Genomic DNA, 144,179 nt, shown 5'->3' on the forward strand with positions numbered 1-144,179 from the left:
GGGCACTTCCTCCCACCCCGTGACCCTCCCGAGATCCACTCGCGACTCACCTGTGGGTCATGAACCTGAATTCGAAAATTGGTTTATAAAGGGTTAATGATAAATATGTATGGCCGTGTTTGCTGCCAATGCGATGCGTGCGCAATTCTCGTGTTTTACTCCAGTATGTCGTTGCGAGCGACGGAACGGGCAGCAGCCAGGAGCAGAGATGCTTGTCAGTTATTGGAGTTGCGAGGCAGTATTTTACAACTTTGGCCTCTTGCAAGGTAGAAAACAATAGCTTCCCAAAAACATCAAAGAAACAACATTGTACCTAGGCCCGTGACCCCTGTTTGCTGATATCTCAGCTTCTAAAAAGCTCAAAAATTCTGATAACCAGCATTCAACAAGTTACCTGGGATGATCCACACATAGGATTTCAGATGCTGAATCACGACAGCAAATTTCACGAGTCTTTAATTATCCAAATCTTTAAACGAGAAATGAAAGAAAAAAGCAATTCTTAGTTTTCAGCTTCCAATCATACTTTAAAAAATATTCAGCCCATCTCTATGATAGAAAATAAGGGCTGGGATTCTCTGGTTGTTGGGAATCTCTATCCGCTGCTGTGCACCCCCGCCCACCGGTTTCCTAGCGACGTGCGGTGGGCTTCAATGGGAAACCCCACTGACAAGCGATGGGAAGACTGAATCACGCTACCAGTGAACGGCACGCCGCCGAGTAACAACCGGCTGGAGGATCGGAGAATCCCATCCAATGTCTTGGGAATACATCAGGGGTATTGAAAACATATTACCACAAGAACAAATAGGTTTCTGGCAGACCAGGGGCAATGGGGTGACGCAAGTGGTTTTCTGTGCATGCGATCCAGTATGCATGCACATGTAGGTAGCGGCAGTCATCTTGCATTGGCAAGAGACAGGGAATATGTAAATTTCTAGTCTATATCATCAATGATGTAAGATGGCATGATAACAGAGCATGGCGACAGATAGTATGTAGAGCCTCATGCTGAGTCTACCTTGTGAATAGTTAGCATAATGTTCATTGAGAGATAAGTTTGCCAATAGCACTGCCTCATCTGTAAGCCCAGTACCATTACTACCACATCCAAGACCAAAACAATAGCAGAATTAACTTGGAAAATCAACTTTGTTTATCTTTCCTCTATGCTGCTGAGTACATAGGAACATAAGAACTAGGAGCAGGAGTATGCCATCTGGCCCCTCAAGCCTGCTCCACCATTCAATGAGATCATGGCCGATCTTTTGTGGACTCAGCTCCACTTTCCGGCCCGAACACCATAACCCTTAATCCCTTTATTCTTCAAAAAACTATCTATCTTTATCTTAAAAACATTTAATGAAGGAGCCTCTACTGCTTCACTGGGCAAGGAATTCCATAGATTCACAACCCTTTGGGTGAAGAAGTTCCTCCTAAACTCAGTCCTAAATCTACTTCTCCTTATTTTGAGGCTATGCCCCCTAGTTCTTCTTTCACCCACCAGTGGAAACAACCTGCCCACATCTATTCTATCTATTCGCTTCATAATCTTATATGTTTCTATAAGATCCTCCCTCATCCTTCTAAATTCCAACAAGTACAGTCCCAGTCTACTCAACCTCTCCTCGTAATCCAACCCCTTCAGCTCTGGGATCAACCTAGTGAATCTCCTCTGCACACCCTCCAGTGCCAGTACGTCCTTTCTCAAGTAAGGAGACCAAAACTGAACACAATACTCCAGCTTTGGCCTCACTAACACCTTATACAATTGCAGCATAACCTCCCTAGTCTTAAATTCCATCCCTCTAGCAATGAAGGACAAAATTCCGTTTGCCTTCTTAATCACCTGTTGCACCTGTAAACCAACTTTTTGCGACTCATGCACTAGCACACCCAGGTCTCTCTGCACAGCAGAGGTCTAGCATAAGTTTTTATTTCATATTTCCAGCATTGTCATATTTTGCCTTTGTTTTCATATCACCCATCTCAATTGTGACTCTTAGCTATCATCGCATTTTCTGGGGTGGACATGACGGAGTAACTGGCTAGACTGGATTGGAAGGGGGGTGGGCGTAGCAGGAAAGACAGTAGAACAGCAATGGCAGGAGATTTTGGGGGTTATTCGGGAGGCACTGCAGAAATTCATCCCAAGAAGGAGAAAACATGCTAAAGGGAGGACGAGGCAACTATGGCTGATAATGGAAGTAAAGGACAGCATAAAAGCAAAAGAAAAAGCAGACAATGGGACGAAGATTAGTGGGGAGCCAGAGGATTGGGAAGCCTTTAAAAGCAAGCAGAGGACAACTAAAAAAGCAATAAGGGGGAGAAGATTAAATATGAGTGTAAGCTAGCTAGTAATATAGAAGAAGATTGTAAGAGTTTTTTTCAACAGAAAAAAGGTAAGAGAGAGGCAAGAATGGACATTGAATCCTTGGATAATGAGGCTGGAGAAGTAATAATAGGAAACAAAGAAATCGCAGAAAAACTGAATAGGTACTTTGCATCAGTCTTCACAGTGGAAGACAGCAGTGGAATACCAGAACTTCAAGAGAAACAGGAAGCAGAGGTGAGTGTTGTGGCCATCACTAAGGAGAAGGTTCTGGCGAAGCTGAAAGGTCTGAAGGTGGATCAATTACCCGGACCAGATGAATTACACCCCAGATTTCTGAAGGAGATAGCTGAGGAGATGCCAGTTAGCCTGACTTTGGGCATTGGTAAGATTTTAGAGTTCATTATTAAGGATGAGATTGTGGGGTACTTGTACATGCATGATAAAATAGGACGGAGTCAGCATGGCTTTATCAAAGGGAGGTCATGTCTGACAAATCTGTGAGAGTTCTTTGAGGAGGCAACAAGGAAATTAGACAAAGGAGAGCCAGTGGTAGTGATATATTTAGATTTCCAGAAGGCCTTTGACAAGGTGCCATACGGAGGCTGCTGAATAAGATAAGAGCCCACGGTGTTGGGGCAAGGTACTGGCATGGATAGAGAATTGGTTGACAGGCAGAAAGAAGAGAGTGGGGATAAAGGGGTCTTTTTCAGCCAGTGACTAGTGGTGTGCCTCAGGGGTCGGTGCTGGTTCCACAGCTATTCACAATATATATATTAACGATCTGTAAGAAGGAACTGTTGAGGGCATTGTTGCTAAGTTTACAAGATGATTCAAATATATGTAGAGGGACAGATAGTGTTGAGGAAGTGGGGAGGCTGCAGAAGGACTTGGAAAGGCTAGAAGAACAGGCATAGAAATGACAGATGGAATACAACGTGGAAAAGTGTGAGGTTATGCACTTTGGTCGGAAGAATAGAGGGAAAGACTATTTTCCAAATGGGGAAGGGCTTTGGAACTCTGCAGCACAAAGGAACTTGAGAAGTCCTAGTTCAAGATTCTCTTAAAGGCTAACGTGCAGGTTCAGTCGGCAGTTCGGAAGGCAAATGCAATGTTCGCATTCATTTTGAGAGGGCTAGAATACAAGACCAGGGATGTACCGCTGAGGCTGTATAAGGCTCTGATCAGACCCCATTTTGGAATATTTGTGAGCAGTTTTGGGCCTTGTATCTAAGGAAGGATGTGCTGGCCTTGGAAAGGGTCCAGAGGAGGTTCACAAAAATGATCCCTGGAATGAAGGGCTTGTCATATGAGGAACGGTTGAGGACTCTGGGTCTGTACTCGATGGAATTTAGAAGAATGAGAGGATATCTCATTGAAACTTACAGAATACTGCGAGGCCTGGGTAGAGTGAACGTGGAGAGGATGTTTCCACTGGTAGGAGAAATTAGAACCCAAGGACACAGCCTCAGACTGAAGGGACGATCTTTAAAACAGAGATGAAGGGAAATTTCTTCAGCCAGAGGGTGGTGAATCTGTGGAACTCTTTGCTGCATAAGGCTGTGGAGGCCAAATCACTGAGGTCTTTAAGACAGAGATAGATACGTTCTTGATGAATAAGGAGATCAGGAGTTATAGGGAGAAGGCAGGAGAATGGGGATGAGAAACATATCAGCCATGATCGCATGGCGGAGCAGAATCGATGGGCTGAATGGCCCAATTCTGCTCCTGTATCATGTGGTCTTATCTCCTTGTGGCAAACAATATGCCCATGATGCACGATCAATGACCACTAAAGCGAGGCTGTAGTCCAACTGAAGGCTTTAATAAGCTAGATGTTTCCCCAGAAGCTCAGGCACAGAATGAAGGCTGCTGGGGCGGCACGGGTTCTTATACCCTACCTAGCAGGGCGGAGCTATCATGCATTCTACCAATAGAAAGCATACAGTTTCCACCAATGGTGCTTTAGCCTGTCAGGTACCGTAATACCTATAATACCACATTCATCCCCTGTCAAAAAAGAGTCCGGCGGGGGTGGTGGCCTGAAACTACAAAACATGTCAACATGGTATAATTAGTTATGGAGATACCGTAATACCTCCGTACAGTGTTTAGTAACTATTTACAATTCTGATATTTATATGCATTTGATGGTTTATATTTACAGATTACAATTAAAATGAAGCAATCAGTCGATCGGGGGCCCTGGTCATCCTCTGCGATCGTCGGAGCTTCAGTGGTGACTCCGGTGGAGGCACAGGCGTCTGTGATTCCGGGAGCGTGGCTTTGATCTCCATGACAGCTTCGGCACCCCTAGACGGCGCTGGTGGGGAAAACGGTTGACCTGGGAAGGGAGCGCCTGCGGGGAGCATTGGTGGGTGGGCCGGCGGAAGGACCGATCCTCCTGTAAGGTGCTGCGGTGGAGGGGAGGGTGGGACTGGCGGCTGGAATGTGCGTGGGGTTCCGGCAGGCGCCAGGTCCTGTAGGGAGACTGTATCTTGTCGGCCGTCGGGGTACGCCACGTAGGCATACTGGGGGTTAGCATGGAGCAGATGGACCCTCTCGACGAACGGGTCCGACTTGTGCGCCCGCACGTGTTTTCGGAGCAGGATGGGTCCGGGTGCTGCCAGCCAGGTCGGGAGCGAGGTCCCAGAGGAGGACTTCCAAGGGAAGACAAGGAGACGTTTGTGAGGTGTCTGATTGGTGGTCATACAAAGCAGTGACCGGATGGAGTGGAGGGCATCCGGGAGGACTTCTTGCCAGCGGGAGACTGGGAGGTTCCTGGACCGTAGGGCCAGTAGGACGGTCTTCCAGACCGTTCTGTTCTCCCTCTCTACCTGTCTGTTACCCCGGGGGTTGTAACTGGTCGTCCTGCTCGAGGTGATGCCCTTGCTGAGCAGGAATTGACGCAGTTCGTCGCTCATAAAGGAGGACCCCCTATCACTGGAACCCGAACAGTGCAAAGATGCTGTGAAGGGCCTTGATGATGGTGGAGGCGGTCATGTCGGGGCAGGGGACGGCGTATGGGAACCGGGAGTACTCGTGAATCACGTTCAGGAAGTACGTGTTGCGGTCGGTGGAGGGGAGGGGGCCTTTGAAGTCCATGCTGAGGCGTTCAAAGGGACGGGAAGCCTTTATCAGGTGCGCTTTCTCTGGTCGGTAGAAGTGCGGTTTGCACTCCGCACAGATTTGGCAGTCCCTGGTGGCTGTCCTGACCTCCTCGATGGAGTAGGGCAGGTTGCGGGTCTTGACAAAATGGAAAAAGCGAGTGACCCCCGGGTGGCAGAGGTCCTCGTGGAGGGCCCGGAGGCGGTCCACTTGTGCGGTGGCACATGTGCTGCGGGACAGGGCGTCAGGAGGCTCATGTAGCTTCCCGGGACGATACAAGATCTCGTAGTTGTAGGTGGAGAGTTCGATCCTCCACCGCAAGATCTTGTCGTTTTTTATCTTGCCCCGCTGTTCATTATCAAACATGAAAGCAACCGACCGTTGGTCAGTGAGGAGAGTGAATCTCCTGCTGGCCAGGTAATGCCTCCAATGTCGTACAGCGTCTACTATGGCATGGGCCTCCTTTTCGACTGAGGAGTGGGGGATTTCGGAAGCATGGAGGGTACGTGAGAAGAAGGCCACGGATCTGCCCACTTGGTTGAGGGTGGCCGCCAGAGCTACGTCGGACGCATCGCTCTCGACTTGGAAGGGGAGGGACTCGTCAATGGCGTGCATCGTGGCCTTTGCAATGTCTGCTTTGATGCGGCTGAAGGCCTGGCGGGCCTCTATCAACAGGGGTAAAGCTGTGGATTGGATCAGGGGACGGGCCTTGTCCGCGTAGTTGGGGCCCCACTGAGCGTAGTAGCTAAAAAACCCTAGGCAACGTTTCAGGGCCTTGGAGCAGTGAGGGAGAGGGAACTCCATGAGGGGGCACATGCATTCAGGGTCGGGGCCTATAACTCCATTTCACACTACGTAGCCGAGGATGGCTAGACGGTCGGTGCTAAACACACATTTATCCTTGTTGTATGTAAGGATTTTAGCGGTCTGGAGAAATTTTCGGAGGTTGGTGTCGTGGTCCTGCTGGTCATGGCCGCAGATGGTGACATAACGAAATACGGGAATGTTGCCCGTAAACCATACCGGCCAACCATTCAGTCCATCTCGCGTTGGAAGACCGAGACCCCGTTAGTGACACCGAAGGATTGGATTGGATTGGATTTGTTTATTGTCACGTGTACCGAGGTACAGTGAAAAGTATTTTTCTGCGAGCAGCTCAACAGATCATTAAGTACATGAGAAGAAAAGGGAATAAAAGAAAATACATAATAGGGCAACACAACATATACAATGTAACTACAAAAGCACTTGGCCTCGGATGAAGCATACAGGGTGTAGTGTTAATGAACTCAGTCCATAAGAGGGTCATTTAGGAGTCTGGTGACAGTGGGGAAGAAGCTGTTTTTGAGTCTGTTCGTGCGTGTTCTCAGACTTCCGTGTCTCCTGCCCGATGGAAGAAGTTGGAAGAGTGAGTAAGCCGGGTGGGAGGGATCTTTGATTATACTGCCCGCTTTCCCCAGGCAGCGGGAGGTGTAGATGGAGTCAATGGATGGGAGGCAGGTTCGTGTGATGGACTGGGCGGTGTTCACGACTCTCTGAAGTTTCTGCCGATCCTGGGCCGAGCAGTTGCCATACCAGGCTGTGATGCAGCCCGATAGGATGCTTTCTATGGTGCATCTGTAAAAGTTGGTAAGGGTTAATGTGGACATGCCGAATTTCCTTAGTTTCCTGAGGAAGTATAGGCGCTGTTGTGCTTTCTTGGTGGTAGCGTCGACGTGGGTGGACCAGGACAGATTTTTGGAGATGTGCACCCCTAGGAATTTGAAACTGCTAACCATCTCCACCTCGGCCCCGTTGATGCTGACAGGGGTGTGTACAGTACTTTGCTTCCTGAAGTCAATTACCAGCTCTTTAGTTTTGCTGGCATTGAGGGAGAGATTGTTGTCGCTACACCACTCCACTAGGTTCTCTATCTCCCTCCTGTATTCGGACTCATCGTTATTCGAGATCGGCCCACTATGGTCGTATCGTCAGCAAACTTGTAGATGGAGTTGGAACCAAGTTTTGCCACGCAGTCGTGTGTGTACAGGAAGTAGAGTAGGGGGCTAAGTACGCAGCCTTGCGGGGCGCCGGTGTTGAGGACTATTGTGGAGGAGGTGTTGTTGTTCATTCTTACTGATTGTGGTCTGTTGGTCAGAAAATCAAGGATCCAGTTGCAGAGTGAGGAGCCAAGTCCTAGGTTTTGGAACTTTGATATGAGCTTGGCTGGGATTATGTTGTTGAAGGCGGAGCTGTAGTCAATAAATAGGAGTCTAATGACTAAGGGAACCCTTAAGAAGTGATTTAGCCGCCCATCTGCCTTGAAGGCAGTGTATTTGTGGTCACTAGTGCGGATGGGGAGCTGGTGGTAGGCGGACTTGAGGTCCACCGTGGAGAAGACCTTATAATGCGCGATCCTGTTTACCAGGTCGGTTATGCGGGGGAGAGGGTATGCGTCCAGCTGCGTAAACCTGTTGATGGTCTGACTGTAGTCGATGCCCATCCTATGCTTCTCCCCGGTCTTTACCACAACTACTTGAGCTCTCCAGGGGCTGTTACTGGCTTCAATGATCCCTTCCCTCAGTAGCCTTTGGACCTCTGACCTAATAAAGATCCGGTCCTGGGCACTGTACCGTCTGCTCCTGGTGGCGACGGGTTTGCAATCCGGGGTGAGGTTCGCAAACAGGGAAGGCGGGTCGACCTTAAGGGTCGCGAGGCTGCAGACAGTAAGGGGGGGTATAGGGCCGCCGATTTGGAAGCTCAGACTTTGAAGGTTACACTGGAAGTCTAAACCTTGGAGTGTAGCAGCGCAGAGGTGGGGAAGGACGGAGAGACGGAAATTTTTGAACTCCCTTCCCTGGACTGTGAGGTTTGCTAAACAAAACCCCTTTATCTCCACTGAGTGGGAACCGGAAGCCAGGGAGATTTTTTGATGAATGGGGTGGATGAGGAGAGAACAGCGCCTTACTGTGTCAGGGTGTATGAAGCTCTCCGTGCTTCCAGAGTCGATTAGGCAGGACGTCTCGTGCCCGTTGACGAATACGGTCGTCGTAGCAGTTGAGAGTGTTCGTGGCCGAGACTGATCCAGAGTCACCGAGGCTAGTTGCAGCAGTTGAGGGTTCTCTTCGGGCAGTGCGTGGTCAGCCGACCTGGGGTCCTTGGGGTTCATCCAAGATGGCGTCTCCCATTGGTCGCACATGGCTGGGGTGGACAAAATGGCGGCGCCCATCCTTCCAACGTGGCGACCGCGGAACAAGATGGCGGCGCCCGGGGTCCACACGTGGCCCTGGAATATGCAGATGGTGGCGACCGCTGGCCGCACGGGGCCCGTGGAGAACTTAATGGTTGCGGTCCGCATTCGCCGACGGAGACCGTGGCAATCGACCGGGCCTGGCATACCCCCACAAAATGGCCCTTTTTGCCACATCCCCTGCAGGTGGATGCGCGGGCCGGGCAGCACTGGCGGGGGTGCTTTGCCTGCCCGCAAAAGTAGCAGCAGGGCCCCCCTGGGTTGCCAGGCTGCCTTGCAGTGCAGGCCTGTGGGGGAATGGGGGAAGTTTCGGGGTCGGCCGCGGAGGGGTTCCACGCTGCCCAGGGGGCTGTCGCGCGGTCGGGAACGTAAGCGCGGGCATTCCTGGAGGCCACGTCCAGGGAGCCTGCAAGGGCCCGTGCCTCCCTGAGACCCAGGATGCCCTTTTCTAACAGGCGCTGGCGTCCCGGACTAAGAGTTCCGTGTGTTCGCTCGCCGAAACTTGCGGTCAGCCGCAGCTTCTTCCCAGCACCAGGAGTGCGCGGTAGAATTCCTCCGGCGATTCCCCAGGGGTTTGCTGTCTTGTTGCAAGCAGGTGCCGGGCGTAGACCTGGTTTACCGGGCGAATATAGTGTCCTTTTAGCAGCTCGATTGCTGCATCGAAGTCTTCCGCTTCCTCGATGAGGGTGTAAATCTCCGGGCTCACCCTTGAGCGCAGGACGTGCAGTTTCTGCTCTCCCGTGGGTGTGTTTTCGGACATCTCGAGATACCCTTTAAAACACGCCAGCCAGTGCTTAAAGATTGCCGCTGAGTTCGCCGCGTGGGGGCTAAGTTGCAGACACTCCGGCTTGATTCGGAGCTCCATCCTTTCTTCTTAAAAAACTAGCTTATTAAATTGATGCACGATCAATGACCACTAAAGCGAGGTTGTAGTCCAACTGAAGGCTTTAATAAGCTAGATGTTTCCCCCAGCAGCTCAGGTACAGAATGGAGGCTGCTGGGGCGGCACGTGTTCTTATACCCCGCCTATCAGGGTGGAGCTACCATACATTCTACCAATAGAAAGCATACAGTTTCCACCAATGGTGCTTTAGCCTGTCAGGTACCGTAACACCTATAATACCACAGCCCAGTAGGCAGGTTGGGTTCATTTTCCTGATGATTTTTCTTCCTTTTCCTATGTGGGAGTGGGAATAAAGGAACACTAAAAAATTGAGAACTAATGGTATGTGTGGTAACAAGTGTGAAGCCAGGCTCTATTGCTCTGCAGCACACTCTTTTTGGAAATCCACCTTGTTACCCTCTATTTTTGCATAACTCCACCATTTGCAGACTTGTACTTATATAACGATTTTCCTGACCTTGGAATATCCCAAGCCACTCATATGAAGTACCTTTGAAGTGTAATCACTGAAATAATATAGGAACTTGGCAGCCAACCTGCACACAGCAAGATCCCACATACAGCAAGGAGGTAAATGACCAGACTGAGTGATCTTGGTTGAGGGACTAGTATTGGCCAGAACACAATTGAGCAAACTCTCCTGTCTTTTTTTGAATGGTGCCTTGGGATCAGTTACTTCAGTCTGGGAGGGCTCCTTAGTTTTTAATATTTCATCTGAGAAATGGCACCTCTGGCAATGAGGGACCCCCTCAGATCTGCACTGGAATGTCAGCCTCGGTTGTGATTTTAATTTTCTGCCTCAGACTGAAGGGACGATCCTGACCTGACAGGGACAAGGGTGCTGCCAACTGGGTCACGAGCTGACACCTTCAAATCATGAGGAGGGCGATAAAGTGGTGATTGAGCAACTCATTTCCAACTCATTAAACTGGTTAACTGATTGGAGAGTGGCGAATGTCGTGCCCTTGTTCAAAAAAGGGACTAGGGATAACCCTGGGAATTACAGGCCAGTCAGTCTTACTTCGGTGGCAGGCAAAGTAATGGAAAGGGTACTGAAGGATAGGATTCCTGAGCATCTGGAAAGACACTGCTTGATTAGGGATAGTCAGCACGAATTTGTGAGGGGTAGGTCTTGCCTTACAAGTCTTATTGAATTCTTTGAGGAGGTGACCAAGCATGTGGATGAAGGTAAAGCAGTGGATGTAGTGTACATGGATCTTAGTAAGGCATTTGATAAGGTTCCCCATGTTAGGCTTCTGCAGAAAGTAAGGAGGCATGGGGATAGTGGGAAATTTGGCCAGTTGGATAACGAACTGGCTAACCGATAGAAGTCAGAGAGTGGTGGTGGATGGCAAATATTCAGCCTGGATCCCAGTTACCAGTGGCGTACCACAGGGATCAATTCTGGGTCCTCTGCTGTTTGTGATTTTCATTAATGACTTGGATGAGGGAGTTGAAGGGTGGGTCAGTAAATTTGCAGACGGTACGAAGATTGGTGGAGTTGTGGATAGTGAGGAGGGCTGTTGTCGGCTGCAAAGAGACATAGATAGGATGCAGAGCTGGGCTGAGAAGTGGCAGATGGAGTTTAACCCTGCAAAGTGTGAGGTTGTCCATTTTGGAAGGACAAATATGAATGCGGAATACAGGGTTAACGGTAGAGTTCTTGGCAATGTGGAGGAGCAGAGAGATCTTGGGGTCTATGTTCATACATCTTTGAAAGTTGCCACTCAAGTGGATAGAGCTGTGAAGAAGGCCTATGGTGTGCTCGCGTTCATTAACAGAGGGATTGAATTTAAGAGCCGTGAGGTGATGATGCAGCTGTCCAAAACTTTGGTAAGGCCACATTTGGAGTACTGTGTACAGGTCTGGTCGCCTCATTTTAGGAAGCATGTGGAAGCTTTGGAAAAGGTGCAAAGGAGATTTACCAGGATGTTGCCTGGAATGGAGAGTAGGTCTTACGAGGAAAGGTTGAGGGTGCTAGGCCTTTTCTCATTAGAACGGAGAAGAATGAGGGGCGACTTGATAGAGGTTTATAAGATGATAAGGGGAATAGATAGAGTAGACAGTCAGAGACTTTTTCCCCGGGTGGAACAAACCATTACAAGGGTACATAAATTTAAGGTGAAAGGTGGAATATATACGAGGGATATCAGAGGTAGGTTCTTTACCCAGATAGTGGGGGCATGGAATGCAATGCCTGTGGAAGTAGTTGAGTCGGAAACATTAGGGACCTTCAAGCAGCTATTGGATAGGTGCATGGATTACGGTAAAATTATATAGTGTAGATTTATTTGTTCTTAAGGGCAGCACGGTAGCATTGTGGATAGCACAATTGCTTCACAGCTCCAGGGTCCCAGGTTCGATTCCGACTTAGATCACTGTCTGTGCGGAGTTTGCACATCCTCCCCGTGTCTGCGTGGGTTTCTTCCGGGTGCTCCGGTTTCCTCCCACAGTCCAAAGATGTGCAGGTTAGGTGGATTGGCCATGATAAACTGCCCTTAGTGTCCAAAATTGCCCTTGGTGTTGGGTGGAGGTGTTGAGTTTGAGTAGGGTGCTCTTTCCAAGAGCCGGTGCAGACTCAAAGGGCCGAATGGCCTCCTTCTGCACTGTAAATTCAATGATAATCTATGATTAATCTAGGACAAAGGTTCGGCACAACATCGTGGGCCGAAGGGCCTGTTCTGTGCTGTATTTTCTATGGTCTATGTTCTATGTTCTAACCTCATGTAGCGCTGCTACAGTTGGATTAACTCTGCAGCATTATGAAACTGAGTTTCCATTATTCCGCCAGCATTGTGGCAGATTCACTAGCCAACAAACAATCCTTGGCAGCCACTCGTCTCCTTTATCGCCAGCCTCCTTTATCCACGTCAACTAAAAACAATGTACACTTCAAGCAGGAACTTAGGATTGCTGGTAGTTCGCAGCATCGACATAAAACACATTGCTCGATTCAAGCTGATTGCTCGAGAGGACAGATGAAAGTCCTGCCCATTTAAGCTGAAGATGGAGCTCGATGTCAAACGCTCTTTATATTTAATTCAGATTACAACCGTTTTAATCCACCTATGGATAATAGAACAAAGAACAAAGAAAAGTACAGCATAGGAACAGGCCCTTCGGCCCTCCAAACCCGTGCCGACCATGCTGCCCGACTAAACTACAATCTTCTACACTTCCTGGGTCCGTATCCCTCTATTCCCATCCTTTTCATGTATTTGTCAAGATGCCCCTTAAATGTCACTATCGTCCCTGCTTCCACCACCTCCTCCGGTAGTGAGTTCCAGGCACCCACTACCCTCTGCGTAAAAAATTTGCCTCGTATATCTACTCTAAACCTTGCCCCTCGCACCTTAAACCTATGCCCCCTAGTAATTGACCCCTCTATCCTGGGGAAAAGCCTCCGACTATCCACTCTGTCTATCCCCCTCATAATTTTGGAGACCTCTATCAGGTTGCCCCTCAACCTCCGTCGTTCCAGTGAGAACAAACCGAGTTTATTCAACCGCTCCTCATAGCTAAGGCCCTCCATACCAGGCAACATCCTGGTAAATCTCTTCTGCACCCTCTCTAAAGCCTCCACATCCTTCTGGTAGTGTGGCGACCAGAATTGAACACTATACTCCAAGTGTGGCCTAACTAAGGTTCTATACAGCTGCAACATGACTTGCCAATTCTTGTACTCAATGGTTGGAGAAAGATTAGTCATGGCATTGCTGGTATATCTTTCTGTTATCCAAGAGATCCAGAAATGCAGTTCGGAATTTTCCACTCCGTAGGCTAAGTGCAGTGGCGGACAGGAAAAACGCCGCATTTCCCGCTGACCAGCGTGCTAGGATTCCGCGCCAGATCATCTGTTTTTCGGCTCATTATGTAATGTTATGAACCATGTTGATGTTAATGTGAGGGTATCCCAAAACAAAGAAGGGTAACTTGGAACACTGTTTTTTTTGGTATAATGTGAGGAACAGCCCAGTCCAGTCAATGTTTGAACAATTAACAAAGAATATTTATTAACTTAAAACAAAAACACACATGATAAGAACTATAATACGCCATGACACTTACGTAGAATGTTGCCCTTATACACATCATTTTACATGAAACTATTCCTTAGTGCCCAACCTACATTTACCTGAACTCTGAGACACCCATTTTCATATCATATGTATCATATGTTTTCAAATCATATCTATTGTGCTAACCTGTAGACACCCCACATGTGTACTTTGTTTTGAACAGCTACGGTGCAGAAGGAGGCCATTCGGCCCGTCGGGTCTGCCCCGACCCACTGGAAGAGCACCCTGCCCAGACCCACTCCTCTGGCCTATCCCCATGGCCTCAGCCTAACCTGCACATCTTTGGGCACTAAGGGGAAATTCAGCACGGCCAATCCACCTAACCTACTCTTCTTTGGACTTGTGGGAGGAAATCCAGGCAGATACTGGGAGAAAGTGCCAAACTCCACTCAGTCACCAAGGCCGGAGTTGAACCTGGGTCTCTGGCACTGTGAGGCGGCAGTGCTAGCCACCATGCAGCCCCTATTTGTCCCACCATCAGCACCTTAGAAGTGCTCTCGTCCATGGAGGAGCTGTTGTCTAAACTCACGGTAGCACGGTGGTTGGCTCTGTTGCTTCACAGCACCAGGGTGCCAAGTTCGATCCCCAGCTTGGATCACTGCCTGTGTGGAGTCTGCACGTTCTCCCTGTGTCTGCATGGGTTTCCGCCGGGAGCTCCGGTTTCCTCCCACAAGTCCCAAAGTTACGTACTGCCTCTAATCAACTCCATGTTTCAGTTTAGGTTTTTTTTAATGTTAATTTTTCCCCTTCTTAACAGCATATATGAATGTGGAGCATGTTGCATCTCATGATGGGGGAGCTGGGATTCATCTGCACTGCAATGACCTAATTGGAATAATCTTCCCGGGCACCATATTTAAACTGCACTCATGCACAACATTCACTTTCTGCCCTCCTGAACAGGTCATGGCGAGTGATGGCCGCAAGGAGGGGTAGGGTAATTTGGACATTCTGAATTCTCCCTCTGTGTACCCGAACAGGCGCTGGAATGTGGCGACTAGGGGATTTTCACAGTAACTTCATTGCCGTGTTAATGTAAGCCTACTTGTGACAATAATAAAGATGATTATTATTATTTCCTAAACAACATCCAATTTCAACTAACTTTATGAGCTAAAGCCAGCAAGTAATTACCGCAACCAGGTTAAGGTTGCCACGTCTGGGAAATAGTCTTCGAGTTCAGCAAAGGCGGAAAATGGCTACTTCTTTCAGAGAACTATATCTGTAACTTGATGTAGTTCTGATGTTAGTTCTCTCACTGCCTCTCCTTTAGTTAGGTTCTGCAGTTATACACTTTCTGTCCCTTTGATGTTATTCACCAGGTGGCGTTGGCTTTTGGCAGTTACATGTCCATCTCCTTATCTCTCCACTTTGAAGTTATTGTCTCTACAGCCCCATTGTTTTCTCTAATCGCGCATGTAAAATACTTGTTTTCCACTGATAGGCAAATTTGCATCTCATCATCTCTCCAGACGTCTGCCTCTAATCAACTCCATGTTTCACTTTGGGTTTTTTTTAATCTTAATTTTTCCCCTTCTTAACAGCATACATGAATGTGGAGCATGTTGCATCTCGTGATGGGGGGAGCTGGGATTCATCTGCACTGCAATGACCTAGTTGGAATAATCTTCCCGGGCACCATATTTAAACTGCACTCATGCACAACATTCACTTTCTGCCCTCCTGAACAGGTCGTGGCGAGTGATGGCCCCAAGGAGGAAGGAGACTACTGCCCCCATGTTAAGCGATATTGCACCCGGGGGGGGGGGGGGGGGGGGGGTGCACATCTGGATGCTCTTGAGGCACGCTGGGACATCTTTTACCCCAGTGATGGAAGATGGAGGTCGACCAACATCACCATGCCAGCTTGGGAGCAGATCACTAGGGCGGTCAGCGAGCATGCTCCTCAAGGAGAACTGCTAGTCAGTGCAGGAAGAGGATGAATGATCTCATCTGCTCCCTCAGGGCAAGTCAATCTTCTCCTCACTCTTTTCTTTTAATAAACATTTTCTTGAGGTTTTTTTTGGTTTTACAGCGATACCAAAATAAACAATATACATGAATCTATAAACATAGTGCAAAAGCCGTCTTCCTCCCTTACAGGTCCCACCTTTATTTACCCCCTACTCTAAGCTAAACTAACCCCCCCCCTGCTGACGATTAATTTTCCGCAAAGAAGTCGACGAACGGTTGCCACCTCCAGGCGAACCCTAAGATTGACCCTCTCAAGGCGAACTTGATTTTCTCCAAACAGAGAAAGCTAGCCATGTCCGAAAGCCAGGTCTCTGACTTCGGGGTTTTGAGTCCCTCCAAGCTAATAGTATCCATCTCCGGGCTACCAGGGAAGCAAAGGCCAGAACGTCTGCCTGTTTCTCCTCCTGGATTCCTGGATCTTCCGACACCCGAAAATCGCCACCTCTGGACTCGGTGCCATCCTTGTTTTTGACATCGTGGTCCTCACATCTGCAAACCCCTGCCAAAATCCCCGAAGCTTCGGACATGCCCAGAACATGTGGACATGGTTCGCTGGCCCTCCCGCACACTTTGCACACCTGGCTTCTACCCCAAAGAATCTGCTCATCCGGGCCACTGTCATGAGAGCCCGGTGAACGACCTTGAATTGTATCAGGCTGAGCCTGAGACATGTTGTGGACGCGTTGCCTCCATTCAACGCGTCCGCCCATAGACCATCCTCTATCTCTCCTCCCAACTCCTCTTCCCACTTGAGCTTCAGCTCCTCAGTCTGCATCTCCTCTGACCCCATAAGTTCCTTGTAAATGTCAGAGACCCTCCCTTCTCCCACCCACCCTCTGGAAACTACCCTGTCCTGTATCCCCCTTGGTGGTAGGAGCGGGAAGGTTGAAACCTGCCTGCGTAGGAAGTCCCGCACCTGGAGGTACTTGAATTAATTTCCCCTCGCCAATCCAAATTTCTCCTCCAGCTCCCTCAAGCTATGGATGACCTCCCAGTTTCTGCAGCATCAACCCCTCCTGGGGAATGTCGCAGATGTGAGCCACCAGATCCCTCGACATGCAAAGGAATCTACAACATTGTCTCTCATCTATCTGGAGGTAAGAGCAGCATCTTCTGTACATCCTTGGTCTTGCTAAATGCTTCCGCTCAATGGCTCCATCAGCCCAAGCTTCTGGCTCTTTGCAAGGCCTAGCCCGATGAGGATGGTCCCTTCCTCTCCTCTTTCTTAGTTGACTGATTGCCAGGAGGAACATATAACAGTGGCTGCTCCTTCCATGTTTCCTTGTGCTCGTCTCCACCAGAATAAACCAGAACATGAGCTTGAAAAGGTCACCCTCCTGTCCCTTACTAGGGAATGACTGTGAAGCCAATGGGTTACTTTCATCCCAGTCACCCCCACTTAATCCTTTTGCAGTGCCATTACAGCCTTCAGGGTCACTTGAAGTGCACCCGCTACCCCATCAGCCTCCCACAAACGCTACTTCAATGACAGTACTTTGTCTCAGGGGCTTGGTTTCTGAAAGAGTTCTGCCAGATACTCTGTAGTACCCTCAACAACGACACGAGAGTGTGGAATGGTAAATAAAGGCTTTAATAAGCAGAGAACTGGCCAGTTACAGAGACGTGTGCTTATTGAGCGCCGCCTACAGGGCATCACCTTATATACGGCTCCCCGGTGGGCAGAGCCGGAGGCGGAGTCCCCCAGGGTTCCAACCCTGGTCTTAAAGGGGCATCACCTACATGGTGTTAAGGGTACAGTAACCATTCATCACACACTCAAAGCTTCAGCCTGGACACTGTCAGATTGTCTTCTTTGCTTTACATAGCAGCCCCAACTTGCAGTGATGGAGTGAGAGTTTGTTTATTGGGGGTGTGGGTGTGGGTGATTCCTTGTCCCATGTCTGAACCTGCTGGTTTCAAGGCTTAGAGGTCTTATGGCTAATTGGCATCCGTATTATGGCCTGTGGCCCCTTTTCTGCCTTTTCAATTGGTTCCTTCTGACCCAGAATTTCCTTTGAGTGGGACAAAGGGGGCTGGGATTTTCCGCAGCCCCGCGCCGAAATCGCGTTTGGCACGGGGGCGACTTTCGCGACCGAACCGCGCCCGGCACCGCTCCGGCGATTCTCTGGGCCCGGGAGAATTACTCGTCTGTGAATCACGCCGCGCGGCTGGGGGGGGATTTGTCAGAGGTACTCCCAGCGATACTCCGCTCCCGACCGGACGATTTCCCGACAATGTGGTTCTAATCATGTCAGGCCGGTCGGGACACTCGCGCGGCGGCTGCGGACTCAGTCCGTGGCCGCCCTGGTGGGGGGGCGGGTGGATCCAGTACTGGGGGGGGGGGGGACCTTATGGGCGGCCGGGGCAGCGATCGGGCAGTCCGATGCAGGGGCCCGGGTCCAATCGGGGGGGACCTTGTTTCTTCATGATGGTCCGCAGTCCGAGTCCGCCATGGCGTTCGGCGTGGCCGCTGGAAGCCGCCGCCGCCGTGCGCATGCGCGGACTCGGATCTGGAAGTGCGGGGGAAGAGCGCAGCCAAAGCTGCGTGAAGCTCCCTGGGTCCCTGCCAGCCCCCTGCAGGGAACTGAATTGCTCTTTAGTTTTTTGCAGGAAACTGGGGAGTGAAATGCCAGCGCTTTTACGCCAGAGTGGGGACATAGCCACATTTTGGAGAATCCAGCCTAGGGTCTTTGCAAGTGATCATACAATAGCCTCAATTGGAATTTATTCCGACACGAATGTGTTATCAGAGTTAAGGTGCCACTTTCCCTAAATTGACATTGATTGTTCCTAACATGTCCCAGCTGCACCTTCCTCTACATTTGGAAATGTGGTAATTAGCTGGGAGCCCACAAATGCGCAAATTGACTCCTCCCACAAGGCCGGGGAGCCCATCCCCAGCAAATTTCTTCATACTTTCTATTTCATCCAATGGTCTGTGCCATTGATTCAGCCTAGAAAATGGTGGTGCTGAGGTTCTACTACCACACCCATTACCATCCTCCCCCCGTGACTATGGAACGGTATCCCTTCGTGCTGGCTTCCCTCCCTCCAATCACTTTCCTTCCTCTCCCTCTAATCCTTGATCCCATCATGATAGTTGTGGACCGATAGGGAGCAGCCCCCCCCCCTCACCATTCCATGAGACCATTGGGCAGCACGGTAGCACAGTGGTTAGCACAATTGCTTCACAGCTCCAGGGTCCCAGGTTCGATTCCCGGCTGGGTCACTGTCTGTGCGGAGTCTGCACGTTCTCCCCGTGTGTGCGTGGGTTTCCTCCGGGTGCTCCGGTTTCCTCCCACAGTCCAAAGATGTGCGGGTTAGGTGGATTGGGCCCTTAGTATCCAAAAAATGTTAAGTGGGGGTTACTGGGTTATGGGGATAGGGTAGATACATGGGCTTGAGTTGGGTGCTCTTTGTAAGGGCCAGTGCAGACTTGATGGGCCGAATGGCCTCCTTCTGCACTGTAAATTCTATGACAACCCCCACATTACGTCTTTCCCAATTACACACTCCCCTGACTGTGCCTTTTGTGGCCCAGTAGGAAGCCAGAAGCTCCCAGGACCAACACGTGTGAGGGATAACCATGCCCTGTGCACACAATCTTGACACAGAACTGTCAGTCCCACCTCCTCGCCGGACTGGGACAAGTCATTCCAAGTGCTGAATATCTGGCCCCGACCATCTCTTGTGCTCTTACCCTGGACTGCCTATGTTTTCTGGGCCTGACTAATGTCCCTCTCTCCCGTCAGGTGTCTTGTGTTCACTCTTCGCCATTTTTCTGCACCCCCCCCCTCTCAGTCAAGCCCTTCCCCTTGCCTCTGTCTTGTCTGACCACCTCTCCACCGTGCACACCACCCCCCCCCCCGCCTCCAGTCAAACCATTGTTCTGTAGCCCCTTCCACCACCCACCTTCTTAACTGCCTTGCCGCCTGCAATTACTTTTTTGCACCTATACCCCAAATCGATCTGTTACTGCATCCCCTCTCGAATTCTACCCTTTAGTTTACATTGCCTCTCCTTAATCTTCCTACCAAATGGAAGCACTTCTCTGTGCTAAATTTCACCTGCCTCATGTCCAGCCATTCCACCAGCCTGTCTCCTCCTGAAATAATTTCACAGTTCACCATTCCTCCAAGGTTTATGTCATCCACAAACTTTGAAATTGTGCATATGCACCCAAGTCCAAATTATTAATAGCTATTGTAGTGCACAAAGACTCCGAGAGACGAATAGAGTGAAGTCGATGAGGCTTTATTAAGCGTGACTGTTTCCCCCGCAGTTCAGTAGTAGACTACCTGCGGGGGAGGGCTCCAGGTACTTATACTCCGCCTTCAGGGCGGAGCTAGAGATCAACGTCCAACCAGGACCCGGGATCTGTCAGCCAATGACATCATGGCTTCACAGTCCCACATGACCCCTAATGCATACTACCACATTCACCCCTTGTTAAAAATGAACCCGGCGGGGTGATGCTTCGCATGGTGGTAAGGGTTTACAAGGCTGGTCCTGGGAGGAAAACTTTCAATACAAGGTTTTTTTTTTTTTGTTTCAACTATTTACAGCAATCGTCAGGAAAAGACAAAATGTTCTCATTAAAAGTCCACATTGTACTGTTAGATCGACGCCACGAGTCGGTCGGGCGGTCTGGTCGTCCATGTCGATCGCCTCGGCCCCGGTGGTGGTGGTGCTTGTTCTGGTGTTGTCTTCTCCGGGAGCCTTACGGTTTCAGCTTGGGCTTTATTCCTGGTCGGGCCTGGGAGGAGGACTGATCCTCCTGGGAAGGGGGCGGTCGCGGGGTGCGGCAGTGGCAGGAAGGGGGGGGGGTTGGGTGATTGGTGTCGGGGTGGTGTGTGTGTTGCCGGCGGGCGCCAGATCTCGCAGAGAGACCGTGTCCTGTCGGCCGTCGGGGTACTCCACGTAGGCGTACTGCGGGTTTGCGTGAAGGAGGTGAACCCTTTCGACCAACGGGTCCGACTTGTGCGCCCGCACGTGCTTTCGGAGCAAGATGGGTCCTGGGGCCGCCAGCCAGGTCGGCAGCGACGTTCCAGAGGAGGACTTCCTGGGGAAGACAAGGAGGCGCTCATGAGGCGTTTGATTAGTGCTAGTACACAGTAGTGACCGGATGGAGTGGAGGGCGTCCGGAAGGACCTCCTGCCACCGGGAAACTGGGAGGTCCCTGGACCGTAGGGCCAGTAGGACGGTCTTCCAGACCGTGCCGTTCTCCCTCTCTACTTGCCCGTTCCCCCGGGGGTTGTAGCTGGTCGTCCTGCTCGAGGCTATCCCGTTGCTGAGCAGGAACTGGCGCAGCTCGTCACTCATGAAAGAGGACCCCCTGTCGCTGTGGACGTATGCGGGGCAACCGAATAGTGTGAATATGGTGTTCAGGGCTTTAATGACTGTGGCCGCGGTCATGTCAGAACAGGGGATGGCGAATGGGAAGCGGGAGTACTCGTCCACCACATTAAGGAAGTATATGTTGCGGTCGGTGGAGGGGAGGGGTCCTTTGAAGTCCAGACTAAGGCGTTCAAAGGGGCGGGAAGCCTTAATCAGGTGCGCACCATCCGGCCTGAAAAAATGCGGTTTGCACTCTGCGCAGATGTGGCAGTTCCTTGTGACTGTACGGACCTCCTCTAAGGAGTATGGGAGGTTGCGGGACTTGATAAAGTGGAAAAACCGAGTGACCCCCGGGTGGCAGAGGTCCTCGTGGAGGGTTTGGAGGCGGTTAATTTGTGCGTTGGCACATGTGCCGCAGGATAGGGCATCGGACGGCTCGTTCAGCTTTCCGGGACGATACAAGATCTCGTAGTTGAAGGTGGAGAGCTCGATCCTCCACCTTAAGATCTTGTCGTTTTTGATTTTGCCCCGCTGTGCATTGTCGAACATGAAGGCTACCGACCGTTGGTCGGTGAGGAGAGTGAATCTCCTGCCGGCCAGGTAATGCCTCCAATGTCGCACAGCTTCCACTATGGCTTGGGCTTCCTTTTCCACTGAGGAGTGGCGGATTTCTAAAGCGTGGAGGGTTCGGGAGAAAAAGGCCACGGGTCTGCCCGCTTGGTTAAGGGTGGCCGCTAGAGCTACGTCGGAGGCGTCGCTCTCGACCTGGAAGGGGAGGGACTCGTCGATGGCGTGCATCGTGGCCTTTGCGATATCCGCTTTGATGCGGCTGAAGGCCTGGCAAGCCTCTGTCGACAGAGGGAAGGTCGTGGTCTGTATTAGAGGGCGGGCCTTGTCTGCGTACTGGGGGACCCACTGGGCATAGTATGAAAAGAACCCCAGGCAGCGTTTCAGGGCTTTTGAGCAGTGCGGGAGGGGAAATTCCATGAGGGCGCGCATACGTTCGGGATCGGGGCCTATTATCCCATTGCGCACTACGTAGCCCAGGATGGCTAGCCGGTTGGTGCTAAAAACGCACTTGTCCTCGTTGTACGTGAGGTTCAAGGCTTTAGCGGTCTGGAGGAATTTTTGGAGGTTGGCGTCGTGGTCCTGCTGGTCGTGGCCGCAGATGGTTACATTGTCGAGATACGGGAACGTGGCCCGCAACCCGTGTTGATCAACCATTCGGTCCATCTCTCGTTGGAAGACCGAGACCCCGTTTGTGACGCCAAATGGGACCCTTAGGAAATGGTATAATCGCCCGTCTGCCTCGAAGGCTGTGTACTTGTGGTCACTTGGGCGGATGGGGAGCTGATGGTAGGCGGACTTGAGGTCCACGGTGGAGAAGACTTTATATTGGGCAATCCGATTGACCATGTCGGATATGCGGGGGAGAGGGTACGCGTCTAGTTGTGTGTACCTGTTGATGGTCTGGCTGTAGTCTATGACCATCCTTTGCTTCTCCCCTGTCTTCACTACTACCACCTGTGCTCTCCAGGGACTATTGCTGGCCTGGATTATGCCTTCCTTTAGTAGCCGCTGGACTTCGGACCGAATGAAGGTCCGGTCCTGGGCACTGTACCGTCTGCTCCTAGTGGCGACGGGTTTGCAATCCGGGGTGAGGTTCGCAAACAAGGACGGGGGTTGCACCTTGAGGGTTGCGAGGCCGCAGATAGTGAGTGGGGGTATTGGGCCGCCGAATTTGAAGGTAAGGCTCTGTAGATTGCACTGGAAGTCTAATCCCAGTAATGTGGGGGCGCAGAGTTGGGGAAGGACGTGGAGCCTGTAGTTTTTGAACTCCCTCCCCTGCACCGTTAGGGTAACTATGCAGAAACCTTTGATCTGTACGGAGTGGGATCCTGCAGCTAGGGAAATCTTTTGTGCGCTGGGATAGGTGGTCAAGGAACAGCGTCTTACTGTGTCGGGGTGGATAAAGCTCTCCGTGCTCCCGGAGTCGAGTAGGCATGGTGTCTCGTGCCCGTTTATCAGCACCGTTGTCGTCGTCGTCTGGAGTGTCCGGGGCCGAGCTTGGTCCAGCGTTATTGAAGCGAGACGTGGTTGTAGTAGTGGAGCGTCTTCTTCGAACCCCGTGGAGCCGTCGACACTGGGGTCCGTTGTTGCCGTCCAAGATGGCGTCGGGGATGAACAAAATGGCTGCCCCCATGCATCGCACATGGCTGGGGGGTCACAAGATGGCGGCGGGGGTGGATAAAATGGCCGCCCCCATGCGTCGTACAGGTCTGGGGTGGTCCAAGATGGCGGCGCCCTTCCTCCCCTCGTGGTGGCCGGGACCCAAAATGGCGGCGTCTGCGGGTCGCACATGGGGCGCTGGGGGGGGTTGGGGAGCGTTAGGAACGCGTGGGGCTCCCTCATCTCTGGGGACAGCGGTGGTCGGGACCCAAATTGGTAGCGCCGGCGGGTCATACGTGGGGCGCGGGGGGGGGGGGGTTTGGGGGGCGTTAGAGCCGCGCAGAACTCCCTCTTCTCCGGGGAGAGCGGTGGTCGGGACTCAAAGTGGTAGCGCCGGCGGGTCATACATGGGGCGCGGGGGGGGGGGTTGGGGAGCGTAAGCGGCGTGCAGGGCTCCCTATTCTCCCGGGACCGCGGTGGTCGGGACCCAGAGTGGCTGCGCCTGCGGGTCGTAAATGGGGCGCTGGGGGGGTTGGGGAGCGTAAGCGGCGTGCAGGGCTCCCTGTTCTCCCGGGACAGCGGCGACCTCGCGGGACCGGCACACAACCGCGAAATGGCCCTTTTTCCCGCAGCTCTTGCAGATTGCTGCTGGGGCCGGGCAGCGCTGCTGGGGGTGTTTCACCTGGCTGCAGAAATAGCAGCGGGCGCCCCCGGTGCGACTTGGTGTTTGGACCGCGCAAGCCTGTGGGGTGTCCGGGGGGGGGGGTGGGTTTGTCGCGACGGGTACGTACGGAGCCCAATGGGCTGCCGTGCGGTCGGGGCCGTAGGCGCGGGTATTACGCGCGGCCACGTCTAGGGAGGCTGCTAGGGCCCGTGCCTCTGAGAGTCCTAGCGACTCTTTTTCTAGAAGTCTTTGGCGGATTTGGGAGGAGTTCATACCTGCCACAAAAGCATCGCGCATTAACATGTCCGTGTGTTCATTTGCGTTCACCGACGGGCAGCTGCAGGCTCGTCCCAAAATTAGTAGCGCGGCGTAGAATTCATCTATCGATTCTCCGGGACTTTGCCGTCTCGTTGCGAGTTGATAGCGAGCGTAGATCTGGTTTACTGGGCGGACATAGTGACTTTTCAGTGCTGCGAACGCCGTCTGGAAATCCTCTGCGTCTTCGATGAAAGAGAAAATCTCCGTGCTTAACCTCGAGTGCAGGACCTGTAGTTTTTGGTCTTCTGTGACCCGGCCGGTGGCCGTTCTGAGGTAGGCCTCGAAACAAGTCTGCCAATGCTTGAAAGCTGCTGCCGCGTTCACTGCGTGGGGGCTGATCCTCAGGCATTCCGGGATGATCCTGAGCTCCATAGTCCTTTTTAGGCACGCTTAATAAATTGTAGCGCACAAAGACTCCGAGAGACGAATAGAGTGAAGTCGATGAGGCTTTATTAAGCGTGACTGTTTCCCCCGCAGTTCAGTAGTAGACTACCTGCGGGGGAGGGCTCCAGGTACTTATACTCCACCTTCAGGGCGGAGCTAGAGGTCAACGTCCAACCAGGACCCGGGATCTGTCAGCCAATGACATCATGGCTTCACAGTCCCACATGACCCCTAATGCATACTACCACAGCTATTAAGAAAAATAATGGTCCTAATACCTGGGGAATGTCATGATATGCAGACATGCACATAGTGAGATACAGACAGGCAGCTAATGAACACAGAGAACAGGACATAACCAATCAGCAGGCAGAACACTGGGGGGTGGTTTCCCACTATAAAAGGCACAAGGCACTCACACTCAGCCTCTTTCCACTAGGGACATCTACAGAGTGAGCCAGGTGTATATATCACATAACAACTGCAGCACGTGGCTAAGAGCTAGTCTGGTTCAGTCAGACAGAGTAATCACACTTAGGTTAGCAGAGAGTCGAACTCACAGAGAACTGAGCTAACTGTGTGACAGGTTCAATAAATCAAATTGAACTAACTTCAAGGTCTGGAGTATATTTCAGTTATAGCTGCATCCAATTGCAGCCCGTGTTATCTCAGTGTGCTTAACATGACAGGGAACACCATTGAATACCTCCCCCCAGTCCAAAAAAGCAGATTGTCACTACTCCATTTTTTGTCACTCAGCCATTTTCATATGGGCTTCAAGGTCATGGTCAGCCTATCATGTGGTACTTTATTAAATGCTTTCTGAAATTCCCTGTACATCTACATCAACTTCAATGCCACCATCAACCCTTTCTGTTGTTTCAACAAAACGCTCAATCAAGTTAAGCATCCAGCAGAGGGCAGTAGAGCGGAGCTGCTGATTGGCTGTTGCGGGGAAAATCTGCATCAGTGCATTGCGGTCACAGTATCTTGAAAGTGGTTTGTGAACGAGCTGTTGTCAAGTGACAGTTAAACCCAAAACAGTTATTCAGTGTTTACCTCCCTACCTCCTCCTCTAACCAAAAAAAAGACAATCACTGTAAGGATCCCAGCTGAGTAAAGGTCAAGAGGGAGACTCGAGGGTAGGTCGAAGTAGAAAGAAGTTGAACCGTGACGTCACAGCCTGCAGTGAAAGAGCGCGAGGAGAGCGGCGGTGACCCAGTGAAAGAGCGCGAGGAGAGCGGCGGTGACCCAGTGAAAGAGCGTGAGGAGAGCGGCGGTGACCCAGTGAAAGAGCGCGAGGAGAGCGGCGGTGACCCAGTGAAAGAGCGCGAGGAGAGCGGCGGTGACCCAGTGAAAGAGCGCGAGGAGGGACCTCCGGTTGCGGCTATGCGGAGTTAAGTCGCATGTTCGGCAGCTCCCACTAGGAACGGACTTTGGGGCTCTTTTTAAAGCCCGTAACAACACTTGCTCGACATTTCCCGGTGTGGGAAGGAGAGAGCAACATTCCCCCAATAGTGTATGGATTGGACCAGGAGTGGGGCGATCAAAAAAGTGGCAGTGAAGCAAAAGAAGGTGCGAGGGAGGAAGACCAAGATGGTGGCGGGTGGAGACCAGGCAGCGTGGATGCAGTGGGCGCAGGAGCAGCAGGAGTTTCTTCAGCTCTGCTTTAGGGAGCTGAAAGCGGATCTGCTGGAGCCGTTGAAGGCTTCAATCGATAAGCTGCTGGAGACCCAGACGGCCCAAGGGGCAGCGACCCGGGAGGTCCGGCAAAAGGTCTCTGAGAATGAAGATGAGAACCTAGGCCTAGCGGTGAAGGTGGAGGCGCACAAGGCGCTCCATAAAAAATGGCAAGAGAGGTTCGAGGAGATGGAGAACCGGTCGAGGCGGAAGAATCTGCGGATCCTGGGTCTCCCGGAGGGGCTGGAGGGGTCGGACGTGGGGGCCTACGTGGTCACCATACTGAATTTGCTGATGGGAACGGGGTCCTTCCAGGGGCCCCTGGAGCTGGAGGGGGCCCACCGAGTGCTGGCGAGGAGGTCCAAGCCCAGCGAGCCGCCGCGGGCGGTGCTGATGCAGTTCCACCGGTTTGCTGATCGAGAGTGCGTGCTAAGGTGGGCCAAGAAGGAGTGGAGCAGCAGGTGGGAGAACGTGGAGGTCCGGATCTACCAAGATTGGAGCGCGGAGGTGGCGAAGAAGAGGGCCAGATACAATCGGGCAAAGGCGGGGTTGCACTGTGCTAAACAGAGGGGGGGTTCTTTGTTGGTTCTTTGTTTTTCGGGGGTTGGTTGGGCACTGTCTTGGTTGGGTCCGCCGGGTGGTCTCGTGGAGGGGGGTAGGTAAACGGCTTGGGGGGGGTTGATGGCCGGCAGGGGGATGGGGCCCCGCGAGGGGGGGGGGGGGTGAGGCCTGAGTTGGGGGTAAGGGAACGGGGCCTGAAAAGGGTGCTGCGCCAGAGGAGGCGGGGCCAGGTGAGTGGAAAGGCCGGGCTTTTTCCCGTGCTGAGGACTGAAGGCGGCGGGGCCAGAGCTGGGAAGCGCGGGCTTTTTCCCGTGTTGGGAGTGGAAGTGGCAGGAGGAGAACCTGCTGGTGGACAATGAGGGGGGAGGGGAAGTTCCACACTGGGCGGGGGGGGGGGGGGGCGGGGGGTCGAGGGAGTGGCGGGAGTGGCCGGGGTCAGCAGGAGTCGGCTGACTTACGGGAGTGCAATGGGGGGAGCAATGCAGCAAGGGGGACCTAGCTGGGGGGAGGGGGGGGGCAGGGGGGGGAATTGGGTTGCTGCTGGAATTGCCAAGGGGGAGCTGGAGCTGGTAGAGGGGGTCGGGGCGCGAGTCTGCCGCTGTCGGGAACGGGTCGTGCGGGGGGCGTGGGCATGTGGCTGGCCTAAGAAGGGATATGGCTAGTCGGCGGGGGAGGGGGGCGGGCAGCCCCCTGATCAGGCTGATAACCTGGAAGGTAAGGGGGCTGAACGGGCTGGTCAAACGGGCCCGGGTGTTCGCGCACCTGAAGGGGCTAAAGGCAGATGTGGCCATGCTTCAGGAGACGCACCTGAGGGTGGCGGATCAGGTAATGTTGAGAAAGGGGTGGGTAGGGCAGGTGTTTCATTCGGGGTTGGATGTAAAAAATCGGGGCGTGGCGATCTTGGTGGGGAAGCGAGTGTCGTTCGAGGCGTCGAGCATCGTGGCAGACAATGGCGGTAGGTATGTGATAGTAAGTGGCAAGCTGCAGGGGGAGCGGGTGGTGTTGGTCAATGTTTCCGCCCCGAATTGGGACGATGTGGGGTTCATGCGGCGTATACTAGGGCCGGATTCCGGACCTGGAGACAGGGGGCCTGATAATGGGGGGGGGATTTCAATACGGTGCTGGACCCGGCGCTGGATCGCTCCAGGTCGAGGACGGGGAGGAGGCCGGCGGCGGCCAAGGTGCTGAGGGGCTTCATGGACCAGATGGGGGGGACCCATGGAGGTTTGTGACGCCAGGGGCTAGGGAATTTTCATTCTTCTCCCATGTCCACAAGGCCTACTCCCGGATTGACTTCTTTGTCATGAGTAGGGCACTGATTCCGAGGGTGGAAGATACGGAGTACTCGGCGATAGCCATTTCCGATCACGCTCCGCATTGGGTAGACCTCGAGCTGGGGCAGGAGAGGGACCAGCGCCCTCTGTGGCGCTTCGAGGTGGGGGTTGTTGGTGGATGAGGAGGTGAGCGGGCGGGTCCGAGGGTGTATGGAGAGGTATCTGGAGGCTAACGACAATGGGGAGGTCAAAGTGCGGGTGGTCTGGGAGGCGTTGAAGGCGGTGGTCAGGGGAGAGCTGATCTCCATTAGGGCCCATAAGGAGAGGAGGGAGAAGAGAGAGAGGGAGAGGCTGGTGGGGGAGATGGTGAGGGTGGACAAGAGGTACGCGGAGGTCCCGGAGGAGGAATTGCTTAGGGAGCGGCGCAGCCTCCAGGCCGAATTCGATCTGTTGACCACCAGGAAGGCGGAGGCGCAGTGGAGGAAGTCGCAGGGGGCGGTATATGAATATGGAGAAAAGGCGAGCCGGATGCTGGTGCACCAGCTTCGGAAGCGAGAGGCAGCTAGGGAGATCAGGGGAGTTAAGGATGGGGGAGGGAGCACGGTGCAAAGTGGGGTGGGTATCAATGGGGTATTCAGGGACTTCTACGAGGAACTGTATCGGTCCAAGTCCCCACTGGAGGAGGGAGGGATGGGTCGCTTTCTGGACCGGTTGAGATTCCCGAGGGTGGAGGAGGGGCAGGTGGCGGGACTGGGTGCGTTGGTTGGGTTGGAGGAGTTGGTCAAAGGGACAGGAAGCATGCAGGCGGGGAAGGAATGGGTTCCCGGTCAAATTTTATAAGAAGTATGCGGACCTGCTGGGCCCTCTGTTGGTAAGGACCTTTAACGAAGCAAGGGAAGGAGGGGCTTTGCCCCCGACGATGTCTCGGGCGCTGATCTCCTTGATCCTGAAGCAGGACAAGGATCCCCTACAATGTGGGTCATACAGGCCGATCTCACTCCTAAATGTAGATGCAAAGTTGTTGGCGAAGATTTTAGCCACGAGGATAGAGGACTGTGTGCCGCAAGTCATTCACGAGGATCAGACAGGGTTCGTGAAAGGGAGACTGCTGAATACGAATGTCCGGAGACTCTTGAATGTTATAATGATGCCGACGGTGGAAGGGGAGGCGGAAATAGTGGCGGCGATGGATGCGGAGAAGGCCTTTGATAGGGTGGAGTGGGGGTACTTGTGGGAGGTGCTGAAAAGAGTCGGGTTTGGGGAGGGGTTCATCAAGTGGGTTAAGTTGCTGTGTGAGGCCCTGGTGGCGAGTGTGGCCATGAACAGAAGGAGGTCAGAGTATTTTCGGTTACAGCACGGGATGAGGCAGGGGTGTCCCCTGTCCCCCCTGCTCTTTGCGCTGGCGATTGAGCCCCTGGCCATGGCGTTGAGGGAGTCGAGGAACTGGAGGGGGCTTGTGTGGGGTGGGGAGGAGCCTCGTGTGTCGCTCTATGCGGATGATTTGCTGCTATATGTGGCGGATCCGGTGGGGGGAATGCCGGAGGTGATGAGTATTCTCAGGGAGTTTGGAGATTTCTCCGGGTACAAGCTTAATATGGGGAAGAGCAAGTTGTTTGTTGTTCACCCAGGGGACCAGGAGAGGGGGATTGGTGAGCTCCCACTAAAAAGAGCGGCGAGCAGTTTCAGGTACCTGGGGGTCCAGGTGGCTAGGAGTTGGGGGGCCCTGCATAAGCTTAACTTCACGAGACTGGTGGAGTAAATGGAGGAGGAGTTTAAGAGGTGGGACGTGCTGCCACTCTCCCTGGCGGGTAGGGTGCAGTCAGTTAAAATGACGGTGCTCCCGAGGTTTTTGTTCCTGTTCAGTGCCTCCCCAGCATGATCCCCAAGGCCTTCTTCAGGCGGGTTAATAGGAGCGTTATGGGGTTTGTGTGGGCGCAGAAGACCCCGAGGGTGAGAAGGGTATTCCTGGAGCGGTGCAGGGATAGGGGGAGTTGGCGTTGCCTAACCTCTGCGGGTATTATTGGGCCGCCAACGTGGCGATGGTGCGTAAGTGGGTGATGGAGTGGGAGGGGGCGGCATGGAAGAGGCTGGAGATGGCGTCCTGTGTGGGCACGAGCCTGGAGGTGCTGGTGACGGCACCGCTGTCGCTTCCTCCAACGAGGTATACCATGAGTCTGGTGGTGGCGGCTACCCTCACAATTTGGGGGCAATGAGATGTCACAGGGGGGAGGTGGGCGCCTCGGTGTAGTCCCCGACATGGGGGAACCACTGGTTTGTCCTGGGGAGAATGGACGGAGGGTTCCTGAGTTGGCACAGGGCAGGTATTAGAAGGGTGGGGGACCTGTTTGTGGACGGGAAGTTCGCGAGCCTGTGTGAGCTGGAGGAGAAGTTTGGGCTCCCCCCGGGAACACCTTCAGATATATGCAGGTTAGGGCGTTTGTTCGGCGGCAGGTGGTGGAGTTCCCACTGTTGCCGCCACGCAGGGCCCTGGACAGGGTGCTTTTGGGGTGCTCAGGGAGCCCAGCAAACCACACCCACATGTTCTGGGCATGCCCAGCGCTGGAGGACTTTTGGAAGGGTGTAGCGAGGATGGTGTCGAGGGTGGTAGGTTCCAGGGTCAAGCCGGGCTGGGGGCTCGCAATATTTGGGGTGGCAGAGGAGCCGGGAGTGCAGGAGGCGAAAGAGGCCGGAATTCTGGCCTTTGCGTCCCTGGTAGCCCGGCGGAGGATTCTTCTTCAGTGGAAGGATGCAGGGCCCCCAAGCGTGGAATCCTGGATCAACGATATGATGGGGTTTATTCAATTGGAGAGGGTAAAATTTGCCTTAAGGGGATCGGTGCAAGGGTTCTTCAGGCGGTGGCAACCGTTCCTAGACTTCCTGGCAGAGTGTTAGGAGATGGTCAGCAGCAGCAGCCTGGGGGCGAAGGGGGGTAGGGGGACTCGGGGGGGCTGGTTCATTTTTCTTGATTGGGCGTGTATATTTGCTTTTGTGTTGATGATGGCTGTTAATGTATTATTTGTGTATAGGGGGGGGGGGGGGGGGTTTGTTCTTTTCTTTTTGTATTTTGTTGTTGCTATTTTGTGAAAATTTGTATTCAAATTATTTCCAAAAAAAAGAAAGCGCGAGGAGAGCGGCAGAGACTCAGTGAAAGAGCGCGAGGAGAGCGGCGGGGACACAGGATAAAAGAGCGCGAGGAGAGCGGCGGGGACACAGGATAAAAGTGCGCGAGGAGAGCGGCGGAGACACAGGATAAAAGAGCGCGAGGAGAGCGGCGGAGACTCAGTGAAAGAGCGCGAGGAGAGCTGCGGGGACACAGGATAAAAGAGCGTGAGGAGTGCGGAGGGGACACAGGATAAAAGAGCGCGAGGAGAGCTGCGGAGACTCAGTGAAAGAGCACAAGGAGAGAGGCGGGGACACAGGATAAAAGAGCGCGCGCGAGGAGAGCGGCATGGACACAGGATAAAAGAGCGCGAGGAGAGCTGCGGAGACTCAGTGAAAGAGCACGAGGAGAGCGGCGGGGACACAGGATAAAAGAGCGCGCGCGAGGAGAGCGGCGGGGACACAGGATAAAAGAGCGCGAGGAGAACGGCGAAGACTCAGTGAAGGAGCGCGAGGAGAGCGGCGGGGACACAGGATAAAAGAGCGCGAGGAGAGCTGCGGGGACACAGGACAAAAGAGCGCGAGGAGAGCGGCGGGGACACAGGACAAAAGAGCGCGAGGAGAGCGGTGGGGACACAGCTGCCGGAGAAGCGGCCTCCAGATTTTCGACGGGAGCAGCGGCCGTCTGTCGGGAAGGTAAGTTTTCCTCTTTAACTCTTTGTGTGTTGGTAAGTATTGTGATTGGTAAGTAAAATCTTTATTCCTTTCACTTATTCATTATTTGATATTATATTTATAATCAGGTAAGGTAAAGTGTAAAAATGGCAGGAGATCCCAGACCCGTGTTATGCTCCTCGTGCTCAATATGGGAGTTCAAGGTGGGAAGTGTGTCCAGCTGCAGCTCCTGTTAGGCCGCATGACGGCTCTGGAGCTGCGGATGGACTCACTTTGGAGCATCCGCGATGCTGAGGAGGTCATGGATAGCACGTTCAGTGAGTTGGTCACACCGCAGATTAGGATTGGTGAGGGAGACAGAGAATGGGTGTCCAAAAGACAAAGAGCAGGAAGGCAGTGCAGGTATCCCCTGCGGTCATCTCCCTCCAAAACAGATATACCGTTTTGGATACTGTTGGGGGAGATGACTCACCAGGAGAAGGCAGTAGTAGCCAGGCTCATGGCACCGTGGCTGGCTCTGCTGCACAGAAGGGAGGGAAAACGACTGGCAGGGCTATAGTCATAGGGGATTCAATCGTAAGGGGAGTAGACAGGCGTTTCTGTGGTCGAAAACGAGACTCCCGAATGGTATGTTGCCTCCCGGGTGCTCGGGTCAGAGATGTCTCAGATCGGCTGCAGGACATACTGAAGGGGGAGGGTGAACAGCCAGTTGTCGTGGTGCATATAGGCACCAACGATGTAGGTAAAAAACGGGATGAGGTCCTACAATCAGAATTTAGGGAGTTAGGAGATAAGTTAAAAAGTAGGACCGCAAAGGTAGTAATCTCAGGATTGCTACCAGTGCCACGAGACAGTCAGAGTAGAAATTCAAGAATAGTCAGAATTAATACGTGGCTTGAGAGATGGTGCAGGAGGGAGGGGTTCCGATTTTTGGGACATTGGAACCGGTTATGGGGGCGATGGGACGATTATAAATCGGATGGTCTACACTTGGGCAGGACTGGAACCAATGTCCTAAGGGGTGCTTTTGCTAACACTGTTGGGAAGGTTTTAAACTAATGTGACATGGGGATGGGAACCAGATTAGGAAGTTAGAGGTCAGTAAAGAGGAGCAACTAAAGCCAGTAAGGTACTAGATAATAAACTCAATGTGACTAAGGGGAAGAGTAGACAGGGAAGAGATGATGAACGCAAAGGGACAGGTGGTCTGAGGTGCATTTGTTTCAATGCGAGAAGTGTAGCAGGTAAGGCAGATGAATTTAGGGCTTGGATTAGTACCTGGGAATATGATGTTATTGGTTGAGGGAAGGGCAAGACTGGCAACTAAATATCCCAGGGCATAGATGCTTCAGGAAGGATAGAGAGGGAGATAAAAGGGGTGGAGGAGTTGGATTACTGGTCAGAGATGATATCACAGCTGTGATTAAGGAGGGCACGATGGAGGATTCGAGCACTGAGGCAATATGGGTAGAGCTAAGAAATAGGAAGGGTGCAGTAACATTGTTGGGACTTTACTACAGGCCTCCCAAAAGCGAACGTGAAGTAGAGGTACAAATATGTAGACAGATTATAGAAAAATGTAAGAGCAATAGGGTGGTCGTGATGGGAGATTTTAACTTCCCCAACATTGAATAGGACTCATTTAGTGTTGGAGGCGTAGATGGAGCAGAATTTGTAAGGAGTATCCAGGAGAGTTTTTTAGAGCAGTATGTAAATAGTCCAACTCGGGAAGGGGCCGTACTGGACCTGGTATTGGGGAATGATCCCGGCCAGGTGGTTGAAGTTTCAGTCGGTGATTACTTTGGGAATAGCGATCACAATTCCGTAAGTTTTAAAATACTCATGGACAAAGACGAGAGTGGTCCTAAAGGAAGAGTGCTAAATTGGGGAAAGGCCAAGTATAACAAAATTCGGCAGGAGCTAGGGAATGTGGATTGGGAGCAGCTGTTTAAGGGTAAATCCACATTTGAAATGTGGGAGTCTTTTAAGGAAAGGTTGATGAGAGTGCAGGACAGACATGTCCCTGTGAAAATGAGGGATAGAAATGGCAAGATTAGGGAACCATGGATGACGGGTGGAATTGTGAGACTAGCTAAGATGAAAAAGGAAGCAACATAAGATCTAGGCGACTTAAAACTGATGAAGCTTTGGAGGAATATCGGGAAAGTAGGACAAATCTCAAAAGCGCAATAAAGAGGGCTAAAAGGGGTCATGAAATATATTTGGCTAACAGGGCTAAGGAAAATCCCAAAGCCTTTTATTCGTATATAAGGAGCAACAGGGTAACAAGAGAAAGGATTGGCCCACTCAAAGACAAAAGAGGGAATTTATGCGTGGAGTCAGAGGAAATGGGTAAGATTTTTAATGAGTACTTTGCATACGGTATTCACCAAGGAGAGGGACATGACGGGACATTCTTTTTTAATTTTATTTATTTATTTATTTTAAAAATAAATTTAGAGTACCCAATGGATTTTTTCCAATTAAGGGGCAATTTAGCGTGGCCAATCCACCTACCCTGCACATTTTTGGGTTGTGGGGGCGAAACCCACACAAACACGGGGAGAATGTGCAAACTCCGCACGGACAGTGACCCAGAGCCGGGATCGAACCTGGGACCTTGGCGCCGTGAGGACGTAGGGCTAACCCACTGCGCCACCGTGCTGCCCATGACGGGACATTCTTAATGAGTACTTTGCATCAGTATTCACCAAGGAGAGGGACATGACTGAGTTTGGTGACTGAGGGAGTATAAGGGTTCATTCTTATCTAAAGTCTCGTCTTTCTTTTATTTCGTTAATTAACTTAAAGGTTGCTGTTTGGTTTAGAAGAAGGTGAATTTTCATTCAGCTTTAAACAAAGGTTCTACTTGTAGTTACTTGCAGCTGGAGCTTGTTAATTAGTTAATTGGATTAGGCCAGTTTTCAGAGACTAGATTCACAGTATGAAAGTGATCCACCTACAGTGCAGACTTTGTTTGCACTGAGTGCTGAATTTGGTGCATTTGAGTGCTATAGTGAGAGTTTGGTGACTGAGGGAGTGCTGAATTTGGTGCATTTGAGTGCTATAGTGAGAGTTTGGTGACTGAGGGAGTTAGGTGAGGAGGGAGTAAGGTGCTCCTTTCATTTTGTTTCCTACATTTCCGCAAAGAGCGAGAAGGGAGCCAAGTGTTTACAGAGAGTGCAGCTGACTGGGAGCAGAGTCGGAGGGCGGAGGTCCAGTTGGTCCACAGTGCAGCTATATTCTGTAAGCTAAGAGGGGATGGAGGCTAGGCCAGTTGCATGCTCCTCCTGTAGGATGTGGGTGCTGAGGGATACCACCGGTGTCCCCGCTGACTATACCTGCGGGAAGTGCACCCAACTCCAGCTCCTCAGAGACCGTGTTAGGGAACTGGAGCTGAAGCTGGATGAACTTCAGATCATCCGGGAGGCAGAGGGGGGTTATAGAGAAGAGTTACAGGGAGGTAACCACACCCAAGGTACAGGACAAGAGTAGCTGGGTTACAGTCAGGGGAAATAAAACAAACAGGCAGACAGTGCAGGGATCCCTCGTGGCTGTTCCCCTTCAAAACAAGTATACCATTTTGGATGCTGTTGGGGGGGATGACCTACCGGGGGAAGGCCCTAGCGGCCAGGTATCTGGCACTGAGTCTGGCTCTGGGGCTCAGAAGGGAAGGGGGAGAATAGAAAAGCAATAGTAATAGGAGATTCAATGGTCAGGGGAATAGATAGGAGATTCTGTGGTCGCAAGCGAGACTCCCAGAAGGTATGTTGCCTCGCGGGTGCCAGGGCCAGGGATGTCTCGGATCGTGTCTTCAAGATCCTAAAGGGGGAGGGGGAGCAGCCAGAAGTCATGGTGCACATTGGTACCAATGACGTAGGTAGGAAAAGGGGTGTAGAGGTAATAAACGAGTTTAGGGAGTTAGGCTGGAAGTTAAAAGCCAGGACAGACAAAGTTGTCATCTCTGGTTTGTTGCCAGTGCCACGTGATAGCGAGGCTGGGAATAGGGAGAGAGTGCAGTTGAACACGTGGCTGCAGGAATGGTATAGGAGGGAAGGCTTCAGGTATTTGGATAATTGGAGCGCATTCTGGGGAAGGTGGGACCTGTACAAGCAGGACGGGCTGCATCTGAACCAGAGGGGCACCAATATCCTGGGAGGGAGGTTTTCTAGTACTCTTCGGGAGGATTTAAACTAATTTGGCAGGGGGATGAGAACCGGATTTGTAGTCCAGCAACTAAGGTAGCCGATATTCAGGACGCCAAAGCGTGTAGTGAGGCAGTGGGGAAGGGAACTCTGACAAAGGAGAGTACTTGCAGGCACGGAGATGGGTTGAAGTGTGTATACTTCAACGCAAGAAGCATCAGGAATAAGGTGGGTGAACTTAAGGCATGGGTCGGTACTTGGGACTACGATGTGGTGGCCATCATGGAAACCTGGATAGAAGAGGGGCAGAATTGGTTGTTGGAGGTCCCTGGTTATAGATGTTTCAATATGATTAGGGAGGGTGATAAAAGAGGTGGGGGGGGGGGGTGGCATTGTTAATTAGAGATAGTATAACAGCTGCAGAAAGGCAGTTCAAGGAGTATCTGCCTACTGAGGTAGTATCGGTTGAAGTCAGAAATAGGAAAGGAGCAGCCACCTTGTTGGGAGTTTTCTATAGGCCCCCCAATAGTAGCAGAGATGTGGAGGAACAGATTGGGAAACAGATTTTGGAAAGGTGCAGAAGTCACAGGGTAGTAGTCATGGGTGACTTCAACTCCCCAAACATTGAGTGGAAACTCTTTAGATCAAATAGTTTGGATGGGGTGGTGTTTGTGCAGTGTGTCCAGGAAGCTTTTCTTTTTTCAAAAAAAATATATTTATTCAAATTTATCAACAGATTTTCAACAAAACCGCCCCCCCCCACCCCCCCAACAAGAAGAAAGAAACAAAAACACAACAATCAGAAATTATATATTGGATTTCCCCCATATACAATAACCCCCCCTATAGCATTTAAAAGCACAAATCGGGAACCCCCCCCCCTTCACCCAAACGTCACCCCAAACGCGCAACCCCCCCCCCCGCCCCCCCCCCCCCCGCGGGGCTGCTGCTGCTGCTGACCTCCTCCTAACGCTCCGCGAGATAGTCTAGGAACGGTTGCCACCGCCTGAGGAACCCTTGCACAGACCCTCGCAAGGCATAAGAACATAAGAACTAGGAACAGGAGTAGGCCATCTGGCCCCTCGAGCCTGCTCCGCCATTCAATGAGATCATGGCTGATCTTTGTGGACTCAGCTCCACTCTCCGGCCCGTACACCATATCCCCGAATCCCTTTATTCTTTAGAAAGGTATCTATCTTTTTCTTAAAAACGTTTAAAGAAGGAGCCTCAACTGCTTCACTGGGCAAGAAATTCCAGAGATTCACAACCTTTTGGGTGAAGAAGTTCCTCCTAAACTCGGTGCTAAATCTACTTCCCCTTATTTTGAGGCTATGCCCCCTAGTTCTGCTTTCCCCGACCAGTGGAAACAACCTGCCTGCATCTATCCTATCTATTCCCTTCATAATTTTATATGTTTCAATAAGATCCCCCCGCATCCTTCTAAACTCCAATGAGTACAGTCCCAGTCTACTCAACCTCTTGTCATAATCTAATCCCCTCAACTCTGGGATCAACCCAGTGAATCTCCTCTGCACTCCCTCCAGTGCCAATATGTCCTTTCTCAGGTAAGGAGACCAAAACTGAACACAATACTCCAGATGTGGCCTCACCAACACCATATACAATTGCAGCATAACCTCCCTAGTCTTGAACTCCATCCCTCTAGCATTGAAAGACAAAACTCGATTAGCCTTCTTAATCACCTGTTGCACCTGCACACCAACTTTTTGCAACTCGTGCACCAGCACACCCAGGTCCCTCTGCACAGCAGCATGTTTTAACATCTTACCGTTTAAATAAAAATCCATTCTGCTGTTATTCCTCCCAAAATGGATAGCCTCACACTTGGCAACTTTGAATTCTATCTGCCAGACCCTAGCCCATTCACCTAACCTATCCAAACCCTTCTGCAGACTTCCGGTATCCTCTGCACTTTTTGCTTTACCACTCATCTTAGTGTCGTCTGCAAACTTTGCCACATTGCACTTGGACCCCAATTCCAAATCATCTATGCAAACTTTATCCTCTCCAGCTTGATGAACCCTGCCATGTCATTGATCCAAGCTTCCACACCATGGGGCTTTGCATCTTTCCATAGTAACAAAATCCTCCGCCGGGCTACCAGGGACGCAAAGGCCAGAATACCGGCCTCTTTCGCCTCCTGCACTCCCGGCTCGTCCGATACCCCAAATAATGCCAATCCCCAGCTTGGCTTGACCCGGACGTTCACCACCTTGGACATAGTCCTCGCAAAACCCCTCCAAAACCCATCCAGCGCCGGGCACGACCAGAACATATGGACTTGATTTGCCGGGCACCCCGAGCACTTCCCACATCTGTCCTCCACCCCAAAGAACCTACTCAACCTCTCCCCTGTTATACGCGCTCTGTGAGTAACTTTGAACTGTATTAGGCTGAGCCTGGCGCAAGAGGAGGAAGAATTAACCCTACTCAGGGCATCAGCCCACAGACCCTCATCTATCTCCTCCCCAAGCTCCTCCTCCCACTTGCCCTTTAACTCCTCCACTAAGGCCTCCTCCTCTTCCTTCAGCTCCTGGTAAATTGCCGAAACCTTGCCTTCTCCAACCCATACACCCGAAATCACCCTGTCCTGAATCCCACGTGCAGGAAGCAGCGGGAATTCCCTCACCTGCCGCCTCACAAACGCCCTCACTTGCATGTACCTGAAAGCGTTTCCTGGGGGTAGCCCAAACTTCTCCTCCAGCGCCCCGAGGCTCGCAAACGTCCCATCGATGAACAAGTCGCCCATTCTTCTAACCCCTGCCCGATGCCAGCTCCGAAACCCCCCATCCATCCTTCCCGGGATGAACCGATGATTCTCCCGAATCGGGGACCAAACTGAGGCTACCACCTCGCCCCTGTGTCGCCTCCACTGCCCCAGATCTTCAGCATCGCCGCCACCACCGGACTCGTGGTGTACCTTGTCGGCGAGAGCGGCAGCGGTGCCATCACCAGTGCCCTCAGGCTCGTGCCCACACAGGACGCCATCTCTAGCCTCTTCCACACCACCCCCTCACATTGGCAGCCCAATAATAGCCACACAAATTCGGCAGCGCCAGCCCCCCTCTGTCCCTGCTATGCTCCAGAAACACTCTCTTCACCCTCGGGATCTTATTCGCCCACACAAATCCCATGATGCTCCTGCTTACCCGTTTGAAAAAGGTCTTGGGGATCAAAATGGGAAGGCACTCGAGCACAAAGAGAAACCTCGGGAGGACCATCATTTTGACCGACTGCACCCTACCCGCTGGTGAGAGTGGCAGCATATCCCATCTTTTAAAATGCTCCTCCATCTGCTCCACCAACCGCGTCAAATTGAGCTTGTGCAGGGCCCCCCAACTCCTAGCTACTTGGATCCCTAGGTACCGAAAGCTCATTTCCGCCCTCTTCAGCGGTAGCTCGTCTATCCTCCTTCCCTGGTCCCCTGAATGCACCACAAAGAGCTCACTCTTCCCTATGTTGAGTTTATACCCCGAAAAGTCCCCAAACTCCCTAAGGATCTGCATGACGTCCGCCATCTCCTCCACTGGATCCGCAACATACAACAACAGGTCCAGGAAGCTTTTCTAACACAGTATGTAGATTGTCCGACCAGAGGGGAGGCCATATTGGATTTGTTACTTGTTAATGAACCAGAGCAAGTGATAGATTTGTTAGTGGGGGAGTATTTTGGAGACAGTGACCACAATTCTGTGACTTTCATTTTAGTAATGGAGAGGGATAGGTGCGTGCAACAGGGCGAGGTTTACAATTGGGGGAAGGGTAAATACTATGTTGTCAGACAAGATTTGAAGTGCATAAGTTGGGAACATAGGCTGTCAGGGAAGGACACAAGTGAAATGTGGAACTTGTTCAAGGAACAGGTACTACGTGTCCTTGATTTGTATGTCCCTGTCAGGCAGGAAAGAGATGGTCGAGTGAGGGAACCATGGTTGACAAGAGAGGTTGAACGTCTTGTTAAGAGGAAGAAGGAGGCGTATGGAAGGCTGAGGAAACAAGGTTCAGACAGGGCGCTGGAGGGATACAAGATAGCCTGGAGGGAACTGAAGAAAGGGATTAGGAGAGCTAAGAGAGGGCATGAACAATCTTTGGCGGGTAGGATCAAGGAAAACCCCAAGGCCTTTTACACATATGTGAGAAATATGAGAATGAGAGCGAGAGTAGGTCCGATCAAGGACAGTAGCTGGAGATTGTGTATTGAGTCTGAAGAGATAGGAGAGGTCTTGAACGAGTACTTTTCTTCAGTGTTTACAAATGAAAGGGGCCATATTGTTGGAGAGGACAGTGTGAAACAGACTGGTAAGCTCGAGGAAATACTTGTTAGGAAGGAAGATGTGTTGGGCATTTTGAAAAACTTGAGGATAGACAAGTCCCCCGGGCCTGACGGGATACACCCAAGGATTCTATGGGAAGCAAGAGATGAAATTGCAGAGCCGTTTCGTCCTCACTGTCAACAGGGGTGGTACGAGAGGATTGGAGAGTGGCGAATGTCGTGCCCCTGTTCAAAAAAGGGAATAGGGATAACCCTGGGAATTACAGGCCAGTTAGTCTTACTTCGGTGGTAGGCAAAGTAATGGAAAGGATACTGAGGGATAGGATTTCTGAGCATCTGGAAAGACACTGCTTGATTAGGGATAGTCAGCACGGATTTGTGAGGGGTAGGTCTTGCCTTACAAGTCTTATTGAATTCTTTGAGGAGGTGACCAAGCATGTGGATGAAGGTAAAGCAGTGGATGTAGTGTACATGGATCTTAGTAAGGCATTTGATAAGGTGCCCTATTTTAGGCTTATGTTGAAAGTAAGGAGGCATGGGGATAGTGGGAAATTTGGCCAGTTGGATAACAAACTGGCTAACCGATAGAAGTCAGAGAGTGGTGGTGGATGGCAAATATTCAGCCTGGATCCCAGTTACCAGTGGCGTACCACAGGGATCAGTTCTGGGTCCTCTGCTGTTTGTGATTTTCATTAATGACTTGGATTAGGAAGTTGAAGGGTGGGTCAGTAAATTTGCAGACGATACGAAGATTGGTGGAGTTGTGGATAGTGAGGAGGGCTGTTGTCAGCTGCAAAGAGACATAAATAGGATGCAGAGCTGGGCTGAGAAGTGGCAGATGGAGTTTAACCCTGAAAAGTGTGAGCTTGTCCATTTTGGAAGGACAAATATGAATGCGGAATACAGGGTTAACGGTAGGGTTCTTGGCAATGTGGAGGAGCAGAGAGATCTTGGGGTCTATGTTCATACATCTTTGAAAGTTTGCCACTCAAGTGGATAGAACTGTGGAGAAGGCCTATGGCGTGCTAGCGTTCATTAACAGAGGGATTGATTTTAAGAGCCGTGAGGTGATGGTGCAGCTGTACAAAACCTTGGTAAGGCCACATTTGGAGTACTGTGTACAGTTCTGGTCGCCTCATTTTAGGAAGGATGTGGAAGCTTTGGAAAAGGTGCAAAGGAGATTTACCAGGATGTTGCCTGGAATGGAGAGTAGGTCTTACGAGGAAAGGTTGAGGGTGCTAGGCCTTTTCTCATTAGAACGGAGAAAGATGAGGGGCGGCTTGATAGAGGTTGATAAGATGATCAGGGGAATAGATAGAGTAGACAGTCAGAGACTTTTTCCCCGGGTGGAACAAACCATTACAAGGGGACATAAATTTAAGGTGAATGGTGGAAGATGTAGGGGGGATGTCAGAGGTAGATTCTTTACCCAGAGAGTTGTGGGGGCATGGAATGCCTGTGGAAGTAGTTGAGTCGGAAACATTAGGGACCTTCAAGCAGTTATTGGATAGTTACATGGATCACGGTAGAATGATATAGTGTAGATTAATTTGTTCTTAAGGGCAGCATGGTAGCATTGTGGATAGCACAATTGCTTCACAGCTCCAGGGTCCCAGGTTCGATTCCGGCTTGGGTCACTGTCTGTGCGGAGTCTGCACATCCTCCCCGTGTGTGCGTGGGTTTCCTCCGGGTGCTCCGGTTTCCTCCCACAGTCCAAAGATGTGCAGGTTAGGTGGATTGGCCATGATAAATTGCCCTTAGTGTCCAAAATTGCCCTTAGTGTTGGGTGGGGTTACTGGGTTATGGGGATAGGGTGGAGGTGTTGACCTTGGGTAGGGTGCTCTTTCCAAGAGCTGGTGCAGACTCGCTGGGCCGAATGGTCTCCTTCTGCACTGTAAATTCTATGATAATCTATGATTAATCTAGGACAAAGGTTCGGCACAACATCGTGGGCCGAAGGGCCTGTTCTGTGCTGTATTTTTCTATGTTCTATGTTGAGGCTAGGGATGGATGTTTAAATACTCTAGGTCAAGTCGGCATAAGGAAGGGGGAAGTTTTGGGTATTCTAAAAGGCATTAAGGTGGACAAGTCCCCAGGTCCGGATGGGATCTATCCCAGGTTACTGAGGGAAGCGAGGGACGAAATAGCTGTGGCCTTAACAGATATCTTTGCAGCATCCTTGAGCATGGGTGAGGTCCCGGAAGACTGGAGAATTGCTAATGTTGATCCTTTGTTTAAGAAGGGTAGCAGGGATAATCCAGGGAATTATAGACCTGTGAGTTTGACGTCAGTGGTAGGCAAACTGTTGGAGAAGATACTGAGGGATAGGATCTATTCACATTTGGAAGAAAATAGACTTATCAGTGATAGGCAGCATGGTTTTGTGCAGGGAAGGTCATGTCTTACAAACCTAATAGAATTCTTTGAGGAAGTGACAAAGTTAATTGATGAGGGAAGGGCTATAGATGTCATATACATGGACTTCAGTAAGGCATTTGATAAAGTTTCCCATGGCAGGTTGATGGAAAAAGTGAAGTCGTATGGGGTTCAGGGTGTACTAGCTAGGTGGATAAAGAACTGGCTGGGCAACAGGAGACAGAAAGTACTGGTGGAAGGGAGTGTCTCAAAATGGGGAAAGGTGACGAGTGGTGTTCCACAGGGATCCGTGATCAGACCACTGTTGTTTGTGATATACATAAATGATCTGAACAAAGGTATAGGTGGTCTGATTAGCAAGTTTGCAGATAATACTAAGATTGGTGGAGTTGCAGATAGCGAGGAGGACTGTCAGAGAATACAGCAAAATATAGATAGATTGGAGAGTTGGGCAGAGAAATGGCAGATGGAGTTCAATCCAGGCAAATGCGAGGTGATGTATTTTGGAAGATCTAATTCAAGAGCGGACTATACGGTCAATGGAAGAGTCCTGCGGAAAATTGATGTGGAGAGATCTGGGAGTTCAGGTCCATTGTACCCTGAGGGTGGCAACGCAGGTCGATAGAGTGGTCAAGAAGGCATACAGCATGCTTGCCTTCATCAGCTGGGTATTGAGTACAAGAGTCGGCAGGTCATGTTACAGTTGTATAGGACTGTGGTTAGGCCACATTTGGAATACTGCGTGTAGTTCTGGTCGCCACATTACCGGAAGGATGTGGATGCTTTCGAGAGGGTGCAGAGGAGGTTCACCAGGATGTTGCCTGGTATGGAGGGTGCTAGCTATGAAGAAAGGTTGAGTAGATTATGATTGTTTTCGTTGGAAAGACGGAGGTTGAGGGGGGACCTGATTGAGGTCGACAAAATTATGAGAGGAATGGACAGGGTGGATAGCAACAAGCTTTTTCCAAGAGTGGGGGTGTCAATTACAAGGGGTCACGATTTCAAGGTGAGAGGGGGAAAGTTTAAGGGAGATGTGCGTGGAAAGTTTTTACCCCAGAGGGTGGTGGGTGCATGGAAAGCTTTGCCAGCGGAGGTGGTAGAGACGGGCACGATAGCATCGTTTAAGATGCATCTAGACAGATATATGAACAGCGGGGAACAGAGGGAAGTAGATCCTTGGAAAATAGAAAACAGGTTTAAATAAAGGATCTGGATCGGCGCAGGCTGGGAGGGCCGAAGGACCTGTTCCTGTGCTGTAATTTTCTTTGTTTGTTTCTTTGTTCGTTCTTTGTTTAATTTGCTTATAACACATTCACACTGGCTTTCCTTTATTAATGCACACTTTTGTCCAAATGACCATTGACGTTGTCCTGGATTCCTACCACTGAGGTTCAACTGCCCGGCCTGTAGTTGCTTGGTTTATGCTTGTACAATTTTTTGAACAAAGTTGTAACTTTTTGCAATTTCCTGGCATCAACCCTGTCTCAAAGGAGGATTGAGAGATTATGGCCAGTATCCCCTCAATTTCCATCCTTACTTCTTCCCTTCTATCCTCAGATATTTCTGCGTGGATTTTCTCCGGATGCTCCGGTTCCTCCCAAAGTCCAAAGATGTGCAGGTTAGGTGGATTGGCCATGCTAAATTGCCCTTAGTGTCCAAAAAAGGTTGGGTGGGGACGCTGGGTTACGGGGATGGGGTGTGGGCTTCGGAAGGGTCCTCTTTCCAAGGGCCGGTGCAGACTCAATGGGCCGAATGGCCTCCTTCTGCACTGTAAATTCCATGATTCGCATCGCAGCAAAGAGTCTGCTCACATGCACAGCTCAAGGACGCACATTGTTCATTTGGATGGGGCAGCAGAGGTTGACCTGTATCAGTCGATCGGGACTTCAGATAAGCATCCCCATGAAGAGGAAATTACATACAAGAATGATACACTTCTGCGAAACAGGATTTCTCAATAAACCCTCTCTTCCTGTCAGCAGTGAAATAACTTGGCATCACTTGTTCCAGTTCTGAATTTCCAATGAAGGCTCCCCGAAGAGATAAACAAAATGAAACAGGACTTGGCATTTCGTGCGGGGCAGTGATTAGCTCCGGGTTCACAAAATGTTTCAGTCCCTTCTCACAACTTGGGCGGGATTTTCCCCTACCCAGCGGGGCGGGGGGGTTCCGGCGTAATGGAGTAGCGGGAACCACTCCGGCGTCGGGCCTCCCCAAAGGTGCGGAATTCTCCTCAACTTTAGGGGCCAAGCCTTCACCTTGAGGGGCTAGGCCCGCGGCGGAGTGGTTTCCGCTCCGCTGGCTGGTGGGAAAGGCCTTTGGCGCCACGCCAGACGGCGCCGAATGGTCTTCGCCGGGCGACGCATGCGCGGGAGCGTCAGTGGCCACTCATGGCATCCCTGCGCATGCGCAGGGGAGGAGGTCTCTTCCGCCTCCGCCATAGTGAAGACCATGGCGAAGGCGGAAGAAAAAGAGTGACCCCACGGCACAGGCCCGCCCGCGGATCGGTGGGCCCCGATCGCGGGCCAGGCCACCGTGGGGCATTCCCCAGGGCCAGATCGCCCGTGCCCCCCCCCCCCCAGGACCCCGGAGCCTGCCCGCGCCGGCGGGCGAGGGTTGACAGCGGCAGGACTTCGGCCCATCGCGGGCCGGAGAATCGCCGGGTGTGGGCCCGCTGACCGGCGCGATTCCCGCCGACCGGCGCGGCGCGATTCCCGCCACCGAATCTCTGGTGGCGGAGAATTCGGGACACGGCGGGGGTGGGATTCATGCCAGCCCCCGGCGATTCTCCGACCCGGTCGGGGGGTCGGAGAATCGCGCCCCTGATCTGAGAGATGCCATTGTATCCTTGCGCACAAGTTCCCGGGAGCTGTGATCCATTAGTTCTGTGAAAGGGAAAGGGCGAGGTGTACGTCAGCTCTTGAATTGTTTTTTGTTGCAGGTGCAGGAGACTTCCTGGTGCAGAGTGATGCAGAATCAAAGGCAGACTTGCAATTTAGGAGTCCCCGTGGCAGAATAAAAATTGCCTTCAACACAAACAAAATGATTGATGTGATAACAAAGCAAAAGTTACCCTGACCTCATTAGCCCAATGGTAAAAGAGTTTCCTGAATAATGAAGCTAATTTATCAACTCAACATATCATTAAGAAACAAGTTCAATTAAATTCTCCAAATATGGAGTTGCATTGTACCCATTGCATAATTATATAATACAGGAACAAGTGGGATGTCATATAGAGAATGAATAGAGAATGTACAAAAAGTAGCACTTTGGGCTGATATCTGTGATTTGAAAAATGTCAGATCAACAACTTGTATTTATGTTTCTGTATGTGTTTTATACAATTAAGTATCATGTTCCAAGGTGATTCACAGAAACATTATCAAACAAAGTTGGATATTGAGCCACGTAAGCTTATATAGTCAGATGCCCGGGCATGCAGGTTAACCGTGACCTCATGGATACACTTGTGGGCTGTAGGGTGTGAAATGCCGCACATGTCCCCGCTCCAGCCCTGAAATGAGGCGGTTGCATAAAGGTTCAGGGCTGTTGTGGCCTTCACGGCCACCGGGAATTGGTGTCCTCCTCCACAGTGTCCCAAGTTCATAAGGACATGGCACAGGTGCTGCACTGTCTCATTGTTGAGACGGAGTTTCCTGCGGCACATGCTGCCCATCATCTCAAAAGACAAATGACACCTGCACACCTTGGAGCATCGCTGGCGTTCCCCTCTGGGCTCCTCCTCGGCCTGATGGGCGGCTGGGTCTTAAGGGTGTGTGGTGCCCCCCACCCCCGCACATAGGGTCCCGCCTCCAACCTGTGTCGGCGCTGCTGCCGTCTCCGGCGTCTGACCGCCTGGGGTGCCAGCAGCACCGCGAGGGCATCCTCTGCGGCACCGACACCACCATCCATTTTGGCATCTGTAAGGAATTGGAGAAGGGGATGACCGACAATCAGTTAGGGCTTTGTTGCCAATCGGCACCGGAGACGCCAATAATGTTGCTCTTTTTAATGAGTGGAATACTATCCCACCAATCAACACCAATAATGTTGCCAAATGAACTAGATATGACAGTTATTAATGATAATATTGCTTTTTAGAGTTGTCAGGTATCAAATGATACCACCACAAGGCTTTACCGGATATCGATCAAAGACCAAACAACCAGTTAGTCAGTTCAAGTTCAAGTTCAAAGATAGTTTATTTGCACACAAGGATTACTTCGACATGCAACACAAAACACTACAAGTTAAAATACACCTAACAATTACAATAGATTAACTTCAGGGCAACCGGCTCTGTGCAGATGAACAAGGCCTTTGTTCGGATCTTGCGTGGCTGGGTGGAAGAAGTGGCTTCGTTTCTGCTGGGCTCATCCGTCTGGGAGCGATCGTTGGTCTTGAACTTGTCTTCTGGTCGTAATGCTACACTTGGTTTTAGGCATAGGCCGGGGCCAAGAGAGACCGAACACATGGCTGTGTTTCTTTTTATCCCTCTGGGATTTCGCGCTCTTTGGGGCGGTCCTTAACTTGGACCCAATAATTCGACAGGCTTCGATCACTGCCTTCGGTTTTGTCCAATAAAGTGGCGGCTGCCTTGATGGCTGGGCGTGTCCTGAGCGATCATTGACCTTGGCTGTTTGGGCTTTCTTAGCAAAGGAAGTGGCGCCGGTTAGTCTGCATCTGTATCGGTTACCTGAGTACAGTCCTTTTGTTCTGGGGAAATGGGCCATTCGAATGCAAACGAGCGGAGGTTTCAATCGCGTCTAGTGTTTGATTGTTGGCTGCTGCCTCTGCGGTGCTGATGCTCCTGGAGTTCAGGCAAACTGTTCAGGCTTCTAAGTTTGATTGGAGTGCGATGCAATCTTGTCGAGAAATTTGTCGTAGAAGTGATCTGTCCATCAATGTGTGACTTGTTCCACGTATCTGTGCCATTCTCCATCCAGGAGCCGCAGCTGTGCAGACCCTCCCACATGGCCCAATCTCACCGGAACCAAATCCCGGCATCCGCATATTCCCCTGGTGTTCAAGGTGCAGTTGAACATCCTTGATTTGCAGTGTGTTTGACTTGCAGTCACGTGCCAGTTACTTGCAGCACTCACCACACCAGCAACAAAAGCTTCAGCAATCAGCGAAAGCATTTCTTCCACAGCACCATCAGGTGGCCCATTTGGATCAATGTCATGCACCAGGTCCCGCAGCATCTCCTTGCTTCAAACTGGATTGCCTTGTGGACTCAAACATCCCCCTGAGCCCAGTGTTCCAAGACCCAGGCACCTTAGAAAGAATTGACCTTCTTTCCGGCTACAGAAAAGGAAGGAAACAGCAACAGCAGCATCCAGGCATCTGCAGCCACCAGCAGGAGCAAGCAGCAAACACAACCTGCAGCTGTGAAGTGCTCTCACAACTAACAAGGCCAATTCCTTATTATCAATAGCCTTCAACTGTGAAGCTAGAGGCTGTTCACAGTCAGAGGGAGTTCAAGTGACAGTCAGCATAGAAGCACGAACAGGCCTCTGTCCTGGAAGTGTTGGGTAGGACAGACAGGCAGCAGCTGTAGTTGCCCCTGTTATGGGTATCCACAATATTTAAAGATGGCTTGAAGGCCTCACAGACGAAATGCCCCTTAACCCCCACCCCCTGTCTCGGGGCGAACCACGTCCCTGCTTCCACCACCTCCTCCAGCAGCGGGTTCCAGGCACCCATTACACTCTCTATAAAAAACCTACCTCATACATCTCCTCTAAACCTATGCCCCCTCATAATTGACACCTCTACCCTGGGAAAAAGTCTCTGACTATCCACTCTGTCTATGCAACTCAAATAATTTTGTAGACTTTGTAGGAAGTGTCCTTTTGTAGGAAGTAATAGCACAGTAGGTGCATCTTGACAAATACATGAGTAGGATGGGAAGAGAGGGATACGGTCCCGGAAGTGTAGAAGATTTTAGTTTAGACGGGCAACATGGTCGGCGCAGGCTTGGAGGGCCGAAGGGCCTGTTCCTGTGCTGTACTTTTCTTTGTTCTTTGTTTGTTGGAATGCTTCATCCGCCCGACCAAGCCCAAACCCCCTGAGGGATCCCCCACCTCCCCGAGCTCTGGTGCCCTTGGGCTGCACGCTGTAAAATGGAAATGGTTGCTCACCTCCTCACTTCCCCTCAGAAGCCATCGCGCCAGCTTCACGTTTTTTAAAAAGGAGTACTAAACGGCGCCCGTGTGATTTCTCGCTGGGGAGCCGGTTAATTGCTGGGAGGCCGTTACATTCAACTTCAATCTCGCAAATGAGATGGAAATGATTGCTAATTCGGGTCAATAATATGCTCGTCATATTTGGGTGAGATCCGGACTCACCATGGGGAGTCGGCCGGTGATTCGTGCCTGGCGCAAACCTCGATTTTGGCCTTTCCCGCTATTTAACCGGTGGGCCCGTATCCGCGTTGGGCGCCACGCGGTGGTTAAATCCTGCCCATTAGGCCAGCTTGATCTCAAGAGGTAGTTTTTATGGAATATTTTAAAGGAGAGGTGTAGAGAGACGGAAAGGTTTAGCAAGGGAATTCCAGAGCGCAGGGCCGAGGCAGCACGGCCAACCAGGGTGGGGCAAATAAAATCGGAAATGCTCCAAAAGCCAGAATTAGGGGAGCGCAGATACCTCGGACGGGGCTGCAGGGACGGAGGAGATTCCAGAGATGGGGGGAAGGGGACGAGGTCATGGAGGGCTTTGAAAACAAGGAACACAAGTTTTAATGTCAAGGCGTTGCTGAAGCGGGGGCCGGTACAGATAAGTGAGGGGGGGGGGGGGACAGACAAGGCCTGCTGTGAGTTAGGGCACAGTCAGCAGAGTTTCAGATGAGTACGAGCTTGCGGGAGACAGGGAGTGGGAAACTAGCCAGGAGTGCTTCGGAACAGTCAAGTCTTGAGATAACAAAGCTGAGGGCTCCAGCAGCCAATGAGCTGAAGCAGGGGCCGAGTTGGGTGATATAGGGAGGTGGAAACAGGTCGCCTCCCCTCCCCTTTCAGGATTCTGAAGGGACCGTTCCCTCCGTGATGCCCCGGTCCACTTGTCAGTCACACCCCGCCTGCAACCCCCCCCCCCCCCCAAAGAAATCACACCGTTCCGCTACTACGGCAGCACCATCCCCCCATGCGATCGCAGGAGATGGAACACTCGCCCTGTGGAGGAAACCAGAGCACCCGGAGGGAAGGGGGGGTGAAAGTGCAAACTCCACACAGACAGTGACCCCAGCCCGGAATCACTAACGCTGACTCAACATCGAGGTCAACGATCTCGCAACCCTGCTCCATTCTGCTTCCCTTTCTTCGCCTTTCGGGTCTTGTCTCCTTTTTTTGTTGTTGCTGCTAGCAGTTCAAAGCACCTGCTCCGGGCACATCTTTTGATTCTTTGTTTCTTTTGCGCCCCCCCCCCCCCCCCCCCCCCCCCCCCCCCATCCCCACCGCCATTCCTTCTGTCCCTGACAGACTAAAACTCCTCCGTCCTTCAATCGCCCTATCACAGACTTGCCTCCTGCCCCTCGTCCCGCCCCCTCGCTCAGAAAGCATTACATCTCTAAGATTTCCCAGTCCCGCTGGCAGGGCACGGGGCCTGAAATGTTAACTGTTTCTCTTTCCAACAGCCAGCTGAGCGCTTCTGGCATTTTCTGGTTGTTTTTTTTTCTCTCCAGATTTTCAATTGCTTGTTGGCACATTGCCCCAGCCAAGCCTGGGTGGCGGCTCCCGCATTGGGGAGGGAGAGAGCAACCTGTCCCCCACGTCGGCCCGAGGAAGAAGGTGTGTTTTGCAGAGGGATTCCCCCCACACACTGTTTGCGGAGAGAAATCCAGGGAGCTCCCCAACCCTGACCAGGAACCATGAAGGACTTCTTCCTGAGATTATGGGACTTTCGCCAAATTATCATCCTGGTTTTGACACCACTTGTGTTTCTGCCAGTTATATTTCTATTACCTCGGCAGGTAGGATAAGGTCTCTTGTCAATTTTGTAACTCCAGCGGTGGCTTGTTGACCTTACAGATGTTGGCAGAGGGAGATTCGAGGCGGAAAATCATTTGAAATTTAGAGCCATCCAAAACAGGAGTAACGTGTCACCCTTTTAATTTTTTTCTCCCCGTGTCTGCGTGGGTCCTCTCCGGGTGCTCCGGTTTCCCCCCACAGTCCGAAGATGCACAGCTTGGGTGGATTGGCCACGCTAAATTGCCACTTAGTGGCCAAAGGTCCAAGGGGTTATGGGGTCACAGGGATAGGGCGGGGGAATGGGCCTAGGTACGGTGCTCTTTCAGAGGGTTGGTGTAGACCTGATCGGCCGAATGGCCGCCCTCTGCACTGTAGGGATCCTATGATTCCATGACTGGTAGTGACTGAGAGGGAAGAACACCTGGTGACATTTGAGGAACTTTGATTCCACCAGTAACTCTCTGAAACTGCACTGATAACCCACAGCAGTTTGGATAACATTCACATTACCTTCGATCAACAGTGACACAGCAATAGCTATTTGTAGCTGGCAGTAATAGAAGACAATTTCATCTTATCCTATCTAACGAGGCCTAATCTCATAACGCGTTAATATTCACCCTGTAACTACAGCCAGAAGCAACCAACGGCGGGCAGCACGGTGGCGCAGTGGGTTAGCACTGCTGCCTCACGGCGCCAAGGTCCCAGGTTCGATCCTGGCTCTGGGTCGCTGTCTGTGGGGAGTTCGCACATTCTCCCCGAGTTTGCGTGGGTTTCGCCACCACAATACAAAGATGTGCAGGGTAGGTAGATTGGCCACGCTAAACTGCCCCTTAATTGGAAAAAATTAATTGGGTACTCTAAATTTATTTTAAAAAAGAATCAACCAATGCGGCATGCCTGCTGTTGATAGCTTCCTTGAAATTCACTTCTGCATTTCATTCTTATATCATTTTCACCAGGACGAGCTGACAGAGTAGAACAGCAGGTTGTAACACAGGAGCAATGAGGCACCAGTTCACACGAGCAACGTTCAACCTCAGTCGCCTCAGTGAATGGCTGGGGGGGAACAGAATGGGACATTGGGAAGAGGGGAGCTGGAGAAATCAATACATCACCATTCGGGTGTTTCCCAGAAGCTGTCCGAAAGCGACAATTAAACGGCAGAATTCATCAGTTCAATCTCCTGGCTGCAATCGCTGCAACTTCAGGTTGACTCCCAGAGAGGAGAGAATAGATTGAAAAGAAGGGAAAGGTTCTTGCACTCTGTATAAATCACGATGGTTGCCGATTGGCGACTGGACAGAGTTCAAGCACACAAGTAGTCGAGTATAAACAAGTAAATGGCTATGCAGTTGAAGGCCGTCCCACCAATGGCAGAACCCATCAGCGCACATTATCATCATCATTGTTACATTTGAGAGACTGGGCAAATCAGAGTTATTGGATTTTGGGCTGTCTCTGTATTTTACTGTGTCTCTACATTGCTCAGTTACAGGAGCTATAAGGTAGATTTCCCGAGCCCTCGCCAAGGATGGGATACCCTGCTCTGCTGGGAGTGCCATTCACAAAATCATGGGTGACCCACTGCAATGTTTGTCAGGCATGGGTATTGAGACTAGAAAACCAAGGTGGGTAATTGGACTTATAAAACAGATCAGCGTTATATAAATGGAACCTGCTCAAGGGGCTGTAAGTCCTGCTCCTCCTCCGTTCCGACCCACCGCCAAGACGGGGAAGGTTTTTTCCCCCCCCCCTATTATTCTTTCTTGGCATGTGAACACCACTGGTAAGGCCAGTGTTTATCGTCCATTCCTTGTTACCTTGAGAAGAGGGTGGGATGGTGGTGGAAGAGGAGGGGTTCCATCCTGACCCTCTCTTGTGACCTTTTACCTTTTTGTAGATGTTCAGTACAGCAGAGTGGCACGCCAAGCTATTTCAAAGGGCCACGCAGGCTGGCATGGAAAACCTACCCTTGAATTAATACTCAAACTGAACGAAAAATAACCTTTGTAACAATTTCCAAAATCTTTCTGAATGAGCACACCGAGATTGTCGACAAGAGTTGAGTTACACTGAAGTTACATTGAGTTACAATGAGATAGCGACAGGGTCAAGATAGAGTTGTCAACATCACAATTATCCCATTGTATTGCCAGGAACATCCATGTCTCCTTGAAGAAACTTACGTTTCACAAATGAATAAGGAGAAATAATTTACAAATAAACTTTCACAATTTTATGATGGCTCCAAAGTGCTTTGGGCGGCACGGTAGCACATTGGTAGGCACTGTGGCTTCACAGCACCAGGGACCCGGGTTCGATTCCCAGCTTGGGTCACTGTCTGTGCTGAGTCTGCACGTTCTCCCCGTGTCTGCGTGGGTTTCCTCCGGTGGCCTCCCACAAGTCCCTAAAAACGTGCTGTTAGGTGAATTGGACATTCTGAATTCTCGGTAGTAAATCACATTGGTGTGTGACTGGAGTCACATGATGGACCAGACTAGGTATTGAAGATTGGTTTAATTCTCTACTGGACACCGACAAACTACTTGGGTTTCTACAGCAATCAGGTTAATGGTCACTTTGACTGACACTAGCTTTTTATATCCAGATTTTAAAAAAAGCCTGAATTCAAATTCCCAAATTGTTATGATTGAATCTGAACGCACCTTCTGTGAATTAATAGTAATTGCGGTCCAGATCACAGATTAACCTTGAACAACAGAATACAGATAGATTGGAGAGTTGGGCAGAGAAATGGCAGATGGAGAACAATCCGGACTAATGCGAGGTGATGCATTTTGGAAGATCAAATTCAGGTGTGAATTATCCAGTAAATGGCAGAACCCTTAGGAACATTGACATACAGAGGGATCTGGGCGTCTAGGTCCACAGTTCCATGAAAGTGGTAATGCAGGTGGATAAGGTGGTCAAGTAGGCATACAGCATGCTTGCCTTCATTGGCCAGAGAATTGAGTACAAGAGTTAGCTGGCCTTGTTGCAGTTGTACAAAACTTTAGTGAGGCCACATTTGGAATATTGCATGCAGTTCTGGTCACCACACTACCAGAAGGACGTGGATGCTTTGGAGAGAGTGCAAAGAAGGTTTGCCAAGATGTTGCCTGGTCTGGAGGCTGTTAGCTATGAGGAGAGGTTGAATGAATTCAGATTGTTTTCGTTGGAAAGGCAGAGGCTGAGGGGAGAGTTGATTGAGGTCCACAAAATTACGGGAGGTATAGACAGGGTGAATAGTCAGAAGCTTTTTCCCAGGGCAGAAGATTCAATTACAAGGGGGCAGAGGTTCAAGGTGAGAGGGGGAAAGTTTAGGGAGATGTGCGGGGTAAGTTTTTCACGCAGATTAGTGGTGAGTGCCTGGAACTCGTTGCCAGTGGAGCTGGTGGAGGCAGGCACGATAGCAACGTTTCAGATGTATCTTAACAAACACATGAACGGGCAGGGAATGGAGAGATGCAGATCATTTGGGCAATGAGCAGCAGGTCGAAATAAGGAATCTGGATTGGTACAGGCTCAGTGGGCCGAAGGGTCTAAACCTGTGCTGTAATGTTCTTTGTTCTTTGTCCTTTCTTAACACACAACAGATAGATCTGCTGCCGTTTTATTCTTAAACACTCCCTAGTGAAGTGTTTTGTTGCATGTGGCTGAACAAGTGGTCAGTTGGAATTCAGGCACCACCAAAGTTTAGGCTGCCATTTTGAACCCCTGTGTGTTGTGTAAGTCTTTGTACAAGGCATCTTCCGTTCAATATCCAAGGGTGTACGGACATCAATGTTGAAATAAAACTTTGCAATCAGCCTAACTGACTTGATTTCTTGGTGTGTGGTTTTAAATGAATACAATTTTTTTTTCCACCAGGAAGGAAAATGTCTCTACATCATTCTGATTATGGCTACGTACTGGTGCACTGAAGCATTGCCACTCGCGATAACCGCACTGCTCCCCATCAGCCTCTTCCCGCTTTTTGGAATTCTGCCGTCTTCGAAGACCTGCCCTTTGTACTTCCTTGACACAAACGCTCTCTTCTTCGGTGGTTTGGTCATGGCTGTGATGATTGAAGAATGGAACTTGCATCGTAGAGTTGCGCTCAGAATCCTCAAATGGTTGGGAGTTAACCCTTTCATGTAAGCACAGCAATGATGCAGCAGCTTGGCACCCTCCTGAAAGTTAGTGTGCAGGAAATAATCACTCGGGACCTAACCAACTTGACGTAGCCCCCCTATTGTTTTGCAGGCCGTGTCTCTTGGCGACTTAGGAGTTGCTGAATTGCAGTCAATAATGGCCCCTTCAAAAGCTTTAACATGTTGGCATTTATGCCCCAAAGCATTTCTGAGAGGTGAAACCCGGGTGTTGGTTAGTCATGGGAGAAGGTTAATGCTCAATGGCATGATTGGAGAAGTCGTTTTAGACCAGCCTTTTGAAGGAAGGCAGGGAGGTAGCAAAACAGGGATTTGGGATAAGGGTCGACGAGCACAGATGGCACAGAATTTGGCAATTGGGAGTAGAATGGAAGGTATTGCAGAAGAGTGGACTGTGGTCCTGGCACTGAGGGCTTCACAGGCTTCAATGCTTGCGAAAGCATCCGCAAGGTTAATTGCAGAAATGTAAGGGAGACAGACAGATGATCAGAAGTTAGACTCACTCAGACGTGGGATCTTACAGCACAGGTGGCCACTCAGCTCATTGTTTCCCTGCTGGCCCTTTTCTGTACAGTTTTAAAGTTCCTGCCGCTCCCCTGCGCTTTTCCTGAAACCCTCCCTCCTCCTCCCTCATTATCCAAACAAAAATCAGTCTTTGTGCTCAAATTGCTCCATGGCCTTGGCCCCCTCATCCCTGTAACCATGTCCAGTGCTGCAGCCCTCTGAGAAATCTGTGCTCCCCACATTCTGGGCGCTTGTGCGTCCACAATTTCCTTCGCCCCTCCAATGGTGACCGTACCTTCAGCCTGGAACGTTCACTCTAAAACTCTCCAGGTGCCCTCTCGTCCATTTAGGATGCACCTTCAGACCTATCACTTGGAAACCTGCCATAACCTTCTGCGAAGTGCTTTTGGGCATTTTGCTATGTTAAAGGCAGAGTATAACAGTAGCACAGTGGTTAGCGCTGTCGCTTTACAGCGCCAGGGTCCCAGGTTCAATTCCCGGCTTGGGTCACTGCCTGCGCGGAGTCTATACGTTCTCCCCATGTCAGCGTGGGTTTCCTCCGGGTGCTCCGGTTTCACCCTACAAGTCCCCGAAAGATGTGCTTGTTAGGTGAATTGGACATTCTGAATTCTCCCTCTGTGTACCTGAACAGGCGCCGGAATGTGGCGACGAGGGGATTTTCACAGTAACTTCATTGCAGCGTTAATGTGAGCCTACTTGTGATGCGAATAACGATTATTATTAAATACAAGCTTGGCGTGTATGCTCTGAAATATCACAATCTGTTGTTCCTCTGCCCTGTGTCATAGCTCCTGCAATTAATGCCTTCTTTCCAGCTGTTCAGCACTCGCAGTCTTGATGTTAGCGCAGCTGTTTAGCAAGTCAGTGCTGAGTGGTCCCAATGTGGGTTTGCAGTTAGGAGTTGCCGCATGGGCCCGCTCTCCAGTTTCATCTGGACGTCAGGGGAGGGGGGAGCCGCTTGACTCCTCCCCTCAGAGTAAGAAAGGACACGTCGGCGTTGAGTCGCTCGGCTGCTTTTCTAATCTTAAAATAAAAAGAGAGGGAGTGAGACTCAATCGCCAGTCACCTTACCCTGCCATGTGGACAGCAGTGGACAACACGGAGCATCCAACCTGCCCGAGAGCACCTGGAAACGTTATTATTTTTCCACCACTGAGAAACCTGAAGTGGATCAAACTTGCCAATTGTCAAATTGAGAGAAGGGGTGTGGGGGATAATTCCGTGGCCTGAGAAAGCGGAAAGAAAGGCACAAAAAGAAATTTCCTAAGGCTGGAGAGGTAAGCTTGCCCTCACAGCAGAGGAGGTCAAGGTGAGGGAGGGAGAATCACGGAGTCTTCTGAAACAGCAAATGGGGAGAAAGTGTTTCCAGTGGCAGAAGGTTTTAGGGAGGTCATGCTGCAACTGTATAAGGTCTTAGTGAGGCCACACCTGGGGTATTGTGTTCAGTTTTGGTCTCCTTACCTGAGAAAGGACGTACTGGCACTGGAGGGTGTGCAGAGGAGATTCACGAGGTTAATCCCAGAGTTGAGGGGGTTAGATTACGAGGAGAGGTTGAGTAGACTGGGACTGTACTCGTTGGAATTTAGAAGGATGCAGGGAGATCTTATAAAAACATATAAAATTATGAAAGGAGTAGGTAGGATAGACGCGGGCAGGTTGTTTCTACTGGCGGGTGAAAGCAGAACTAGGGGGCATAGCCTCAAAATAAGGGGTAGATTTAGGACTGAATTTAGGAGGAACTTCGTCACCCAAAGGGTTGTGAATCTATGGAATTCCCTGCCCAGTGAAGAAATTGAGGCTCCTTCATTAAATGTTTTCAAGATAAAGATAGATAGTTTTTTGAAGAATAAAGGGTTATGGTGTTCGGGCGGGAAAGTGGAGCTGAGTCCACAAAAGATCAGCCATGATCTCATTGAATGGTGGGGCAGGCTCGAAGAGCCAGATGGCCTACTCCTGCTCCTAGTCTTATGTTCTAAGAAGGGTCAGTAAGGAGAAGACAGAGATTGGAGGTAATTGTCAAAAAAGCCAGAGGCAACGTGAGGAAGATAAATTACTAGAGTGATATTGCAATGCTGGAAACCTGAAATAGAAACAGAAGGCGTGGAAAAACGCAGTAGGTCTGGCAGCATCTGGGGAGAGAGAAACAGAGGGAGCGTTCCCCGTCCAATATGACTATTCGACAGAGCGGAACAGTGAGTTGTGATGAAATGGAATGCATTGCCTGAAGCAGATTCAATAATAACTTTCAAAAGGGAATTGGGTAAACAGTACAAGGGTGGGGGTGGGGGGTGGGGGGGGGTGGGGGAACACACGTGTGCCAGCTCGGACTCAGTGGGCCCAATGTGCTACACCATTCCATGGGGGCCGGTTGAGCTGTCCAGTAATTCTCACTGACCTGTGCAGTCCCAGTACAGCTCCCTCTGAAAACAGTCAGAGAGAAGCAATGTTACCATGGGCTAGATATTGTCATGTGAGAGTACCTTGAGGAAATGGGTGTTTTTATGGAATAGCTGTAGTGGGTGTACCTTTAAGAAATGGGTGTTTATTACTGCAGTGATGTCAGAGTGTGGGTGAAGCTGGGCTGTCTGTCAGCTTTTACTTTCACTTTGGGCTCGCGGCTACAGGGTGTGTTTCGTTTCGTTTTGAGAGCTGGATAGCTGCAGGCAAAGCAAGCAGCTGTAAGGATCTCTCTCTGCATGCTACAGACTGACTTCAGCTCATTTGGGGATGTCAAAGTGGTACATGCCTCAGTAGAGAAATTAAACCTGATGTCTTTTTGTAAAAGGGTTCTTTTTTTTTTGTCTTATGGATGTTGTAAGGAAAGATTAAGAGTTACTTATAGAGTACTGTATTCTTTGGGGAATTTATTGGTGTTGATGGCTGTTAAGATGTTTACTGTGGGTTTATAAAGTGTTAACTGGGTTCATAAATAAACATTGTTTTAATTTAAAAGTACTGTAGATCTCTGTTGCACCAGACCTATAAGTTAGGACCGTGTGCTCCCCATAACCACAATCTATTAAACGTTGTGGGTCAGGTGAACTCCATGATACACTTTGGGGTTCTCTAAACCCTGGCCCATAATAATATTTACACAGTTACAGACTGCCCAGTAATTCCCATTGACCTGTGCTGACCTGGTACAGCTCCCTCTGAAACAGTCAGAGAGAAGCAGTGTTGCCGTGGTATAGATATTGACACAGAGAGCGTCCAGTAATTCTTACTGAACTGTCCCAGTACAGCTCCAGTTGGTTGGACAGCTGCTTTGTGATGTAGAGTGAGGTCAACAGTGAGAGTTCAACTCCTGTATCGGCTGACGTTATCCACAAAGCCCCCCCCCCCCGCCAACCCTCTCCCTTGCCTGAGGTGTGAGTGTGGTGAGCCTCAGGTTAAATCACCACCAGTCAGCTCCTCCTCAATGGGGAAAGCAGCCCATGGTCGCCTGGGAGACTATGGCGACTTAACTGTTGCTTATCGTTCCGTGATGGTAACCCTCATATCTTGTTGTGTTCTTTAGGCTCATACTGGGATTGATGTTGACCACTTCCCTCCTGTCTATGTGGCTGAGTAACACAGCCACTACCACCATGATGCTGCCCATAGCCACTGCTGTCCTCGGCCGGCTGCATGGTGACTCTGGGAAAATGCAACAGAATGGGACCGAGAAAACAGGTAAAACCCAATTTCAAATTTAAATGTTCTTTCTGTTCTACACACTGAAAATACAACATAATGGCAGTAATGCTGGAAAATATAAAGACTACAAGTTACGTTAAAGCGGCCGAACCAATATCCAGGAGTCAGTCTGCTAATCATAACCCCGGTTTGAGATTGGACTGATGGGCAATTTAAAATGAGCTTCCCTGCTTGGATCTTGAAACTTTCCCCAACGTCATAATAAGCTACAGGATTCTGCAGATAGAGGCAGGTTCAACTAAGATATTCCAGGCGGTATTGTTATCTAACAGGTCAGGATGTGCAGGGCCACAGGGAGAGGGCGACAAAGTGGCACTGGGTAACTTTGCCCCTACCAAGACCCAGCACAGCCACAATGGGCCAAATGGCCCCATTCTGTGCTATAACAATTCTGGGGTTCCTTGAAATGTGGGGGTGAGACTCTTGCAGACACGGGGAGAATGTGCAAACTCCACACAGACTGTGACCCGGGGCCGGGGTCGAACCCAGGTCCTTGGCGCCGTGAGGCAGAAGTGCTAACCACTGTGCCGCTCCTTGGTGAAATTTCAATTCAAGAATAACCTGGAATTAAAAGTCCAATGATGACCATGAAAACCATTGTCGATTGTCGTAAAAACCCATCTGGTTCACTCATGCCCTTTAGGGAAGGAAATCTGCCGCCCTTACCTGGCCTGGCCTACATGTGACTCCAGACCCACAGCAATGTGGTTGACTCTTAAATGCTGTCAGGGATGGGCAATAAATGCTGACACAGCCAGCGACGCCCACATCCCATGAACGAATTTTTAAAAATGGACGAGGGCAGACGCAAAAATAAAGTGAGAAAATGGAAAATTCTGAAAATTCATGTTGCAAACACACAGCCTCATCAGTAAAATAATGCAGGGTGAAGAATGGCACTCTCCCACGAATGATCTTTTATAAAACCTGAGTATTTCTCTGAATACTTGCATATTATTTATCAAGTTTATAAATTCAGCTGGATGGACCAGCGTTTATTGCCCATCCCTTGAGAAGGTGGGGATGAGTTTCCTTCTTTTAAAAAAAAAAAATTTTTATTAAAGGTTTTCATAAAATATCAATAACAAAATGAGAAAGAAAAAAGAACCCAACAGGGTTAAGTACAAAACACAATCTAAAAAAGCAACCCCCCAAACCCCTCCCCCCCCCGTACATAAATAATAAATTAACATTAACACCCCGACTTAAGACAACAGGTGTATACACCCCCTCAGACCCTTCCAGTGTAAATAACATAAACAAAAATAAAGTAACCCCCCCCCGCACCCCCGAGCTGCTGCTGCCATTGACCAATGTCTATTGTTCTGCCAGAAAGTCTAAGAACGGTTGCCACCGCCTAAAGAACCCTTGTACCGACCCTCTCAAGGCGAATTTCACCCTCTCCAATTTAATGAACCCTGCCATATCGCTGATCCAGGATTCCACGCTTGGGGGCCTCGTATCTTTCCACTGAAGGAGAATCCTTCTCCGGGCTACCAGGGACGCAAAGACCAGAATTCCGGCCTCTTTCGCCTCCTGCACTCCTCTGCCACCCCAAATATTGCGAGCCCCTAGCCCGGTTTGACCCTGGATCCTACCACCCTCGACACCGCCCTCGCTACGCCCTTCCAAAATTCCTCCAGCGCTGGGCATGCCCAGAACTTATGGGTGTGATTTGCTGGGCTATGAGTTTCCTTCTTAAGCGGCTGCTGTCCCTGAGGTGTAGGGGCATCCACAGTGCTGTTATGGGAGGCGGGGGGAGTTCCAGGAATTTGACCCAGCGACAACGAAGGAAAAGCGATATATTCCCAAGTCAGGATATGTGTGACTTAGAGGGGATCTTGCAGGTGATGATGTTCCCATGTATTTGCTGACCTTCCCCTTCTAGGTGGTGTGGTGATATGCATCACTGTATATACACAAGGGGTTAATGAAAATACACTACAACTAAGTAAACACTAGAGGAAGCACCACAGATGTCATGACATGCAGACATACAGCTAATGAACACATCGAATAGAACACGACCAATGGGCAGTCAAGACGCCCAGAGGTGACACTACCACAAGGGGGCAACCCATATATAAGGACAGGGCACACATGCTCTGTCTCTTTCCACAGGTGATACTGAGAGAGAAGGACAGGGGCAGATCAGAAGCATCACACCCACCACATGGCTTAGAGCAGACTGGTTAGTTAGACTGAGTTACCATAGCAAGATTAGCAGGAGAGTCAAACTCATAGAGAACTGTGCTGATGGTTCAATAAATCACATTGAACTTACTTCAAAGTCTGGAGTATCTTTTGGTCAAAGCTGCATCGAGTTGCAGCCTGTGTTATCCCAGAGTACATAACACATCAGGTGGTAGAGCTGCGGATTTGTAAGGTGATGACAAAGGAGGCTTGGTGTGTTCCTGCAATGCATATTGTATAGGCTACACACTGCTGCCATTCTGCGTTGGGGGTGCCAATCAAGGGGTGGCTTTATCCTGAAAATGGTGTCAAGATTCTTGCGCTCATCCAGGCAAGAGGAGAACATTCCATCACAATCCTGACATGTGCCTTGTAGATGGCGAGCAAACTTTGGTTGAGTCAGGAGGTGAGTTACTCGCTGCAGAACTGCCAGCTTCTGACCTGCTCTGGTAGCCACAGTATTTATATGGCTAGTCCAGTTCAGTTCCTGGGTTAATGGTAACCCCCAAGAAGTTGACAGTGTGGGGGAGGGGGATTCAGTGATGGTAATGCCATTGAATATCAAGAGGCGATGGTTAGACCCTCTCTTGTAGGAGATGTGGCGCGAATGTAATTTGTCATGTGTCAGACCAAGCCTGGATATTGTCCATGTCGTGCTGCATTTGGACACAGACTGCTACATTAGACTCCTATTTATTGACTACAGCTCCGCCTTCAACACCATAATCCCAGCCAAGCTCATATCAAAGCTCCAAAATCTAGGACTTGGCTCCCCACTCTGCAACTGGATCCTCGATTTTCTGACCAACAGACCACAATCAGTAAGAATGAACAACAACACCTCCTCCACAATAGTCCTCAACACCGGCGCCCCGCAAGGCTGCGTACTTAGCCCCCTACTCTACTCCCTGTACACACACGACTGCGTGGCAAAACTTGGTTCCAACTCCATCTACAAGTTTGCTGACGATACGACCATAGTGGGCCGTATCTCGAATAACGACGAGTCCGAATACAGGAGGGAGATAAAGAACCTAGTGGAGTGGTGTAGCGACAACAATCTCTCCCTCAATGCCAGCAAAACTAAAGAGCTGGCAATTGACTTCAGGAAGCAAAATGCTGTACACACCCCTGACAGCATCAACGGGGCCGAGGTGGAGATGGTTAGCAGTTTCAAATTCCTAGGGGTGCACATCTGCAAAAATCTGTCCTGGTCCACCCACGTTGACGCTACCACCAAGAAAGCACAACAGCGCCTATACTCCCTCAGGAAACTAAGGAAATTCGGCATGTCCACATTAACCCTTACCAACTTTTACAGATGCACCATAGAAAGCATCCTATCGGGCTGCATCACAGCCTGGTATGGCAACTGCTCGGCCCAGGACCGCAAGAAGCTTCGGAGAGTCGTGAACACCGCCCAGTCCATCATGAACCTGCCTCCCATCCATTGACTCCATCTACACCTCCCGCTGCCTGGGGAAAGCGGGCAGCATCATCAAAGATCCCTCCCACCCGGCTCACTCACTCTTCCAACTTCTTCCATTGGGCAGGAGATACAGAAGTCTGAGAACACGCGCGAACAGACTCAAAAACAGCTTCTTCCCCACTGTCACCAGACTCCTAAATGACCCTCTTATGGACTGACCCCATTAACACTACACCCTGTATGCTTCATCCGATGCCAGTGCTTATGTAGTTACATTGTATATGTTGTGTTGCCCTATTATGTATTTTCTTTTATTCCCTTTTCTTCTCATGTACTAAATGATCTGTTGAGCTGCTCGCAGAAAAATACTTTTCACTGTACCTCGGTACACGTGACAATAAACAAATCCAATCCAATCCAATCCAATCAGTATCTGAGGAGTTGCGAATAGTGCTGAGCATTTTGAAATCATCAGCGGACATCCCCGCTTCTGACCTTATGATGGAAGGAAGGTCATTGATGAAGCAGCTGAAGTTGGTTATGACTTGGCCACTACCCTGTGGAACTCCTGCAGTAATGTCCTGTAACTGAGATGATGGAGCTCCAACAACCACAACCGTTTTCCTTTGAGTCACGTTCCCCTTGACGCATTTTATTTGGGCTCCTTGATGCCAAACTCAGTCAAATGCCTCCTTGATGTCAAGGGCGGTGACTCTGACCTCACCTAATGCAAAAGCAAAATACTGTGGATTCTGGAAATCTGAAATAAACACAGTAAATGCTGGATATATTCAGCAAGTCTGGCGGTAACTGTGGAGAGGAACAGAGTTTTTTAAAATATATTTTTTAATTGAAAATTTTACATTAAAAACAAAATAATATGAAACAGTTAATTCAAGTTACAGGGCAAAAAGAACCCAATAAACAATTAAGAACCCCAATTAACCATTTTGGGCTTTGTATGGGCGGGCAAGTCCCCGCGAGTGAAGAGGGTGATGCTCGAGCGGAACTGGGGGGAAGGGGGGCTTGCACTGCCGAATTTCGGCAACTATTATTGGGCGGCTAACATAGCCAATGATAAGGAAGTGGGTGGTGGTGGTGGTGGGGGGGGGGGGGGGGGGGGGGGGGGGTTGGGGGGGGGGGTTGGGGGGGGGGTTGGGGGGGGGGGTTTGGGGGGGCGGGGTCAGCTTGGGAGCGGGTTGAGGCAGCCTCATGTAGGGGCACCAGTCTGGGGGCGTTGGTGACGGTGCCTCTGCCATTCCCGCCGGCGCGCTTCTCCACCAGTCCTGTAGTGGTGGCGGCCCTTCGGATCTGGGGACAGTGGAGGAGCAACGGGAGCATCGGTCTGGTCCCCGATATGTGACAACCATCGGTTTGCCCCGGGGAGGTTGGACGGGGGGTTTCGGGTATGGCGGAGGGTGGGGATTGAGCGGATGGGAGATTTGTTTTTGGAAGGGAGCTTCCCTAGCTTGAGGGCGCTGGAGGCCAAGTTTGGGTTGACGAGGGGGAATGAATTCCGGTATATTCAGGTGCGGGACTTTTTGCGCAGGCAGGTGCCATCTTTTCCACTCTTGCCACTAAGGGGGATCCAAGATAGGGTAGCGTCTAGAGGATGGGTGCAGGAGGGAAGTGTCTCGGATATTTACAAGGAGCTCATGGGGCAGAGGAGACACAGACCGAGGAGCTGTGGTATAAATGGGAGGAGGAGTTGGGAGGGGAGATTGAGGAAGGCCTGTGTGCAGACGCGCTGAGCAGGGTCAATGGGACTGCAACATGTGCCAGGCTTGGCCTGATTCAATTTAAGGTCGTCCACCGGGCCCACATGACAGTGTCCCGGATGAGCAGATTCTTCGGCGTAGAGGACAGGTGTGTCTCAGAGGACCAGCAGACCATGTCCACATGTTTTGGGCTTGTCCAAAACTTAGGAGATACTGGCAGGGGTTTGAGGACGTCATGTCTAGAGTATTGAACATAAGGGTGGCAATGGGTCCAGAGGTGGCGCTTTTTGGGGTTTCGGAGGCCCCGGAAGTCCAGGGGGAGAAAGAGGCCAACGTCTTGGCCTTTGCTTCCCTGGTAACCCGGAGGCAGATACTTCTAGCTTGGAGGGACTCAAAGCCCCTGAAGTCGGAAGCCTGGCTGTCAGACATGGCGAGTTGCAGCACGGTAGCACAAGTGGATAGCACCTTGACTTCACAGTGCCAGGGTCCGAGGTTCGATTCCCGGCTTGGGTCACTGTCTGTGCGGAGTCTGCACGTTCTCCCCGTGTGTGCGTGGGTTTCCTCCGGGTGCTCTTGTTTCCTCCCACAGTCCAAAGACGTGCAGATTAGGTGGATTGACCATGATAAATTGCCCTTAATGACCAAAAAGGTTAGGGGGAGCTATTGGGTTACGGGGATAGGGTGGAAGTGAGGGCTTAAATGAGCCGGTCCAGACTCGATGGGCCGAATGGCCTCCTCCTGCACTGTATGTTCTATGTACACTAAACCCTTTAACATCTGATGGTGACTAACTCTTTAAAAAGGAACTGAAGGCAGCAGCGTTGAGAAACATCCCGCTTTCCAAAGGCACTTTGCCGGGTTTTTTGTCCTCGGGGAGTTACTCTCCGCCCAGGCCGCACTTAGAGGAAAGGCTCCTCGCTGATTAGGGCGCCATTTTGTCTGGCAGCCCCAATCTACCCCCTCCTTCGTTCAAAGTGCCGCCCCCCAGCTCTTTTGACCCCCCCCCCCCCCCTCACCACCAGCAACCTTGGGGAGGCCCCTGGGAAACTCCTCTCATCCTCCCTCTACCTGGCAAGGCCTCCCAGGTCTGACCCCTGGTAGTACCAACCTGGGCATCCTGGCACTATCAGCCTGGTACCCTGGCAGTGTTCCTGACACCCAGGGTGGTGCTGCCAGGGTGTCTGGGTGGCGATGCCAAGATGTCCGAGTGCCAGGGTGCGACACTGCCCTGTCCCCAACCACCCGCGGGTCTCCAATGGCCTTGGAGACCCCCCAGGTGCCGTCATGATTGGTCCACGTAAATGGCACCCTGGCGAGGTCTCCCAGGCACAACCTTTGAGTCCTGGGCAGAAGATGAATCCAGCGCCCGGGTATTTAAATGATCCACATTGGGTACAAAGGGGCCGCTGAATCACGGCCAATATATTACTTAAACGCAAGACCAACCACTGGTAAGGACATTTAAAACAGACACCCGGATGAACTTTTTCACTGAAAGGGTAGAGAATAGCTTTGAATAGTCTACCGGATAATGTAGTAGACTTAAAACTTGCGATTTTCTAATCAACCTTATTTTAATGGGTTACGGCTGCGCGGTGGCGCAGTGGTTAGCACTGCCGCCTCACAGCGTCGAGGTCCCAGGTTCGATCCCGGCCCTGGGTCACTGTCTATGTGGAGTTTGCACATTCTCCCGTGTCTGCATAGGTCTCACCCCCACAACCCAAAGATGTGCAGGCTGGGTGGATTGGCCAGGCTAAATTGCCCCTTAATTGGGACAAAAAAAGAATTGGGCACTCTAAATTTAAAAAAAAAATTTTAATGGGTTACTATCATCACGAGAATAACACCAATAATAACGTTTGAGTTTAAGGATACAGTACTCATATGCTTTTGAATAACGCGATGGGGCCGTTCGGATTTTAATTATTATAAATGTATCCTTCATGGCCAGTGCCAAAGAACCTGCTCCTGTCTTTGATGCTCTTCTTTCTGAGGGAATACTAAGAGAGTTCTGGACTGTCGGAGGTTCCATCTTCCGGCTGATATGAAACTACTGTTCCGTCTTAGCTGGAGGTAGAACATCTCACAACGATTAACCCAACAAGAACAGGCGAGTGCTCCCGATGTCCGAGTTAACATCTATCCCTCAAACGACACAAGAACAAATGGTCGAGCCATTTATTTCATTGCATACTATGGGACCTTCACTGTGCACAAGTTGGCTGCTGCGATTCCGACATTTCAGAAACAGTGGCGACAGTTCCAAAGCACTTAATTGTTGTAAAGCATCGTGTGAAAGGTGCTATATAAATAAAAGTCTTTCTTTGTTAAGCTGTAACTGTCTTGTAAAGTGGTGGTGAGTAATAACTTTAAAACAATGGAATAAATAATGGCGAGGATTCTTTTTTTCCCCTCAGAGGAACCCCAGGAGAAAGAATTATCTGCCGAGGAGACTAATGAAGAAGCAGCAGAGGAAAGGTGGGATTTAATGTTCACTTTAAGGAGGGCTTACAAACGGATCAAAATTGCTCTGGTCACAGTGTGTTGCGGCATTATGTATTTATGAAGACTTCCCATTTGCTATTGGCTAATGGCATGATTGACTGGGTCAAGAAACCCCCAAATGATACCTTATGACAGTGTTCTTCAAACATTTTTCCGGCGACCCATTTTTACCAACCGGCCGACCTTCGCGACCCACCATTTTCACTTACCTTTCATGAGACAGGTGAGCCTGCTTGGTCCTCACGATCTCACTTGCTTTCTCGTCCAATGCCAATTTTCTGTATGGGGTGTTCATCAGAGGTCCTGGAGCTCACACCAGCACTGCTTTGTCCTGCCGTGGACTCTCTTGCGAAGCTCTCTCCAGCAGATTCAGTTGTGAGGTTCCGCCCTGTTTGTGTCTCTGGCCCTCTCTTCCTTAGTCCAAAAAGATCCGTCTTCAGTTCTTCACACAGTGCTTGCTGGCAGCTACAAAACGGAGGAAGCTCTCCTCAGTAATTTTGCAGCCACAGCACGTGACGTCAGTGACCTGTTCTCTGCCGCCACTTCTGGCGGAGGAGGCAGTCTGCCCCGCTGGGCTCTGGGTCTGCGCACCGCTACATCAGGTTGAGGGGGCCCGCTTGCATGGGATGGCCGGCATTCCTGAAAGCCGGTCGTGCCTGTTGAGTTCCTCTTTCCGCGATTGGGAATGCCGCAAGGGAATCGCTCCTCGACCCTCCTGACACCTGCCCGCAACCTACCCCTGGGTCGCGACCCTGAGTTTGAAACTGACTGCCTTATGACACCACACGGCAGTGACACAAAGTTAGCATTGTGCAGAACAAGCTTAAGACAAATGTCAAGATGGCAGTCAAGTTTGAACAGAGAGAGGGCTCTGAAGAAGAGTCGCACGGACTCAAAACGTGAACTCTGTTTTTCTCTCTCCGCAGATGCTGCCCGACCTGCTGAGTTCATCCAGCACTTTCCCATTTTATAACAGCTGGAACAGTTGTCAGAAGGTTGACACAGGTTGGCAGTGCTGGGGTGGTTCTCTGGGGATCCCCACGGCGCCCCGATCGCTATCAGACCCGCCCCACCAGAGTGACGGCTCGAAACCGCGCACCAAGTGTCAGGAAATCTGATCTGAAAACCCAGCTTTGCGCCTGGATAGATACACGCCGGTTTTCAATCAGAGACGAGGAGAAATCTTTTAACCGCAGAGAGTCGTGAGTCTCTGGAACGCCCATCCTCAAAAGGCAGTGGAAGCAGAGTCTTCGAGTATTTTGAGCTAGATAGATTTTTGATTAACAAAGGGGGTGAAAGGTTATCGGGCTCGCCAGGAATGTGGTTGTAATCAGATCAGCCATGATCTTATTGAATGGCGGAGCAGGCTCGAGGGGCCGAAGGGTCTCCTCCTGCTCCTAATTCGTATGTTTGTGTGAAGCCCTTGACCTTTGCAGCGAAAGGCAACAGAGGAACATGTTTACGTACATAACGATGTTTGCTCTTTATCGTTTTTCCAGGGAGGGTGAGGTACAGGAACTTGAAATTGAAGCCCCACCTCACTCGACTGGAAACAAATTTCCGTACGATGAGAACTTCGCCAAGGGCATGCTCATTTCCATTCCGTACGCTGCCACCATCGGAGGGATAAGCACCTTAACAGGGACACCACCGAACCTTGTCCTTGATGGTCAGATGAAAAGGTGATAACACATTTCTCATGCTCGGGTTCAAAAGAAAAAGAATATTCAAAGTTTAAAATGGCGTGGTCGCAATCACAGGCGCACGCGGCTGGGACCGGGGATATCTTGCGTTTGGTGCCGGGTTCGTGTCGAGTAAACAAGGCTTAGCCGAGGTGAGCAGGAGGGGGGAGGAAGGAATGAGCTAATGGCCCCTCCCCTGAGTGCTGTCCAGTGAAGGCCTGCTGGGGAATATACATGCACAGAGGTGGACTGAGGCCGCAATAGGGTTTCACTCTGACATCCTACTGATGATTGGACAACAGGCCATTGTGGCCTGTCACAACCTTACAGTTAGGCCATTCGAGACTGAAACCGGGAAACACTTATTCACACAAAAAAAGGGGTAGCAAAAATGTAGAATTCTCACCTCCCATTTCCCACCCTAAAATAAAAAAGCCTGTGCGCGGTGAGTCAATTCGAGCTTTCAGGATCTAGGCGGATTTTTATGAGGTAAAGACATTACCGGATAGGAATGAAAGGTGGTGAAACCGAGGTGAGGCAGGTCGGCCTTGATTTAATGGATGGTGGAAGAGGCTTGGGAGCTGAAAGGCCGGCTGCTGCTTTTAATATTGTCAGAATGACTCATCGCGGAGTAGCTGGCATTTATTGAAGGGCAGTAAGGGTCTGTCTCGAGGAATTTAGATAAGAGAATGGGATAAGTCGACAGAGTGGAACACACTGAAGCACGCTGTATTATTTAACAGTAAAATAATTTGAGGCAATTTTACAAATAAAGACAGGAAATCCTGGAAATGCTCAGTGGGTCCCGTAGCAGCCGCGAAGAGCGCAATGGATGAGATTTTAGAATAGAATCCATAGAATTTACAGCGTAGAAGGAGGCCATTCAGCCCATTGAGTCTGCACCAACCCTCTGTAGGGGCACCCTACCTATCCCCACCCTATCCCCATAACTTGGCACAGTGACACAGTGGTTAGCACTGCTCCCTCACAGCTCCAGGGTCCCAGGTTCAATTCCGGCCTCAGGTGACTGTCTGTTTATAGTTTGTGATGTGTTGGGTGCTCTGCTACACAGACGAACCAACACGGTTGCGGATGGTACAACTCAATTTTATTACTAACATATATTTACAGTGGTAAACTGGTTACTGAGGTTCGATCATAACCCTTGAATCTGTAGACTTATTCCTAACACTATCTTGGAGTGGCACTCAGCACATGGTGGATGTTTGAGTGGCTTGCTGTGAGCTCTGTGCCCTGAGCTGTCTCCTGCTGTAATGAGCGGGAAGTGTCGTGTTCCCCGTTTTGTAGTGTGTATGCTCTTGCCTGTGATTGGTTGTGGTGTTGTGTGTATATTGATTGGTCCGTTGATCTGTCCATCAGTATGTATGTATGTTTGCACCATGATGTTTACCTGAATATCATGACATCCCCCTTTTTTTACAAGAACATGTGCCTATGTGGTTATAAATAGAGATGTGTACTGAGTGCAGCTGAATGTGTGTGTGTGCAATATCTACAGCATGTACATGAGGCTAAACTATTTACAAGGGGCGATGTCAGGTGCGACATAGCAACGAGGTTGTACCATAAGACAGGGAAATGTTCAACGTCAAATCGAACTCCTGTAACGACAAGGAAGAACAGAAACATATTAACACAGTGGTCTTGTGAGTTCAATGTTCAAACAGGCTCATAAGTCCAGTCTAGTAGGTGGGCGACGAATTCGGGCTGACCGTCTCAAGGGTGGGTCAGGATCCACCGGCTGAGGAATGGGCCTGGCCACGGGCGACGACGGAATGGGCATGGTGGCAGGAAGCTCCACGAAGTCGACATCAGGAATAACAGGAGGGCGTGGTACCGGTGTAAGTTCCGTAGCGAGCGTGGAAGTAGGCGAAGAGCCTGCCGATTGCGCCTGCGAATGGAGCCATCAGGCATGCGAACCAGGAACGAGCGGGGAGCCACACGTCGGAGAACTTCGGCAGGTGCTGACCAGCTACCATCTGGTAGGTGGATGCGGACGTCATCTCCACGCGCCAGGGCGGGAAGATCAGTTGCCCGTGTGTCATATGCCATCTTCTGGCGAACGCGCTGCTGTTGCATCCTGTGCAGTACCGGAGCATGGTTGGTTGTGGGTACCAGAATGGATGGCACAGTGGTCCTGAGGGCGCGACCCATCAACAGCTGGGCTGGTAAGAGGCCAGTGGCTAGTGGGGCCGAGCGATAGGCAAGCAGGGCTAGGCAGAAATCCAATCCGGCAGCAGCAGCCTTGCAGAGGAGCCGCTTGACGATGTGAACGCCCTTCTCCGCCTTTCCATTGGACTGGGGATGCAGAGGGCTGGACGTCACGTGTGTGAAGCCATACGAAGCAGCAAAGAATGACCATTCCTGGCTGGCAAAACAGGGCCCATTGTCCGACATGACAGTAATTGGAATGCCGTGGCGAGCGAAGGTGTCTTTGCAGGCCCTTATGACAGCGGACGATGTCAAATCGTGCAGGTGTATGACCTCTGGATAGTTTGAAAAGTAATCAATGATGATTACATAGTCCCTGCCGAGCGCGTGAAAAAGGTCCACACCCACCTTCGCCCAGGGGGACGTCACCAGCTCATGGGGATGAAGCGTCTCAGGAGGTTGCGCCGGCTGAAACCTTTGGCAGGTGGGGCAGTTGAGCACCATATTGGCAATGTCATCACTGATGCCCGGCCAGTATACCGCCTCTCGGGCCCTCCGTGTGCACTTCTTGACCCCCAGATGGCCTTTGTGTAGTTGGTCGAGGACCAGCTTGTGCATGCTGTGCGGAATCACAATCCGGTCCAGCTTTAGGAGGACACCATCAATGACGGCCAAGTCGTCCCGGACATTGTAGAACTGCGGGCACTGTCCTTTGAGCCACATTCCCGTCATGTGGCGCATCACACGTTGTAGGAGGGGGTCAGCCGCAGTCTCCCGGCGAATACGGGCCAGACTGGAGTCGTCAGCTGGCAGATTTGCCGATGTGAAGGCCACCTGCGCTTCGACCTGACAGACGAACCCCTCCGAGTCGGGCGGTGTGCTCACTGCTCTAGATAGGGCATCCGCTATGATAAGGTCCTTTCCCGGGGTGTAGACCAGTTGGAAGTCGTACCTCCTGAGTTTGAGTAGGATGCGCTGGAGGCGAGTGGTCATTTCGTTCAGGTCCTTATGTATGATGCTGACCAGGGGGCGATGGTCAGTCTCAACGGTAAACTGGGGGAGACCATACACGTAGTCATGGAACTTGTCTATTCCGGTTAGCAAGCCCAGGCACTCCTTTTCGATCTGCGTGTAGCGCTGTTCTGTGGGGGTCATGGCCCGCGAGGCATAGGCGACCGGGGCCCATGACGCAGTGTCATCCCGCTGTAGGAGTACCGCCCCAATGCCGGACTGGCTGGCACCTGTTGAAATTTTAGTGTCACGAGATGTGTCGAAAAACGCCAATACCGGGGCTGTGGTGAGCTTAATTTTGAGCTCCTCCCATTCCATCTGGTGTGCGGGCAGCCACTGGAACTCCGTGGGCTTCTTGACGAGGTGGTGCAGAGCCGTCGTGTGGGAGGCAAGGTTGGGAATGAACTTCCCCAGGAAGTTGACCATGCCTAGGAAGCGTAGCACTGCTTTCCTGTCTGCCGGCTGCGGCATGGCTGCAATGGCGCTCACCGTGTCTGCATCCGGACGGACCCCTGACTGGGATATGTGGTCCCCCAGAAACTTCAGCTCGGTTTGGCCGAAAGAACACTTGGCTCGGTTGAGGGGCAGGCCGTTTTCCCGTATCCGCGCAAAGATGCGCTGGAGACGATTGATGTGCCCCTGTGGTGTGGTGGACCAGATGATGACATCGTCCACGTAGATGCGCACCCCTTCGATGCCCTCCATCATCTGTTCCATGATCCTGTAAAAGACCTTGGATGCCGAGATGATGCCAAATGGCATTCTGTTATAGCAGAACCTGCCGAAAGGAATGTTGAAGGTGCACAGCTTCCTGCTGGACTGGTCCAGTTGGATCTGCCAAAAACCCTTTGAGGCATCCAGTTTTGTAAAGATTTTAGCCCGGGCCATTTCGCTCGTGATCTCTTCCCGTTTGGGAATGGGGTAGTGTTCCCTCATTATGTTGTTGTTGAGGTCTTTTGGATCAATGCAGATCCGGAGCTCGCCAGAGGGCTTCTTAACACACACCATGGAGCTGACCCATGGCGTGGGCTCCGTGACCCGGGATAGCACCCCTTGGTCCTGGAGATCCTGCAGCTGCTGCTTGAGACGGTCTTTGAGTGGCGCTGGGACCCTGCGAGGTGCGTGAATGACCGGGGGTGGCGTCTGGCTTGAACCGTATTCTGTAGGTATAGGGCAGTGTGCCTATGCCCTCGAATACCTCCTGGTTGTGGGCGAGGAGCGATTGAAGCTGTGCCCTAAATTCTGCATCCGGGAAGTCTGATGTGCCTTCTGGAGACAGCGTGGACCCGTTGCATGAGGTGGAGAACCTTGCATGCCTGTGTGCCTAGCAGGGAGTCCTTTGATGATCCGTCTATTTCGAATGAGAGTGTGGCCGTGTGTGTGTTGTGTGTCACCTGGAGCTGGCAGGATCCCATGGCCGGGATAATGCTCCCATTGTAGTCGACCATCTTGCAACGGGATGGCCGAATTGGTGGTCTGACCTTCATGGCGTAGAAGGTTGACCGTGCTATGAGGTTGGCGGAGGCGCCAGTGTCCAGACGGAATGTTATCGGTGATCGGTTGACCGTTAGGGTGGCACACCATTCATCACCCGGATTGACGCTGTTCACTTGCATTGGCTGGTGGGTCCTGCCTGGAGACATCCGGTTCCTATCAATGACCACAACACGGAAGGCATCCCGGTCGTCTGTGTCATTGGTCTGGAAATCGTCTGGGCACGACTCGTAGTAAGGAGGCTGAATGGTCCGCACGTCCCTGCGAGGCTGTCGGAATTGGGGAGCATTGGCAGGTTGAGGTGCTCGACAGCAGGCAGCGTAGTGGCCCATCTTGCCACAGCGGAGGCATTGTCGGTTTTTTGCCGGACATTGCCGCTTTAAATGTGCGGCTCCGCAGTTGCCACATGCCGTGACGTCATGGCGTTCGTTGCGCCACCGCGCATGCGCAGTTCGGTCTTGCGTCGAGCGCCGATTCGGCCGCTTGAAATTGGGAGTAGCGGCTAGTTGCGTTTTCATGAAGGACACAGGCTTCGTTTGCGGAGGCTAGGGTGAGGTCTTTGATTTTGAGGAGCTGCGTGGGTTTCCTCCGGGTGCTCCGGTTTCCTCCCACAGTCCAAAGATGTGCTGGTTAGGTGGACTGGCCGTGATAAATTGCCCCTTAGTGTCCAAAAGGTTAGGTTGGGTTACGGAGATAGGGTGGAGGTGTGGACTTGGGTAGCGTGCTCTTTCCAGGGGCCGGTCCAGACCTGATGGGCCGAATGGCCTCCTTCTGCACTGTAAATTCTATGATTTTATGATTCTAACCCAATATCCCCATCTAAACCTTTGGACACTAAGGGGCAATTGATCATGGCCAATCCACCAAACCCGCACAACTTTGGATTGTGGGAGGAAACCGGAGCACCCGGAGGAAACCCACGCACACACGGGGAGGACGTGCAGACTCCACACATACAGTGACCCAAGCCGGGAATCGAACCTGGGACCCTGGTGCTGTGAAGCAACAGTGCTAACCACTGTGTAACCGTGCCACATTCCTAGTCAGAGGAACCTGATAGTTTGACAACTTAAAGCCAATTGAAATAGAAATAGAGATTGAGAGAGACATCGGGCATAATGCATTTTGTACAGAAGCGGCCAAAGGTAGGATTGAACTCCATTGCCTGAATTTCTCGTCCGTGAGGCGCACACACACACGGCAGGCCTCGAAGCAGGCGCGAAATGCGCTTCCAGCCGCGATTGGTCCCAGAGCGTGATTTCACCCTGGCTGGGCTAATTAACGGGGCAGCCAGCACAAAATGCATGATGGGAAAGGCCCCGCTCTGACATTTCATCCTGCACTGGATCGAAGTTGCAGTGAAAATGTAAAGGCCGCCTGGCCAATCCTCCTGCCCGCCTGCCAACCGGAACAGCAGGCTGGCCACGTAAAATTGTTTTCAATCCGTTCCCACCCCCCACCCCCCGATAGGCCAAATTGCCTTCTTGATTGTCAGCAGACTCGCTTCCAGCTCTTGTGCGTGCCCGCTGACTGAAATATTGCTTGAGTGCATGAAGACGTCGGGACATGCGTCTGCCCGAGCAGCGTAAAATTCTGGCCCGTGTCTTTTCCTGTCGTTTCTTATAAAGTTTACAGTTCTAGCATGGCAATCTCAAAGGCATAAGATTGAGTAGTCTCCCTATCCTGAGTATAAGCAATGGGCAAGGAGCAGGGGGCAGGTGGGCAAAGTGAGATAGCGGCACCAGGAGGATGCGAGCAAACGGATTTCCAAAATCACATCCTTATTTCCACTTTTCAATGTGCAGAATACGGGAAGTGCTTTAAAAGTTCCTGGGAAGTCATCAGCGGGAATCTCGGTGGGAGAATCCCCGGGGGGGGGGGGGGGGGGGGGGGGGGGGGGGCGGCGCAAATCCCGCCCCGCCGCCCCGACGCTGGCTGTCGTATTCTCCGGCGCCGGTTTTCGGGCGGGGGAGGGGTTCACGCCACACCGGTCGGACGCCGTTGGCAGCGCCCCCCCCCGGCCAATTCTCCGGTCCCCAATGGGCCGTGCGGCCTTCCATTTCTGGCCAGTCCCGCCGGCGTGGATTAGACTTGGTCCCACACGGCGGGGCCTGGCAGGTAAGTCGGCTGGGGCGGTACTCGGGGGGGGGGGGGGTGGGGGGGGGGCGCGGGGGGATCGGACCCCGAGGGGGCCCCCACAGAGTGCTGGCCCACGATCGGGGCCCACCGATCTGCGGGCAGGCCTGTACCCCTGGGGGCACTCCTTCCTTCCGCGCCGGCCCCTGGAGGGCTCCGCCATGGCCGGCGCGGAGAAGGGAACCCCTGCGCATGCGCCAGAACACGGCGGCGGTTCCACGCATGCGCGGGATCATGCCGGCTCTTTGGCGCATGTGCAGATGTGCGCAGTCCCTTCGGCGCCAGCTGGCGTGGCGCCAACCCCTCCGCCGCCCACCTAGCCCCCGGACATGTGGAGAATTCCACACTTTCGGGGGCTGTTGACGCCGGAGTGGTTCGCGCCGGTTTTCCCGCCGGCGTGGGGCTTGGTCCCCGGAGAGGAGAATCCCGCCACATGTCTCATCAATGTGTTCACACTAACGAGAAACCTTTCAAGTGTTCTCACTGTGGGACTGGGTTCAGGTGGTCATCTCAACTCACTGAACACCGGCGACTTCACAGTGGGGAGAGACCGCTCACCTGCTCCCAGTGTGGGAAGGGATTTACTCAGTAATCTAATGTGCTGCGACACCAGCGAGTTCACAAGGGCGTCACGGTAGCATAGTGGTTAGCACTGTTGCTTCACAGCTCCAGGGTCCCAGGTTCGATTCACGGCTTGGGTCACTGCCTGTGCGGAGTCTGCACTTTCTCCCCGTGTCTGCGTGGGTTTCCTCCGGGTGCTCCAGTTTCCTGCCACAAGTCCCAAAAGACGTGCTTGTTCGGTGAATTGGACATTCTGAATTCTCCCTCCGTGTAGCCGAACAGGCGCCGGAGTGTGGAGACTAGGGGATTTTCACAGAACCTTCACTGCAGTGAAGCCCACTTGTGACACTAATGAAGATTATTATTATTACTTGCAAGGTATCTAAAATGAGTGGTCAGCAATAAAATACACCAATGAATCCAACAAAGATTTCAGTAGAAGCTTATTTAATCAAACAGTGATTTGAATGTGAAACCTGCTTCTACAAGAACTGGTTGAGACAAACAGCATGGATGTATTTAAGGGAAAACTTAATAAGCACAGTGTAGTACCCTCAATAACGACACAAGAGTGTAGAATGGTAAATGAAGGCTTTAATAAGCAGATAACTAGTCAGTTACAGGGACGTGTGCTTCCTGAGTGCCACCTACAGGGCGTCACCTTATATATGGCTCCCTGGTGGGCGGAGCCGGAGGCGTAGTCTCCCAGGGTTCCAAACCCGGTCTTAAAGGGGCATCACCTACATGGTGTTAAGGGTACAGTAACCATTCATCACACACAGGAAAGTGTACAAACTAGTGAAGATATTCTGATTGGCTGAGCCACTATTTTGGTGGAGTATACGTGTCAATTGATGAATGGGCTGCTTCTGTGCTGTAAATGATATGAAATTAATCCTGAACAATGATATCTCCTTGACCCGTTTATATCTGGGTTCTTTTGTCAGCCTTTTTCCGAATTCGGACGAGTTGAGTTTTGGTTCCTGGTTCATGTTTGCCCTTCCTCTCTATCTGATATTCCTGATAATCGCGTGGATCTGGATTTCCCTTCTGTACGGAGGACTCAACCCAAGGTACAAGTTGGGATAACGCATACAGAACATAAATGTGGTAAACAGCAAGTTTTACGTTTGATCTGTTTAGTAAATACATTCGACAAGGCCGCATTTACAATTCTGCCTGCGGGAGCAATCATAGGGAATTTTTCTGCTCCGTTTATGTTGCTATCAGATCCAAGTAGTGGTGACCTCAAAACCATTGTCGATTGTCCTAAAAACCCATCTGGTTCACTAATCTGCCATCTTTACCTGGTCTGGCCTACAGGTGCCTCCGGATCCACATCACTGGGGTTGACTCTCACATGCCCTCTGAACTATCCTAGCAAGTCACTCATTTCAAGGGCAATTAGGGAGGGGCAATAAATGCTGGCCCAGCCAGCCACCACCACATCTCATGAAAGAATTAAAAAAAGAGGGCCTCATCTCATTTCCCATGTGTTGGTCTTAGCAGAGGGGTTGTGGCACTTCAAATGCATGGATAGGTAGGTAATTAAGCACAGTTCTTAAGGGATCATGGCCATCTCCCTCTATTAGAGAGGGACAATTGTTTATACATCTTGGGCGACACCACTTTACATTGAGTAGGTTAGTCCCAAGTCCACCTCAGCTGGAACAGGATTGAACTTGTGCTGTGGGTGTTAATCTCCGCCATGCGCGAGCCAGTTCACAGTTCAATCTAGCCCAGTGACAATAACACCAGGCCATTGCATTCCCTCATCCACTCTTTCCAAGCCCCTCACAATTTTGTAGATGCCAATTAAAGACAGATCCACATAATTTGTAACAGTGATGTGGCTTTCTGCCTCAATCACCCTCCAGATCCCCATCACCCTCGGGGTGAAAATTGCTCTCCTCAACTCCTGCCAATTTATTTAAATCTATGCCTCCTGGATATTGGCCTCCCCGCTAAAGGAAGTAGATTATTTTTTTTATTAATACATGGGATCGCTGGCCGAACCCGGGTCCTCGGCGCCGTGAGGCAGCAGTGCTAAACGCTGCGCCAACGTGCCGCCCTTTATTTTAGCGTTCTCTTGAGAGTTCTGGCATAGCATTTTCTCTCATGCGTCTCCAGAAGTTAATTCCGGTGATTTTAAATTTACAACTTTTTTGTTTGTACACATTTTCAATTTTTTTTTTTTAATCCCTTAGATCATTGATGAAGAAGAAAAATAAGGAGGAGGAAAAGAGGATGAGGGCTGTGATCCTGTCAGAATACAGACTGCTGGGCCCAATGACGTGCGTATTTACTGTAGCGAATGAGTTTCAGCATTGGCTGGAGCTGTCTGTGGTAATAAAGCAAGGATACCAAAGTCAACTGGGGACCGTTAAATTTGGTGCTCCTTTTAGATCTACGACTGCGAAACCTGGGACCTATTCAATGAGCTTGAACCCACAATTTCAAAAGGGAGGCAAAAGTCTTGAATTTATATAGCGCCTCTCATGATCACTAGCTGTCCCAAAGCTCTTTACAGCCAATGGAGTCTCTTGGAAGGGCGGCCACGGCAGCCAATTTGTGCACAGCAAGCTCCCACAAACAGCAAGGTGCTAATCCCTTTGGTGTTTATTGGCTGGTACATGCAAGCCAAGAGGGTGGCACAGTGGTTAGTACTGCTGCCTCTCAGTGCCAGAGACCCGGGTTCAATTCCAACCTCGGGTGACTGTCTGGGTTGGAGTTTGCACATTCGCCCAGTGTCTCTGGTTTCCTCCCACAGTCCAAAGATTTGCAGGTTAGGTGGATTGGCCATGCTAAATTGCCTCTTAGTGTCCAAAGACTAGGTGGGGTTACAGGGATGGGGGTGGAGGATTGGGCTTGGGTGCGATACTACAAGTGAAGATACAATTGTGCTCAGTTTGGATGTCTGAATATTCATATCTGGAAAGCTACCACTCACACTGTCTAGCCTCATTCCGAGCCTTGAATGAAGTAATGGGAGGTTTCTAGTTCTGAAAGAACCACACCACAATGGACAGAATGTTTTCTCACCCCAACTCCACTTTTATTTCACAAATATCTCACATCTTCCTCCACTGAGGCTGCTGACCTCTTCCAAGGCACTCAACACCTTCCAAAAGTGGCCATCGTCATGACTAGCCAGGCAGTGAGTGTTGGTGTGCCATTGAACTACAGGCGGAGTCAAAACCAAGCTTATGCCTGCTCTCACCAACACCAACATAAACCTCCTGCAGGGATTGTTTGCAGCACAGTCGCAAACTGGAGCCCAAATCGGCTCCCTCTGCTTAACTTAGGAGAAAAAAAGTGACCAATGATAATTAATGCTGCAGCCATTGCCTCAGCTAAGATTACCAAACACAACACAGACAGGAATCTAGCTTCGATCTATCCTGGTATGACTCCACTGGTTTCAAATTAAGCCACCCAAGGAACAGGGAATGCAGCAAGTTGAAAAGCAAAACCCGATGACTGAAAAATTGCAATATTTGATTTTGTCCCTCCAACCCGTCTCTGCAAAGAGGGAACATGAACTAACATGTAACATTCAGTCAGGCTGCCGAGCAGGGGGGAAAATCCAAGGCTGGGATTCTCTGGGTCTGCTGAAAGGCCGGCTGATTTTAGGCCGGCTGATTTTAGGCCGGCTCGCCGCATGCCCCAGGCGGTTCCACGACAACGAGGCCAGAAAAGCCCGGTAAGTAAGTCTGCTAAGTATGAAAGGTAGGGGAATCACCTCATGGAACAGGCAGTCCTGGAACCTGAGAGCTAGTGACCAAGCTGTTCGGGACTGTTTGCAAGTCATGTTGTTGAACCATTTGCTGTCTTCTTGAATTTTCTGCTGGACACTTGCACTTCCCTCCTCAATACTTCGCCACTACTAATCCAATACTACGCCAATACTACACTAATACTAATCCAATACTACGCCAATATTACACTAATACTAATCCAATACTACGCCAATACTACACTAATACTAATCCAATACTACGCCAATACTACACTAATACTAATCCAATACTACGCCAATACTACACTAATACTAATCCAATACTACGCCAATATTACACTAATACTAATCCAATACTACGCCAATATTACACTAATACTAATCCAATACTACGCCAATACTACACTAATACTAATCCAATACTACGCCAATACTACACTAATACTAATCCAATACTACGCCAATACTACACTAATACTAATCCAATACTACGCCAATATTACACTAATACTAATCCAATACTACGCCACTACTAATTCAATACTATGCCAATACTACACTAATACTAATCCAATACTACGCCACGACCAGTCCAATATTACGCCAATACTTGGCCACTACTAATCCAATACTACGCCAATACTACACTAATACTAATCCAATACTACGCCAATACTACACTAATTCTAATCCAATACTATGCCAATACTACACTAATACTAATCCAATACTACGCCAATACTACATTAATACTAATCCAATACTATGCCAATACAACACTAATACTAATCCAATATGCCAGTACTACAATAATACTAATCCAATACTACGGCACTACTAATCCATTACTATGCCAATACTACACTAATACTAATCCAATACTACGCCACGACCAGTCCAATATTACGCCAATACTACGCCACTACTAATCCAATACTACGCCAATACTACACTAATACTAATCCAATACTATGCCAATACTACACTAATATTAATCCAATACTATGACAATACTACACTAATACTAATCCAATACTACGTCACTACCAGTCCAATATTACACCAATACTACGCCACTACTAATCCAATACTATGCCAATACTACACTAATACAAATCCAATACTATGCCAATACTACACTAATTCTAATCCCAAACTACGCAACTACTAATCCAATACTACGCCAATACTACACTAATACTAATTCAATACCACGGCAATACTAATCCAATACTATGCCAATACTACACTAATACTAATCCAATACTATACCAATACTACGCTAATACTAATCCAAAACTATGCAACTACAAATCCATACTATGCCAATACGACACTAATACTAATCCAATACTAATCCAATACTATGCCAATACTACACTAATACTAATCCAAAACTACGCAACTACTAATCCAATACCACGCCTATACTACACTAATACTAATCCAATACTATGCCAATACTAATCCAATACTATTCCAACACTACGCTAACACTAATCCAATACTATACCAATACTACACTAATACTAATCCAAAACTACTCAACTACAAATCCAATGCTATGCCAATACGACACTAATACTAATCCAATACTATGCCAATACTAATCCAATAATATGCCAATACTACACTAATACTAATCCAAAACTACGCAACTACTAATCCAATACCACGCCTATACTACACTAATACTAATCCAATGCTACGCCAATACTAATCCAATACTATGCCAATACTACACTAATACTAATCCCATACTACGCCACTACTAATCCAGTATGCTAATACTACAGTGTTACTAATCCAATACTACGCCACTACCAGTCCAATATTACGCCAATACTATGCCACTACTAATCCAATACTATGCCAATACTACACTAATACTAATCCAATACTACGCCACTACCAGTCCAATATTACGCCAATATTATGCCACTACTAATCCAATATTACGCCAATACTACACTAATACTAATCCAATACTACGCTACTACCAGTCCAATATTACGCCAATACTACGCCACTATTAATCCAATATTACGCCAATACTACACTAATACTAATCCAATACTATGCCACTACCAGTACAATATTACATCAATACTACGCCACTACTAATCCAATGCTACGCCAATACTACACTAATACTAATCCAATACTACGCCACTACCAGTCCAATATTATGCCAATACTATGCCACTACTAATCGAATACTACACCAATACTACACTAATACTAATCCAATACTTCGCCAATATTACACTAATACTAATCCAATACCAGACCAATACTAATCCAATACTATGCCAATACTACACTAATGCTAATCCAATACTATGCCAATACTACACTAATACTAATCCAAAACTATGCAACTACTACTCCAATACTACGCCAATCCAACACTAATACTAATCCAATGCCATGCCAATACCAATCCAATTCTATGCCAATACTACACTAATACTAATCCAAAACTACGCAACTACTAATCCAATACTACGCCAATACGACACTAATACTAATCCAATACTTCGCCAATACTAATCCAATACTTTGCCAATACATCGGCAATATTAATCCAATACTATGCCAATACGACACTAATACTAATCCAATACTATGCCAATACTACACTAATACTAATCCAATACCACACATTGGCTGGTTAGCACGGGGCTAAATCACTGGCTTTGAAAGCAGACCAAGGCAGGCCAGCAGCACAGTTCAATTCCCGTACCAGCCTCCCCGAACAGGCGCCGGAATGTGGTGACTAGTAACTTCAGTAACTTCATTTGAAGCCTACTTGTGACAATAAACGATTTTCATATCATTTCATTTCAATACTACAGTAACACTAATCCAATACTATGCCAATACTACACTAATACTAATCCAATACTATGCCAATACTACACTAATACTAATCCAATACTATGCCACAACTAATCCAATACGACGCCAATACTACACTAATACTTAGCCAATACTACGCCAATCCGACACTAATACTAATCCAAAACTACGCAACTACAAATCCAATACTATGCCAATACGACACTAATACTAATCCAATACTACGCCAATACTAATCCAATAATATGCCAATACTACACTAATACTAATCCAAAACTACGCAACTACTAATCCAATACCACGCCTATACTACACTAATACTAATCCAATGCTACGCCAATACTAATCCAATACTATGCCAATACTACACTAATACTAATCCCATACTACGCCACTACCAGTCCAATATTACGCCAATACTATGCCACTACTAATCCAATACGACGCCAATACTACACTAATACTAATCCAATACTACGCCACTACCAGTCCAATATTACACCAATATTATGCCACTACTAATCCAATATTACGCCAATACTACACTAATACTAATCCAATACTACGCCACTACCAGTCCAATATTACGCCAATGCTACGCCACTATTAATCCAATATTACACTAATGCTAATCCAATACTACGCCACTACCAGTACAATATTACGTCAATACTACGCCACTACTAATCCAATACTACGCCAATACTACACTAATACTAATCTAATACTACGCCACTACCAGTCCAATATTACGCCAATACTATGCCACTACTAACCGAATACTACACCAATACTACACTAATACTAATCCAATACTTCGCCAATATTACACTAATACTAATCCAATACCAGACCAATACTAATCCAATACTATGCCAATACTACACTAATGCTAATCCAATACTATGCCAATACTACACTAATACTAATCCAAAACTATGCAACTACTACTCCAATACTACGCCAATCCGACACTAATACTAATCCAATGCCACGCCAATACCAATCCAATTCTATGCCAATACTACACTAATACTAATCCAAAACTACGCAACTACTAATCCAATACTACGCCAATATGACACTAATACTAATCCAATACTTCGCCAATACTAATCCAATACTTTGCCAATACATCGGCAATATTAATCCAATACTATGCCAATACGACACTAATACTAATCCTATACTATGCCAATACTACACTAATACTAATCCAATACCACACAGGGGCTGTTTAGCACGGGGCTAAATCGCTGGCTTTGAAAGCAGACCAAGGCAGGCCAGCAGCACGGTTCAATTCCCGTACCAGCCTCCCCGAACAGGCGCCGGAATGTGGCGACTAGTGGCTTTTCACAGTAACTTCATTTGAAGCCTACTTGTGACAATAAACGATTTTCATTTCATTTCATTTCAATACTACAGTAACACTAATCCAATACTACACTAATACTAATCCAATACTATGCCACAACTAATCCAATACGACGCCAATACTACACTAATACTTATCCAATACTATGCCAATACTACACTAATACTAATCCAATACTACGCCACTACTACTCCAATACTACGCCAATCCGACACTAATACTAATCCAATGCCACGCCAATACCAATCCAATTCTATGCCAATGCTACACTAATACTAATCCAATACTATGCCACTACTACACTAATACTAATCCAAAACTACGCAACTACTAATCCAATACTACGCCAATACGACACTAATACTAATCCAATACTACGCCAATACTAATCCAATACTATGCCAATACTACACTAATACTAATCCAAAACTACGCAACTACTAATCCAATACTATGCCAATACTAATCCAATACTTTGCCAATACTTCGCCAATATTAATCCAATACTTTGCCAATACATTCCAATACATCGGCAATATTAATCCAATACTATGCCAATACGACACTAATACTATGCCAATACTAAACTAATACTAATACAATACTACGCCACTACTAATCCAATACTACGCCAATATGACACTAATACAAATCCAATACCACACAGGGGCTGTTTAGCACGGGGCTAAATCGCTGGCTTTGAAAGCAGACCAAACAGGCCAGCAGCACGGTTCAATTCCCGTACCAGCCTCCCCGAACAGGCGCCGGAATGTGGCGACTAGGGGCTTTTCACAGTAACTTCATTTGAAGCCTACTTGTGACAATAAACGATTTTCATTTCATTTTATTTCATTTCAATACTATAGTAACACTAATCCAATACTCTGCCAATACTACACTAATACTAATCCAATACTATGCCACAACTAATCCAATACTACGCCAATACTACACTAATACTAATCCAAAACTACGCAACTACTAATCCAATGCTATGCCAATACGACACTAATACTAATCCAATACTACGCAAATACTACACTAATACTAATCCAACACTATGCCAATACTACATTAATACTAATCCAATACAATACTACGCCAATACAACACTAATACTAATCCAATACTACACCAAGACTACACTAATACTAATCCAATGCTACGCCAACACTACACTAATACCAACCCAATACTGCGCCAATAAGAATCCAATACTACGCCAATACGAATCCAATACTATGCCAATACTAATCCAATACTTTGCCAATACTTCACCAACACTAATCCAATACTTCGCCAACACTACACTAATACTAATCCAATACGAATCCAATACTTCGCCAATACTTCGCCAACACTAATCCAATACTATGCCAACACTAATCCAATACTACGCCAATACTACATGAATACTAATCCAATACTACGCCAATACTACACCAATACTATGCCAATACTACGTCCATACGTCATCAATACTGTGTCAATACTATGCCAGTACAACGCCAATACTACTCCACTTACTGGCTCCAATTGTCTTTCCAGATTCGCTGAGATTTCTGTGTGCATGTTCTTCGGCCTGTTTGTGATTCTTCTCTTAACGAGGGATCCCAAGTTCGTGACAGGCTGGGCATCTGCTTTTCGACGCAGGTAAACAAATAAGCTCTTGATTGTGCTCCCGTCCGTTACAGGCAATATATAAATATAAGTTGCTATTGTGAGCAGTGGTGAAAGGCAGTGCACCCACCCCACCCTACTGCCTTATTGTTAGTACATTCACAGCGTTCAGGAGCCTTTCCAACACCCCAGTTGGATGTCTCCCATTTCAAAAAGAAATGATTGCCTTGGATTTTGGCGTCGCTGGCTGGGCCAGCATTTATTGCCCATTCCTAATTGGCCTTGAGGGGGGCCAATTTAAGAGTCAACCTCATTACTGTGGGTCTGGAGTCACATCTAGGCCAGATCAGGTAAGGACGGCAGATTTATTTACCAAGAAGGGCTTTAGTGATCCAGATGGATTGTTACGACAATGTTCACCATTAGACTTTTAATTCCAGATTTTTATTCAATTCAAATTGCACCATCTGCCTTGGCGGGATTCGAACCTAGGTCGCCCCCAGAGTATTACCCTGGGTCTCTGGATTCCTAACCGAGTGTCGACACCACTGCACCACTGCCTCCCACCTCTGCTTCGATCACATCTTTATTGTTTGATGAGAAAATGTTTTTTTTCCTGATATGTTATTAAAATCCCGTGATCAGTGGTGGGGACAAAATTAACCCTCGCTTGGTGGGAAAGCATGGGCTAATAACTGACCATCAGCAGATGTATTTACGAATGGTTGTGCAGTTCTCAGTAACCTCAATTGAGTTCGTTGATGAAGTAACAGAGGGTTGATGACCATTAACATTCTACACATGAACTTTCACAAGGAAGGACTGGAATCTTCCAGTATTGCCTGCCCCAAGTCAGCGGACTTTGGCTGATCCATCATTCCTGCCCAGGATGGGACTGGAACATCCCGGCCAAAGAGTTTGATATAAAGTGTCAAATAACAGATTTATTTGGAAAGGAGAAGCATGTGGGATTAAAAGAATGATGGGGTAACTGAGGTATATAATTGTGGGTGGTATCTAATGGCGGTGACAGAGGGTCTCAGCCACCTCCTGAAGAGCCAGTGAGAGTCCGATGCTGCCTCCTCTGGGGAGGACCCACTGAATTGGGTTGTAGCATTGATAGCAAACCAGTTTAATCCTTGTCGCCTGTTTAATAAGGACGGGGGATTCCACACCGTGTAAGAATAAAGAACTTTGGTTTATTTACAGTTATGCTATATACAACTCCCGGTAGATCCTTACCAGGTCTCTCAGCCTTACTGGCTGACCTTTTATACAATGCTGAATTGAGTTCCCACACCCCCCCCCACCCCCCCCCCCCCCCCCCACCCCCACCAAATGGGGGAGCTCGTACTCCGCGAGAAACACAGGGAAGATAATCAGTCCAAAGATGTGCAGGTTAGGTGGGGTTATGGAGTTACAGGGATAGGGGCCAGGGAGTGGGTCAAGGTCGGGTGCCCTTTCAGAGTGTCGGTGCAGACTCGATGGGCTGAACGGCCTGCACTGTAGGCATTCTATTCTATGGATTTTCAAGACCCAAGAACTCAATACGGGGAGCAACGTTGTTCCCCTTCCCGTAAAACGCAGACTTTCATCCGTTCCCACAGCGAGGCTTCTTGCCTAAGGTCAGAGGCTCATAGCTTGCCGGGCACCAATCCACATCAAGCATAGCTGACCAGGATTCTCTCCCGCCAATACCACCTGCTATTGGCGTGTTGAAAGGATATAGCAGGTTGACACTCAACCTGTTTGGCCAGGTTATGAACACAGCCTCCTCCTTGCCCATCAAGTTCTGGGACGGGACTCAAACTCAGAGCTTGTGACTCAGAAGCAGGCTCGCTACCCACCAATATGGGGAGAAGGGTCAGTATTATTCTTGTCCCCAGCATAGGTTTATGTGGCAACTTATATTTTCATAGAACCTAAAGTAATGTCAAAAGGCTGATTCAGAAAATATATACATGTAAGCTAAAGAAAAGATGATGCAAGAGTGGTCAAAGAAGAGGCGTTTAAAGACATCTGAGGTCATTGGAGAAGCAGAGGAGTTTAGGGAAGAAATCCAGAGCATGGGACCTGAGGTGGCGGAAATCATAGCAACTCATGGCATTGTGAGTGGAGGAATAACTGAGGCACCAGTGTCAGAGGAACAGAGAGTTTGTGGGGAGACATTGTAGGGTTGAAAAAGATACCAAGATGCGAAGCCATGAAGGGACTTGAACACGAGGATCACTTATAAATCTGAGGCATTGAGGAACTGAGGATCAGGGGAGGGATAGGTGGTGGTTTTACTGGGACTTGGTGTGGATTTCAATACAGGCAACAGAACCTTTGACGAATTGAAGATGAAGTGGGCGGAGGTTGGAAGGCCAGCCCAGAGACCGTTGGAACAGTGGAGTCTAAGGATTGCAAAAAACAGTTGCACAGAGGGTTTTTAAAAAAATGTTTTTTTATTGGGTTTTTGAACATAGTATATTTTAAAAATAAATTTAGACTACCCAATTCATTTTTTCCAGTTAAGGGGAAATTTAGCATGGCCAATCCACCTACCCTGCACATCTTTTGGGTTGTGCGGGCGAAACCCACGCAAACACAGGGAGAATGTGCAAACTCCACACGGACAGTGACCCAGAGCCGGGATCGAAACTGGGAACTCGGCGCCGTGAGGCTGCAGGGCTGACCCACTGCGCCACTGCGCTGCCCAAACATAATATATTTACAGTTATGTACACAGAATGAGAGGTCGGACAGCCAGTCTGCAGCTTTGGGTGCATTCTACGGCGGGCGATCAGGGAGGCAAAGGCAAGGGCGTCTGCCCTCCTCCCCAGGAATAGATCTGGCTGGTCTGATACCCCGGAGACTGCCACTTTCGGGCATGGCTCCACCCTCATCCCCACCACTTTGGACATTGCCTCAAAGAAGACTGTCCAGTACCCATCAAGTCTGGGACAAGACCAGAACATGTGGGCGTGGTTGGCCGGGCCTCCTTGGCATTGTTCACATCTATCCTCCACCTCCGGGAAGAATCTACTCATACGGGTTCTTGTTGAGTGGGCTCTATGTACCACTTTTAGTTGCGTCAGGCTGAGCCTTGCGCTCGTGGAGGTGGAATTGACCTCATGCAGTGTTTCGCCCCAGAGTCCCCAACCTATTTCAATCCCCAGGTCTTCCTCCCATTTCTTTCTTGTTGCGTCCAGTACGGTGTCGGCCCTTTCTACCAGTCGTTCATACATGTCGCTACAGTTCCCCTTATCTCGGATGCTTGCATCCAGTAACTCTTCCAGTACTGTCTGTCGAGGCAGTTGTGGGTATGGCCTTGACTCCTTTCGTAGGAAGTTTGTGAGTAGCAAGTACCTTCGCTCGTTCCCCCTGGCTAGCTGGAATTTCTCCGTCAGTTGGTCCAGTGTTGCAATCCTGCCGTCCGCATATAGGTCCCTGACTGTCAGTGTCCCCTCGTCCTGTCCCCACTTTTTAAAGATGGCGTCAGTCAGCGCTGGTGTGAACCTATGGTTGTTGCAGATGGGAGCTTTGTCCGACATTCTGGTCAGGCCAAATTGCTGCTGTAGTTGGCTCCAGGATTGGAGGGCGACTATCACCACTGGGCTGCTGGAGTGTTAGTTGGGTGGGGTTGGGAGTGCCGCCATGGCAAGTGCCCGGAGAGAGGTCCCTTTGCAGAGGGCCTCCTCCGCACACAACCACTCGGCTTCTGGCTCCTTGATCCATCCCCTTATTCGTTCGGCTGTCGCCGCCCAGTGGTGGAATTGTAGGTTTGGGAGGGCTTGCCCTCCCCTGGATTTTGTTTTTTGTAAGACCTTAATTGGGATCATTGCATTCTCTTCCCCCCCCCATACGAACATTCCCCCCCCCCATACGAACGCCATGATTAGTTTGTCTAGTGCTTTGAAAAAGGCCTTGGGGATGTGGATCGGGAAGAGGTACCTGGGCAATACGTTCATTTTGATCGTCCGGACTCTCCCCGCGATGGAGAGTGGGAGTGTGTTCCATCTTTGTAGGTCCTTTTTTACTTCCTCTGTCAGACTAGTGAGGTTCCATTTGTGGATCCCTTTCCAGTCATGGGTTATTTGGATCCCCAGGTAGCGGAATTTTTGTTGGGTTTGTTTAAACAGCAGTCCCATTAGTGGGAAGATCTCGCTTTTGCTCAAGTTGAGTTTGTAGCCCGAGAAGGCACCAAACTCTTTCAAGAGCGCGATGATTCCGTCCATGCTGCTTTGTGGGTCCGAAATGTAGAGGAGCAGGTCATCTGCATAGAGTGAGACTCTGTGCTCTCTGCCTCCCCTTCGGATCCCCCTCCAGCGTTTTGCTGCTCTGAGAGCAATTGCTAATGGTTCGATCGCTAGAGCGAACAGCAGCGGGGACAGTGGACATCCTTGTCTGGTGCCCCTGTGCAGCTGGAAGTATCGGGAGTTGGTGTTGTTGGTCCGCACGCTCGCCATGGGAGCGTTGTGTAGGAGCTTTACCCAGGAAGTGAACCCTGTTCCAAGCCCAAACTGCTCCAGTACCTCTATGAGGTACTTCCATTCGACCCTATCGAAGACCTTTTCTGCATCCAGGGAGACGATCTCCTCTAGTGTTCTCTCCCCCGATGGGGTCATTATCACGTTCGGCAGGCGCCTGGTGTTCGAGGTTCGCTGTGAGGTTTTTTTTTTTTAAATCCATTCAAGGGATCGAGATGATGCAGATGGATAAATGGGACTCTGCAGAACTGGATGTTAAGCAGGTTTGATAAAGGAAAGGATGTGGCATCGGAAACTCAGCTGAGAGTTGTAAAAGATACAAGGCTGGAACCAATATGGTTCAAAGTGAAACAGTGATTGGAAACAGAGGTGAAATTTGAGACCACAGAGTTTGTGACAGAAGCCAAAAACAACACGGAGGCAGCGCAGGACTTGACAGACACATCAGAGATGGAGAGACAAGTCTCATTAGGCTACATGTGGAAGCTGGTCATATAAGTGTTGATCAATTCACCAAAGAGTGACATGAAGAGGAACATGGGGAACCAGGGGTAGAACCTCGGGGCACTATCAGGTAATGGTGTAGTTCCTGGAAGAAAAACACTTCATTCAGTTTAGGTTAGTAAGCAGCAATTTTATCAATATTTTCATAAATTGAATCTGTGAACCTGAAGGCCATTCATTGCTCAGGTTATCCTCTATCGAGAGAGATATATTAGAACTTAAGAAATGAAAATGAAATGAAATGAAAATCGCTTATTGTCACAGTAGGTTTCAATGAAGTTACTGTGAAAAGGCCCTAGTCGCCACATTCTGGCACCTGTTCGGGGAAGCTGGTACACGAATTGAACCCGCGCAGCTGGCCTTGGTCTGCTTTACAAGCCAGCTACTTAGCCCACTGTGGTTCAGGAGCAGGAGTAGACCCTACTGCCCCCTTGAGTCAACTCCATTGCTCCATGTGATCGTGACTGATTGTCAGTCGCAACTCCACCTTCCTGCCCCCTCCCCATATCCCTTGATTCCCTGAGAGCCTAGTAAAACCTGATAAACATTGAAACCTTTCTGTAAAATCTAAGGTACATGAAATTATAAAGCAAATTTGTTTTTCTTGCACTGGCTCCCAGGTATGTCTCAGATGCCGTGGTTGTAATAACAATCATCATCTTGACGTTCATCTTTCCCTCACGGAAACCTTCGTTCAAATGGAAAACGAGTCCCGAAGGTATGCTCATTCATTTACTGATGATGTGCGGCATATACCTATTGTGTTTTCTTCCCAATCCGACTAGAAAGAAAGATTTTGTCGCACTTGAATGTTAGTGTCAATTTTTTTAATTTGCGGCAGATTTTGATAGTAAACAAGATTACAAACAATCTCAAAAGATCAACCATGTTCGAGTTCACAATAGAGGAACATAACAAGAGATGGAAAGTGGACAAGGCAGTGTGAGTCCCTGGGTTATATTATTGCTCTGTAACTCCTTATTAAAGCTATCTGTCTTACAATGTATCCCCTTCCTTTACCCTAGCATTGACCTTCAGCTGTGTACTCTAGAATGTCCTCCCTAAGACCCTCTACCTCCCTCTCCGTCTTTATAATCCCACTTAAAACCAACCTTGACCAAAGATTTTTTCCTATCATTCTTAATTTCTCCTTTTTTCACCTCAGTGTCCATTGTAGTCCCTGACACCTCTGTGATGTTAATTGAATGTTGGTTATGTTTAATTGTGCGCAGATGGTGGATATTAACTGGGTATTCACTTAATCCCCCCCCCTATAAATAAGCACAGACACAGAACATGGTTATTGGGTTAGGAGGTGCATGCTTGCAACATGTAGCTCTGTAAATAAACATGCAAGTGTGGAAAAGTTAGCTCAGGTTTTATCCTTCACAACTGTTTTTCTGCCGTAGAATATGTGAAGTTAATTTTCCGAATGAAAAATACTATAACAATTGATGCACGATCAATCACTACTGAAGCGAGATTGTAGTCCAATTGAAGGCTTTAATGAACAAGTAGTTACCCCAGCAGCTCCGGTACAGAATGACTGCTGTGCGTGAAACACAGACTCTTATGCTCCGCCTGCTGGGCGGAACCAGCAGGCAGGTTCTACCACTCATACTACAGTATAAGGTACATCCCACCTAGGTACCACGATACCCCTAATATAGCCTACCACAACAACATAAATTGTTGCCATTGATGATGGCCACAGAGCTTCATGGAAAATATCTGCTTGTGTCTTGAAACTCGTCATAAACATATTTAGGGCAGCACAGTAGCACAAGTGGATAGCACTGTGGCTGCACAGCACCAAGGCCCCAGGTTTGATTCCCTGCTGGGTCACTGTCTGTGCGGAGCCTGCACGTTCTCCCCGTGTGTGCGTGGGTTTCCTCCGGGTGCTCCGGTTTCCTCCCACAGTCCAAAGATGTGCTGGCTAGGTGGATTGGCCATGATAAATTGCCCTTAGTGTCCAAAAAGATTAGGAGGGGTTAATTAACCCCTTATTGGGTTACGGGGATAGGCTGGAAGTGAGGGCTTAAGTGGGTCGGTGCAGACTCGATAGGCCGAATGGCCTCCTTCTGCACTGTATTTTCTATGTTCTGTATTAGTCATACGTTTTCTTTAATTTATTCATGAGGAATGGGAATTGCTGGCAAAGCCAACATTTGTTGTCCATCCTTAATTGCCCCAGAGAACACGATGATGAGTCACCTTCCTGTACAGCTACAGGCCGGGTGTTGAAGCCACTCTCACAATGTTGTTAGGCAGGAAGTTCCTGGGTTTTGACACAGCAGCAAGACAGGTGTGTAAATATATTTCCAAGTCAGAATGTTGCATTCTTGGTGCTTGCTGCTCCTGTCCTTATAGTTGGTGCAGATCATGGGCTCACTCACTGTCCTTTGGATGAGAATTCTGCTGAGGCTCTGTCTATCCTCTCAGGTGGACATGAAAGATCCCATGGCCGCCATGTTGAAGAAGAGCAGAGGAGTTATCCCAGGTGTCCAGGCCATTATTTATCCCTCAATCAATACCATGACAACTGTTTATTAACACTTAACTGTTGGTGGGAGCTGGCTGTGTGCAAATTGGCTACATTACAATGGTTACTTCCCTTCAAAAGTACTTCATCGGTTGTAAAGCATAGTGGGACATCCTATGGTCATGAAAGGCGTTATATAGCTGGTCTTTCTTTTCAGCGAAATCATTATAAATAAGCATTAGTCCTTGGCCGAATGTATAGTTTATCTTTTGGAAATTTTAATTCTTTCCTTCTCATTATCAGAGCCAAACATTCCAAACAGGCCGCTGTTGACTTGGGATAAAGTTCAACACAAGGTAGCTTGGAATGTAATATTACTGCTCGGTGGAGGATTTGCGATCGCAAAAGCATGTGAGGTAATTGTTGTAAGATCATCGAGATTTAAACCACTTCAACCACTCATTGCTAGTCCCTTTTTCCCCTCTCACTCTAACAGTTTTCTTCAAATGTACAGTTTTCTATAAAACATCATGATTGACTTGACTTTAATGCTAACTTGTGGCAATCTATTCCATATAATATGTTATTCCCTTTGTCACTCTAATACTGTTGATAGAGACCTAAAATAAGAAGAGATGCAAAATCGGGGTTATTAAATAAAAAAATGAAGCTGCAGGACTCCATGGGTTAATTCTTTTTAATGCCACACAAGAGTCAACAAAGCAAACACTAAATGTTGGGGGAGGGAGGACATTTTCTGCACCCATTATCGAGGGGTGGGAAAAGCCCCGAGATGTAACCCCAAAATGGCTTTTATGCCAGCGGCACTTCCACACTCGATTGACCCCGTCCCTCCTGTCACGGGTAGCACGGTAGCACAAGTGGATAGCACTGTGGCTTCACAGCGCCAGGGTCCCAGGTTCGGTTCCCCGCTGGGTCACTGTGTGTCCGGAGTCTGCACGTTCTCCCCGTGTCTGCGTGGGTTCCCTCCGGGTGCTCCGGTTTCCTCCCACAGTCCAAAGACGTGCAGGTTTGGTGGATTGGCCATGATAAATTGCCCTTAGTGGTTATGAGGGGTTATTGGGTTATGAGGATATGGTGGAAGTGAGGGCTTAAGTGGGTCGGTGCAGACTCGATGGGTCGAATGGCCTCCTTCTGCACTGTATGTTCTATGTCTATGTCTAATGTCTAATGACGTAATGGATATCAAAATCCCCATTTACATCTACTTGCATATGCACACCAAGCATTTATGCTTGATTGTTCCCCCATGTTGGACTGTCCATTCACGTCGGCATACGGCATGCTGACATGAATCACAACATATCCCCCACAGCGTGCACCTGGTGAACAGAATCTGCCAATTACAGACCTATTATGAATCAGAGAATACATTCCTGCTGGTTTAGCATCACGTCACGTGTAGCGACATCAGGAAAGTGATTGTACGGGCTTTGGGCAGATCACCATCTTTGATTGTATGACCATCACCTCTTAATAAACCTCTCATCGTGCTTTACAAAGAATACAGAGCGTGGGCACTTCCATACCTTTTCTCTTTGCGGCAACAAAGAAATATAACGGAAGAGAAAACTGGCGATGAGGATAGAGGCTTGAAAAATCGCTGGAAAAGAAGCTTTCTTCGGCTAACAGTGGAATGGCATCGGGAGCAGCGCAAGATTTGCGGGACCGAAATCTCACACAAAGAGGTCAGGTGAAGCACTGCCGCCCATGTGTAGGTTGAAAACAATTTTGATTACAACTGTGAGTAAGAAGACCAACAGTTGGGTAAGACTTGCTTGCATTGAGGTGAGTGGAGTCTGGCTGCTGGGACAATGCACGTGGCGAAGCTAAACAGGCTGCAGGGTACGGGGACTTTACAGTCTGTCAACTCTGCACAGGACACTACTTGGGGGAAAAAGGCAAACTACAGTCAGGCAAAACGGAAAAGAATTCCTAGTTGCTTGTAAAGGGGATCATATGTGCCATACTTTCCATTATAAAATCGGAAAGGAGGAAGCGTAGACCCCAGGTGCCAGGATCCAAAAATGGCGGGATAAGCGGGCACCATGGATGCATTTGATGAAGATTAGGAGACATAGAATTCATACGTGGAACGGTTCCAATTATTTCTCATAGCAAATCAGACACCGAAGGGCGTAAACTTCTCAAAGTTTCTCAGCCCAGCTAGGGCACAAAACGTCTATGCTGCTACAAAATATAGTTCACCCAGCAAAACCAGGAGATAAGTCCTACATTGAATTAATGTAAGCTTTAGAGGAACATTTCTCTCCAATGCCATTATTATAATAATAATAATCGCTTATTGTCACAAGTAGGCTTCAATGAAGTTACTGTGAAATGCCCCTAGTCGCCACATTCCGGCGCCTGTTCGGGGAGGCCGGTACGGGAATTGAACCTGCGCTGCTGGTATTGTTCTGCATTTAGCCCACTGTGCTAAACCAGCCCCTATTAATTGAAGAAAGGTTTTGGTTCCACTGCAGTGGTCAGGAAGGAGGTGAAAGCAGCTTCCGGGTGCGGCGATGACCAGCTGAGTCGCACGTTTCGGCAGCTCCCGGTGAAACGGACTTTTGGGCTCTTGATAGGAGCCCCAACGGCAATTTTGACGGCTAAAAACACTGTGCGGTAAACCAGAAGGGAATCCCCCCTGGATACGGATGAAAAAAGGAGGAGAAAGTGGCCGGATTGCAGTGGATCCTTTAGAACAGCGGCAAGGAAGGCAAGCAAAAACCAAGATGGCGTCGGAAGGTGGCAGTTTAACATGGGGCCCTGAACAACAAGAGTTCTTGAAATGCTGTGTGGAAGAGCTCAAAAAAGAAATGAAGAAAGAGCTGTTGGCCCCGATACTACAGACGATCGAAGGGCTAAAGGAGGAACAAAAGACCCAGGAGCGGGAGCTTCGGGTCGTGAAGGCAAAGGCAGCCGAGAATGAGGATGACATACAGGGCCTGGTGGTGAAGACGGAGACGCATGAGGCACATCAGAAACGATGTGTGGAAAGGTTGGAGGCACTGGAGAACAACGCAAGGAGGAACAACCTGAGGATTCTCGGTCTTCCTGAAGGTGCGGAGGGAGCGGACGTCAGGGCATATGTGAGCACGATGCTGCACTCGTTAATGGGAGCGGAGGCCCCGGCGGGTCCGTTGGAGGTGGAGGGAGCATACCGAGTGATGGCGCGAGGACCGAGAGCAGGAGAAATTCCCAGAGCCATAGTGGTGAGATTCCTCCGTTTTAAGGATAGAGAAATGGTCCTTAGATGGGCAAAGAAAACTCGGAGCAGTAAATGGGAGAACGCGGTGATCCGCGTTTATCAAGACTGGAGTGCGAAGGAGGGCGAGCTTTAATCGGGCCAAGGCGGTGCTTCATAAAAAGAAGATAAAATTTGGAATGCTGCAACCGGCAAGACTGTGGGTCACATATCGAGAGAGGCACCACTACTTTGAGACGGCGGATGAAGCGTGGACTTTTATTGTGGAAGAAAAACTGGAATGAGCGGGCTATTAAAAAGAACGTTTGAACAAAGTGGTGGGGCGAATGTGGGGGGCGAAGAGGGGGGTTAAAAAGGGGGGAAAGAGGAGTTTTATGTACTAATCCTGCGAGGTGGTAACTTTTCTCTCTTCCACAGGTGGTGATGGGGGGAGGAGGGGAGGTGGAGGAGATGGGGCGTTGGCCATTGGGGGCGGGGCCAAGGGAGAAGCGCGGGCTTGGTTCCCGCGCTATGATAATCATGGCGGGAATAGAGAAGCAGGAAGGAGGGGGCGTCGCACGGTGCGAGCCGAGGTCACGGGGGGAAGCCGAGGTCGGCCAGAGTTTGCTGACTTCTGGGAGCAACATGGGGGGAGTAATTACGCTAGCGGGGGATCTAGCGGGGGTGGTGGGAGGGGGGAATTACTGGGTTGCTGCTGCTGGGGAGAGGGGGGAGCTGGTATGGGAGGGGATGGGCGGGGGGGCACCGCCTGGGGGAGATACAGCTGCGTGGGAACCAGGTGAGGAGCTGGAAAAAGGTGATGGCTAATCGACAAGGGGGGGGGGTAGGAAGCCCCCCAACCCGGCTGATCACGTGGAACGTGAGAGGGCTGAACGGGCCGATAAAGAGGGCACGGGTACTCGCACACCTTAAGAAACTTAAGGCAGATGTGGTTATGTTACAGGAAACGCACCTGAAACTGATAGACCAGGTTAGGCTACGCAAAGGATGGGTGGGGCAGGTGTTCCATTCGGGGCTAGATGCGAAAAACAGGGGGGTGGCTATATTAGTGGGGAAGCGGGTAATGTTCGAGGCAAAGATTATAGTGGCGGATAACGGGGGCAGATACGTGATGGTGAGTGGCAAACTACAGGGGGAGACGGTGGTTTTGGTAAACGTATATGCCCCGAACTGGGATGATGCCAATTTTATGAGGCGGATGCTAGGATGCATTCCGGACCTAGAGATGGGAAAGCTGATAATGGGGGAGATTTTAATACGGTGTTGGAACCAGGGCTGGATAGGTCGAAGTCCAGGACTGGAAGGAGGCCGGCAGCAGCCAAGGTACTTAAAGATTTTATGGAGCAGATGGGAGGTGTAGACCCGTGGAGATTTAGCAGACCTAGGAGTAAGGAGTTCTCGTTTTTCTCCTATGTCCATAAAGTCTACTCGCGAATAGACTTTTTTGTGCTGGGAAGGGCGTTGATCCCGAAGGTGAGGGGGACGGAGTATACGGCTATAGCCATTTCGGATCACGCTCCACACTGGGTAGACTTGGAGATAGGGGAGGAAACAGGAGGGCGCCCACCCTGGAGAATGGACATTGGACTAATGGCAGATGAGGGGGTGTGTCTAAGGGTGAGGGGGTGCATTGAAAAGTACTTGGAACTCAATGATAATGGGGAGGTCCAGGTGGGAGTGGTCTGGGAGGCGCTGAAGGCGGTGGTTAGAGGGGAGCTGATATCAATAAGGGCACATAAAGGGAAGCAGGAGAGTAAGGAACGGGAGCGGTTGCTGCAAGAACTTTTGAGGGTGGACAGACAATATGCGGAAGCACCAGAGGAGGGACTGTACAGGGAAAGGCAAAGGCTACATGTAGAATTTGACTTGCTGACTACGGGCACTGCAGAGGCACAATGGAGGAAGGCACAGGGTGTACAGTACGAATATGGGGAGAAGGCGAGTAGGTTGCTGGCACACCAATTGAGGAAAAGGGGAGCAGCGAGGGAAATAGGGGGAGTGAGGGATGAGGAAGGAGAGATGGAGCGGGGAGCGGAGAGAGTGAATGGAGTGTTCAAGACATTTTATAAAAAATTATATGAAGCTCAACCCCCGGATGGGAGGGAGAGAATGATGGGCTTCTTGGATCGGCTGGAATTTCCCAAGGTGGAAGAGCAGGAAAGGGTGGGACTGGGAGCACAGATCGAGGTAGAAGAAGTGGTGAAAGGAATTAGGAGCATGCAGGCGGGAAAGGCCCCGGGACTGGATGGATTCCCAGTCGAATTCTATAGAAAATATGTGGACTTGCTCGCCCCGGTATTGACGAGGACCTTTAATGAGGCAAAGGAAAGGGGACAACTGCCCCCGACTATGTCTGAAGCAACGATATCGCTTCTCTTAAAGAAGGAAAAGGACCCGCTACAATGCGGGTCCTATAGACCTATTTCCCTCCTAAATGTAGATGCCAAGATCCTGGCCAAGGTAATGGCAATGAGAATAGAGGAATGTGTCCCGGGGGTGGTCCACGAGGACCAAACTGGGTTTGTGAAGGGGAGACAGCTGAACACGAATATACGGAGGCTGTTAGGGGTAATGATGATGGCCCCACCAGAGGGGGAAACGGAGATAGTAGTGGCGATGGATGCCGAGAAAGCATTTGATAGAGTGGAGTGGGATTATTTGTGGGAGGTGTTGAGGAGATTTGGTTTTGGAGAGGGGTATGTTAGATGGGTGCAGCTGTTGTATAGGGCCCCGATGGCGAGCGTGGTCACGAATGGACGGGGATCTGCATATTTTCGGCTCCATAGAGGGACAAGGCAGGGATGCCCTCTGTCCCCATTATTGTTTGCACTGGCGATTGAGCCCCTGGCGATAGCGTTGAGGGGTTCCAAGAAGTGGAGGGGAGTACTTAGAGGAGGAGAAGAACACCGGGTATCTTTGTATGCGGACGATTTGCTACTATACGTGGCAGACCCAGCGGAGGGGATGCCAGAAATAATGCGGATACTTGGGGAGTTTGGGGATTTTTCAGGGTATAAATTGAACATGGGGAAAAGTGAGTTGTTTGTGGTGCATCCAGGGGAGCAGAGTAGAGAAATAGAGGACCTACCGTTGAGGAAGGTAACAAGGGACTTTCGTTACCTGGGGATCCAGATAGCCAGGAATTGGGGCACATTGCATAGGTTAAATTTAACGCGGTTGGTGGAACAAATGGAGGAGGATTTCAAGAGATGGGATATGGTATCCCTGTCACTGGCAGGGAGGGTGCAGGCGGTTAAGATGGTGGTCCTCCCGAGATTCCTCTTTGTGTTTCAGTGCCTCCCGGTGGTGATCACGAAGGCTTTTTTTAAAAGGATTGAAAAGAGCATCATGGGTTTTGTGTGGGCCGGGAAGACCCCGAGAGTGAGGAAGGGATTCTTACAGCGTAGCAGGGATAGGGGGGGGCTGGCACTACCGAGCCTAAGTGAGTATTATTGGGCCGCTAATATTTCAATGGTGAGTAAGTGGATGGGAGAGGAGGAGGGAGCGGCGTGGAAGAGATTAGAGAGGGCGTCCTGTAGGGGGACTAGCCTACAGGCTATGGTGACAGCCCCATTGCCGTTCTCACCGAGGAATTACACCACAAGCCCGGTGGTGGTGGCTACACTGAAGATTTGGGGACAGTGGAGACGGCATAGGGGAAAGACTGGAGCCTTGGGGGGGTCCCCGATAAGAAACAACCATAGGTTTGCCCCGGGGGGAATGGATGGGGGATATGGAATGTGGCAAAGAGCAGGAATAACGCAACTGAAAGATCTGTTTGTGGATGGGAAGTTCGCGAGTCTGGGAGCGCTGACCGAGAAATATGGGTTGCCCCAAGGGAATGCATTCAGGTATATGCACCTCAGGGCTTTTGCGAGGCAACAGGTGAGGGAATTCCCGCAGCTCCCGACACAAGAGGTGCAGGACAGAGTGATCTCAAACACATGGGTGGGGGATGGTAAGGTGTCAGATATATATAGGGAAATGAGGGACGAAGGGGAGACTATGGTAGATGAACTAAAAGGGAAATGGGAAGAAGAGCTGGGGGAGGAGATCGAGGAGGGGCTGTGGGCAGATGCCCTAAGCAGGGTAAACTCGTCGTCCTCGTGTGCCAGGCTAAGCCTGATTCAGTTTAAGGTATTACACAGGGCGCATATGACTGGAGCACGGCTCAGTAAATTTTTTGGGGTGGAGGATAGGTGTGCGAGGTGCTCGAGAAGCCCAGCGAATCATACCCATATGTTTTGGTCATGCCCGGCACTACAGGGGTTTTGGATGGGGGTGACAAAGGTGCTTTCAAAAGTAGTGGGGGTCCGGGTCGAACCAAGCTGGGGGTTGGCTATATTTGGGGTTGCACAAGAGCCGGGAGTGCAGGAGGCGAGAGGCCAATGTTTTGGCCTTTGCGTCCCTAGTAGCCCGGCGCAGGATATTGTTAATGTGGAAAGAAGCCAAGCCCCCGGGGGTGGAGACCTGGATAAATGACATGGCAGGGTTTATAAAGCTAGAGCGGATTAAGTTCGTTCTAAGGGGGTCGGCTCAAGGGTTCACCAGGCGGTGGCAACCGTTCGTCGAATACCTCGCAGAAAGATAGATGGAATGGAAAAAAAAAGGCAGCAGCAGCAGCCTAGGATCGGGGGGGGGAGGGGGGGTGGGGGTGGGGGGGGGGGGGGGGGGGGAGGGGGGGAGGAGGAACCAGAAGGACTCTCGGGGTTGTTAATATATACTGTATAATATGTATAGGTCGTTGCGACAGATAATTATATATTGGACTGTTAAATTATATTTTTGGAGAGTGTTACTTGTGATAAGGCAGTTGCCAATTAGGGTTAGTTTTCATTTTTGTTATTTATTATTTATTCATTTTTGTTTATAAAATAGTTCATTGTTATTTGTGTTGTTATAATATTGTGTAAAAGATGCACAATGTACTGTGTTGGTTGACCAAAAATTTTCAATAAAATATTTATTTTAAAAAAAAGGAAGGAGGTGAAAGCATTTTACACGTCATTGCAACATTAAGAAGGTCAGCTAAATATTGCGAATTGGGTGCCACACTGGATGACACTCTTCGTGTCAGGCTGGTTTGTGGACTCCACAGTGAAGTTATTCAGAGGAAGCTGCTTACTGCAAGTGAATTAACTCTAAAAACTGCTGTGGAAGTTGCCACATCCATGGATCTGGCAACAAGAGAGGCTTCACAGATAGGATCTGGAGTGAAGATCCACAAAATGGATATCTCAAGAAACAAGGGTGCAAAGGTGCAATCATGTCACCGTTGAACACGGGTTGGACACTCAGTGGGGGAATGCTGGAGTAAAGCAATACATGCAAGAACTGTGGCAAGTAGGGCCACATTACCAAGGCATGCTGGGCTCAGAAAACTTCTACACCAAGAAAGAACAAGAGAAAAAACACAGCTAAACAATCTACTTTTTTGGATGAAACCCAAGATCGCTCAAAAGACAGCGCAACCGAACTACTGCAGGAGCTAAAGCTAGCTGTTTTGTCAATGCAGGGCGATCAACAATGTTTTGAGCATATCCAAAACTTGAAGGTCATGAAATTAAAATGGACCAGTTGAACCAGGAACATTCCGCATCACAATGGACGTCTCGGCACTCTACACCAGCATCCCCCATGACGACAGCATTGCTGCAACTGCCTCAGTACTCAACACCAACAACTGCAGATTTCCAGATGCAATTCTGCAACTTAACTGCTTCATTCTGGATCACAACGTCTTCACCTTCGACAACAAGTTCTTCATCCAGACACACGGAACAGCCATGGGGACCAAATTCGCACCCCAATACGCCAACATCTTCATGCACAAGTTTGAACAAGACCTCTTCGCCGCACAGGGCCTTCAACTGACGTTATACACTAGATACATCAATTACAGTTTTTCCCTTTGGACCCACGGTGAAGAATCACTGAAACGACTACACGATGACATCAATAAGTTCCATCCCACCATCAGACGCACCATGGACTACTCTCCAGAATCAGTTGTATTCTTGGACACACTCATCTCCATCAAGGACGGTCACCTCAGCACTTCGCTTTACCACAAGCCCACGGATAACCTCACAATGCTCCACTTCTCCAGCTTCCACCCTAAACACATTAAAGAATTCATCCCCAATGGACAAGCCCTCCATATACACAGGACCTGCTCAGACGATGAGGAGCGTAAAAGACATCTACAGACGCTGAAAGATGCCCTCGTACGAACGGGATATGGCGCTCAACTCATCGATTGACAGTTCCAACGCGTCACAGCAAAAAACCGCATCGACCTCCTCAGACGACAAACACGGGACACAACCGACAGAATACCCTTCGTTGTCCAGTCCTTCCCGGGAGCGGAGAAACTACGACATCTTCTTCGCAGCCTTCAACACATCATCGATGAAGATGAACATCTTGCCAAGGTCATCCTCACACCCGCACTACTTGCCTTCAAACAACCGCGCAACCTCAAACAAACTATTGTTTGCAGCAAACTACCCAGCCTTCAGAACAGCGACCACGACACCACACAACCCTGCCATGGCAATCTCTGCAAGATGTGCCAGATCATCGACATGGGTACCACAATTACACATGAGAACACCACCCACCAGGTACGTGGTACATACTCATGCGACTCGGCCAACGTTGTCTACCTCATACGCTGCAGGAAAGGATGTCCTGAAGCGTGATACATTGACGAGATCATGCAGACGCTACGACAATGGATGAACGGACATCGCGCGACAATCGGCAGGCAGGAATGTTCCCTTCCAGTCGGGGAACACTTCAAGGGCATTCAGCCTCTGATCTTCGGGTAAGCGTTCTCCAAGGCGGCCTTCAGGACACGCAACAACACAGAATCGCCGAGCAGAAACATAGCCAAGTTCCGCACACATGAGTACGGCCTCAACCGGGACCTTGGATTCATGTTGCATTACATGACAGGAATACACTGCCTTTGATTGGCGCTGTTGCTTAGATGGGTAAGCAGAGTAAGAAGTCTTACAACACCAGGTTAAAGTCCAACAGGTTTCTTTCAAATCACTCATTTCGGAGCACTGCTCCTTCCTCAGTTGAATTACCTGAGGAAGGAGCAGTGCTCCGAAAGCTAGTGATTCGAAACAAACCAGTTGGACTTTAACCTGGTGTTGTAAGACTTCTTAATGAAATTAAAAGAATTGGGGCGCAACAGTATCGTTAATACCTGAGACAATTAATCACCAAAACTAAAGCATTTGCCTTTATAACCGCCCAATGTGATCCTGATGATGTACACTGAAGAGGTCGTAATATTAAAAGGATGCATTATGGTGAAAATAGAAGTAAATGGACAGATGGTAAGTTGCCTCTTCACATTGTCCGTGGAAACTTTCCTGTTCTATTTGACAGAGCATGGTTGGCTCAGATTAGGTTTAACTAGGAATCAGTCATTCAATTAGTGGATTCAAAGGGCAATTTGCAACAACTTGTGAAAAAATATGAGAAGGTGTTCGAAGATTCACTAGGCTCTATGACTGGTGTTAGGTACACCTAAAAATCAAGCCAGACAGCACATCCAAGTGTCTCAAAGCTAGAACTGTACCATACGTCATCAGGCTTAAAGTTGAAGAACGAGAAAGGTTAGTGCAAACAGGAGTCATTGAATCTGTTACTCCAAATAATTGGGCAACACCAATTGTTCCTGTATTAAAACGGAATGGCTCAGTGAGAATTTATGGAGATTTGAAATCTACTAATAACCCAGTTTTTTGCGTAGATCATTATCCGCTGCTGCTGATTGTTTGTTGGACTTTCAGGGGGCGGAAATTCAGTAAAATCGATCTTTCACAGGCATATCTGCAGATGGACGTGTCTGCTGAATCACAGCCGCTACTCACCATTGTGATGCACAAAGATCTGTTTCATCACAGATACTTCCTTTTGTAATAACATCTGCGCCTGCTTTTTTTCAAAGATCCATGGATCAAATTCAAAGTGGGCTGAATGGAGTGCAATGTGATTTAGATGACATACCCATCATTGGTTCGAGTGAACAGGGACACTTGGAGAATTTGGAAGCTGCTCTGAAGCAATAACAGAGCCACAACCTAAGAGTTAAGAAGGAAAAGTGCGACTTTTTCAAGTCACCCATAAATTACCTTGGTCATATTATTGACAAAGATGGATCACACAAAGAGCCAAAGAAAATGCCAGCAATCTTAGAAACACCAGATCCTCAAAATGTGGTACAATTAAAGTCATTTTTGGGATTGATCAATTATTATGGTAAATTTGTGCTGAATTTAGCAACACGATTGACACCATTCCAGACTTTGCTCTGTGTCAAACAGGCGTGGCACTGGTCAGAAGACAGTGGGAGGCAGACAATGAAGTGAAAGAAGCTTTGCTGAAGTCAGAGCTGTTGAGTCATTATAATCCCACAATGAAGTTGCAACTTGCTTGTGATGCCTCACCCTACGGAGTTGGTGCAGTTGTCTCTCACATAAGAGGAATGACCAATAGCATTTGCTTCACACACTCTTACTGGCGCAGAAATTAATTACGCTCAGCTAGTAAAAGAAGCTTTGAGCATCATTTTCAGTGTAAGAGGGTTTCACCATTACCTTTATGAACGTCATTTTACCCGTTTGATGGATCATCAACCCTTGACTACAATCTTTGGCATGGATACCTTCTTTGGCAGCCAGTAGATTGCAAAGATGGCCATTGATGTTGTTAGAACACACTTGCGATATCCAACGTCGCAAGTCAGAGCAGCATGCAAATGTTGATGCTTTGTCATGATTGCTGTTATAAATCAAGCATGACCCTGAAGAACACTTAATCAACATCTTGTATTTCTTACTTGTGGATCGTGTACCTGTGACTTCACCTCAAGTTCAGAGACAGACAAGAACTGATCGAGTGATGGGGAAGGTGATGGACTTGCTCGAAAAAGGAATGCTGCCAGATGTTCAGAGGGAAAATCCAGATCTCAGGACCTACATCACACAATGATTGAGTTGACAGGAAATGTGGAGTTCTATTGTGGGCACTCTGCTTATCCCTCTGTGCTTATGTTGGAGAGTCCTTGTCAAACTGCTTGAAGGACATCCTGGTGTGGTGAGGATGAAGGAACTGGCACGCGATTATTTTTGGTGGCTGGTATTGGATGCTCTAATTGAGGAGAAAGTAGGGCAATGTCAATCCTATGAATAACTAAGGAACACTCCACCATTACAACCATTACCTCTTTGGGAATGGCCGACGATGGGGGAGGCACGGTGGCGCAGTGGTTGGCGCTACTGCCTCACGGCGCTGAGGACCCGGGTTCGAGCCCAGTCACTGTCCGTGTGGAGTTTGCACATTCTCCCCGTGTCTGCGCGGGTCCCACCCCCACAACCCAAAGATGTGCAGGGTCGGTGGATTGGCCTTAATTGGGGGAAAAAAAATGAATTGGGTACTCTAAATTTAAAAAGAAGTGTTTGAAAAAGGTTTTTTTAAGAGGGAGTGGCCGACACAGCCATGGCAGAGAATTCACATCAATTGTGCTGGTCTACTGGAGGGTCACATGTTCTTAGTGATTGGTGGACGCGCACTCGAAATGGCCAGAAGACTATTGAAAAACGGAACTAAGTATTCGCAAGATTTGGAACACCGCAGCAGATTGTCAATGATGATGATACGCAGTTTATTTCAATAACCAATAATCGTGCCTCGGTTACACCTCATCAGCTACGATACTGCCACTGCGCAAAGCTGCAGTTTATTTCAAAGGTGCCTGAGGACTACCTGAAGATGAATGGAAAGCACCATATCAAATCAGCTCCATATCCTCCAGCCACAGATGGATTGGCCATACGTTTTGTGCGATCATTAAAACATTCTATCAAAGCATCGCAGGACCAGGGAACATTGGAAGAAGAGTAAACAAATTCCTAATATCTTACTTCCGTGTGCCTGCTGTCATAATATACATCTATGTATACAATGGAGTGCAGACAGGCAGTGATTGACACACAGGATGACCAGGAAGCACACAGAACAGAGCAGCCAATCACCAGACAGGATACGACCACTATAAAGCCAGAGGGCACCAGTTTTTGCGCTCTCTCGGGAGCCAGCCTCTGGGACAGTCAGAGTTAGTGAGCTGGCCAGTTCAAACACCATGTGGTAGCTAGTAAGTCTGGTTAGGCTAGTATCAGGTCTCCAGTCAAGTCAGCATAGTGTCAACCCACAGTTGAACATGTATAATAGTTTAGATGTTAAATAAAATCGTGTTGCATCTTATCAAGTGTTGGAGGTCTGTCTCTCGCTACACTGCATCAAGTGCAGTCCACATCGACCCAGCCTACCCAACACATCACCTGCTTCTGTTTCCCTTTCTCTCCCCTTTTCAGTTCAGTTGCTGCTTCCATCGGATATGAAGAAGAGTCACACAGACTCAAAACGTTACCTCTAATTCTCTCTCCACCGATGCCGTCAGACTGGCTAAGCTTTTCCAGAAATTTTGGTTTTATTTCAGATTTTCAGCCTCTGCAGTATTTTGCTTTCCCTGATCTATTTCCTATTCTTTCCCAACTCGCTATTGACTTTTGTCCTCATACTCTGTGAATCATTCTTCAAAGTATTCTTCAAATGTGCTGATTCTCGTGCCGATTTTAGGAGAGTTTGAAAGATTGCAGCGCAGGGAGAACTGGTTGTACGTGACTTAGCGCCCTCCTTGCCACTGCCAACCCACGTGCTGGCATTTCCATTCGTCTTTGAAACGGGCAGAGCTCGCCAATGCAATTTTCAGGGACCGATGGGTGAAGGGCGCGCTGTGCACAAGCCACCATTTTAACATGCTGGGGAATGGCTAACCCAGCAACTCACAAAGGAATCACTGCAGAAGAGCCACTTAGAAAATGATAATTAGAGGGCGGCATGTGGCGCAGTGGTTAGCACTGGGACTGCGGCGCTGAGGACCCGGGTTCGAACCCCGGCCCTGGGTCACTGTCCGTGTGAAGTTTGCACATTCTCCCCATGTCAGCGTGGGTTTCGCCCCCACAACCCAAAGATGTGCAGGTTAGGTGGATTGGGCACGCTAAATTGCCCCTTAATTGGAAAAAAAAATAATTGGGTACTCTAAATTTTTTTTGAAAAGAAAATGGTAAACAGAAATGAATGACTTTAAAATGGTTTTTGAAGGGCCAGGAGGAGTGTTAATGTACAAGAATTTTCCCATCCATTGGTGACCTGTTATTCCCACGCTCCTCCACCTACCCTCCTGTCCTGGGAGTTCTTCTCCTGCTGCATTAAAGCAGTACATAGCTTCCAATTACCTGAATTCTGTGTCTTCTGCTTACTGTCTCCTCTGCCCGTCAAAACAGTTTCTCTCTCTAACAACCCAATCAAACACCGCTATTAAATCTCCCTTCAACCTTCTCTGCTATTTAGGTGTCAGTTGTGACTCAGTGAATCCATAGTGAACCCATACAGAGCGGAATTAGTCCATTCAGCCCATCGAGTCTGCACCGACCTGCCGAACGAGCACTCTATCTAGGCCCACTGTCCCCCCGACCTATCCCCGTAACCCCAGCTAACCTGCACAGCTGTTACAAGGGGGCATAACTATAAGGTTCAGGGTGGGAGATATAGGAGGGATGTCCGAGGTATGTTCTTTACTCAGAGAGTGGTTAGGGTGTGGAATGGACTGCACTGCTGTGATAGTGGAGTCGGACACTTTAGGAACTTTGAAGCGGTTATTGGATAGGCACATGGAGCACACCAGAATGACAGGGAGTGGGATAGCTTGATCTTGGTTTCGGACATGCTCGGCACAACATCGAGGGCCGAAGGGCCTGTTCTGTGCTGTACTGTTCTAAGTTCTATGTTCTTCGGACACCAAGGGGCAATTTCTCATGGCCAATCCACCTAACCTGTACGTGTTTGGACTGTGGGAGGAAACCGGAGCACCCGCAGGAAACCCACGCAGACACGGGGAGAACGTGCAAACCCCACACAGTCGCCCGAGGCCGGGATTGAACCCGGGGCCCTGGCGCTGTGAGGCAGCAGTGCTGACCACTGTGCCATCATACCATCCAGTGGGCAAGCCAAAAAGGTTGTGGGGTTCATATCCTTCTGCAGGAACTTCAGCACGCAACGTAAGCTGACATTTCACTACCGGGGACTGGTGCACTGTCAGTGACTGTTGTCTTTTACATGAGTTGCCCTTCTCTGGTGGATATGAACGATTGGCTGATTTTAGTTGAAAGAAGAGCAGGACAATTCTCTGGTGTCATCTTTAATATTGGTCCTCAACCAATACCTCAAAAAAAACATATAATCACATTGCTATTTGTGAATCCTTGCTGTGTACAAACGGGCTGTTGTGTTTGCTATATAAGCACTTCATTGGCTTGGGTACAGCAGTTTGGGGCACCCTGAGATCGTTTCATAAATACACGTCTTTTGTATTCTTCCTGACGGGATAACAATCCCAGTCCCTCCAGAAAACTGAAGCCTTTCATTCCTCACGGCATCGATGCGCTTGCTTCCCCATGGTTGAATTTCCTTTCCAGTCAGCGTAGATTGTTGCACTATTTTGAGATGTAATGTGCCAACAAAATAGTCATTTGAGTGCTTGTGTGGTCCATGTACTTAAAAGCAATTTTGGGGGGGTTTTGTTGTTTTTGTTTTGCGGTTGCTAGGAGTCGGGGCTGTCGAGGTGGATTGGGAACAAACTGCGCCCTCTGGAATATGTCTCACCCAGCATAACTGCCCTGGCTATCACCCTGATCATTGCTGCGTTCACTGAATTTGCCAGCAACACTGCCTCGAGTGTAATCTTTCTGCCCATTCTGGCTGAACTGGTAAGTTGCCTGCTTATTCTTCAGAACAAGCAGTGACAATTCCAATAACCTTAAGTTTTTTTTGCTCTGAGAGAAGGGGTGGGGGAGGGGTAACATTTTATTTATTCCATGCTTGTCTTTGTGCGTGCTCGTTTATGAACGTACAGTAGTTCATAGAAGATCATAGATTTTACAGTGCAGAAGGGGGCCATTCGGCCCATCGAGTCTGCACAGGCCCTTGGAAAGATCACCCTATCTAAGCCCACACCTCACCCTATCCCCGTAACCCAGCAACTCCACCTAACCCTTTTGGATACTAAGTGCAATTTAGCATGGCCAATCCAGCTAACCTGCACATCTTTGGACTATGGGAGGAAACCAGAGCACCCGGAGGAAATCCACGCAGGCACGGGGAGAACGTGCAGACTCCGCACAGACAGTGACCCAAGCCGGGAATCGAACCTGGGATCCTGGAGCTGTGAAGCAACTGCGCTAATCATCGTGCTATCGTGCCGCCCAGTTCTTTAGATCGATAATTCCATTTTGCTGCGGGCAATTTTATAATTCACTCTCCTCTGTCACAGTTTGCCTGTCAGGTGCTTCTATCAGGAACCTGGGAATGTGTTTCCCTTGACGGGGCCCACGATGAATGGAAAATGATGGAAAGCCTGCATGTAAATGACCAGTGTGTGCCCTGGAAGACAAAAGTCTTCGGGCGGAATTTTACATGACAGTTAGGGGTGGGGGGGGGGGGGGAGATCGTACCCAATTCTGTTCTTGGTAGCTCATTCCATCCCGGCAGGACGGGAGCTGATTTGTCTGCCCCGCTGTTACCTGGTCGGGTCAAAGGCCTTGCCGCCATTTCGGAACGTCACCGGAGCGCACAATCTCACTCTCTCCCGCCCACGTGTCTCCAGGACACCGTTCGAGATATTATTGAGCCAAAAGAAGAAGGCTGTACTCCTCAGGTTGAAGACCTCGCACCTTGCTTGGCCAAGCAGGCCCCCCGAGGCCTTGAAAACAAGGCCTTGGGATAGTTTGAGGAAGCACACCTGCCCCATCTCTCTGGCCGTAAAGCTCATCAGAGAGGATGCCAGTACAGCTGGCAAACACCTCAAAACACCATCCAGCACATGAAGAGGATTTTAAAAAAATAATTAATTTCCGGGATGGGGGCGTCGCTAGTTAGGCCAGTTAGACAGTGAAATTGTTGGAAAAAGTTTCTCAGAGATAGGTTATGCACATTTGCAAGTGAATGGTCTTATTCGCGACAGACAGCATGGTTTTGTACGAGGGAGGTCATGCCTCACTAATTTAGTTGAGTTTTTTGAGGAGGTGAGAAAAATGATTGACGAGGGAAGGGCTGTGGATGTTGTCTACATGGACTTTAGTAAAGCGTTTGATAAGGTTCCTCATGGCAGGCTGGTGCAAAAGAATAAATCACATGGGGCCAGGGCTGAACTAGCTGGATGGATTCAGAACTGGCTTGGCCATAGAAGAGGGTAGCAGTGGAAGGATGTTCTTCCGAAGGTCTGTAACTAGTGGTATTCCGCAGGGATCAATACTCTGCTCTATATAATATATATAAATGATTTGCAAGAAAATGTAGCGGGTTTGATTAGCAAGTTTGCGGATTAAGATTGCATGAGTTGCAGATAGCAATGAAGATTGTCTGAGAATACAACAGGATATAGATAGGCTGAATAATTGGGCAGAGAAATGGCAGATAGAATTTAACCGGACAAATGCGAGGTCATGCATTTTGGTAGATCCAATTTAAGTGGGAGCTATACAATAAATGGCAGAACTATCAGGAACATAGAGACACAGAGAGATCTGGGAATGCAGGTCCACAGATCCTTAAAAGTGGCAGCACAGGTGGAAATGGTGGTAAAGAAAGCATACGGCATGTTTGCCTTCATGGACGGTGTATCGAGTATAAAAGCACGAAAATTATGTTACAGTTATATAGAACGTTGGTTAGGCCACATTTGGAATACTGTGTCCAATTCTGGTCACCACACTACCAGAAGGGCGTGGAGGCTTTGGAGAGAGTACAGAAAAGGTTTACCAGGATGTTGCCTGGTATGGAGGGTATTAGCTATGAGGAGAGACTGAATAAACTGGGATTGTTCTCCCTGGAGAGATGGAGGCTGAGAGGTGACCGGATAGAAGTTTATAAAATTATTAGGGATATAGATAGGGTGAACAGTTGGCTGCCTTTTCCCAGGGCGGAATTGAAAATTACAAGGGGGCCCCAAGTTCAAGGTGAGAGGGGACAGGTTCAGCGGAGATATGCAGGGTAAGTTTTTTACACAGAGGGTGGTAGTGGCCTGGAAGGCACTGCCATGTGTGTTGATTGAGGCAGATACATTAGCAATCTTTAAGACTTATCTGGATAGGCACATGAACATAGGATACATGCGGTTGGTCTAGACAGGACACGTGATCGGCACAGGCTTGGAGGACCGAAGGGCCTATTCCTGTGCTGTACTGTTCTTTGTTTCTTTGTCATCGTGAACATCAGGACATAGCGGTTAATAGACTGTCTCCACCTATACTGCGGATGTCAGGGCTACACCCAGGCGTGGTGGTAGGGGTTCGGAAAATTAAGAAATTCTGAATTCACTTTTTAGTGTGCCACCACTGTGAAAATATTACACTTCTGTAAATACATTATATGTTTGTGCGAATCACTGCTTCAATTGAAGACATTGTAATTCTGTGCATTATGTCTTCATGCCAGTGTTTCAGTGAGTAACCCTTATCCCCAGGCAGCCATCCCAGCTGACATTCGGGCTCTTGGATAATCCCGGGTACCTGGGAGTGACTCAGGACGTGGGAGTCATGTCAACTCCCAGCTTACCGTGCACAATCAGGAGGTGCTTCCGATGGTCACACACCAGTTCAACATTTATAGCCTTTGCAGTTTATAAACGTTAAGGGCTGTTGCCATGGAGCCCTGAAAGCCGCACGGGTACAGTCAAGTGCACCCTGCACTCTTGAGAAGCCAGTGAATCTTGCAGCCTGACTATCTTCGTCGAGAGCAAGTTCACATAGTAATGTGCCTTGCTGTAAAGGCATCTGTGGCCTCCTTTGTGCATCTATGTGTTGCGGACTACAAGATGCCACAAGGGCCCCTTTTTGGATCCCTGGAATCCCAAAGAAATTGAGCGCTGCGGTCACCTTTAAAGCCACTTGTGGGGGATAGCCTCCTACATCTCATACCCCGTCCTTTGAAGGCAAACATGAAATATGCTTCATTGGAGATGTGATCTACCAGAGCTTGGGACAAGCACAGGCATGGGCGGTATTGTATCTCACTCATTTGCAAATAGGAGAGTCCTCTTCAGTATACTCTTGCCCTGGTAAGTTGCCTTCACTGTCTGGGTTTCTCCTGACTCTCTTGTTCTTGCTCTGGATCCCCTTGACTGTGGACATCAGACACAGCCTCCTCCTGGAGCTACGCTTGGGAGTTGCCTCTCCCTCCTTTGCCTCCTCCATTGCATTAGGACTCTGACAAAGGCAGCATTGAGCCCTGGATCCATTTCTGCTTCTACCTTCTCTCCAAAATTAAATGTAAAAGACATTGGGCGGGATTCTCCGACCCCCCCCCCCCCTCCCCGCCGGGTCGGAGAATCGCCGGGGGGCGGGGGGAATTGCGCCCTCGCCGGCTGCCGAATTCTCCGGCGCCGGGGACTTGGCAGGGGGCGGGAATCGCGCGGCGCCGGTCGGGGGCCGTTGGCAGCGCCCCCCCCCCCCCGCCGATTCTCCGGCCCGCGATGGGCCGAGTGGCCGCCCGTTTTCGGCCTGGCTCCACGGGCGGCCTCCGGGGGCGCGGGGGGGATCTGGTCCCGGGGGGGTGCCCCCTTGGTGGCCTGGCCCGCAATCGGGGCCCACCGATCCATGGGTGGGCCTGTGCCGTGGGGGTACTCTATTCCACTGCGTCGGCCGCTGTAACAGTCCACGATGGCCGACGTGGAGATGAACCCCCCTGCGCATGCGTTGGGATGACACCAGCGCCCGCTGGCGCTCCCACGCATGCGTCAACTCGTGCCGGCCGGCAGAGGCCCTTCGGCGCCAGTTAGCGTGGCGCCAAGCCCCTATCCTGCCGGCTGGCGCGGCGCAAACCACTCCGGGATCGGCCTAGCCCCTGAAGATGCGGAGGATTCCGCACCTTCGGGGCGGCCCGAAGCCGGAGTGGTTCACGCCACTCCTTCGCGCCGGAGTTCGCAGAATCCCTCCCATTAATGATTAACGGGTCAAGACAGTCAAGCTCCCAACTATTGCCTAACGCAACTACAATGGTTTCTGCCCTGCTTGCAAGGTTGCTGATGCAGCCTTGTCTCTGAGTCGCTGCCACACGCATCAAAGCGACCAAGGTGTCATCCCAGAAACAAACCCCTCAGTGGTTTGAGAAGATTTGAATGACATGCTCTACCTCCCCTAACTTGCTGCTCCAATCTCTGATCATTAATTAACAGTAAGTTCTTTTAATTAATGGCTGATTGCCCTTTGACCCTGTTTGGATCCTAATTCTGGTCTCCAGTGATGGAATGCCATATATGCTGAACCCATGCCTCCTTAACAATTACCCGCATTTCCAAATGTTAACATTCCTATGAATTCATGTTGGGATGAAGCTACTGACGTTAAGCCACTGAATTCTGTGTGTCCCAGTTACGGTGCTGATAAAGGCATTTACTTTCTTCACAAGGAGGTCTTCCTCCTTTCTCTCTCATCAGACTCTTGAGGCACCAGCAAGTTCGAAAGCACCCCCAGAAAGGGACCCTTAGTCTCTCAGTGTGCTTCTCCCACAGTCGCAAACCCTTCCCGCTCACAACCACTTCTACTTTATCGATTTGTAACTGCAGTGTGACTCTGGTGGAGCAAGCTGATGGTTCTGCCCTACTATTTCGAAACAAACTTCGACGCCCCCTCTCTCACTGCCCATGTCCCAGATATCTACCTGGAACCCCAAAATGAGAAGGTAGAACTCCCTCCTGTTACTCTCCAGACTCCCCCAATAATACTGTATCCCATTGTTGTTGTGATCGACATTCCCACTCTCTCCCCTGAGCCCACCATCGCTGAAGTGCCCATGTAGACCACAAACTACCCCAGCTAGAGGCTGTGTGCACTCTCACCCGGATGAACCTCCCCAAGAGAGCTCCGCACACCTGCTCCACCCTTCCCCTACCCGCCGACCCTTCTCGTAGCCATTACCAACCCATCTGCAGCCCAGTACAGAGCCAAGCTCATGGGCAATGCCTGTGAGGCAGCCCTGCACACCAAGCTGTGCATTATTCCTACTGAGCACATAGTGTCGTGTTGGGTGTTCCGATGCACAAATGATCCAACACGGCTGTAGATGGTACAACTCTGTTTTATTGTCTTAAACAATGACAACTACTAACTGCTGGCTTAGGTTCGTGCTTCACCAGCTAACCTGTGGACCCAGCCCTATCACTATCTTGGTGAGGCACTCAGCACATGGTCTATGTCTGAGTGACCGCTGTGAGCTCTGTGCTCTGAGCTGAGCTATCTCCTAGTAGAATGAGCGGGAACTGTGATGTTCCCTGTTTTATAGTGCGTGTGCTCTCACTGGTGATTGGCTGCAATGTTGTGTGTGTGTTGGTTGGTCCAACTATCTGTCCATCAGTGTGTGTGTGATTACACCATGATATGCTGATGTAGATATCATGACACATAGCTCTCTCCCCGCCCCCCCCCCCCCTCCCCCCCCACGGAGCTGGAGTACATTGTGCTCCCAATGAATACTCCTGCAGCATGCCCGCTGCATCCCTTGGCTGTCCCCGTCTACCCCATCAGGCGGTCATAGAATGGTTCACAGTATTTTCAGAGAGGAAACAGCACATTCTCCTCATGATCAGTTCTTTAAATTTTACAAGGGCCTCTCTCCCTTCAAGGCAAATCTGAAACACAGGAATGTACCAAAATCCCTAGCCCCCAGTATTGCTGTTAAGAGCCCTTATACAATGCCCAACGTAGTCACTTCATTGTAATTTTACCAAGGACAAAAATATTCTCTGCTCCCCATCATTTTAAGACCAGCAAGGAAACAAATACGTTTGAACCGGTTAGAAAAAGAACATCCAGTCCAGAATAACAAGGTGTTAAGTGGCGTAGGTTGGGACTGCTTTAAAGAACCAGTTTCACTCAACACTGCCCTTTTTTCTCAGAGGTTTTGCAGTTGACACCCTCGTAACCTGTAATCCTTTCTTGTAGGCTTTTGACGGCAAACAGAACCCTCTGTACATAATGGTTCCAGGGACAGTAGCCTGCTCATTTGCCTTTATGCTGCCGGTGGCAACAGCTCCAAACGCCATTGCCTTCAGCTCAGGACAATTAAAGGTCAAGGATATGGTATGTGAAAATTGATGTTTTTAAATATTTCCTGTCGTTCATAAGATGGGTAAGGTTGCAAAGCACCCCAGATACAGCACAATTATAAGCGGGGATGAATGAACAGGTTACCATGACTAAAATGCATCTTTATTTTGAGGGAGTGCAGTATTTTGGCTGTTGTATTCAGCCATTATCTCCCTTTTCCCATGGGGAGGAAACTTTGCTGTTACTGTACGAAGGAAAATTATCTTTTAATTGTCCGATTCAGGAATTGTGATCAGTGCTTTGATTTTTTTTCCAATGAAGGGGTAATTTAACGTGGCCAATCTACCTACGCTGCACACCTTTGGGTTGTGGGGGTGAGACCCACGCAGACACGGGGAGAATGTGCAAACTCCACACGGACAGTGGCCTGGGGCCGGGATCGAACCCGGGTCCTCGGCGCCATGAGGCAGCAGTGCTAACCACTGCGCCACCGTGCCGCACTGATCGGTGCTTTGAGAAGTATATTCCCCAGTAACGTTATAGAATCTCAAAAAGTTATAGATTAAAAGAGTTTCAGCCTTTGTAAATATAACGAAAAACCTGATCACGATTCTGTACGATACTGAATGTATTTAGGGGACAAGTTTGTGCTGTCACCTGGCAAGGTGGTGAGGGGGGGGAGTCTGGATCCGAGGTGGAGGAGCAGAGGGGGGTGTTGAAGTCGAAGTATCAGGCCACCATTTTTAAATGCCGCTCCAAGCCACGATTACTCTTCCTGCACTGGCGAACTGAACTCCTCAGTGCAGGAAATGATGTAAGTGCGGCCTCGGCGGAACGCTCCCGACTGAGGCGCAAAAAGTGAGCACAATCCCATTAGACAGTGGGTTTGTTCTTTACGCGCGGCCAAAACGGGATTCTGGTAATTGCACATTAAATCGCACCCATAGTGTATGGATTTCATGTCCCAATTATGGGGAGAGAACTTAACTCCGAATAAGGGCTTCTTGCTGCTGAGGTATTTATGCAGTTGTCCATACAAGTTTCAGCATAAGGGCGGCACGGCGGCGCAGTGGTTAGCACTGCTGCCTCACGGCGCCGAGGTCCCGGGTTCGATCCCAGCTCTGGGTCACTGTCCGTGTGGAGTTTGCACATTCTCCCCGTGTCTGCGTGGGTTTCGCCCCCACAGCCCAAAGATGTGCGGGGTTGGTGGATTGGCCACGCTAAATTACCCTTTAATTGGAAAAAATGAATTGGATAGTCTAAATTTATTTTAAAAATAAATTTAAAAAACAAAAACGTTTCAGCATAAAAATCAATCACCAAAAACAAAAAAATTTTTTTTTTTAAAATCCAGGGATTATTTTACCAATCCACACACTCAGCGGACGAAGCTCCTCGCTGGGTGTGTATAAGTCATTAGCAATACCACATGATTCTTTGATGTGAGCTCTGTACACTCTGCTGAACCCTTTCCTTCCGAAGGGAAACTAAAGTTCGTTTTGTCTCACCAGGTGAAGGCGGGAATTATGATGAATATCATCGGGATCGTTTTAATCAACACCGCCCTCAACACATGGGGCCGCCTCATCTTCAAGTTCTCAACATTTCCCAAATGGGCCGAGACGTACATGAACGACACCAACAGAGCAGCCATGAACATTATTCAGGTTATTATGACCACGTCAGATTGATTGGCAGGCCAGCCTTGGCAGGGCTGATGCCCTTTCACTGTCCAGCTGACAAAGTCAATTCGGATCAGCAAAGAGACCCGGGCTTCAATGAGCCACATTCTTTTTTAAAAAAATATGTTTATCAAGAATTTGTAACAGAATTTTCAACCATATAAACAACCCCCCCCCCCCACTGTAACAAAAAAGAAGAAAAAACTCGCATAGCAAGACATAAACATGGCAAATCAATATGATACAGAACTTTGTACATTGGATTCCTCCCGTACATATCAGTTTTCCGGATCGTTTATGTTTTTCTTGCTCAGATGCCCCCCCCCCCCCGAAAAACCCCCCATCCCTATCCCTCCCTCCCCCCCCCCCCCCGAAGAACCCCCCTTCCCTAACCCTCCCTCCCCCCCCCCCCCCCCCCCCGGGTTGCTGCTGCTGTCGACCAAACTCCAGCTAACGCTCCGCGAGATAGTCTAGGATTGCCACCACCTGGAGAACCCCTGCACAGACCCTCTCAGGGCAAACTTTATCCTTTCCAACCTGAGAAACCCTGCCATATCATTTATCCACACTGGCTTCCACACTGGGGGGCTTCGCATCTTTCCACACTACAAGATCCTTCGCCGGGCTACCAGGGACGCAAAGGCCAGAATGCCGTCTCCTGCACTCCCGGCTCGTCCGCTACTCCAAATAGTGCTAGCCCCCAGCTTGGCTTGACCCGGACTTTCACCACCTTAGATATTGTTCCCGCCACTCCCCTCCAGAACCCCTCCAATGCCGGGCATGACCAAAACATATGGACGTGGTTCGCCGGGCTTCCTGAGCACCTCCCACATCTGTCCTCCACCCCAAAGAACCTACTCAGCCTCGCCCCCGTCATATGCGCTCTGTGAACAATCTTAAATTGTATCAGGCTAAGCCTGGCACACGAGGAAGAGGAATTAACCCTACTTAGGGCATCAGCCCATAGACCCTCCTCAATCTCCTCCCCCAGCTCCTCTTCCCATTTACCCTTCAGCTCCTCTACCGAAGCCTCCCCCTCTTCTTTCATCTCCTGGTATATCGCCGACACCTTGCCCTCTCCAACCCATACGCCCGAAATCACCCTGTCTTGAATCCCCTGTGCCAGGAGCAGCGGGAATACCCTCACCTGCCGCCTCACAAACGCCCTCACTTGCACGTACATGAAGGCATTTCCTGGGGGTAGTCCAAATTTCTCGTCCAGCGCCCCTAAGCTCGCAAACGTCCCATCGATGAACAGGTACCCCATTCTTCTAATCCCTGCCCGATACCAGCTCTGAAACCCCCCGTCCATCCTTCCTGGGACAAACCGATGGTTATCTCTGATCGGGGACCACACCGAGGCTCCCATCTCACCCCTGTGTCGTCTCCACTGCCCCCAGATCTTTAGCGTTGCCGCCACCACCGAACTCGTGGTGTACCTTGTCGGCGAGAGCGGCAGCGGTGCCGTCACCAGCGCCCCCAGGCTCGTTCCTTTGCAGGACGCCATCTCCAACCTCTTCCACGCCGCCCCCTCTCCCTCCATCACCCACTTACGGATCATCGCCACGTTGGCTGCCCAGTAGTAGCCACCCAGATTCGGCAACGCCAACCCTCCTCTGTCTCTACTACGCTCCAGGAACCCCCTCCTTACCCTCGGGGTCTTACTCGCCCACACAAATCCTGTAATGCTCCTGCTTACCCGCTTAAAAAAGGCCTTGGTAATCACAATTGGGAGGCATTGGAATACAAAAAGAAACCTCGGGAGGACCGCCATTTTAATCGACTGTACCCTGCCCGCTAGCGAGAGTGGCAACATGTCCCACCTTTTAAAGTCCTCCTCCATCTGTTCCACCAGCTGCGTCAAATTAAGTTTGTGCAGTGCCCCCCAGCTCCTAGCTACCTGGATCCCCAAGTATCGAAAGCTCCTTTCCGCCCTCCTCAACGGTAGGTCATCTATCTCTCTTCCCTGATCCCCCGGGTGCACCACAAAGAGCTCACTCGTTCCCACATTGAGCTTAAAGCCCGAGAAGTCCCCAAACTCCCTTAGGATCTGCATGACCTCAACCATCCCCTCCACTCGATCCGCCATATACAGCAACAGGTCGGCTGCGTAAAGCGACACTCGATGCTCCTCTCCCCCTCGGACCACATCCCTCCATTTTTGCCACTCCCTTAATGCCATGGCCAAAGGTTCAATTGCTAATGCAAACAGCAGGGGGGACAGGGGGCACCCCTGCCTCGTCCCTCGGTACAGCCGGAAATACTCCGACCTCCGCCCGTTCGTGACCACACTCGCCACCGGGGCTCTATACAGGAGCTTAACCCAGCTAATAAACCCTCCCCCGAACCCAAACCTCTGCAACACTTCCCAGAGATACTCCCACTCTACCCGGTCAAAGGCCTTCTCCGCGTCCATAGCTGCCACTAACTCCGCCTCTCCCTCCACCGATGGCATCATAATCACATTCAATAGCCTCCGCACATTGGTGTTTAGCTGCCTGCCCTTTACAAATCCCGTCTGGTCCTCGTAGCTAACACTTTTGCCAGTCCTCAATCCTCGTAGCTAACACTTTTGCCAGCAACTTAGCATCTACGTTGAGGAGGGTGATCGGCCTATACGACCCGCATTGCAGTGGGTCCTTATCCCGCTTCAGGATCAAAGAGATCGTCGCCTCCGACATTGTCGGGGGCAGGGTCCCCCCCTCCCTTGCCTCATTGAAAGTCCTTACCAGCAACGGGGCCAACAGGTCTACATACTTTCTATAGAACTCCACCGGGAACCCATCCGGTCCCGGGGCCTTCCCTGCCTGCATGCTCCCCAGTCCTTAAACCAGCTCCTCCACCCCAATTGGCGCCCCCAAACCAGCCACCTCCTGCTCCTCCACCCTCGGGAACCTCAGTTGGTCCAAGAATCGTCGCATCCCCTCTTTTCCCCCTGGGGGCTGGGACCTATACAGCTCCTCGTAGAAGGCCTTGAATGCCTTATTCACTTCCACCGCACTCCGCACCGTAGTTCCCCTTCCATCCTTGACTCCACCTATTTCCCTCTCTGCCATCCTCTTACGGAGCTGATGTGCCAGCATCCGGCTCGCCTTCTCCCCATATTCATACATCGCTCCCTGTGCCTTCCTCCACTGTGCCTCTGCCTTCCCTGTGGTCAACAGGTCGAACGCCGTCTGGAGACTTCGCCTCTCCCTGAGTAGTCCCTCATCAGGGGTCTCTACATATCTCCTGTCCACTCTTAAAATCTCCCCCACTAACCTCTCCCTTTCCCTGCCCTCTCTCTTCTCCCTATGAGCCCTGATGGAGATTAACTCTCCCCTAACCACCGCCTTCAGCGCGTCCCATACTACTCCCACCTGCACCTCCCCGTTGTCGTTGGCCTCCAGATACCTTTCGATGCACCCCCTCACCCTCCCGCACACTTCCTCGTCTGCCAACAGTCCCACATCCAACCGCCACAGCGGACGTTGGTCCCTCTCCTCCCCCAGCTCTAATTCCACCCAGTGCGGGGCATGGTCTGAAATGGCTATGGCCGAATACTCCGTCCCCTCCACTTTCGAGATCAATGCCCTGCCCAGAACAAAAAAATCTATCCGGGAGTAGGCCTTGTGTACAGGGCAGAAAAAAGAGAATTCTCTGGCCAAAGGCCTGGCAAATCTCCACGGATCTACTCCCCCCATCTGGTCCATAAACCCCCTGAGCACCTTGGCCGCAGCCGGCCTCTTTCCGGTCCTGGATCTGGAGCGATCCAGTGCTGGGTCCAACACCGTGTTGAAGTCCCCACCCATTATCAAACTTCCTACCTCCAAGTCCGGAATATGCCCCAACATGCGCTTCATGAATCCAGCGTCGTCCCAATTCGGGGCGTATACATTTACCAATACCATCCCCGTCCCCTGCAACCTACCATTCACCATCACGTATCGGCCTCCGTTGTCCACAACTATGTTCTTGACCTCAAACGATACCCGCTTTCCCACCAGTATTGCCACCCCTCTATTCTTCGCATCCAGCCCCGAATGGAACACCTGTCCTACCCATCCCTTTCTTAACCTGACCTGATCTGCCACCTTCAGATGTGTCTCCTGAAGCATGACCACGTCTGCCTTCAGTCCCTTTAAGTGCGCGAACACTCAGGCCCTCTTAACCGGCCCATTTAGGCCTCTCACATTCCACGTGATCAGCCGGATTGGGGGGGCTACCCCCCCCCCCCCCCAGCCAGATTGGGGGGGCTACCCCCCCCCCCCCCCCCCTCCCCGCCGACTAGCCATCTCATATTTTAGGCCAGTCCCCTGCCTGCGTCTCCCGCACCCTCCGGTCCCCCAGACGGGGAGCCCCCGCCCCGACCACCTCTTCCATTTTCAGTTCCCCCTCGGCCATTGCAGCAGCAACCCTATTGTCCCCCCCTCCCCATCCCCCCTCCCCGCTAGATCCAAATCTAGCTCTTTTGCTCCCCCCATAAACTTCCGTAAGTCAGCTGACTCCTGCTGACCCTGGCTTCCCCCGCCTTCCCATTGATGCCCCCGCCCCCGCCGTGTGGAAATCGCTCCTCCTCCTTGCGCTCCTCCATCCCCCCTCCCTAGCACGGGAAAAAGCCCGCGCTTTCCTAAGCCAGCCCCGCCCCCTGTGGCGCAGCTCCTGTTGCGGCCTTATCTTAATTCCCCCATCCCCGAGTCTCACCTCCCTCCAGCACCGACGCCCACATTCCTCACTGTCCCTCCATCAAAAACTCTTCCCCCATCCCCATCCATCGTCCCACCTGTGAAACATTCTTTACCCATATTTACAACCCTGTATACATTCAACATCTCCCCCACTACCACAGCCCCTCAGTTCGAGTCCAATTTTTCCGTTTGGATAAAGGTCCAAGCCTCTTCTGGCGTTTCGAAATAGTGGTGTCGGTCCTGATAAGTGACCCGCAGTCGCGCTGGCTGCAGCATTCCGAATCTCACCTTTTTTTATGCAGCACTGCCTTGGCCCGATTGAAGCCAGCTCTCCTCTTTGCCACCTTCGCGCTCCAGTCCTGGTAGACTCGGATCACCGCATTCTCCCATCTACTGCTCCGCTCCTTCTTGGCCCATCTCAGGACACTCTCTCTGTCCGCGAAACGATGGAACCTCGCCACTATCGCCCTTGGCGGCTCACCAGCCTTGGGTCTCCTCGCCAGGACCCGGTGAGCCCCTTCTAGCTCCAGGGGGCTCGGAGAGGCCTCCGCACCCATCAGCGAATGGAGCATCGTGCTCACATACGCCCCAGCATCAGCCCCCTCCACTCCTTCGGGGCGACCCAGAATCCAGAGATTCTTCCTCCGCGACCTGTTCTCCAGGACTTCGAATCTCTCGGCCCACCGCTTGTGCAGCGCCTCGTGCGCCTCCATCTTCACCGTCAGGCCCAAGATCTCGTCCTCGTTCTCATTAGTTTTTTCCTTCACCTCTCGGAGATCTATCGCCTGGGCCTTCTGGGTCGCCTTCAGCCCCTCGATCGCCAACAGCATTGGCGCCAGCACCTCTTTTTTAAGCTTCTCCATGCAGCGCCTGAGAAATTGTTGCTCTTCTTAGCCTTAGTTTTATTAGCTCTGATTATGTCACCTTTGCTCACGAGTCGCCAGGTATCTTTCTGATACTGCCACGTGGTTCAAGCTCGGGCTATGATGAATATGTCAGCACACTGCTTAGTAAGATTGAAATCAACGGTCATTTATTATATACAACAAGTAATGCTTACACAATAATCCTACTATCTACATAGAAACCCGCCACTACTGGCCAATACTTAACTTTAGGAAGGGCCCACCAGGTCAGGGAAACGAATGGCTTATCGAATTGGATCTGGCCCACGGGATTCAAAAGGCTGATACGGGTCGATGGCTAGGAGTCTTTATCGGGTAGCGATCGCTGGAGTCAAACTTACTATTTCTGGTGGATGTTCTTGCGAAGGTCTCGAGCAGGAGAAGATGAGAGAGCGCGAGATCTGAACTTGGCCCCTCACTTTATAGGGTCCCGGGGCTTCCCGCCTCTCGGGGCGGCCCTTGACCCTGAGTCCCAAGTGATTGGACTTGTTCCCAATCACTGGGTTCGATATATCCAATAACGGGGGGATTCCTCGATCGGGGGGTGGTCGTTCACCTGTCTTTGTTTCGGCCACTGCAGGCGCCGACAGGTCTGGCCCGGCATTCAATTGCTAATATGTTGCAATTGTTCCCGGGGATAGCCGATTAAACTGCAGATGTCTGCGTTGAGGTGCTGCTAATAGTCTTGAGTATCGATCTGGGCCGACTTCCCCAGAGCCGAATACGCTATTCTGTCTGCAGCTGTCCGTTTGTGTCCTGTTGCCTGCTTTTCCCATCAGCCTTTTCGGTTCGCCATTTTAAATCGGGTTTTGGCCAAATTAATAGGGAATCAGCCATTTTAGGTGGCTACAAAACCCCTGCTGGTCCGGCCCCCATGCTGCTCAATCTCCGCCCTCCGCCACCTTGTTGTCTCCCCCTCCTTTCTGCCGCTGCTCCAAAGCCTCTTTTTTTGTCCCTCCACTTTCAGTCCCCTCCATACACGACGGAAGGGGGACCTTACTTCACCTTCCCACACGGGATTAGATCAAAAAAGTTCAGTTGGGGCTCCTCCGGAGAGCCCTAAAGTCCGTTCTAGCGGGAGCTGCTGAAATGTGCGGCTCCGCATCGCCGCAACCTGAAGTGATGAGCCACATTCTTAAATGCTGACGTTTCTTTAAACAAATTCGCGTTGGTTTCGTTGGCGAGGAAGAACGGCGTGGGTATTTGTGCAAGGACTCGCGCCCACCGAATGTCACTCACTCGAGGGCAGAAGTGAGAGAGTCGACCCAATTCTTTTGAGGATGTTATTTCATTCCTTGTGAAAGTAATTTTCTGTTTCTTCTACCTTTCCTTCTCTCTGTGTCCCACCTGGTCAAGGGCTTGCAGTCCTACTTTGCAACAGGTGACAAAGAGCCCTGACGAATTATACAAGAATCCTCTACCCGCCCTCCAATTTTTCAATGCAGCAGAACAAAGTCTAATATTTCAGTATAGGAGATATTCCAATGTTGGGGAGATCTTCATTGCTTAAAAATAAACATATTTTGATTTGTAACACAATTCTTAGAAAATACGTAACTTTTTTTATCCTGTCTCTTTTTCCATCTTTCTTTGCTCTTATTTGTATTTCCTGTTTCCCCAAAGTTTCTAGTTAATATGCTTTGTTGCTTTATTTTCTTAAAAGTAAAGGCGAATTCCTCACCTCTTTCCAGTGTCATGCCATTCCTTTTTAGTGCTTGCAGCACTCAACATGCAACAAAGCATGACTGCATTCAGGAAAACCAGATCTAATTGTGGTCCAGCATGCCGTCCTTGAAGGGCAAAAAGGTTAAAATTGCCTGGGTTTGAATTCCAATCCAAGACCAAGATTTGCACTTGGTGATACCGATGGATATTGGCACTGATTGACCATTTATTCTCTCACTTCTGTCCCACCCTTTATTCTGACCGACATGGATCTGGTCAATAACAGTGAAACATTAACTTCTGGTATGTAACATTTCTTAAATCGGCATTTTTAGTTCAATAATATAGAAGAACCATCTCTTAAGTGCAAAATAGCTTGCGTTCAGAATTGGACCCTCAAGGGCAATTAGGGATGAGCAACAGACGTTCAGCACCTTGCCTGCAACGTTCATCCCACCAAAGAGTAAAACAGATGCCCAAGTAGGTTGGCCTACTCAGATGCAACACAACAGCATAACGCAATGAGTTCTTGTCAGCCTTTAGCCAAAAGCTCATGTACATAGTATGTTTTGCTTTGTTGATTTGTAAAAGAAATAGAATCATTAAATGTGTTTTCAAGTGTGATGCCCCCATTATTCCCTAAGGAATTAGAAATGTGCTGAAGAGTTCTGTGCACAATATCAGAAGAGTAGTTAATCCTCAGAACAGAGAGGTTAATCGAAGATTTTATCGTGGCTGTAGGACCCGCCGCCTAGTCTAAAAGTTTTTTTGTCACTCCTCTGGATAAAACCGACACAACAACCTTAATGAATTTTAGCCGAGGGGGGGGTGAACCTTTATTAAACTACCAAGCAACAGTACATACGCAAAACGTTACCGATGGCTCAGCTCTCCTGTGTACCGGGGTCTGTCTCAGCGGTCATTCCACCGAGGAACTCCTCCCTACACGTCCTCTGAGCAACCCGCTAAACTGTTCGAACCACTGCAGTCCCGATGGTTCTGTGGGCTCTTTACTTTGTGCCTTTATTTCCCGCTATGGCCTCGTGCCGCAGACGGTAAAGCCTGCTTTTTAATCCACTTAATTGTTTATTTCCATTACCCACGTTCATCCCCATGCTTTCTCCAGACGTTGCTTGGCTAGGCCTCCTTCGAAGTACCATGGCCAGCTTTGACTCTGCTTTGTTATCTCCCAGCACCGTTATCAAGCTCAAAGCTGGGAGAAGGTGGCACATTTAATGTCCCTGAATGAGGCTCAGTCTTATTATTTCCTCTGCTTGCAGTTTGTCATTTTGCAGAGCTTTGCTGATGTGAGCGAAGCTTTGACTTGACTAAATTGACCATCATGCTTTGTGTTTTGAGCCCACGGTGCAGCTCAGTCCAGTTCTTTGTACGACTTCAGTCTGCATATCTTTTACCTCGATGTTTCATGTTACCACCATGAGACAGACTCCACACACAGCGTTAACACCACAACCGGTCTACATCGATTAATATAAAATAAATAAGGAAATGGCCACATAGTTAAAAAGTGATTGTACATTAAAAAAATAAATAATATGTTGGGTGACAAGGCATTCAGAATCATAAATTGTTTCGATAGGGTGAATAAGGAGAAAGTGTTTCCAGCGGTACAAGGGTTAGAAATCAGAAGACATTGTTTGAAGATGATTGACAAAAGAGACATTTTTTCCTTTGCTTCCACAGTAAGTTGCTACAATCTGAAATGCATTGCCCGAGAAGGCGGTGAACTCCGATTTAATATTAACTTTCGAGTATGAGCTGTATAGGTTCTTGAAGCGAAGGGTTTACAGCAAGGGCAGGGGATTGGAATGAACTTGATAGTTCTTCCAATGGGCTGGCACACGCGCAGGGGGCTGAATGGTCGCCTGTGCCGTATCATCCTATAATTCTCTGATGTACAATTGGATTCAATGCTGATGGCCCCTAGTCAGCCTCTCAAGTTCCAATGCAGGGAGGCCATTTTTGATAAGTACCAAATGCTAACACAACCCACAATAACAACTCCACATATTTTCCCGTTTGCATGAAAAGCATCACAAGGTGCTTCACAGGAGCAAATTTCAAACAACTTTTGATCACAAGTCACGTGGGGTAAGAGAACAGTTAACCAAAAAGCTAGTTCAAAGGTGGGATAGAGCATCTCAATAAAGGGGGAGAGAGAGGTTTAGAAAGAGAATAAAGGCAATGCGTAGAAGATTTTTGTGAATTGCTAAAAGTATGTTGAGGGAAATCATAAAAGTTCTTTCCACTTATAACCTGTCATTGCAGCTCCACTGTGCCTGAAGGCCACGAAAGAAAGGGTTAATATGCAAAATAAAATATGTATGGAGGGCAGAGAATTCTCAATCCAGAAAGAGAGATAGAATTGCGTTACACCCCTGACATTGTCAGGCCACCCCAGAGTGCTTTACAGGCGATTAAGTACTTCTGAACTGTAGTCACTGTGGTAACACAGGAAATTTGTGCACAGCAAGCTCCCACAAACAGCAATATACATGATAATGATCGGGTAATCTAGTTGCTTAGTGATGGTTGATTGAAGGACAGATATTAGGTTAGACAGCAGGGAGAATTCACCTACTTTTCTCCAAAATAGTGGTGTGGGATCTTCCACATCTGCCTCCGAGGCAGGCAGGGGCCTCTGTTACATGTCTCATTTAAAGTACAGCGGCCGTTCGGTAATGCACCGGGGCTTGGGTTTCCCAGGTTGCGACTCAGAAACGTGAGTGCTGTCAGATACGCCATGGCTAATACGTGGGTGGAAGTGGGAGGGAATCAACCAGGGACCTGAGCTCTGTCCTCTTCCCCCACCACATGCCACGGGTGGGGAAGAAGCAGCCAGATTCAGCGCTGAGGGGCGCAGTGTGTGGACGGAAATATATAGTTTAGACACCGTCCAGATTTTCCGTCATTCTCCAGTATAATAGCAGTGCTCAAACCTTATGAAGGTTTTTGATGGAATAAATAAGGAGAAGCTTTTTGCACTGGCAGGAGGATTGGTAATCAGAGGACATGGCGAATAGAAAAAGGTGCAGGGCTAAGGGGATGAGGCAGTGAGTGGCACTGGATGAATTGCTCTTTCAGAGGGCTAGCATGGACACAAGATGGGCTGAATGGTCTCGTGCCTTTCAATGATTTTACTATCCCATTGGCATTGGGAAGTAAACACAGTGAAGACCTATTTGTGACGGAGAAGCCTATTTGCAGTTACAGGCACCTCACCATGAGGTGGTGCTGTGGCACGAGTTACCATTGCCTTGTTTGTTTTTCACTATTTCCGGGTGTGTTTTGTCTATCTATTTGGGGGTCTAAGGTTTTAGAGTTTTTCACCTGAAGAAGCTGTGGTTGCAGGATGCAGCTGCAGCAACCTGCCAAGGCTCCTTCAACAGCACCTCGGGCAGCAGACGCATGGCAGCACCAGCGCATGAGAGTTCCTCTGCACCTCACACACCATCCTGACATGAAGCTACATCACTGTTCCTTCAACGTAATGGGGTCAAACGTTATAGATCATAGAATTTACAGTGCAGAAGGAGGCCATTCGGCCCATCGAGTCTGCACCGGCTCTTGGAAAGAGCACCCTACCCAAACCCACACCTCCACCCCATCCCCATTACCCAGTAACATCATCTAACACTAAGGGCAAATTTGGACACTAAGGGCAATTTAGCATGGCCAAGCCACCTAACCTGCACATCTTTGGACTATGGGAGGAAACCGGAGCACCCGGAGGAAACCCACGCACACACGGGGAGGATGTGCAGACTCCGCACAGACAGTGACCCAAGCCGGGAATCGAACCAGGGACCCTGGAGCTGTGAAGCAATTGTGAAACAATGCTATCATGCCGCCCGTCATGGAGCCTTCTCCCTAAAAGGGAGTAAATAAATCGGATATTCTGCGGCAGCTCAAGAGGATAGCTCAATACTACCTTTTCAAGGGCAATTCGGGAAGGGCAATAAATGCTGGCCTTGCCAGTAACACCCACAACCCATGGACGAATATAGAACAAAACTGACCCACTTGCCTATTTGGGAGTCTCCTCCCGCCTGCCCTGTAATTTGCAATATACCACCGGTGAATTCTTGGGCAAAAAACCTTTACAAGCCTTTAAACTCATTTTACTGACAAACTAATAAAATAAGCTACATGTTGTGATCTGGAATGCGCTGCCCGTCACGATATACAGACACACACATAATGATATACAGACAAGCAGCTAATGGACACAGAGAACAGGACATGACCAATAAGCAGGCAGGACACTCAGGGGTGGGATCTGACTATAAAAGACACGAGGCACTCACACTCCGCCTCTTTCCACTGATGAACATCTAGATTGCCAAGGGTGTTGTTACAATCTCACACCTCCACCACGTGGCTAAGAGCCAGTCTGGTTCAGTCAGACAGAGTAACCACACTTAAGTTAGCAGAGAGTCGAACTCACAGAGAACTGTGCTAACTGTGCTATTAGTTCAATAAACCCGATTGAACTAACTTCAAGGTTTGGAGTATCTTTCTGATCTAAGCTGCATCCAGTTAGTTGCAGCCAGTGTTAGACCAGTGTACCTAACACGACACCGCCCAAGAGGGAGACACGGGTGGGGTTCAATAATATCTTTCAAAAGGGAATGGGATACATATTTGAAGGAGAAAAATGCAAGGTTATGACTAAAGAGCATGGAGAATGGGACTAATTAGAGCGTGCCTTCAAGGAACCAATGAGTCTAATGTCTTCCTTCTGTGCTGATTGTACTGCGTTCTGTTATACAAATATATTGCATTAACTGTTTAACTGCCGCACCAAAGAAAATATTAAAGAAATCTTTGTTTAAATTTTTACTTCCTTTTCATTTTCATTGTGGACAGTTCTGTTGATTGACCATGGAGCCAGAAGCTGAAAGTGATTCAATGGTAACCATCAAAGCTGAGTTAGTCCTGGAAAGGAGACAGCTCTAGATCTATGGGGAAATAGTGGGAAGTGAGAGTTCTTTTCAAATGAATAAAACCAGAAAATGCTCTAAATATTCAGCAGTTCGGGCAGTATCTCAGGAAAGAGAAATATTGGGCGAGATTCTCTGGTCACCTCGCCGGCGTGTTTCTCGGCAGCGAGAGGCAGCCCGCGTTGGCCGGCGGTGGTCCCGCCGCTGTCAATGGGATTTGCCATTGAATCCACCCCACACCGCCGGGAAACCCGTGGTGGGGGTCCACCATCGGCAGGCCCAGAATATCCCGGTGGCGTAAACCGCTGGGAGATTTCGCCCGAAGTTAGCGTTCCAGATCTTTCGTCAGAACTGAAAAAAACGAGAGATGTAATAGGTGTTTCCGCGTAGTTTTAAATACAAGCCTCATTATGTATGCTCGACTGAGAGCCGAGGCATCCATTACTCTTTTTCAGACAGCTGCACCCAGGGAACAATTATTGACTGACCTCTGGCTCTCTGATCTTCACTGTCAATTTCTCAATGTTTATTTACAATAGAATCAATGAATTAATTTTTATAAAAAGATTTTTTAATGCATCCCACTGTCATTATGGGCACGATCCAATGGCCGCGCTGCGACTGAAAAGCAGCTCACTGCACCGCAGTTTGGCCGATAAAAACCAGGCGAACCCACTCCCGGGATTTACCTGGCTCACAACGTCGTTGCGATGTAATACCTACCCATAGTGGGCAGGATCACTTTTTGGCCAATCCACATATTAGAGCGAGACAGCTAGTTTCACTCTAATGTGCAGATTCCTGAGGTACCTGAGGCTTTGGGATTCATACCTTTCACCTTGGAGACCTCGGGCGAGCGCCGTTCAGCACTGGTCAGGGGCCGGGGGTCTCCCAGGGGGTAGGAGGCCCCCAGCCGAATGCCCTTTGGGCATTGTGGTGCCCTGGCACTGCTGGTGCCAGCCTGGTACCCTGGCAGCGCCACCTGGGTGCCTGCCATGGCCAAGGTGCCAAGCTGCCATTTTTTGTATGCGCGCTGGGAGTGCCCTGTGTGGGTGTTGGGTAGGTGCGGGGGAGGAAAGGATGCTTCACTCCAGGAGTGATTTCACTGACAATGAGGGATCTTTTATATTGAAACAAATTTATTATTAACCCAGAAGTTACCCCATTAACATCCAAAGAAAAACAGCTTTTCACTCAACAGTTGAACAGTACTAAAAAAAAGGACTTTGAGCTTACTTTCCCATCTACTTCTAAACATTCAATTAAGCAAAGTCCACACACACAGGTCACATGCCACTTATTAATACAGTTAACACTCAGTGGCTTACAGATTTATGCACAGAGTCCTTGGGTGAGAAGCTTTCAGAAGTCAGTCTGAGAAACACACCACCTTTCCTCAGAACCTAGAGCAGAACTTTAAAAATGAAACTAAAAAACAACAGTCACCGGGCAGGGCTGAAAATGAAACTAAGAGCAGGCCTAGTCCCTCCTGTGAGTGATATCACAGCCTATCTAGCTGTTAACCCCTTAATCACAGCTTCAGCAGACATCTCATCTGGATACTTTAGCCTAAGTTATTGTAGTAACATCACTGCATCAGACACATAATGCAATATATATAAAAGAACCTTACATTGATCACAATAGCCTCCCATCATGTCACATGACATTAACACTGTGTTGAATCAGAAATAAAAGATAGTACCAGCGAGCATCCATTTGTGACAATGATCAGCTTGGTAAAAATGGGAAGTAACCCTCTGGATGGAGGTTCAAAAATGATGAGCATAAGGTATTATATGATCGAGGAAAAAACATCATATGCTTACTTACTGAGTAACATTAAATTGGCCAAGCATAATGCCAAGATAAAGTGGAAGTGACAATTGACTCAATACTTGCCGCGTCAAGTCATCGTGGGGCAGCAATTTCAAAATCAAACAGAACTTGCATTGCCAAATAATAGAACATAACTGAAGTCCATAAAGCTGAAACTGTTGAGTGTTGCAGTCAGCAACACTGAGAATTGTATTCAGCTCAAGGCACAAGTGAATTCACGTCGAGTCCAAAAGAACAGTTACAAGGTTAATTTCTCGAGTTAGATTTCCTTAACTAACCTCCACCCTGAAAGTCTAATTTGCCCAAAATATCTGCCATATGTGTTTGGTCTCGCACTAATCCCCCCTTGCCCATCACATCAACCTCATTGACTTACCTTGGTTCATTGTCTGTTCAAAAAGCAGTCCATGTCCAAATGCAGCAAGACCCGAGAAATAGTCACACTTGGGCTGATAAGTGGCAAATAACATTCACGCCACACAAATGCTAGGTAATCACCATCTCCAACATGAGAGAATGCAAATATCTTCCCTTAACATTCAATGCATTACCACTGCTGAATCTCGCACTTTCAGAACCCAAGGGGTTACCAATGACCTGAAACTGAACTGGCTCAGCCACATAAATACTGTGGCTACAAGAACAGATCAGAGGCTGGGGATTGTGTGGAAAGTAACTCACTTTCTGACTCCCCAAAGCCTGTCCACAATTTACAAGGCACAAGTCAGGAGTCTGATAGAATATTCTAGACTTGACTACTTGGACGGCACGGCAGCACAGTGGTTAGCACTGTTGCTTCACAGCGGCAGGGTCCCGGGCACGATTCCCGCTTGGGTCACTGTCTGTGCGGAGTCTGCATGTTCTCCCTGTGTCTGCATGGGCTTCCTCCGGGTGCTCCGGTTTCCTCCCACAAGTCCCGAAAGACGTGCTTGTTAGGGAATTGGACATTCTGAATTCTCCCCCGGTGTACCCGAACAGGCGACGGAGTGTGGCGACTAGGGGATTTTCACAGTAACTTCATTGCAGTGTTAATGTAAGCCTACTTGTGACAATAATAAAGGTTATTATTATTGAGTGCAGCTCCAACAAGCTTGACACCATCCAAGATAAAGCAGCTGGATGATTGGCACCCCATCCCCCACCTCCAACATTCACTCCCTCCATCAGCGATATACAGTGGCAGCCGTGTGTACCACCTATTAGGTGCACCGCAGCAACTCACCAAGGCTCCTTAAACAGCACCTTCCAAAACCACAACTTCCAGCGTTGAGAAGGACAAGGGCAGTAGATGTACCATCCCGACTTGGAACTATATCGCCGTCCCTTCACGGTCGCTGGGTCAAAATCTGGAACTCCCTTCCTAACAGCACTGTGGGTGCACCTACACCAGATGGGCTGCGGCAATTCAAGAAGGTAGCTCGTCACCACTTTATCAAGGGCCATTAGGGAGAAGCAATAAAAATGCTGGCCCAGCCGGCGACACCCACATCCATTGAACAAATAAACAAAGCACGTCACATTTTAGACTTTATCCTTATTCGAAATCCTTCCATCTCCAATCTCTTGCAACCCTGTACACCATCCCAAATACTCAGCGTCTCTGACTCCAGCTTTCGATACACAGTCTTCACTCTATTCTTGGTGGGAAGCCATTTAGCTCCACTCCTCCCAATCTTTGGAATTCCTAATCATCTCCCCCTCTCTCCCTCCATCTCCACATGTGAATACCTCCTCAATACCCATCATTTTGACAAAAGTTAATCCTTCCTATTCTTTCTCTTTTGGCTGAGCATCTGTTTGCCTTAAACCTTACTGTTCTACATCTAAAGACATTTTCCTCCCTGTGAAAGCTATAATATAAGTGCAAGCTGGTGTTGTTGACTTATGTTGAAAGATTGTAAAAAATTGGACTGGCTTTTAAAGTGTGGTAGTCACCACTGATTATATAGTAGTTGTAATGATGATTATTAGAGGTAATACGGTAAGGCTCCTGTACTATAGGTACGGGGGTAAAATCCCTGTCTGCTGGTTCCGCCCAGTAAGCGGAGTATGAATGTGTGTGCACACCCGAGCTGCTTCCATTCTGGTAGCAGCTGCAGGAGGCCACACATCTCTGCTTAATAAAGCCTCACTTACTCGCTACTCTCGTCTCGTCGCAATTGATAGTGCATCAATTTATTAAGCAGATCGAACTACGCATCAAGCCTGATCGCCTACAGCCGCACCCGCAAGCAGCCAACGTGCGTCGGCCTTCGACCACTGGCTCGCTTGATTCGAGAGCTACCTCCGGTCCGCGAGGGACCAACTCTCGGAAGAACAGAAACTCCAGGTCCTTTACTCACAGGTGAGCTCCGATATTTTTCCCCTTATCCGGGATGCGCCTACTTACACGGAAGCAATGGAGCTCCTGAAGGGACATTATATTCGCCCAATCAACAAACTGTACGCCAGGCAACTCCTGTCCACGAGACAGCAACTCCCTGGTGAGTCTTTAGACGATTTCTGGCGTGCCCTGCACATCCTGGCAAGGAACTGTGATTGCCAGGCAGTTTTGGCAGTCAAACATACTGAACTTTTAATCAGGGACGCTTTTGTTACGGGCATGGGGTCAGCGTACATCCGCCAGCGCCTATTAGAAGGGGGTACCCTCGACCTTGCGACAACCAGGCAGCTCACAAACTCACTGACTGTTGCCTCCCGTAACGTACAATCGTACGCCCCCGACCACATCGTGGGCCCCGCCAGCGGCCGCCCCCAGCCAACCCCAAGCCTGCGCCGCGCAGCAGCCAGCCAACCCGGGGGGGGGGGGGGGGCCCAAATGCTATTTCTGCGGGCAGACAAAACACCCCCCGCAGCGCTGCCCGGCGCGGAGCGCAATCTGCAAGGCCTGCGGGAAGAAGGGACATTTCACTGCGGTGTGCCTGGCCTGTTCGATCGCCGCTATATCCAGGCCCATTGTTCCTGCACCCCCCACATGCGACCCGAGGGCACTGCCATTTTCGTCCCCGCAGCCCACATGCGGCCCATGGGCGCCGCCATCTTCCTCCCAGCAGAACACGTGCAGCCCATGGGCGCTGCAATCTTTAACTCCGCCCACCATGTGCGCCCCGTGGGCACCTCCATCTTCGCCGCCATTTTGGACGGCACCCCAGGACCCCTTGTAGCCACTTAAATTGGCCAACTCCCGATTCAAAATGGCGAACGGCAAAGGCTGATGGGAAAGTCAGCCAACAAGACAAAAACCAGCAGCTGCAGGTTGGCTGTGTATTTACCTCTGGAAAGGCCAGACAATATCGATACCAGCGACCATCAGCATAACAAAGCAAAAGCCATCTGCATACTGGTGAGCAATCCCCAGGAACAATAAGCAACATTTTGACACACAAAGCAAACCCAGACTCTTTGGCGCCAGCAGGAGCCTACACAAAAGGAGGTGAACGAGCACCTCAAGACCGCCCCTCGATCAGGGAACCGCTCCAGTATTGGAGAAAATCGAACCAAGCGATTGGGACAAAGTCCAATCACTTGGGATCAGGTACAGGGTCCGCCCCGAAAGGCGGGAAGCCCCTGGGGACTATAGGAATTGAGCCCCAAGTTCAAATTGCTCTCTTCAGCTCTTCTCTCTTCGTCCTGCCCGGGTCACCCAGCAACGAACCAACATTGACCGTGACCGGTGCAGTGACTCCAGTGATCATCGAAATCGTAGTCTTAACTCAACGCTCGCTACGAGATAGGCGCTCCTAGCTACCAATCCGTACCAACTTCGAATCCCGCAGGCTCAGAACCCGAACGAAAGGCCATTTGTTTCCCTGACCTGGTGGGCCAGTTTAAAGTTAGGTATAGGCCTGTTAGTTGTAGAAGTAGCTTAGACGTAGAATTTGTGCATGAGTAGCGATTACTGTGTATAATAAATGTGCTTTGATTTAAACCTTACTAATCGGTGTATTGGATTATTGATCATTACTCGGACTTGAACCTTGTGGCCATATCATAAAGATACCTGGCGACTCGAGAGCAAAGGTAATATAACAGAGCAAGTGAACCACGGCAAAATCAGCAACATTATTTGGCGACATCCTGACGGGACCCGATCTAGAAGTGGAAAACCACTCCGGGAGAACCCAAGAATTTGAATTAGAGATCCAATTGGAAACAGAAAACCACAAGTGATCAAGCAGTTCTGATCAATACTCATAATTCGGAAGTGTGTGTATGCATGCGAAACTAACAGGGCGATAAGGTAAAACTGATAGATTTTTTGTTGCGACAAAACTGTCGGAAGTTTGTATTTCGGAAAGTAGCGAATGCCGTACCCGTATTTACAGCACCGCCTTAATACCCCTGTCCCAAATTTGAAGAGCAGCATTCGGATTAATACCCCTGTCCCAAATTTGAAGAGCAGCATTCAGATAGGAAAGATGGCAATGCAGGCAATGCAGCGCCTCATGAACCCAGAGGAATTTAGCAGTAGAGTGGGACAATGTCCCATTTGGGAGGAAGAGATCAGGAAATATCTCAAAGGGAAAGGATGGCCCCTTTGGAATGAATTCTGTGACAATGAGGAATCAGGCCCCGGGAGTATAGGACATACTTGGTGGGAGAACCTGAGCGAGATCCACAAAAAGAACTTAGGGAAAGCTCGCAAGCCGATGGCAATCGTGTCCTGCTTGGCACAATTGCGAGGCACAGAGGAGGTAGTTAGGATGCTCCGGAAAGAAGTTGAGGGCATACATCGAATGAGTAAGGTCGATGTAAGCGAGGTAGAAAAGGAGAATTTGGAATTGAGAAGGAGGTTGGCAGCAAAAGATGGAGAGGTGGAGGATGCCAAAAGGGCACATCAGTCTTGTTTGGCGCACCTAAGCAGCTTACAGTCTCAATACGAAAAGGCCTATCAGAACACGCAATGTGTAGTCCTGGTACGTGAAGAAACAGAAAAGCAGGTAGAGGCATTACAGAGACAGTGTAGTGACCTAAAGGCAGCATTAAGAGCACTCCATGCTGCCACCACAGAACAAAGACAAAGCACGCTAGATCACGCAAAGTGCCGGAAGCAGATTGCAGAGCTGCAATCGCTGCTTTCAGTTCAGAAAGGTTTCCAGGAAAACTTCGGAGAAAAATTAGATCAGGAAGATGGCCCTGATTGGGAAGAATTGAACGAAACAGCGCAGAGATATGTTCAGGGAACATGTGCGCAGGGAAAGCCACAACAAAGGAAAGCACCCCAACCCCCCCCACACAGCAGATAGTTCAAGCTCCAATGAACCCAGTAACCACCCACCGCACAGCCACATCGGACGATGCGGAATTTCTATACTCCACCACCTTAACAGTGACCCAATTACGGGACGCGTGCGATAAGATCACACCGTTCCTCCCCACCTCAGACCCCCACCATTTATTTGCCACAGTTAAGCATCAGGTGACTATGTACGGCCTGGATGAGCGAGAGCATGTAAAGCTCATCGTTTTAAGTTTAGACTCATCAGTAGCAGCAGCCCTTCCCGACCCACAGAACGTAGGAGGAGGCACCCTTGCAGAAATGCATACCGCGATCCTGGATGCAATCGGGTATAACCGGGGTGACCCCGTAGATGGCCTCAACAAATGTAGGCAAAGAAATCCGAGCACCCCACAGCGTTTGCTGGACGCCTGTGGATCCACTTTGCAGCAGTCTTTGGAGACTTAGACCGGGCCCATTTGTCCCCAGACAACATGGCCAAATGGACCCGCACCCTTATCTCCCATACCACAGAAACAGGACAGAAAGCTTGCACGAGTTATGATCCCTCAGAGGAGGCCCATAACGAGAAGTGGGTAATGAAAAGATTGTCCCGCACTTGGGAGCAATCTATACAAAGCAAACCCGCTGTTAAGAATACCGAGGAAAAGCAGGCCGCCGCAGATATACAGGCAGTTACAACACACCACCACCCCGCATGGGTGAATGAGGGAAAGAACAGCCCCCCACCCAACTCACAGGAGTGTTACAACTGCGGACAGTTGGGACACTTTGCAAGAGAGTGCAATGCCCCTAAAAAGCCACAGAGAGCCTAGCAGACGGGCACTATGAGTAAGAAGAAGACAGAGCCCATTCATAGCGTTAGCGCCCGTTCAGATCAGACAGACTTGACCAGAATGGACTGACGGTGTACGGGCTCCCCCAGTTGGGTCTGCGACACCCTTTGGGATAGGTCCGGACGACCGGTAGTTGCAGCACAAATTCGGGGACAGCCCATCGAATTTCTCTGGGACACAGGAGGGTCCCGCACCACAATAAATTCCTCCACCATGTTTCAAAAAGACACGTGGCCCACTACAGCCACTATCACCCTCAGCGGCTTTACAGGCCACTCACAGCAGGGACACATCACAGCACCTGTACCCATTCAAATCGGAACCATCACCACCAAGCACCCCGTGGTTTTAGTTGACCTGCCCCACACAGCAGAACACATTCTGGGAATCGATTTCATGAATTCCCACAATCTTTCATTTGATCTAGTCAACCAGTGTGTCTGGAAGATGGCAAAATCCGCAAGAGCCCCCGCAACGCTCAACATAGGAGAGTACACGAACAAAATTAGCACCGTAGGCGAATTTTGGTTCAACCCGACTACGCTTAGCATGGACAAGCAGTTTAGGGCAGTTCTGCAAAAGAACAGGGCAGCATTCGCGACCCACAAGCACGACTGTGGACGGATGACTGGCTCCGTAGAAATAACAGGACCTGACCCTAGACCCCAAAAACAGTACGGATTTCCCCAAGAGGCAGAGGGAGAAATCTCAAAGGTAATAGACAGCTTATTAGAGCAGGGCGTACTTAGATCAGTAGCCTCCACTAATAATGCCCCGATTTGGCCAGTGAGAAAGCCCAATGGATCATGGCGACTGACCATCGATTACCCGGAACTCAACAAAGTCACCCCCACAGCAGCCCCCATAGTAGCAACAAGTCCCGAGACCATGCTCAAGCAGGGACTCAATTCCCGATTCTTCACGGTTTGGGACGTCAGTAATGGATTCTGGTCCATTCCATCGGCAAAGGCGTGCCAGTACAAATTTGCCTTCACCTTTAAAGCACAGCAGTCCATGTGGACACGCCTGCCACAAGGCTTCCACAACTCCCCCTCCATTTTCCACCGACAGCTGGCAAATGGTTTAGCCAAATTCTCTTGCCCCGAATGTCTGGTACAGTATGTAGACGACCTACTACTGCAGACAGACACCAAGGAAGAGCACATTGAGCTTCTGTCCGAACTCCTGGAACTCTTACACTCAATCGGTTGTAAAGTCAACCCCAAAAAGGCCCAGATTTTGGAAGATAAAGTGATATATTTGGGAGCAATTATCACACATGGTAAACGCGAGATTGAGCATAAAAGGATTGACTAAATTGCTAAATTGCCCCTTCCCCAGAATGTTTCAGCCCTCCGGTCGTTTTTAGGACTGGTTGGCTACTGCCGAAACCACATTGACGGTTTTGCCAGCAAGGCAGTGCCCCTCTCAGACCTCCTAAAGAAAGGAGCCCCCTGGGAATGGCTTCCGCAGCATACGGATGCTGTGGATGCGTTGAAGCAATCACTCATAGCCGCCCCCGCACTACAAGTTCCAGACCCCCTTTCCCCTTACGCCATAGAGGTAGCGACCATAGACCGCACCCTTTCAGCCGTGCTCCTCCAGGAACGGCACGACCAGTTAAGGCCCGTAGCTTACGCCTCCAGAATTTTAGATGCTGTGGAGCAGGGATTTTCAGCCTGTGAGAGGCACCTGCTCGCAGTATTTTGGGCAGTGCAGTATTTTTCATATATTACCGGACTGAACCCCATCACAATTCTCACCGAACACACCCCCACCCAACTTTTACTGGACGGACGACTCAAGGACGGTACAGTAAGCCAGATTAGAGCAGCGAGATGGACCCTTCTCTTGCAGGGACGGGACATCACTGTTAAACGGACAAAGACGCCCACCTTTTTAGCCGACAACTTACAGTACCCCGGAACCCCGCATGAATGTGAAATTATCTCTCCACACCACAACACAGGCCCCTTTATTGCTAAAGCACCCCCCAGAAAGATAGGTAGTTCAACCCAGAGCCCTCAGCACACAGACACGTGTGAGCCCATAAGGATCTATGTGGATGGATCTTCCACAGTCTTGGATGGGAAGCGCATAACAGGTTGCGGTATATATGTCGAGGACACACAGGGCCGCACCCTTGAGGAAATAGCGTTAAAACTTCCAGGCCACTTAGGCGCGCAGGCAGCAGAGCTCGCGGCCATCGCGTATATAGTGGAACACCCAGATTCCTTCCCCAGCCCAGCAGACATATACTCGGACAGGCTATATGCCTGCAACAGCCTCACGGAATTCCTGCCCCTGTGGAAAGCAAGAGGATTTGTTTCCGCAGTCGGAAAACCCCTCCCCTCAGCCCCATTGCTCCGTCATATTTTACAGAGAGCCCAGAACAGGACTTTTGGGATAATCAAAGTTCGCAGTCACCATCGTTCCTTCCCCCTCCTGGAAATGTGAAAGCCGACGCACTAGCTAAGGCAGGTTCCAGGCATGGGTACTTTTGGACACCCCCCGATAGCGCACCAGTGAGTGCAGTTCAGGTCTCACAGACAAAGATCGAGGACCTAGTGGAGGCCCAGAAGCAGGACAGCAATCTCAGGGAGATTGAAAAAGGAAAATATCCAGCTCCCTATGAGAGGTTTAAAAATGCTCTGACCACACATGACGGTGTAGTGTTAAAAGACACCCTTTATGTGGTTCCTGAACAGGACAGGAATCAACTGATTTGCTTGTTCCATGACGGTCATGGACATCAGGGAATCGATCCCACTACAGCCCATCTCAAGCAGCTTTGTTGGTGGCCGAATTTAAAGGATGATGTAAATCATTCCATCGAGAATTGTCTTATCTGCGCCCAGAATAATCCGGACAGATATGCCAAAAAGGCTCAACTCAGCTACACCCGACCCGTTAACGGCCCCTGGACTAACCTCCAGATTGATTTTATAGGCCCATTGCCCCCTTGCAGGAATGGCTATGAATATGTATTTGTGGTGATTGACACATTTACGAAATGGGTGGAAGCATTCCCAGCCCGCACAAACACTGCAAAAACCACAGCCAAGATTTTGACCCACCACATCTTTACAAGATGGGGACTCCCCCGCAGCATTGAATCCGACCAAGGCTCCCATTTTACGGGACGTGTCATGCAGAACGTCCTCACGATATTTGGCATCACCCAAAAATTCCACATAGCATACCACCCACAGTCGAGTGGTATCGTGGAGTGCATGAATCGGACCCTAAAATCCACCCTCAGAAAAATGGTCCAGCAGAACAACACCACTTGGGACCCAGTCCTTCCTTTCGCGCTGATGTTTTTGCGTAACACAATTTCTACTTCCCCAGGTTACACCCCACACACCCTCATGACCGGACGCCCATGAAAGGCACAGAATATTTATTAGGTTTAGACTTGACCAGCCTCGAGGTGACGGCCCTCACAGACGAGAAAGCAGTAGAGCAATTAGTTGAAAATGTTAAAACAGCTCAGCTAGCAGCCGCAGTAAAATTGGGCACCAGAAAGAAACAGAGCAAGGCTTGTTTCGACAAGACAGTGCATGCGACTGAGTACAGTATAGGACAGCAAGTTATGCTCTCCGTATACAACCCCAGCACATTCCTGTCACCAAAATACTCGGGTCCGTACTCCATTGCGGACAAAGTAAGCCCTTCCGTATATAAAATAAAGTATCCCAACGGTAAGACTGCGTGGTTCCATATCGACCAGCTGAAGGCATATGGAACACAGTCTAACCACGCACACCACGTCATGCTCGACGCAGCACACCACGCCCCGCCCACAGCCAACGTAACCCTACCATCCCCCAACACGTCCAACCCAGCCACGGACTCGACCTCGACTCCACCCCCGAAATATACACTCTGCCCCGGAACGCCCACAGACTGCAGCAGCAGAGACAGCGACTGTGACTCGGACGATAGCCACAGCACGCCTCCCACTACCCCCATGCAACAGGACCCACACCCAGCGATTCCGACTACAATCCAAGTGATCCCTTCATTTTAAAAAAATATATTTTTATTCTCCTCCTTTTTCACATTTTCTCCCACATTTACACTCATCAACAATAAACAATAATCAGCAAGATATGTCAGTCCCCATAATAACAACAATCCCATCTGCCCACCAACCCCCAAACATCAGCCCGCATGTTTACATACCAACAAATGACAAAAAGGAATCAGGGATTACCCGTCGTCACAGCCCCCCTCGCCCCCCACCCCCCCACCCACCCCCACCCACCCCCCCCAACTAATTTTCGATGTTATCCAGTTCTTGAAAGTGCATAATAAATAGTGCCCATGACTTGTAGAACCCCTCCGAGCTTCCCCTCAGTTCGAACTTAACATTCTCAAGGGTCAAGTATTCCAACAGGTCCCCCCGCCACGCCAGGGCACTGGGTGGAGAGGCTGCTATAGCGTAGCAATAGGCGTAGGCTATAATATCTGCCTCCGCTCCCGTTTCCAACCCTGGCTGGTCCGACACCCCGAATATGGCTCCTGGGTACCCGGGTCCAGTTTCACACGCACCACCTTGGAAATTACCCTAAATACCTCCTTCCAGTACTCCCCAAGCTTTCGACAGGACCAAAACATATGAACATGATTGAGTGATCCCTTCATGATCACTTTCCTGAACAAACCCCACCACCGACCACCGAACTACCATGACGACCCCAATTCTGTCCCCACACAACTAGACACCAACTATTGGCACCGAGATAACTCGTTCCGACTCGTCCGCAACGACGAGAGCGACCCCACCTCACACCATGCAGCCCTTTCAGCCCTGATACACTCAAGAATTTGGCACCCGGGAGAAGATGATGACCTTGGGTCTGACTCCCAAACCGAGAACCCCTTTGCGATCCTGTTCGCAACCGAGAACATCCAGATGATGTTTTAAAAGGAACCGCTTGGGAGAAGCGGTGTCCTTTCTGATGGAACCTGCAGCATGTTTTATGTTGTTTGTAAGTTTGTTAAACGTTGTTTGTTAGACCGAAAAAAAAATTCACGGCCCCATGCCTTTTCTGCCGAAACCTCTGAGGACTTGCCCACAGAGATTTGCTATTGGCCAGACGCTAGTTCAGTGGAACTAGCTTGTCTGCAGAGACTTGTTCGGGTACCAGACGCCCGTTCGTAACTGCCCTTCTGGTTCGAAGGAAAGAACCACTACGGCAGTCCCACCACGATGACTACATTTCTTGCCCGTTCTTGCCGGTTGCTCAGGCATTGGAGAAACGGTTTGGGACCCGCCCTGCTTGGGAACCCCCCCTCTGGTCAGCTACGCTCGGGTAGGAGAGACACGGCATTGGTAGCCGTCCTACCCGAGGACTCCATCCAACTCTTACCTGTCGCACCTATTTTGGAAATTTTAGTTCAAAAAGTTTTGTTTTATTTCAGGTAACCCTTAGGTTGCCAACCACATGCTATTTACATCCTGAAACATTTGGATGGTAAATTGCACAGTCTGCGAGACGGCTCGCACTGGTTCATTATTGGGAAGTGTGTCTTGTCCTAAAATTCATTTTTTGGAAAAAAATGAGGGAGTCACAAATAGTGACCAATTATAAAGGGAGTAATTGGCACTAAGGGACAGACAGACTATCGTACGAGATGTTAAACCAAGATAGTTACAGACACTATGCTTGTTTCCACAGAACTCCAGAAGCTCCAGGACCGGAGAAGAGAAGAAAAGAAAAGAGAAGAGCCATGAGGACTTCCTTCACATGGGTCATCATCTTTATGGACATTTGGTTGCGAGTGAACGCGAACCCCATGACTTCAAGCCCCCCAGCCGTTAATGTTTCACTTCCCCACAGTACCCAGAGCCCAGTCACCAGCGACACCACACCATCTTGGTGTGCCAGGTTTATAACCTGGTACTCTCTGTCATATGTAATAGAAACCTTACTGGTATTAGCGATACTCTGCTGCATCGTGCAGACTATGCGTCTACGGAAATGGAGAAGGAGAGCCTACCGCGCTCGAACCCCGGTATATAGGATCAGATCCCCTATCTTCGGATACGACCAGACCCCCGACCCCCGCGATCTATAATAAAGAGCATTCATTTGCGGTTTTATTGTAAATAAAGAAACGTAAAGGGCTTCCGGGTGCGGTGATGACCAGCTAAGTCGCACGTTTCGGCAGCTCCCGGTGGAACGGACTTTTGGGCTCTTAATAGGAGCCCCATCGGCAATTTTAACGGCAAATAACACTGTGCGGTAATCCAGAAGGGAAACCCCCCTGGACACGGATGGAAAAAAGAGAGGAAAGTAGCCGGATTGCGGTGGATCCTCAAGAGCAGCGGCCAGGAAGGCAAGCACAAAGCAAGATGGTGTCGGAAGGAGGCAGTTTAATATGGGGCCCTGACCAACAAGAGTTCCTGCGGCGTTGCGTAGATGAACTCAAAAAGGAGATGAAGAAGGAGCTGTTGGCCCCGATATTACAAGCGATTGAGGGGCTAAAGGAGGAGCAAAAGACCCAGGAACAGGAGCTTCGGGTCGTGAAGGCAAAGGCTGCTGAGAATGAGGACGACATACAGGGCCTGGTGGTGAAAATGGAGATCCACGAGGCACAACACAAAAGATGTGTGGAAAGGCTGGAGGTGCTGGAGAACAATGCGAGGAGGAAGAACTTAAGGATTCTTGGTCTTCCCGAAGGTGCAGAAGGGGCGGACGTCGGGGCATATGTGAGCACGATGCTGCATTCGTCAATGGGATCGGAGGCCCCGACGGGTCCGCTGGAGGTGGAGGGAGCCTATCGGGTTATGGCGCGAACACCGAGGGCTGGAGAAATTCCTCGAGCAATAGTTGTGAGATTTCTCCGATACAAGGACAGAGAGATGGTCCTCAGATGGGCCAAGAAAACTCGGAACAGTAGGTGGGAGAATGCGGTGATCCGCGTGTATCAAGATTGGAGTGCGGAGGTGGCGAGAAGGAGGGCAAGCTTTAATCGGGCCAAGGCGGTGTTGCATAAAAGGAAGGTCAAATTCCGAATGTTGCAACCGGCAAGACTGTGGGTCACACATCTAGGGAAACACC

The 144,179-nt window shown here is 49.7% G+C and overlaps 1 protein-coding gene and 1 pseudogene across 1 annotated transcript; one reads left to right on the plus strand and one right to left on the minus strand.

The window, feature by feature from the left end:
* Positions 1-50,277: 50,277 nt before the first annotated feature.
* LOC140428557 (Na(+)/dicarboxylate cotransporter 3-like) lies at positions 50,278-117,307 on the plus strand. The gene is made up of 13 exons (XM_072515160.1): positions 50,278-50,571; positions 54,443-54,708; positions 58,766-58,920; positions 66,702-66,762; positions 68,289-68,471; positions 76,793-76,918; positions 78,053-78,139; positions 85,370-85,474; positions 91,038-91,135; positions 93,203-93,315; positions 108,815-108,976; positions 115,205-115,342; positions 116,821-117,307. Exons 1-13 carry the CDS (start codon positions 50,470-50,472, stop codon positions 116,998-117,000), a joined length of 1,776 nt encoding a protein of 591 aa, XP_072371261.1. The 5' UTR covers positions 50,278-50,469; the 3' UTR covers positions 117,001-117,307.
* On the minus strand, positions 105,768-105,883 carry LOC140428927 (U4 spliceosomal RNA; annotated as a pseudogene).
* Positions 117,308-144,179: the final 26,872 nt, after the last annotated feature.

Source organism: Scyliorhinus torazame, chromosome 8 (assembly GCF_047496885.1).
Source record: "Scyliorhinus torazame isolate Kashiwa2021f chromosome 8, sScyTor2.1, whole genome shotgun sequence".
NCBI classification, from domain to species: domain Eukaryota; kingdom Metazoa; phylum Chordata; class Chondrichthyes; order Carcharhiniformes; family Scyliorhinidae; genus Scyliorhinus; species Scyliorhinus torazame.

Excerpts from the sequence above, each read along its gene's own strand:
- LOC140428557 (XM_072515160.1), top strand. The coding sequence starts at position 50,470 with ATGAAGGACTTCTTCCTGAGATTATGGGACTTTCGCCAAATTATCATC. Across the intron at positions 68,472-76,792 it reads CTTGATGGTCAGATGAAAAG|CCTTTTTCCGAATTCGGACG; the intron begins GTGATAACACAT and ends TTCTTTTGTCAG. Across the intron at positions 93,316-108,814 it reads CGATCGCAAAAGCATGTGAG|GAGTCGGGGCTGTCGAGGTG; the intron begins GTAATTGTTGTA and ends TGCGGTTGCTAG.